Raw genomic sequence first — 121,896 nt, 5'->3', positions numbered from 1 at the left:
GCAGCTGTTCCACGCCACAGCTTGATTGGCAAGAGCCTTGTTTGGCAGACAGAGGCAGAAGTCAGGAGAGGGGAACCTGCAGTATGTCTCGAGGGCCGTTACCGGTCCCTGAGGCCGCCTTATTCGGCCCCCGAAATAATTTTTATGTTATGAAGTTTCACATGAAATTAAATATGGCATGTTTTGTAAATAAATGTCAGACATTACATTTGCAATACAATTAAGTTATATTTTCTAGTGAAGGTGGGGTCTGTTGTGAAGGCAGCTGTCTTCAATTTAGCCCTAAAATTTGAAATCCTGGTTTGTCTTCATAGTACGGCCCTTGGAGGACTATCAAATTTGAAGAGGCCCCTCCAATGGAAAAAAGTTTCCCACCCCTGTCTTAGTAATGGTGGGGTGTCGTCCGTGCCAATGTCTTATCCTGAACGTTTCGCTCGGTGCGTAATTCCAAGACCAGTATGACAAAAGGGAAGAAAGGAGTCGCACACTGGAGCTGAATGCAAAATCAAAAACTGTATTAAACAAAGCCAAAAAAGTTTTTGATTTTGCATTCAGCTCCAGTGTGCGACTCCTTTCCACCCCTGTCTTAAGCAGCCCCTTTTCATTAAAGCCTGCATTGCACATCAGACATATTTAGCATGACATGACTGACTGACAGTACACTGCCAATAATACAGCAATTCATTATATGATGTATCTCTGCATACAATTGTAATAGGATCACTATAAAGGGCATTTTCTGCTAAAGAAAGAATCACTATAGTGTGATTATAGTGGCATGGGTTTTTGTGAGCATACACTACAGTAGGCAGTCAATTTCTTCTGGAATGAAAGAGCATCCTCGTGAGAAATGGGGAGGGGGGGGGAGGAGGTAGCGATATGTCAGCGAAGTCAACCTGTCGTCTCTCAGGTGGCTCCGTGTGACTCATTGCCCTCCCGTCTGTTATGATTACATCATTAGGCTGAACCCACTGCTGCGCTGTAGTTCAATAAACGCATCTCGGAAAACAAATGGGAGCCATATTCCATTTCAGATTTAAAAAAAACAAAAAACATACCATTTATCTTTCTGCATGTTTATCCTGCTATCAATTATTTGGGTAGTGTGCATATTTAAACATTTCCCAATAATTATGTCCTATCCTGAGAAAAGTTGGCAGTGACTATAGCTTTTGTTTATGTTTTTGTTCACAGTAAACCACTTTGAGGTTTGAATCAAGGTTAGAATGTTGCCTACATACCGGCAGTGTATTGTCTGCAGTTTTTCTTTTGGCATTTCTTTTGGTATTGTTTTGAAAAGATCCTTTGTTTCCCCTGAAACTTTTCTCCTCAAACATGGTCACATGGTGTTAATAGTGTTGGAAATACAGACAAATCTATTTTATCTGAAAAGTGTATCCAATTTCACCGTTTAATATGATGCATGATTATAGATATTATTGTAAGGACCAGGCTATTGCAACCCGCTCAATCTCCATACGGCAATTAACCCGTTGATGCTGCGTATATGCTGCATTAACCCAGGCACCTGGAGCTGCCCGGACGCAGCATTCAGACTCATAAGATTTGAGTTTAAAAAAAAAATTAAATATGTGGGTATGTTAGAGCTGAATGAACACTATGTAATGCAACATAACCGGGCGAATACACCGGCCGCGAGGAGATTCAAGTGACAGAATTGCTTCTGTGCAGCTAGAGCGATAGAAGCGACTAGAGTATGTCCTTTAAAAGCAGAAAGCAAGCATGTCAACATTCCCATTGGCTGTGGTGGCTGTCGCCAAACGGAGTCATAGCTAATTTGTATAATATTTCCAGGAGTTAAACTACAAACGGTTGTTCTCGCCACGCGAATCAACCTCTAGTCGCCTGAATCGCTTTTGTCGCGCGACTCAATACAAACTCAATTACTTCCGTTGCTCACCTTGCTCAGGTCGCGGTTGGTGTACTTGTATGGTCGGTAAGGGTCTTAGCCTTTAAATGTGACTTATATTTAGGTTTTTAAAGGACCTTTTAAAGGGACAGTTTGGTCAATTTCAACATGCAGTTGTAATGCTCACGCTACCCTGGACTTGTCAGTGCCTGAGATTTTTTTTTCTTCTTCTTCAGCCGTTTCCGAGATCCTGGTCATTGTAATGGGGGCAGCTCTTTGTTTACATTTCAAAAAAACATTTTTATTTATTCCCAAAAACATCCAAAAGGTTATAAAATATCAGCAGACAACTAGCAAACAGCAGTACCTTTTGGGAAAATATTTGGAGTTGGCCTATGTTTCATTTTTTTAAAAATGTAAACAAACGCTGCCCCCATTAGAATTGCTCATATCTCGGAAAGGGCTGAGCCGAAAAATGTGGCATCACCAGGTACTGACAAGTCAAGGGTAGCGTGAGCAATACAACTGCATGTTGAAATTGACCAAACTGTCCCTTTAAGAGGACACCTTTTCCCAAAAAGGGCCCAGGCATTTAGTAGGCGTAAAAGGCGTAAGTGACTACTTGTCATGCTATTGGAGGAAAATTGGAAGAGATCCACTGTGGGACCTTTTTGATAAAACCAATACCAGCTACTGGTTTCTGACCTGTGTAACAGGCCAGGTAATACATTGTGTAATAGAATCATTTTAGTCCCTTTGTATTCTGTGAATTCATGCTTTCCTCTCTACTTTGTTGAATTTCCTGGATGGTTTTAAGTTTCGGTATCCAATTCCTCAAAACAGATTGATGATTACTGTATGTGAAAACAAACAAACAGACAAACAAACAAACAAAGAAAGACAACGCCACATGTACAAGTTGTTCCCCCATCACACATGCCTACAGTCTCCACCATCTTAACACAAATAGACAAAAACAGATTCCATAGCTTAGTGAAACTGCAAGCTTGCTCCAAATAGCACACATTACTTTGATGTCAGGGAACAGCCGACCTGCGAGGGAGATGTGGGATTTTCTAGATAGTCCAAGTGCCCAGGGTAATTTATCACAGTTATTAAAAATTAAACAGACAAAGAGGTGATACTTTCATGGGTATATTGGGATAGAGAATCCTTTCTCCACATGACTAAGGGCAATGCTGCAGCAAAGGCAGGGCTGTAGTTCTTCAACATTGTCTTGTTTCATATCAACTTTTTTTATTATTCATACTTGTTAAAAACTTGTTAAAATGTTATGTTTCATATCTCTGGTTAGCAAACAAACTAACGAATCAATGGAACACAAGCATAATAACGAGAGCAAGAGAGACTCATTATGGCAAGCTACACTTCAACATAAAAAGCAGAGTCTAGCACTGAGCCGGTAAACTGTGGTACAGTACAAGTGGTCTAACTGATTTTTTTAAGCTTTTACACCTTTATGAATACAGGACAGTGAGAGAGAGAGACAGGGAAGGATCAGGAAACGACCGTCCGGAATCGAACCTGGCATAGTGATATAATAGCACACTAGCCCACTGACCCATGTCACCCCCTGTTCAGCGGTTTAACACGTAATGACCAGCACCGTCACCATGCTAATCCCCTTAACAGCTCACTACTCAGATTAACACAGAAAAGAAAACATTTTGTTACATACATAGACAGATCGTTGTGATACAGGGATGGATTTTGCAACCTTTTGGATTATCCATGTGGTGTTTAACGAGGCAAATTTTATTTTCTGCCACTAGGCGGGTTCGATAAGTTTACGTACAGTACCAATAGCAATAAGATTTGTAATGTATAGCACAATATCATTCAAAACTGCCATTCAATTTGCTGGTGAGTAAAGAGAAGAGATATATAAAAAATAGTATAGACAGTAGAAAACGTAGGAAGTATTATAGGGAGTAGATAACTAACTTTGCCCAACAGCAAGATACAGGCTGCAGGGGAGCAACAAATTAAGGTGAGTTACGAAGGCATGTGGCGCAGGTAACTTTTATATGATGCCAGAAACCGCAAGACACTATGCTGACGCAACACGGCAGTCTGTCAGCGTCTCCAACACTACAGAGCAAATCACAACAGCCCTGACAAGACCATTAAGACCCATAAACAAACAAGCGCACACCTTTATCCAGACAAACAGAGAGAGAACGAGAAATAAAGACATAAAGACAGAGTTGACAGCTTTGACCTCATATTTTAATGGATCAAGAGAAAGAAAAAAAAATGGTGGAACAGTCACTTGATGGGTGATGGTATTTGTTTTTAAATACAACTGATTCTGATACAATCGAAAGGAATGGGTGTGTGAAGAGATGGATATCGGAGAAATAAAAAGAAGGAAAAAGAAAAACGGATCCCATGTTTGTGACAACTGTCATTCAAACACACCCACACCCACACACACACACACACACACACACACGCGCACACCCACCCACACCCACACACACACACCCACACACACACACCCACACCCACACACGCACACGCACACACCCAGGTTCAATGATAAGCCATAGGATGAGAGGCCTGTTAGCTACAGGAGATGTACTCCTCAAAGGCAGCATCTACAGCTGCTTCGCTAAAACAAAACAAAGGGTAAAATGAACGCAATAAAACCAACATTAACAACACAAACAGCAATGACAATGCATGCTTGTGTGTGTGTGTGTGTGTGTGTGTGTGTGTGTGTGTGTGTGTGTGTGTGTGTGTGTGTGTGTGTGTGTGTGTGTGTGTGTGTGTGTGTGTGTGTGTCTCTCTGGGAGTGGAGGGGTGGGTTGTGGGGTGTGTATCAGACCTTCCGTAAAAACAGCCAGGAACTGTTGAATAATCTCTTGTTAGTATATCCGTAGATGTCACAAGATCCGCTACAAAACTGCTTTAATTAAGCTGTACCTGCCAAGAATGAGCCATGACAAAAAAAGTCCCAAACCACATCTGCTGTGCTGTACTGTCCGGATAGAGAGAGAGAGAGAGAGAGAGAGAGAGAGAGAGAGAGAGAGAGAGAGAGAGAGAGAGAGAGAGAGAGAGAGAGAGAGAGAGAGAGAGAGAGGGAGAGAGAGAGAGAGCGCTTATGGCACAGCCAAGTTGGCTCTCTTAGGAGGTGGCGGGGGCATGAGTTTGGTGTCACCGTCCGAGGGGTGTTTGCGCGTCTGTATCTGCGCCACGCACCTGTCCACAAACTCCAGCAGTATCTCCTTTGTGACGGGGTGTTGTATGCTATTGCACACAGCTGGGAGGGGAGGAAAATGACAAAAAGCAAGACGTAAGCACAAGTTCAAGATCCTTTGTGACTGGGTGTTGTAAACAGGGCTCTAAATTAACAACAGCCAACCGGACAAATGCTAGGTGAAATTTGAGTTTGGCTGGTAGAGAAGACCAGCTTACTAGCCCGTTTGACCCATTAATCAGTGTCTGTTTGGCCAGTAAGACTAACATCCACTAGCCATTTCGGCTGGTGGTGAATAAAGTTAATTTAGAGCCCTGGTTGTAAAGTATGCTGGTGCACATGGCTGTGGAAAACAAACATCACCACCAAAAAGCAGGAGGTAAACACGAGCTCACGAAAGCTCTCCAACTTCTAGGTGGGTTTATGGAGGCAAGGCATGTACTACTGGGCATCACAGGCACCTGATTTTGGCAGGTGTTTCAATACATGGTGGAGCAGAAAATTGCTCAGAGCAAAACAAGCTCAAAGCAAAAACAAGCTTGGAGAAATATTTACTGCAATGGAGGCATGTTTTGCAAGATGTAATTGCAAAATGTTGTGGTAAAGGAATACATCAATATAAAAGTATATTATGTAAAATGTATTAATTCATATTCATAACACACTGTATCACTACATGTAAAGATATTGTTCAGTCCAAAAAGGACAGACCCTGAACGTGCAGGGAGTTCTAAACAGAGACTAGCTGTGTTTTTGTCAAGCGCTCACCCATTGCTGTGTCGTAGGAGTTCGGGAAGCTCTTGTCTACTCTTTGTCTCATGAAGACCCAGCTGTTGTTGACAAATGTGCATTCGATGATCTTGTTGTCGTACTTTTTCAGTTCCTTGTTGATCTGTAAACAAGCAGAACACAGACCTGGCTGATTGACAAGCTCAGAGAAAACTCAGACTTGGACCTTCAATTGCTTCACATCTTTGTGAAGACTCGACCCGGGGAGCTTGAAAATTCAAGAGTGCCTGCTGATTTTGATATGACAAAATGCTCAAGGTAGTCTGAGGCTGTCAGAGGTAGCAAAGTAGCTGAGCTGCAATTCCCTCAAACACACACACACATACACGCACATGCAGACACAGACACATACACACACACTTTCAAAACACTGAAATACTACCAAAAATGTTATAAATAAACTATGTTGCATCAGCACTGCCTCACACATAAACACAGCCACACCGTAAGCCACCTTAAAAACAAAACAAACAGCAACAACAAAAAAACACTTTGAAATGGCATGGATTTCATTTCATACCCAAGGACAAAAAGAAATACACAAAAATGGGGTTGAGTAGTTTTTAGGTAGAATGTGCAATGAGCTACACTGTATTTTGATTTCTCCGGAGCTCAGAAACGAAATTTTGTATTGCTCCTGGCCTGACTAGAAGCAACGCCGAAGGTGTTGTGTCACTAGGTGGGCGTGGCCTGGCTGCTATTGTTGTAATTGCTACCCTTCATAAGCACACTTATATGATATGATTTTTTTGGAACTACCTCAAATGTAACATGATCTACGAATTTAATCAACCAATCAGAAGAGAAGTATGTTGTTAAGAAAGATATTACATGTTACACATGGAGACTGGAAAAAAAGGAAAGATCCTGAAGGTTCTGTTGGAGATTAGCCAAGGCTAAAAGTGCAATAATGCTTTTCAGTTGGGTTTGTATAGCCTACATGATGTGTATCTGTCCCCATCAAATAAACCTCACTGAATCTTTAAACAAAGATCTAAAAAAATATCTAAATAAAGACAGTAACGAAGGAAAATGTAGCTGCCATGTTTTCAAGGACACTCAGGCGCTTGTACAGTTAATACATTTTCAGACATAGTGGCCATTCCACTTTGCAATGCCATCTGGAATGTAAGTGAACTCTTGCTACAGAAATGAATGTGTGAACCACAGAAGAACTTTCAAATAAAATGACTATAGCTGCAAGCAGTATGATGGTATTGCTATTTTTTTTAAATGCAAATGTCCTCTATACGTGTTCTGCACACAAACACACCTGGACGTGGGATGATGGATCAATACATAACAGTACATGCTGATAAATTTAAATGACAGACTAGACTAGGCTGCCTTACTCTTGAGTGTGTGCACAAAAAGGCTGGATTTCTTGAAGCCCATCTGGACTATGTTTCTCGATGTAAGCATGTGTGCAAATTTCTTGGTGTGAGGAAAAAAATAGGTTGTGGGTCTTGCTGTCTTGAGTCTTTGCAGCCTAATCCACCTAAATCCGCCTTATTCTGGCCCCTGGCTGGCTGCGGCCCCCACACAGTCTGTGCAAAGGACCCACACGCATCCAGGAAAACCTCTGACTCCCAACCACCACATAATCAAGCACAAACAACTAGGCGTAAATGCCATTTTCACTGAGCAATTTCTTACTGCTCTCTTCCATCCATCTGTAGCCAGGCGTACAATGGATTTTTTTGGCACATTTTGACATGATTGTTCAGTCACACAGCTATTTTGGGAACTGAGCCAAATTTTGGATGAATCAGGCATCAGTCGTGCATCTCACATTGTGTAGTGTACATGGCAAGCGATCAACACCTCGTGATCACCTCCCAATCGATGGGATGAAAACCTGTTTGAAATCCCCACGGCTAAAACTTGCCTTTCACCAGCACAGTATAAACAGTAGCTGAATGCCACAATTTTTAAATATCGCACAATGTCAGATGATTAATTATCCTTATCGGCCCTGATGCATTTTAGTCACTTGCTTGTCTTCGCTATACCTTATTCCTGTTATGGTGAGGGCCAGACTTTTCTTTTCCAGGCTATTCAGATCTCCATCTTCTTATAGTACATCACATTGCCATATCATGTGTATAAATCAATGAATAAAGATTGGCCCTAATGTATAGTTCTAAGGGGCGTGCCTGGCGGTTTAAATACATTCCGGGATATTGTAATCTTTCTGCTTCAGAAATTCCATCAAATATGTCCAGTCATATGCAATCATGTGTATTATATATTATGAACACAGATACCAGTATATTAGCATAGCATAGTAATATCGCAGTGTTCTAAATAGCCCATTTTTGAGACATTATTGTGAAATTTGGACAAAACGGTGTGCAAGAAACCAGGCGTGACAGCTTTCATAAAGTTTGCCTTTGAAGACGACTCCGGACTTGAAAAGGAACAGCAGAACTCTCCCAGGAAGTAGCAATAATAATAGAACAACAACAACAATGATTAGCTCCGTCTGTGTAAACATTCTCTGGTGCTGCACTCGGCACCCTCCTCTCTTACCTTCATCCGTGCAAAGGGCCTGTCATAACTTCCAACGTAGAGTAGACCCACAGTCTCTGGTAATAACCTGTCATTAAAAAAAAGAAGAAAAGAAACACAAAAATATTTCAATATAACACCAGCATTAACTCAATGTATGACAACACCAAAAACATGAGCAGGAGGGATTCACATTCTGGCACGGGAGGCTTTTATTTTGCAGCTGGCCATTAATTACAGCCTGTGCCGTTCCAAAGCGATGGAGGAGAGTTCCACCCCTCGTTGTTTTAAAGACCACTCGCAGGCCTCCAGCTAATCCTTAGAAGGGGGCGAGGAAATGACTGGTTTGAGGAAGTTAACCCAGTGACCATGCTATCTACACAGGATGACTCAAGTATGGGGGACTTCACCCCTGTGATCAAGGGGCTACATTTAGTGAAGTCATTTTTAACCACAGTTGGGGAAAAAAAGTTATTTAACAAATGTTTGGTGGAGAACTACTTCCTTCCACCTCAATCTATGTCTTTTCATAATTCACTCGCAAACTGCTGTTACTAATTCTAAACTGGAGGTTGTTGGCTTGGATGTATGGCTCGGATCAAGGTCACATGAATTTGGAGCTCTGTGGTAATTGCCTGTGCAGAAAGTCGACCACCTCTTTGCACTATGTGCCTCAGCATCTCCTGACCTCTCTCCGTCGGTTTACGTGGCCTACCACTTTGTGGCTAGGCTGCTGCTGTTCCCAAAGCCGTCCACTGTCTTATAATAAAGCTGACAGTTGAATGTGGAGTACTTTGGAGCGAGGAAATTTCAGGTCAATTTCATCCAATACTTTTGGCAATATAGTGCATGTTATTTTGCATTGAAAGAAGTGCAGCTGTACTGTCCAAGTGTGTTCATTTCTGAGATATGAATTAATTATTAGTCACAGTCATATCAACTATGTCCCAGTTCAAGGCTGAGTGTATGGCTAGGTAAGGGCCTGCATTGCTCTACAGTTAGAGGACCTGGACTGCTGTGTAATCCATAAGAACATCACTGCTGGAGAAACACTGATTTACATGCATCAGCGCTCCAGAGGAAGGATGCACAGTAATACAGTATAACACCCTGCAATAACATACGCCAGCCAAACATGTCCTTCATTATCTAGCCTAAATTTATGAGAATTATTGGTTATTAAAGACCCAACAACTTTGAATATTTTTTAGCTGGTTGTCCCTTTTGGCTGGAAAAGTCCTAGAAAAGTCATGGAATGTTAGCACAGCTTTAATAAAACTACAGCCATCTATTAAATAATGATTAAGATATTGTAATAATTACTTTAAATTATATTTTAATAAGGGATATTGTAATTATTGAAAATGAAAATGTTTGATAATGTTTAATAATTGAGATTTTATTTGCCTCTTAAATACTATAAGCAGAAATGTCATAATGGTTCACATGGTTAATTAATTGGAGAGGTTACAGTGCAAAATGCTAATTTTCTCTGACTAAATTAATTGTTCTTGACTCGTGTTCACTTGTGTGGTACTGTAGTTATCCCTGAAGGAAAAAAAAGATGGGGAAAAAAAAAAAAACGAGCTGAATCAAAAAAGCGTTTCTCAATTTTGAACACACCAGACAAATTGTCTGCTAACTGAAAAAGGTGCAACTTAAGTACTTTTTGGATGAAGTTCATCCATTTTGTACATCTGTGTACACACACTGTTCTGATGATCATCTAACAGTGTGTGTTTGTGTTGGATGGAGACACGCAGGTGTGCGATGGATGAGATACAGTTGTTCATTTGTTAGGGATGCTGTGGTGTGCGTGTGCTATTGTGAGTGAGCGAGCGAGAGAGAGACAGACAAGACAGAGGTGGGAATAGAAATGGACACAGTACTGGAGACAGTAAAGCATTGTATAGATGTGATGAAGTATGGGGTTCAAAAAAACACATTACACTGTAAGAGAGAAACATCCCATTCCCTTAGAATTAATGCATGCAGAACAGCAGTTTGTAGACGCGTAGGGAAGGTAAAAAGTGACAGGTGTTTCAGACAACAAGGGTGGCTTGCATAGTAGTCATATATCAATGATTCTGCAATTTCAACCGTATTTTTCTGAATTTGTGAGTAGTTGAAGTAGCACATCATAACACAAAACACTGTGTCAAGTGGTTTGTCCAATCCCGTGCAAGGATTTTGATAAAGCCACGCCTTTGATGAGTATATCTGTATGACCATTATACTAACCCCAACTCCGATGAAGTTGGGACGTTTGTTAAACAGTGAATAAAATCAAAATGCTATCATTTTCAAAACACTCAATCTATTCATTAGATGGAGAATAGTGAAAAGACAACATATTAAGTGTTAAAACCGAGAAAAAATATTGTTTTGGGGGACACATGTACTCATTTCTAATTTGAGAAATCCAACACGTCTCAAAAGAGTTGGGACGGGGACAATAAATGGCAGCAAATGTCGAGGAAGACTAAAAACAAAACAAAAGACAACACTTAACAGTTAAATACATTAACCGATGAGATGATTTTATATAAAAAAACAGTGTTAATTCCTATCTTGGACATGATTTCACCAGCTTAAATGGTGGGTGTATTCCTTGTCATGTTTTGCAATGTTTTCCTTTCTGTAGTGCTTACAGTGTGACAGGTCTTGACCAAAAACCCACCATTTTATCACATGCTGGTCCTTATGATGGAGCCAAACTGTTAAAACATAGTAGAGAATAGTCAGCCTGCCAAGCCCCCAAAATATATGTTTGATGGCATTTTCTGTTAAAAGTTGGCAACCATGCCAGAAGTTATCAGTATGGGCTAAGGTTTCAGAATCACCTGGTTGCCAACACGGAACTTGACCTTTAAGGTCAAATATGAAGGTCAAAAGGTCAACCACAGTCAAATAACAGTGTTATTTAGTTAACAAGTGTTAAAAAGATGTTAAAAGTGGGCAACCATGCCAGAAGTCATCAACATGGACTAAGGATTCAGAATCAAATTGTTGCCAAAACGGAACTTGACCTTTAGGGTCAAATTTAAAGGTCAAAAGGTCAAAAAAATGTATTTTCTGGTTAGTCTATTTTGGGAACTGTATAGTGATGGAATTCTTTTTCAAATGTAAGCAACCATGCTAGATGGTATCAGCATGGACTAAGGTTTCAGAATCACCTGGTTGCCAACATGGAACTTGACCTTTAAGGTCAAATTTGAATGTCAAAAACAATGCATTTTCTGGTTTGCCTTTTTTGGAGGGGGCTTCATATTCATGGAATTCTTTTTCAAAAGTTGACAATCATGCTAGAAGAATATCAGCATGGACTAAGGTTTCATGGTCCATGGTTGCAGCATGGAACCTGACCTTTAAGGTCACATATGAAGGTCAAAAGGTCAACCGGGGTAAACAAAAAAAAATGTTTTGTTTTTTTTGTGATGTGCTGTCATAAAATACAAGTTGTTTGCATGATGTATTGAATAATTAGTACCTGGAGTTGATATGTCATATTATTTAAATCATTTTAGGTGAGTGAAAGTATTGGAACAAATAATCGTAAAGAAAATAAAACACTTTTTTGATGAGGTTTCTCCCGAAGCAGACAGCACTGTCAAAAGTTGCATTTGGGGTTTTCTGACAGTGGACAGTGGAAGTGGTCGCTAGAGTCACACTTCACCTGTATCAGATGACTCTGGACAGTAATTAATTAACCTTTTAATTCTACTTAGAGCCCCTTTAAAACCAAGTCTTCAGTGAACAACAAAAACAAGGAAATTTGCCTTTCTGTTCCAATACTTTAGGGGACTGTATATTTAGAAGTGATATAGTCTTTATTATTAGGGTATGAGTGAAAGTGATTATTGCAAATTGTCCATAACAAGAATGTAATTGATCATGTTGTTTCTTTACTTCAATAATAATTAAAATTCAAATGTGATATCAGTACACACTGGATATTTATGTATTTAAAAGAGCTATTGTTGCTGTTATTACAAAAAGGTTGTGTCATCCGGATCATGTTCTATCCCTACGGCGTTTAAACATTCTACATTTTAATCACATGCAGGTATACAGGGCTGTCCATTCCTCAGGCAACTGCAGGCATGTATTGCCCACTTGGTTCTACAACCACATCTTATCAGTCCTAAGCTACTATGTGGAACTGGAGATTTCCTTTACCACACAGCCATCAAGTGTTGGTCTACAACTTTCCAACCACCTGTCTCCTCAGTGTCTTTGTTAATATATACTTTGTCAGACTGCAGCCATACATTTGCCTGCTGATTTGCTTGTGCAAGATGCAATCCATATGGCATCTCTTGGTGGTAACATATCAATTGCCTTTTTGTCTTCTGAAAATAGTCAATCAATACCCAAAGATAAGCATGGTGCTTTGTACAGGTGACACAAAAAACTCAAGCCTGGGAAATTGCAACAGAACATTCTACAGTAGTCATGAGAACATCAAGAGTGCAATACTTGCTCTACTCTTACTGTAGGTTATTTCCTAACCATGATATGACATAGCAAATCAGCAAGTATCCTTCATTGCTATAACCATTTGAAACACATCAGAAATAACTGAAGTCATTATTTTTTCTATGGAAAGAAGCAAATTCACTGGTGAGCCAAGGCATATCCCATTTCATACCAGCAGCTTAATGTGCTTCACAAAGAAGAATAAAGTAATTGAGATGACCAGAATGAAAATTTTAAAAATACACGTTTAAGTTAATTTCATGCTAATGAGCGATGAGAATGTCCAAGTATGACAGGCCAGAGCCCCACCATGATAAGCCAAATCAAACATTAAATTATAGGCCTACTAATTATTCAATATACAGTACCATGCAAACAACTATTTCCTGAAAGCACATCACCAAAAAACTGATTTTTTATTGATCTCGGTTGACCTTTTGACCTTCAAATTTGATCTTAGAGGTCAAGTTCCATATGGTAACCAGGTGATTCTGAAACCTTAGTCCATACTGATACGTTCTAGCATGGTTTGCCAACTTTTGAAAACAATAATTCCATGGATATAAAGATCACCAAAAAAGACATTGTACATTGTTTTTGACCTTCATATTTGACCTTAAAGGTCAATTCCCTCTTGGCAACCAGGTGATTCTGAAACCTTAGTTCATGCTGATAACTTCTAGCATGGTTACTAACTTTTGAAAAAGATTTCCACGAACACAGTCCCACAAAAAGTCAAACCTTAAAATACATAGTGTTTGACCTTTTTAACCTTCAAATTTGACCCTAAAGCTCAAATTCCATGTTGGCAACAAGTTGATTCTGAATCCTTAGTCCATGCTGATGACTTCTGGCATGGTTGCCCACTTTTAACATCTTTTTAAAAAAATGTTTTAACTAATTAACAAATTGGTACTGTTATTTAACCGTGTTTGACCTTTTGACCTTCAGATTTGACCCTAAAGGTCAAGTTCCATGTTGGCAACCAGGTGATTCTGAAACCTTAGCCCATGTGGATACCTTCTGGCATGGTTGCCAACTTTTGAAAAAGAATTCCATGATTATACAGTTCCCAACAAAGACTAGCAAGAAAATACCCTGTTTTTGACCATTTGGCCTTCAAATTTGACCCTAAAGGTCAAGTTCAGTGTTGGCAACAAGTTGATTCTGAATCCTTAGTCCGTGCTGATGGCTTCTGGCATGGTTACCCACTTTTAACAACTTTGTAACAATTTTTAACTAAATAACACCGTTATTTGACCGTGGTTGACCTCTTGACCTTCATATTTGACCTTAAAGGTCAAGTTCCGTGTTGGCAACCAGGTGATTCTGAAACCTTAGCCCATGCTGATAACTTCTGGCATGGTTGCCAACTTTTAACAAAAAATGCCATCAAAAGTTTATTTAAGCACCTTAGCTGCTGATGGCAGGCTGACTAGAATGCAATTTGACCTTACTATGTGGCAGTAATCGAAGATCTCCCTTCAAAACATAATGCATGAGTGGCTTTTCATGCTGTTTAAAACCCATTTATACCATTCAGCACTGTATTTAACTCTACAGATGAGTGAAAACATCTTAACCAATGCACTACTGCATCCGCATGCCATCATGGAGGCTGACTTTTGAAGCTAGCACTAACACAAGTTGGATGGTCCATTTTCACTGTAGCACAGGATGTGCAATGCTCTATTATTGTCAAAAAGAATGGACTTCTACAACTTCTGCTGACTTCTGTAAGCAAAGGACAGTTTCCCATGTCTTCTGGGTCTATTTCAAGTGAGCTCAGGTGCTTAGGAGAATGTTAAACCCCTGTGTCATTTTCATTCTAATATGGTCAATTTTCAATAGCTCTAGCACTCCAGGAATTAGAGTGAGACTACAGCCAATATATATTTCATGATGTCATGAACCTATACAATGATTTTATTAACAAAAATATGTCTTATATACACTCAATCGTGGTAAATCAAAGGGAATTGAAAAATGTATGTAATAACTATGGTAATTATTCCCTTTGCATCTTTAATTCTGAGTGACTCAGCCTCTCTGTGATGATCTTATACCTGGACACCTATATTGTCCGTCAGTACAATTCATTTTGAAATGTTCTTCTTTGTTGTTTTATCTTATTTGGATGTTTACTAAATTTCACTGATCCCCGTCCCAACTCTTTTGAGACGTGTTGGATTTATCAAATTAGAAATGAGTACATATGTCCCTCAAAACAATATTTTTTCTCGGTTTTAACACTTAATATGTTGTCTTTTCACTATTCTCCATCTAATGAATAGATTGAATGTTTTGAAAATGATAGCATTTTGATTTTATTCACTGTTTACCAAACGTCCCAACTTCATCGGAGTTGGGGTTTGTACCAGATGAAAGAGTGGGGAGCAAGGCAGAAACATATTCATTTGGCGCGAGTCAGCTAATAAATAAAGGCTTTCATGGGTAAAGGCATAGCTCCCAAGAGAGCAGTGGCTCTTTGGTCACTGTATAGTCAGTATAGTACTGTATAGCCAGTGCACCGCACTGACATTTGATCGACTTACAGTTAGCACACATATCGTAACAAAGGTACAATCCACAGATTCAATGTGGATACAGTTCAATGCAAGGTGACAGTCTTGCTTGCAGTTACTGTAGGACAAGGTGTAGTATAGGGGGGAAAAAACCTAATCCCCAAGTTCAAGTCAGACTACGTCCTCCCGTCCTTTCCTGTTGCTCGGGGGCCTTGTGACACAAGGCTCAACGTCATTGATTATGTTTTATTCAATATCTCACAAAAGCAAAAATCTTTATCATATGAATGGGGAAAAGCCCCCCAAAAGTTGCTCTGCATTGGTTCACAGCAGTTCATAACTCTGCCCCTCACAGAATTAAAATGGAAAAAAGTCACACTTTGCACCCAGGAACAGAGTGTGTGACATCAGCAGCCATCGTCAATACCAAGCAGAATGCCACAGCGAGTTCCACAGGGGTAGGGGGTAAAAGAATGCAAAAGAGAGTGAGACTGAAGGACACATTTTCTTACAGGAATACAGTCTATAGCATAGTGCTTAATGTTGGAAAATGTACCCCGACTATGCTGCTGCCACACGAAGAAGTCAATAGTTTATCCTAACTCAGAAAAAAACGATACATCTTCCACAGTATAAAAAGAAAGACTTTTCAACTCAGTTAGAAAACCATTGTGCTATGCACATTCAACGTCCACATTTCTAGACGCCGTAGGAGGATCGCATTCCAATTGGTTTTCCTTTTCTTTTCAAGCCTCCTTTTGGTCGAAGCTGGTTTGATGTAATGTGTACAGTTGAAAGCAGACACATCTTAAAAGATGCAGAGTAGGGGTCCTTGTCAGTGTGTGGGCAGTGCAGCAAGCACTTCTAGAGATTTTTTTTGTCTGCATGAGGCAATTCTCCTCTAACAACCTCCAGCGCAGTTATATTTTTTGAGGGGGAGAGAGCCTGTACAAAAAAAGGAGAGGCTGAGAACAAGAAAACGACAATGAATCCTGGTAAATGGAAATCTTTGACGCCAATCTAATATGATGAGAAGCTTTCTGAGTGAAAATCCAGGTGGTAAGACGGAGGCTTTCCGGTAAGCACTGCTGAGCTGCTGTCTAGAGGTCACAACAGGTTCGCAAGCCTTATTGTAGATTTAGCACACATCATAACAGAATTCTTATTTATCTACAAAGGTCTTTGGATTACGGTCGGAGCCAACCAATTCGGCATACACTCTGATAACAAAACCCAGGCTGGTAGCAAGGTCAAAAGCAGTGCGTTGTAATATGGCTGTGTTTTCATCGATGGCTCCCGCGTAGATCGGCTCAAAGAGATGAAAATAAACTATTAGCCAAGGGGCATCATAACGGGACTCAAACAATTAACTGAAATCCTGGTGTTTTTCGCAGGCCAGAAATATCAAAGAAAAGGGTGTTATGCACTTCAAAAAGGCTTTGGGCAAAGCAATCAGCCGCAAGCTATGACAAAGGCCGAATGGCAGAAATCGGGGGAAAAAAAGAATGCAAGTAAACTCTCCAATACTTACACACAAACCAAAATCAAATTTAAGTTCAACACCAGTATAGAAAACAAGTCCAAGCAACATAACCATTCAAAGCAGGAAAGTGGTTAATCTTTGCTCTGCACTTAAGGTTAGAGGTGGGATTCTTGATGCTGAGCCTTTTGCGAATGCTTGTGTCTTGTCTCTGAAATGATTTTAGAAACTTCATTTCTTTTTAAGTCTGAAACAAAAAATGACAGTGTTGTGTACTTGAATGCTTTATTTTCAATTATACAGCTCGAAGTCTTTCATTGCATTCAGGTTTGTTTCAATGCAAATATTATTCATAGCCCCCTGTGGTGCAGAGCTGAAATTGGGCAAGGCTATCAGACTTGGAGACTCTACGACTGCCCCTCCACTCTCATTTCAAATGCGCATGCGCCTGTGTATTTGTGTTTCATAAAGAAAAGACACAATGTAGGAGGAGAGACTTACCCCTCACCACCAACTTTGGTGATTTTCAGCCGGAAGTCAACCGAGTTATGACTTGGGGGCTTCCACTTCAGGATGTCGTCGCACCGACCAGCTTTATATTTCTGAAGACGACCCAGAAAAACAAACAGAAATCAAGAAAAAAAGTAAGTGAAAAGTTATGTCACCTAACGTTACATCAAATAGACCCTTTTATCCAAATCAACTTGCTGACGGGGACATGATAAACAATGTTCAACATGTGGGAACGACTACAGAGTACACAGACAAACAAGCCTGGCTGAGTAGAGATGAGTAGGGTTGTTGTTTTATGGAGAAAAAACGTCTCGAAAGCAGAGTCTTCACAAGTTTCTGGAACACTGATACAGATAACCCTAGTCTTGTACCATCTGGAGTCTTGTTCCAACATCGTTATTACACTTGCAGTTAGTTTTTAAAGTATATTCACAACAATTTGCCATCGTGAGAACAGAGTTAGAAAGGCAATCAAGATTCTCCTTTATTTTCTGCACTGTAACAAGGGCTGCATATTCAAACTCTCTAATGTGCTCCATTAGGAAGGACAGGCTCAGTGATGGATGAAAAATGCATTCTCGTTAGTCAAGAACAGGGGCACTGGAAACTGATAGCTGACTCTGCTGAGAGGGGGTAAAAATTCACATCACAGACAGACAAAACACACTGGCTTTTGGTAGATTCACAAATTCCTCTGTGTAAACAGAAGAGAGCTGTCACGCAATATCCCCTGTAACTAAGCAACGGCACAAGGACTGATGGCTCTTAAAGGACCAAAGCCAATTTCCCGCCCGTGTTTATCAGCACTCCACAAGTCCTTTAGATGTGTACTGGAATCAAAAGCCAGATACAGCAATACAGGAGCATATCTATACCGTGGAGGAACCTACGTGCCGTGCATTCATTAATGTTAAATCATATTTAACACTGACCCACAGACAATGAACAGGTCTTAATACTTAACCTTTTGGAACACCACTTGTTTTTAAAGAGCCCAAATAATGCAATAAGTAAACACACACACACACACACACACACACACACACACACACACACACACACACACACACACACACACACACACACACACGCACACACGCACACACGCACACACACACACGCGCGCACACACACACACACACACACACACACACTTAAGTATTGCCATTAGGGTCTGTACTGTTCCAATAAACACTCCATCACCAAAAAATAATTTGTTGGCTGTGAGCCAGTGAAAAGGGTTTGGCTTCAGGCATACTGCCGTATATTATGCCATGCTCTTGACTGGCTTCATTTTAGATGTCAGAACAGTGTGTCAAACATTCAACAGTTTTTACATGTCCTACTATGCTAGCTGGGAGCCCCTTACAAGCCACCAACCACTGTACAAAGCAGGGAAATATTGATCCATACCCGATTAAACCCATGGCAACTGATCTAACCTTCTATTAAAGCCAACACAGCAGATCCAAACATTCTGCGCCGGAACTTGCTGATAAGGAGTTAAGATGTCCCATAAAGGGACATGTGCTACTTGAACCAGGGCTGTGACGATATTGTATAAAAATCAAGATAATCGGGACGCACAACACTGGATCATGATGCAAGGACGCAGTATCGTGATATGTCCTTCCAAAGTTCTGTTACCCTTTAGTCCAGAAAACAACCACATGATATGATGTGATAGTGCTTCCAAGCTTCAAATCATCATTATTATTAAAAAAAAATTAAAAAAATTATATTAGCCTTTTGCAACCTATTCTAACTTATAAACTATCATAGTTTTCATTTACATTTTTATTGTATAATGTTTGCAAAGGTGAAAAAAAGAATGAAGTAAATATTGCAATGTATCGAAAAATGCATGTATCGCACTGCATTGTGATAGCATTGCATCGTGGCATATGTATCGTGATGCGGATCGAGTTGTGAATTGAATTGAATCCCTCCATCAAAAAAGTGGAGCATACACTTTTCTGAAGCCCAAACCTTTGCACAGACTGTCATACAACACGTGGATGAAAAAAATGGAATAACAATAAATGTTTGTACTTAAGTTTAAAATGTGTCACTTGTGACCTGAGAAAAAAAAACAAAAATGAAAAATGAAAACACCTTTATTCTCGCTATTCCTTTTCAAGACATCTACTAGCATCCAACAATCAATTCTAAAGGAAAAAAAATATATAACCACTAAATCCTAAAAATGGCAAAAATGGCTTCCTATTCACTTCATACTCATATACACTTATTGACAACAAATGTTGCGCTGAAATGTCGGAGGAGGTTATGGTTCTGTGGTCGAGGCTATGGAACATTTGGCTGAAACTTCTTTTTATGTAAAAAGTTGCCATACTCGTAGCGAAAGCAGAGGGGCAAAGAGCAGTTCTCCACCAAGCCCGAGCATGCACTGAATGTAGGCAAGGTGGCCTTCACATCCCTTTCAAACCACAGCTATTACACACACACAAACAAAAATCAGCCCAGGCGCATTTACAAACACAATAGGCAGAAAAGCACAAGGTCTACATGTTCAGCACATCTTTTCATCAGCCAGAGAGAGGAAGGTAGGTGTGGGAAAAAAAACCCTCTTTTTAACCATGAACGGCTGCCTCACATTAGGCGGCAGGCTGGTTGGTCTGAATGCAGGAAGAAAAAGGGGAGAAGAAACGATGCAATTCATGCTCACAGTGAATGATTGGGACGGACAATCTTATTCTAAGTAATTCCAAAATATTACGTTAACATCAACGTTTTCTGGTTGAGACTGGTCAGACGGAATAAAAGCACTGTTCTCTTGGGTGAAAGAAAAGGGACGTTAACCAATTAAAAATATTTCTGAACTTCTAGTTTGATAAATATTTAGACATATATAGTAAGATGCGCAGGGTTTGCATTACCAATGTGGATCAGATTTGGGTACCATAATTAGAAGGCAAGGCATAAAACAACAAAAGATTTACGGTAATATCTAAAATTTGATTGATATGAAACTGAAACAGAAGTGTTATATTTTCAAATAAAAAATATAAAGAATATAAATTTTGTTAATTTTTACTATACTTTGCAACACTATGTTTCCTTGTCACATAAAACATCAACAAATTATAACCACGTTTTCAGTTGTAGTGTTAAACAGTCCACGGGCTACATATGAGAACTTAGGCAATCCACTGTCCTTCTCCATATCTGGTCAGATATTGTACTGGTTGTACTTAAGTTATTCACTAAGAATAGGCATGGGGCGGTTTGCGCCGAACCCTGAAACCGTACGGTTGGCATGTCACGGAACAGGGTGCGTATGTAACCGCACAGTGCCCACGGTTTAAAAAAAAAAAACCGGAGACCACCGAGGATGATTATGATGTCTTCCTCATCACAACAAACACATTTAATCCCTACAATTCCATGCGCTCCACATCACATATAGTCCATGCTCTCTCACATTTAGTCCATACCATAGTTCCCATGCAGAAGGCCCATACATTCGCCCACAATTTGCAATCCTAGACGCTAGACTTTTAACACCATAAACACTACTGCACTTTTACACTTTGGCTCAGGACACACTGCATGTCATCATTTTCAGACTCCTATTGCAGTTTTAACAGTACAATTAATGAAACCATTCTTAAATGTATATTAAGCAAAATGTGGATATGTAGAGTGGTTGATATGTGTAGCTGTAGAGCTAATCCTTTCTCTCTCTTTTGCGATATACTGTGTTTGTTTTCCACACTTGTGAAGAAAACCAAGCCAGCAGCGGTTTCCAGCAGCCTTGTTCAGTAGGATATGTGCAACTGCTGACAGCGTAAGGGGAGTCTAAGAATGATATTTATTTGGAGCCAATTTCTGACAGGAATCTGGACAGGTGTATTATTATGGTGCTGAGGGATGATGGTGCTCTTAATTGGCCAAAATGTGTCAGCAGTTCCTACGCTGTCGAACAAATGATGTGTACATCCCACATCTCCTCCCTTTCTGTCTCTTTTTTCCTCTCTTACATACACACACACCTCCAAACTCCATGATGCTGTGGTTTGCATATATAGTTTTTACAAACATATAAGGTGCAATTTTCGAGTCCATATTTCAACCCTGAGAAGTTTAAAGACTGAACATATTCCATATTATTAAAAATAAATATGCGCGCGCGCACACACACACACACACACACACACACACACACACACACACACACACACACACACACACACACACACACACACACACACACACACACACACACACACACACACACACACACACACACACACACACACACACACACACACGACCCTGAACTGTAATGAAATAAACAACACAAAACTACAGTAGGTTGACTACTACTTTAACAAATATGGCTAAAGAAAGACATTCAACGCTATTCTACACACACCCTACGCACAGTTTTTGATGCAGACGTCCAATTACTGCAAGTAAGAAGGTTTTGTTTTGTGGAGAGCTGTGGGACAGTCTGTCACCTTGCTGATTTCATTCAATTTTGTACATCATTTTTGAAATGCTGCTTGTCAGTTGACCAAGGCCTTGGCTACATGAATGTGGATATTTTTTAAATACAGACCTTTTAAAAAAAACCTGTTGACATATTTTCATCTCATTTACACGCCATGTGGAGAACCATTGTGCATTTTAGAAAACTGTTTCAAAAATATCCTTCATAGGGCGCTAAACACTATTTATGTGTAATCAAAAGGCCCCAAATGAATAGCCTGACGATGCCATCCTACGTACTTCCACCCAAAGATTTTGGCTCCGTACATAGTCTGGCCCAACCCTCCTAGCTCACAGTCCATTATTGATTGGTTAAGGTAACACTATTCACACTTTTGTCTTATTTGTATGCTTTGACAACACTGTATCGTAACAGTCATGCTAATAAAGCACAATTTGAGTTTCAATTCAGTACTCCCAATTAATTTAAATTGCAGAGTAAGGTCAGACCATCTCCCACCCTCCATGGAAACGGATTCCTCTTAGCTTGTTCCAGACGGTCTCCTGCCCCCTCTCTCCCTGGGCCCGGGACAACTCTCCCCCCTCCTCTCCCGTCATCTTCCCTGCATGCAAGGGTCCAAGTCTAGTAAAAGCTGGAAATGTAATGCACCTCTATAAATGTCTCTGATTGCATCAGTAGTAATTTAGGCAGCAAATGATCAGTCATGCAACTAGGGACAGCTGTGGCCTGTAGGGTGAATGTGGGCGGGGTGATTAAGAAACTAATTGATCTCCTGCATCCTCTCCATCGCGGGCTAAACTACCCTTTAGCAAGGCACCTAACACCACACAGCATCATGACGGACTGTCCTTTTACCTAAATAGCTGTGCACGACTCTGGAGAAGTGTGTCAGCCAAGTATAATGTAATGAGTTTTTAACTGTATTACATTCCAGATCATTGCACTATTAAAGTGTTTGACTGTTGGTGTGATGATGGTGTGGTAACACAAGTATTGCTCTCAAGGTAAATGAAGTTAAGTTAAAGGTTTAAATGGCAATTGAATAATTGTAAGGTTTTTGTCTGAAGAACTTTGAGACAATATCCTTCATATGACATTATGACTAGTACCAATATCTCTCATTTTTGAGCAAGCAAATGACCTGCAAAATGGAGCCAATATGTCTGATGGATATGTCTATATAGAAAAGAGCTGTCAAATGTACATGAACATGTACTACATACACTTTAACATTAAATGAACACAATTAAATGATCACTAAATCAATTAAATCATCACTAAACTAAATGATCACTAAATCATTAAATGAATGCCTCACAAATAAAATAAACAGCATGCTGTTGAAATGGAAATGCCATTAACAAAATATGTCCTCCTATGTAGTCCACTGCTGTGACTGAACCAGTGAACATCAGACTCATCATTGATTTTGCATGTGTACATCATGTACAGGACACTAGCCACTGGGGCTATCATCTGCGTACTTGTACAATTATTATAAACAGAATGAAGGTACCTGAAGCACCATTATTATCATCATCATGATTGATTGTCTTAAATTCAAAGGCTGACAAGCTGCAGAGTAAGTGATACATTTCTCTTCTCAAAAAGAACAAGACCAGACTAGATAATTCACCCCGGTACAGAAACACAAGGCATGATTTCGGTTTTAAACAAAGGCAACAGGGAGAGGTTGGAGGCAAGCTTGAAAACAGGATATCTGTGGCTGTATCGGGAGATTAAGCCACGGGAAATGAGTATGGCGATATTAATAGTCCACATGACACATGAATTAGCACCCCCGAAAGAGACAGTAATAGGTTTAATCTGTTAGCGGAGTAGCCCGGCAACCATGCCACCCTCCATCTGGACCTTATTCTGCACCAGCTGCATGGGCATGTTGGTTTTACCATTTAGCACTAGACAAAATGAATCTCAACGACAAAAAGCAAGCCCCTGATATTCACACTTGCATCTCAATTAGCACAAAGAAACTTGTACTCAAATAAAAATTTGAATAGAACACAGTCCGCAAGATCAACATTTTGAGTGGCGCATTTGTGAGGCCATGAAATGAAAAGACCAGGGCTGCAGTACTCAGTAGTTTAAAGCTGTGGTGTTCATGGTATGTTGTATTGTATCATTTTTTGATGGGCTTGGACTTGTCTCAGACTCTGTAGTACTTGGACTCGGCCACTGGTCGTGCTAAATATGGCTATTGGTCTCGACTGACTCGACTCTCTATTATTAAAGTCAACTCCTACATGGACATATTATACAATGTATAATTACCTGGTAATTATACATTGTATAATATGTCCATGTCCATGTCCAAATGTCCTTGTTTTTAATATGTCCATGTAAGAGTTGCCCAAATAATAAAGGCATTTCAAGTGCCTTAGTCATAATTGTTTGACTCTGGATGTGCAATACCTTTAACTAAAGAGAACCCAAACCCAAGAGGCCTACAAACCATCAGATTAAGAGCCATAATCTACAAGGTTAAAGTATCATTTCCAAGTTCATTTTGTTTGGAGCACTAGTTTAGTCAAAGTTTCCTGCATGGAGCTCGATAACCAATCACACATTACTTGATCTTCCCGTGCACTGCACCCATGTACCCTTCTGATGATAAGGTTATTATTATTCGTCTACTATACTGATTCACGCACGCACGCACGCACGCACGCACGCACGCACGCACACAGTGACAAGCGACTTGATCTTGACACAAACCTGAGCCCTTTTTTGGAATCGACACTATTTTGGACTCGGGTCTTGACCAGTCTTGTTTTTGGTCTCTGCACATAGGCAGTCTTGACATCCAACTCTCAATCAATCCCCCGGGTCATTTTGTCAAAGGAGCATGGTGGAGGTAGCTGTAAGACGTTTTTGTGGAGTTCGACCTTTCCCTTTTCATCCAAATGGCTTCTTCTATTCTGACCCGATGGCAGGGGACCAGGAGCATTTCGGTACACATTTTGGTGAGGGAAGATGGATGGCTTGAGAGAAGTGAGAGAGGGCAGCTATGTGAATGTGGAATAACCTCGAGACAGAAGAGGGCTGCAACACCATCTATCTCCTACATATCAGCCTGTCTTGAGAACACATCCCAGGCACTGCACTATCAGAGTCGTTAACGCTTCCCATAGGGGTGTAACGGTAAAGGGCAATTCCAGCGTTATGGATGTGACATTTGTACTCAAACTGGCAACAAATGATCCAGCTACTTTTGATTCTTTCTAAGTATTTAACCCGTTTTAGCCTGCTGCTGCGTATACGTTGTTTGACCTTTGGCGCCTGGAGCGACATACATTGCATTCAGACTCTTGAGATCTGAGGTTTTTTTATTACAAATGTGGGTATATTAGAGCTAAATGAACACATTCTAATGCGAGATGAGTGTCCTAGCTTTTAACTGCAACTTATTTCATGTTTTTATGTACCTTGAAGGCTGAGATATTTAGGTTTTAAAAGGCAGAGTGCACCTTTCGCCAAAAAGGTTTAGGCATTCAGCAGGCGTTTTTTGCCTGTGCCTTAGACTAAAGTGGGTTAAAGAAGAGTTGTACGTTTTAAAGACATCCCATATTGGAGAAGTGATGGGGGGAAATCCTAGAATAGATTTGGAGTACATTAAAATGTCAAAAATAAGACAAGCGTTATGGATGTGATTGAAAAAATGCCCTGTTTCTCAGGTGCCTACACATATCATCAAACTCTATGAAATTGTAAACCTATCCGATATGCATTTGATTAAGGAGTCTTAGCTGAAAATAAAAATATTTTTATCTTAAATATTTAGTATTTCATGCAGACTCATGGAAGGAAAAATCAGTGTTATGGAAGTGATATTATTCCATTATGGAGTTCACACGTCTGAAATCCACGTTATCTTCCGGGAAATCCATGATACCCTTTTGCAAATATAAAAAAACCCTCTATATATCAGTTAGAGCCATCTCATTCTGAAATAACATTTAAGGCTTGTGTTTTGCTGCTTTATGGGTTTTAAGCCCGATCTGAATTGCCAGGGAAAGAATGAACGCAGAAGTTATCACTCAAAACACAAACCGATAGTGACTGTACTTGTTTGGTACAGCACTGTACCGTACTAAACGTCTGTTTCCAACGGTTTGGGAAGAAGACATGTACCGTTACAGGCCTAATTTCCCAGGTCACAAGGCCACATCATCATTATTTTCATTCACACCTTGACAAGACAGTCAATGTCACTCCTTTGCCATGTGAAGATTGGTGTGGTCATCACTCACTATGGCAAGGCTTAGTTATATGCATACTGTAGTCTGATGTACACATGATTTAGCAAACTGTTAATATTGGGATGTCAAAACATCACAGACCAAAAAGACCCCACCCCATCAATCCCACTGTCTGCTTTCTCACCTTTCTGAAATCAGGCCACAGATTTTGAAGTCCGTCCGTCTGCACCAGACAATTTGACTCTTTAATATGGACAGGAACCTTGGAGCATTTTGAAGGCCCCATTCATTATACTAATTATTATCGGTGCAATTACTGTAAATATGACTGCTCATTTCAAAGAGTCATCATGAAAATGCAATGTTTTAAATCAATAGGTTATCTCCTACCTTTTCTTTACACTACACAGACTGCAGAGTGTAAATTATCCTTAACTACTGTTGTAAATACGAATGAGACAAAAAAGAAATCTGAACTCACCCCCATAGGCTGGAAAATAAGTCCATCCATTTCATGGCTGACTTGAGACGTAAAGCTCCCTGCCAGAAGCTGAAAAGAGAGGGACGAAACACATAAGGTGGGCATTGCACACATCATCATCACACATAAGAAAAATATAGCAACGTCTTGCTGTTCTCCATCAATATCTAGTCTCATAATTCTGAGAAGACTGAAGTTGAGAGATGTCTAGCTGAGCCGCCCAAGATGCTTTAGGCTCAGAACAATCGATCACAAAAAGAGCAGCTGAAGGAAAGTGCAACATTTTGTGGCTATGATTAATGACGGAAAAAAACATGTATTGTTTCTACTTAAAAGGGCAGTCTGCAATAGCTTGGCAACTACTGTATTCCTGAAACTAATGATTTAAAGCCAACACAAAAAAGAATACATGTGCAATATTTTCTTCAGGAGAAAGATGCTGTGTTAGCATATTATGGGATTTATCAACCATTCTATTCAACTATTGGTTAAAGCAGAAAGGGTCCACTGAATGGTGCAATGAAATGCAAAAGCAGAGGCTTCAAATAAGGAGTGAACACAGCTCATTCATTGAAGTGAGACCCACAGTACCTCACTCATTGATTAAAAAACATGACTTGTCTTCATAAATACAAAATGTCCAACAGATCAATGTTTAGAGGTGGCAATGCATGAAAATTTCACTTCATGAAATGTTATTCAACCTATTCATTTACAGGAATTGTACGAAACACCACCCCACAAAATGCGCACTCCATGCATTAATTTGTTTTGAGGATTTATCTATCTCCTTTACATTTTATTATAACACTGTCTTCTCTATATATACCTCCCAATAGATTGCCTGCATATTTCTGGTTGGAAAGCACATGTGGTGGTGTGTGTGCGGGCACGCAGAAGAAAGGTCAGAGGCGCAAGTAAATAAAAATATTCTTTTTTTTTTTATATTCAGGACAGTCATTGTCCTCGACAGAAAGTTAACGTCCTTTGCATTTTTTTGTGGTGCCGAAATTACAAAATTTGATCGCAAAAGAGGTAGGCCTACACTACATATCCAATGCCAACATCCGAAAGCATGTGGGTAAAAATCACGGTTCCTCAGTGTCTGGATGCTGTCTACATTGATTTCCCACGCAGTCACTGTCGTTACATCGTGGATAATAATAATGGGAAAGGAACAGTAGTTATATGGGGCTTACGCCCGTCAGGGGTCTAATTATGGTAGGACATTGCAGTTTGTATGTTTACTTTTGTCAGAAGCAAAAAGTGCTTTAAAGGGGTATGCCACTATTTTGGGGCTTAATACAGTTAAAATCGTTGGCTGGGGGTTATAAAGGTGGTAAAGTGTCTTATTTTTCATGTTAAGCGTTGTCTTGCTTTAAGACAAGTTAAAAGAGTTAGCATGTCGCTAAGCTAGTGAAAGTCAATGGATCCGTGTAGCATGCTACAATGCTACACGGATCCATTGCCTTTCACTAGCTTAGCGACATATTCCCTCTTTAATTTGTCTTAAAGCAAGACAACGATTAACTTGAAAAATAAGACACTTTACCACCTTTATAAACCCCAGCCAACAATTTTAACTGTATTAAGCCCCAAAATAGTGGCATACCCCTTTAACAGTTTTTTTCTGCTTTTCTGTGAATTCACTGGATTTACATACAGCACTGGACTATTGCTTCCTGCCTTGTGCTCCATTGTTTTCTACTGCTGTCAGCAACAAGCAAAATATTCCTGCCCGTTGATCATCTGCCACGCTGCCACCTGTTGGAGTGAGCAGGCTACTTTAATGGCTGACGCGCAGCAGCTACCGATAAGGCTTCAAAGAACACTCGTTGGTGCAAGGCTGTATAGAGCTATAAACTTCTCTGTGCCTCGACTTGGTTGACAAGACCTTTGTCATTATATCTCTGAAGTAGGCCTATGTTTTTGCGATTGTTTATTGCTGAAACCAACCGGTTACTTAGATCTTTCACATTGGCCCCATCTGTCACCATGGGCAGAGTTTTTCAGTGAAAAGCTCAAAATTAGCTTACTTCGGAATGTCGCTGTGTTAGGACTGGAGAGGTCAGGGAGAGGTCAGTACATGTAGATAGACAGTACACCATCACCTGACACACCTCATTACCCAGGGGAAGGGGCTGGTGGGTCTGAGACTGCCCATATAAATGAGCAGGTGCGCATGACAAGGGGAAGGTGATGATCACGGGAAGGCCTGTGGGTGGGAGAGAGGCTGTCTCGTCTCTTCCCAGCGGATTTAGTCAGTGGGTATACCGGTGCGTGCCAGACGGTTCCTTGAACGGACCTGTTCCATCCCCTCTCTTAATGAACCACTGAAACGAGATGCTTGGACTCACCAGCATAGAGTGTAGTGGAAAGTGCGCACATCCAGCAAAAAAGCATCAGCAGGTGCCAAATCAAAAAAACTGTCACATGTAGGAGCGGGAAAGGATCTGCACACTGCTTGCAAAAGACTTAATTTATTAGGAGCAACGTTTCGATCAGAAGATCTACAGTATGATCGAAACGTTGCTCCTAATAAATTAAGTCTTTTGCAAGCAGCGTGCAGATCCTTTCCCGCTCCTCACCAGCATAGAGCCATCGCGTGGGTTGTTTGCCTTGTCTCAGGTAAGCTAGCAGTGGCCCCCTGGGTTACACAGCAGCCAACATCAGCATCTCGCATATATACACGCTCACGTCGATGCAACATAAAGTTAGGGCTCCTCTCTGCAGACAGGGAAATGACAGCGGTCGATCCCCTTCAGACAGCATAGCCTTGGGGTTTCATCATAGTTCTGCGGGGTAGTGCCTTAACCCGCTGTCTTTCCCAGAATGGCTCTGGCCATATACATGTCGTGGCATGACCATTTGATGATAACATTTTCATTTTACTTCGTACCATTCCTTTAAGGTGTATTTTTAAGGGTTTGTACAATGTCAAATGAAAAGGTTCCTGTGCCTGCATACGATGGCCTATCATCAAGAGGCTGGTATCATTTGAAAGCAGAGATTGCAGAATCCGCAGGAAGATGACAGACAGTGATAGGACACTGGAAGAGTGAGCCGTCCCTCTTAACCTTTTCATGCAAGCTTTCCTAAATTTAACTAAGTTACGTCATGCAACTTCAGTATTTTGCGTATGACGTTGGTTGAAGGTGAAGATTATGCACATTTCAGGAAAAGTTGCAGGACAAAGGCTGACTGATTCCGGAGTGAGGAGTCTGCACACTTAAAAATCTATTTTTCTTGGTTATTTTTATTTCATGGCAGGTTTACGTTCTGACTTAATCAGTCTTCATCATATTTTATGAAACAGCGTGTGACATTAGCTCACTACAACTTTTTCAATGCATTTCCACTTGACAAGCGAGAGATTCCACATTCTAAAAAAAAATGAATATGGTTCACTATTCCGAGACATACCCCCAAATTATTGACCTTGGTTCATCGTTGAACATGACTGGCATAAATGGAGCCTTTCATTAGCTCCAACCCAACCCCTCCTACAACCCCCACCGCATTCACCCCTTTACATTCACATTGCACCCCAGGTTCATGATCCCAAGGATTCCATGGGAAAGAAAGAGTATGTGACTAACAGAGACGCGATTGTAATAATGATGAAAACTCAGACTCAACATCAGAGGATTAAAAAACAGAAAAAAAGTCTTCAGTGGGTAGATTCAGAAAAGCCACCCAATATGAAAAGTTTTGTCTTGCAAATCACTCATTTTTTACATTACTTTAAACAACAAATCCTATATCATGTATCTGAAAACTTTGATTTCATGCTCTGGTTGTCTTGCGAGAATTGATGCTTGTGTATGTTTACATCAAGCAGAATAAAATCAGAGTCACAGCACCATGAAAGAGGCAAATGTGACTGTACAGCAGTGTAAGCATAAATCATAGTACAAGCATCACTCATGAAACAAACCTGCACCAACTGATTGCATTGCATTGAGGTCATCTCTGAAGTAGAATGGCGGCATTCCTGTTCTATATTATATTAAATTGAGTCAACGGTTAACATATTATATTTCTTAATGGATCTGCTGAAAATATTCCGATCCTATTGCATGCTGCCTTTTGTATAATTCAACGCTGTTCTTTGATGTCTTCTCACAGTCCACTACAATAAAACTAATAAGAGCTGTGGTCTTTTTATCTTTGTGGCAGGGCATTTGACCAGAGCAAATCACTTACTTCATTGAAACATCAAAAGGACTGCGTTTAATTGTACAAAAGGGGGCATGAAAAAAAGGTCTGTTTTTTTAATGGTGTCTTAGGTTAACGTAAGGTTTTGAAAATAGGTTTGTGGACCTTATTTGCCATCAACCCCTCCCCTCCCAGCCACAAGTGATTGAGGGGGTGTGTGGAGAGCGTATCAGACAGCCGCTTCCTCAGAGTTAATATCAGGGAGGACCCGACCTGGGGTGTCAACACCATTGCGCTAGTGAAGAAAGCACAGCAAATACTTTATTTCCTAGGAATACTTAGGAAAAACAACATCTGCCAGAAGCTGCTTGTGTCCTTCTACTGGTGCTCAGTGGAGAGCATATTGACATATTGTATTTGTGTATGGTTCTTCCCAGGCTGCACTGTGGCACAGAGGAAAGAGCTCCAGGGGGTCATAAAGGCAGCAGAGAACATCATTGGCTGCCCTCTTCCCTCTCTGGAAGGCCTTTACAGCACCCGCTGTCTCAAAAAGCCAAATTCTACCCTATGAGACATGTCACACCCAGGCCACAACCTGTTTGGACTGCTGCCATCTGGCAGTAGATTCAGATCTATGAAAACCAGGACAAATAGACTGAAGAACAGTCTTTATCCAACAGTTTCAAAGCACTACTTAATTCTGCAACCAATGAATACTTTTATATCTACTTTTTGAAATAAATTTCAAAATATTTTGTATTGTTTTTTTTTGCCTCGATCAACAAGGAATGCTCAATTTCGTTGTGAGCGTCACAATGACAAATAAAAGATATTCCATACTATTGTATTCTTTTCTTAACGGATTTGGGGCACCAGGAGAAGGCCGCTTTCTAGAACACTGCTGGTATTGTAGAACATGGCTGGCCTTCTAGAACACATCTGGCATTGTAGAACATGGCTGGTCTTCTAGAAGACGGTTGCCTCACAAGACATGCGACTGAATCTCTCCAGTGTTCTGCTGTGAGGCTCCAGAGACTCTTGGGGCCCTGTGATTCATGAGAAACAGGCGGAGGTAGGTGGTGTGATGATGCCGCTGACACATCTCCCTCTCCCTCTCTCTGGATCAGGCACAAGTTTCATCAAACAAAAGAGATTTAACTAGCAGTTGTTGTTTTTTTCCCAACAAACACAGCCCATCTTAAACCAATTTAATTTAATACCTAACCAAAACAAAACAAATGCTTTCTTACGATTCTTTCCACGTCTTTTCTCAATACTGTGTAATATTCTCCTCACCATAGTCTTGAGCATTCTTTGTGATTCATGTCCAGACATCTTTGGACTCCATCTCAGTGAAGGTAAAATAGCTCACAGAGGACACTGGAATAAATAAACCATCTTCAGGTAGTACCGATACTGGCCTCGCCACTGATCGAAAAACTGTATTTTTTTAAGACTCAGGCACATCAAAAAAGCTTTGTGATCTAGTAGTCATGAGGGGCTATGAGTAAGATGTGGAGGGAGAGCTAAATCTAAAACATAAGCCTTTCCATTGACCATGTTTTCACAGTTTTCTTTCTTATCTAGGCCAGTGGTTCTCACCCTTTTTGAACAACTGCAATCTGTGTCTCCCAACGCCCCCTTGACCTTATCATAAGCCTGCCAACCAGTGGCGCCAGCAGAAATAAATCCTGTGGGTGGCTAGCTGGAGCTAGGCAAAATCTTGGGGTGGCATACCCGACGAAAACCCAAATGTATTGATCTAGGCTACAGATAGCCTACTGGGGTTGTTATATAGGCTAGATAGCCATTTTGTTTATTATTAGGATTAAGCTTAGTTATGTAGGCATAGGCTACAGTCTTATTTTCTATATTGTCTCGATCTCAAGCCCATTGTGTATGATATGATAGCCTATAAAATACAGTGCTGCCAATCAATTTTTAAAAAATTATAATATAAAATGTCACAAGTTGACAGACATACACACACACATACACACGTGCAGAAAAAGTGTCTCTCATACTGACACAGGAACTACATTTTCCCAGTGGGTGCCTTGCTCAATTGGCACCTGAAAAAACAAACATATCAGCTGAGGTATATTGGTTTTCACACTAACAAATATCTTCATGAATTTTGGCTGCAAATATAGCACTTTTCAAACAAATGAAGCTAACATTTTGCTTATGCTTTCATTAATGACAGCCCTGCTGACATTCATAAGCAGAATGTGCAAGGGTAGCTTTCTATAAGTTGACCTAGCAAAGGGGAGGACCTCAGACGTTTTGTCAACAAAGCAGCAGAGATCCAATATTGATTCAGCAACCATCAATACATCTTCAATTGTTCGACTTTGTTTGTAACCTAAAGAAGGGCTTAGCAAGTTAGCATTCAAAACGGAGTATTAGGGGACAGTTTTTAAGTATGAAATGTTTAACAAGCAGTTCGTTTTTTGAAGTAGCATATCAGTTAACTGCAGGAGGCTAAAATGCCATTTCCTAGCAACAACCAGTTTGAAGTCCTCAACACATTGTTTGTAATCAAATATGGGCCATAACTTTTCAAAAACAAAGCATAGAGAACGTTGTAAATCATTTATTTACAGACTGACACCTTTGTTGTTGTCCATCTCACTGCTGTACGCAGCCTGCCCGCCCGACGCAACTGAAGAGAAATGAAGAGCTTACGTTACGTCTTTCGACTGACTCTCGATTCGAGGGAGGGGCGGGTCTAGCTATTACCTAGCGTAGCTTGTTATCGTGCATGCTGGGAGTTGTAGTTTAGCTAATTCTACAAGCCATGCAAGCCAGCCAGTTTAACAGATTTTGTTGTGGTGGCTAACGTGGTGGCTGAGAGTGATCACGTGGTGGCGGTAGCCACCACTAGCCACCACTTGGAGGCGCCCCTGCTGCCAACGGCCCCCTTAGTATTAAAAAATGAAATGGACTAATGCCCAACAGTGGTAACTAAGCAACCTCCCCCCAGCTGTATGTTTCTCATGCCCCCCTAGTTGCCCGTTGAGAAACACTAGTCTAGACCATCCAAAATCGTGACAAAACTGTGACCCACAAGCGGCAAATCACAGTCACATGCCCTGGACCTCGCCTCCTGAGCTTTTGTTCTATTAATTGGAAGTCTATCTTCTACTCATTGTGACCCACTGATTTGCCCAAATCTGGATTAGGCTTAAGAACTGCTGGGGGTTGGGGGTGGGGGTGGGGTGGGGGGTGTAGTTGTCATCTTGCGACCAATACGTTGAATTTTTATTACAGCTGAGCAACCACCGTTCCCACCGTCACTGCTCTTGCACATTTTCTAAACAGAGGCAGGGTAAAGGTTTAATTCTGTAGCACTACCTTTATCAGTCCAAACCAGATTCTTCAGAGTAGCCGACTTAACCTAAGAATGTCTAAGAGGTTTTATGTAAATTAGATGTTCCTCTTAAAAAAACTGTAATGAATAAATTAAATATTACCCAAGGCGTTTTGGGATGTTTTTCTCCTTGTTTTGCTGAAAGCTGATGCATTTGTTTATGTTTCTTATTTCCAATAAATTATGTCTTCACAGCAACATCCGATAATATAATAACAACGATATAATAACAATTACAATGTACTAAAATTGGTTCTTTTGTATTTTGATAAGGTGTTTTTGAAAAGTGTCTGGAAAAAAGGTAAACACTGTCAGTATTACCACTTACCATCTAATTGCTGGGGCACTCTCTAATTAGGAGCTGCAGTAATGCAGACCCTGACACCACTGAAAGACTACATTAGCTTGATATAACCGCGAGAGCTATGGTTCTTAACAAAATGCCCCTTTCTATGCTATGAAGGTGGTTGTGCTTTAAACCATGATTAAGTCAATATTTTGTGTTAAAAAGAACTAAGTCTATTCTAATGTAGATGATTCATCATGCTGTCTCCTCCCAATGCCCTCCAAGGGCTCTCTAATGCCCCCTGGGGGGCTGTAGAGCCCCAATTAAGACACACTACTCTAGACAGCATGGCATGCAAACACTAACATTTGTCCTCTCTAGGAATTAGCTTGCAATTCTTCGTGCAGAGTCATTCTGCATGGCCTTGGAACTAGATGTAAAGATAAAAAAAGATATAGATATAAACATTGTTGCTTTCTCATGTGTACCTCTTGTGTCCTTCCTTATAGCTGAGGTGAACTAGCCATCTTACCACCACTAACAGTGGCTGCAATTGGTCCAATACACTGTTTAGGTTGTTGAGCAGAATAAACAGTCAGTAAATCAACGTCGACTGTGCAAAATCGCAGTGCAGTGATTTGGACTATGTTTTGTTACTTTGCTACATTATGGGACCCTGACACCGCTGAAGCAAATCCTACGGTTTGGCGGGCAGACAGCAGATGGGCAGCCGAGGAGGAGGATGGCAAGAGGGTGCTGGACGGCAGGTAGGCTGTCAGATGGGGTGGTAGATATCTAGAGACGCAGCCAGACTGACAAAAGGAGGTTTGTAAACAAGCAAGATGGCTAGAGGGACTTCAATCTCTGCTTCACAACGGTTATAAAAAAAAACAAAAACAAAAAACTGCAATGCAGCTGGGTGATGAGTCAAAATATATACAATGCATTATTTAAGAAGTATGTTGTACTCTTTCCCACAAGAGTTCCAGGCAGAAGGAGTCAAGATAACCTTTTATTCCCCCCTATACCTTAACACAAAAACAGACACATACAAAACAGGAGACTCTGACGTCATCAGAACATCAACAATATCAGACAACTCATTATTGTTATCTCCAAGTCTGACAGTAAATCCAACTGATGTTATGCAAATGCTTGGAAAAGATTTCAATGCACCGTCATTGCGGTCACCTCTTACCACGTCAACACACCAGAGGCGAACAAACTACAGAGAATCGTTTGACTGTGTTCATAGCAAGAGCGGCACGAGCTATGTAAGTGAAAGCAGAATGCAAGCATGCTGACATTCCAATTGGCTGCAGCGGCTGTCGCCGAACCGCATCATAGCTAATTAGCATAAGCTTAATATTTGCTCAAGTTCAATTACAAACTGTCACTCAAGTCGCTTTTGTCACCCAAATCGCTTTTGTCTCTTCTGTCCCCAGCGATTCAATACAAAGTCAATTACTTCCATCGCTGGTATCGCTCAAGTCGCACCTCATGTATTTGTGCCATTAAGTTGTGCCAAAAATGTCCAATATGATATTGAATACAGACGATCTTTGGCTATGCTACACTGCCCTCAAAACTCCTTGGTAATTTGCTGTAAGGTTCAGTGTTGTCTACACATGACAAGGTTCATCAGTATTTTGCAAGCAACACTTTCTGAATATAATCAGTTATGTAGACATTTGTATTTGAAATAGTATTGTTAATTTAACTTTAATAGCCTTCAACTTCAAAGCTGGGTGAGCCATTACTTGAGCGTGTAAACTAGCTATAGCATATCATTGTTAATTGCCTTTGAAGGGTGAATGCAAATAAGCAATCCATGTTTGAAGAGGGATTTTTCACGTTCACTTAACTGGAACAGATTAAGCATGAAGTGTATATAGGCAAACAAAGAGCTCACAGTTTCTCTGACAGATGACGGATCATGTGAAGAGTGAATTTACTGACCGCAAAGCATACTGAGGAAACACAGCAAAAAGGAGAATTTGAAATCCCAGTGAAATTTATGGAAAAATAAGCTACGCCTCCGCCTGATGGTGATGAATTACAATGTACAGATTTACCAAGTCGAACAAAGAATCTCAATGAATTCAAACTGTATTGACAGCTACCCTTCTTCAATTAGATGGGCTACTTCTCTGCTTTGGTTGCTTTAGGTAAGCATGAAAACAAACAAAGCAAAACAAAACAAACGTCTGACAGAACTTTTTTTTTCCACAGTGACTTCAAGGTGAAGTCCAACACAACATTCTCTCCAGCTTTGGCCACTCTGCTCTATAGCTTTGACAACTTGGCACTGCAGTGGTACAGAGAAAGACTGAACTTTTATGTCACAATGCATGATGGAGTAATTCCTGTAAATTAAATTGTGACAAAAAAAAGGTCAGGAAAGAAAAATAACTCTTAACGTTCGGCTCACAAAACACAGCTGATTTGACATGATATTTGGTAAGGTCATTGACCCAGACAAAGCACTCTGTCCTGCTTCATGTGTCTAGTGTTTCTCCCGCATGCGTCTGCAGCAGTGGCAGTAGCAGCATGGGCTTTGATGGTGGGTGATTCCCATTCATGCAAGGGCGAGCTTCTCTCACAACATCAAAACACAGACGCACTAGCCGGGGCTTTGCTCTGGTTGGGAGGCTGTTTCACGTCAGCACAGTTGTCTCATGAGGCCTGGGCCTGTATATTTATTACCTTATTACTACCAGCTAAATGGAGAAGTTGCGCTTAGCATTCGGAGAGAGCTCCATGCTGAGTGCGGCTGATGCAGAGATGACGTGGAGGTTTCGTGCTGACCTATTTGAGAGGTTTTACCCCCCAAAACCATCCCCAGGTCTCACGTCAACTTGTGTGAAGCTGACGTGCATTTCTATATAAATAAATATGCACTCACACAGGCACGCTGTCGGATGTGAGCATAGTACGATGCAAAGGCCTGAGGTAAAATGCCAAAAACCAACAGCATGGACTTATGCATTCAAAATGCACATCATACACAGCACGGGTGTCTTTCCCATGACCTGGAAACACATGCAAGGACGAATATACACGCACGCACGCACGCACACACACACACACTTACTGAATTCATACCCCTAACAGTATAATATACAGGGCCGGATGTTGTTCAAATAGTGTCTCACAGAAGTTTCAGAGAGGCTTTGACAACAATGGGTCGATATGTTTTGGACGAAAGTATTCTCATATAAAAGTGATCCAATAGTTCTACGTGCAGTCAAACACACGCACGCTCACACAATACCAAGGGGAAACAATTACATGTTCACCTGAAAACACTGCAGAATTTCAAACAGAAATGCAGTGGTGCTTATCCACGTCTATGCCCAATACAGATGCTGCTGTACGTGTATAATGCTATGACCTCTGCACTGCCTAATTCTAGGGCAGCCTGCAGCCTCACCTCACTTGCCGCCTAACTGAAGCAGGTGCATGGCAATCCACGATGCCCTTAAACGCCTGGACCTTAAAGATAGAGTATGTATTACACACAATTCTTTAGTAGTTAATTTCTAGAACTTGTGCTGCATATTCACAAATATCATCTTTATTTGTTTGGTTCTTTACTTTAATAAGTAGTCATTTTGAGGAACAACTTCTGTTGCTTGCGCTTGGGTCATGCACTTGTAACATAACAAGGCCTAAAGATGAAAAAAACTGAACTACGGCATTTGAAACGACGACATGGAAAAAGAGGCACAAAGGGGGGCTTATTCAATTGTGACGAAAAATCGTTTTGGGGAATTTCCAGCCAGTGCCAGGTCCTCAGAGTTAAAGCTCCAGACACACGATGGGGTAAAGCAGGGGGGCCTTTGTCCCCCCCAGTGGTCCCCCTCGGCCCCACTCAACAGAGGAGATGCTGTACTCCAGGGGCAGATGTCTGGAGCTGAGAACAAAGGCACTCTCAATTAAAGATCGAAGCCACTGGTGACTTCACCACAAAATCATCCCCAACACACCAGCTAGTCCCAAACAAGATGGGGCTTGCATGCTTCGAACAAAAAAAGGGACAGTGGACAAAAGATTGTAACACGAGACAATCAAGATAAGGTTTTTTTTTTTTTTAAGAAATAAGTCATAAATTAAGCAGACAGTGTTGCCCATCATGTCTGAACAGGGGTAAAAACGGAACAAAGTTGGAGATCTGCTGCCTCTTGGCCTGTTCCAAATGACGGAAACATTGTCATCATCTGCAACGAATGTAAAGCGAGACAAAGCAGTGAGAAGATTGTGCCAAACTAATTGCTTGATGACCTTGATAAATCTTCGTTCGTTTCAGGACTTCACTATAGTTCTAGAGTTTTTTGTGAGGCAGGCATTTCAGAGGACTTGAATGTGTTCTGTCCTTGATTCTCACTTCACAGTGCCAATCGACATTCGAATCAAGGTCCTATTCAGGCCTCTGGCTGGGTTTTCTCTTCTGCTGCTGATGATTGGTTTTACTTTAAAGACTGCACATTGGAACAGCTTTTTTTGCACACAAGTTACCATTTGTTTTCCACAGACTAAACAACAATTTGTTTTTTCATAGAAAATGCTGGAGGTTTTACATTAAATCAGTCTCTCTCAACGGGGGCCCTATAGCCCCCTGGGGGCGTTGGGGAGCCCTAGGGGGCGTTGAGAGGGATAGCTGAGAGGGGGTGGTGCTTAGTTGTCATTGGGGGGGCATTAGTTTGTTTTATTTTTAATACTAAGGGGTGTTGGCAGGTTTATGATGAGGTCAATGGGGCGTTTTTATTCAAAAAAGGCTGAGAAGCACTGCGTCAAATGAATACATAACTATTTTAGCTGTGTATTGAATTCGGACACAATTGCCATTCCATCTTTATACTGTGTATCCACTGAAAGGGCCAATATACCATTTTACATAAACTTTGTCTATTGGGTCACATGAAATTAGCTACGCAAAAACTGAAAGACATGTCATCATGAACTCAATTCCTCAAAGAAAGCTGATCTGTATGCCAATACAAATATGGCGCAGTATATATATTCATTGTACAATAGGTGTGTGTGTGTGTGTGTGTGTGTGTGTGTGTGTGTGTGTGTGTGTGTGTGTGTGTGTGTGTGTGTGTGTGTGTGTGTGTGTGTGTGTGTGTGTGTGTGTGTGTGTGTGTGTGTGTGTGTGTGTGTGTGTGTGCGCGTGCGCACATGCGCATGTTTTGTTACCTTTCCTGTTGCGTGGAGGTCAAAAAACGGTTTGTTTCTGACGCTAAAAGGCTCTTTTGTTTTGTCAATCTGGCCCGTCTTCATCTTCTCTTGTCTGGGGAAGATAATTTCTTTTTCGATGCAGATCAGACGTGTGCCAAAATCGCACTGGCCCACAGGATTGTCCTGGAAAAGATTAATGAGAGCCCATTGGTTCACAGCAAATGGGATAATAGCGCACGCAGCAAGCACAATTATATAAAGTCATTACTGTTGAATGAGTATTCAAAATGATGAGAGTTATTAGTGTGCCTACACTCAAGAAAAGTTTCAATTGTAGGCGTGCTCAAACTCAGAAGTACTTGATGCTGTCTTTGGGTGAGTGCATCCAATACAAGTCATCAGGTAGAGCAGAAAAAGACTGCAAGTCGAAGTAGACTACACGCTGAGGATGGCTTCAGGTCAAAACTCGTCTGTGCATGTAATGATGCATCAGACTGTTTAGTAAAGAAAATAAGCAAGAGAGAGTGGACATTTTCTACACCCTCTTCCTTGGGATTCCCTTTTTTACTTTAAAATGACCATGCAAATGCCTTGCCTCCTCATTGACTAAGAGCAGATTGTGCTCTGTTATGGGGCATTAGATCTTGCAGCACCCTGACAAAGCCTTTCCTTAATGTATAGACGCTATACTGTAGTATACACATTAAAAACAATACTCAAACCAAATAAAAGCCTTTGCCTAATGAATCCCAACATATTTCACTGTTTGTTTAGTCGCAGTGGTTATGGAGTCAAACATTTTATTTCTCCATGCAAAAAGAGTGCATGTTCACCATTTGTTTTGGCAAAAGGAATTGGCTTGAGTCACAAAAATGTACTAAACTTAATGTAAAATGTAACATAAAATGCAGACAGGCTGAAACCTGTTCACGAGCAGCACTTTCCCTACAGGTTTGCCATTTACTGTATTTGTTCCTAACAGGCAAGTGAATACCATGGAAACAGCACATTTGTCACTAGAGATTTGAGACGTATTTGTTAAATGGCTGTCTGTATCAAGAGATTTGTGAATATTCTTCTATGGACTACTGAATGTATTGTGAGATCGGTGGATATCTTTGAGAGCTATGCATGCTCTGTATGTACCAAAGGACCTGAAGATATTTTATCCTATGGCGATATTTCTACAGATATCTGTAGAGGGCAACTGCTAGGTGAATATGTATTCATTGAGTGCCCTGTTGAGAGCCAAGGGGATATTAGCGGCCACCGAGCGCAGAGCTTTTGCACCATCACTGCAGAGGGTGCATCAACATGCTTGTAGCGACGTGCCAGGGGTAATGAACATTGTCTTAATTTCCCTCTCACATTCACCCCATCTCATAGGCACATTCCCAGCGAGTCGCCATAGCAACAGCTGCCTCTAACCTGCTCTGTTATCAGTTTTCTACCTGTCTGAGCATATATGTCTGCTTTCAGATGATGGGTCAATATTGCGATGTGGTGGTTACAACAGCAGCTTGGGCCACCGCTTTGTGCCATCTGAAACTGCAACAAGCGAAGGTCACTTTCCACAACAAAAAGGTACATTTCCTTGCTATGCTCAAACTAAACTGAACTCCTGTTTCTTTTTGCTACAGACAAGCTACCCGATATCTGGCACAACCAATCTGTGCACAGTAGCACAGTGCAAAAGACTAGTGCACTTCAACGGTTTTGGTGGCACGGAGCATCACAGGACAGGATTAACAAGTGGAATTTGCACACGCACCAACATAGTAAGGTAAGCATACCCATTAAGCCCATGTACCCTTTAAGCCCACTTTCAACTTAGAGGTACATTTAATAAAAGGGAAAATGTGGATTTTGTTGTTCATTATCACCTTATCCAATTAAATGGTTTTGTTACAAAATGATCTTGACTGCATACAAATTACTTTTTACATTTTTTATTGTTGCCGAGTAGGGATGCAAATGATTAATCGACTTTAGATTAGTTGTCGGTCAAGAGTTTGCTCGATCAAAATGTATTAATCGCGATTAATCGCTAGAGGGCGCTAGAGACTGTTGAGTAGTTCTAGTCCTATTCAAATCCATGGTGCGCAGATTTTATCTATTAAATCGTCATTGCAACTTCTAGAGTTCTTGTGGGTCTTTTGGAGATGTGTACTTGAATCTGTGATTATGCCAAGCCCAATTGTGTTGTTACTGTTTGAATTATGAGAAAAACGATCTTTCAAGACAGGCAAATGTCACTGCAAGCAGCATTTCACTGTAGGGTTAAGCTTGCTATGTTAGCTTAGCGTGCTAACTAGCGAAATCACAAACGTAGTCATTTCAAATTGTGAGCTGTAATTTTAATCACTAACACCCTGTCAGATATCAAGACTAGTATTAGCTGAACTGGGCATGGTAGTATATGACCATGCATGAAGAGGAGCACCATCTGTTCAATTTCAGGTGAATCCATGTTAGCTGTAAGTGTTGTTGTCATAGCTCCATTCATTCTCAATGGAGCCTGTTAGCTTATTAGCTCTCCTTACAGACACAGGGAATAGCTTTTTTGTTCAGAAACGAACTTTGTTGACATTACTATGCATTATGGACAACAACACACCACCCAAAAGATAGCATTTCTTTATTTTGAAGCGTATACAATTAAAATGCTTGTGGTTGATCATGCTGGCTGACACACCTATATGCAGACAAGTTCTGAGTCTGATCACGTTTCACTCAACGTTGTCTGTCATCATATCTCAGGCAGAGAGAGTTTAGATTGAGAGGGGACATATGGCGGCCATCTTGGTGACGCCTTCGGAGTGCTATTTCGCGATTAAGTAGACCAGATCTGAGAGTCAATGGGAAAAATGAATGGGGAAATTGAGTATAGGACGGAGGGGAACCCAACGGTTGTGAAAACCATATGGTTGAAACGACCGTGAAAAACTGATCAATCTAGACTACTTGGTTGTGTCATACGAGTCAAAATAAAGCTTTTTGAGCCACTTTTCTCACGGTTTTTTTGACAAAGCGCAGGCGCAGTAGTTTCTTAACGGCACGAGAGCAACGGCTTTTCACAACTGAGCATGTGCATAATTTCGCGTGCGCCGATGCAGCCAGATGATTGGATCACTGGCAACGCAGCTCAGCAGGCACATTGGCTCTTGTTACCAGAAAGGCGGGAGATGTGCGGGTAGACGCCATATTTGCGTTACGAATCTTCACCGTTAATTTCTATGTACCTGTCCTATCTCCCCTTACTATAATATTTCTGTCTCAGGCAACTGCAAGGCTATAGGCGACATAGAGGGGGCGTGGGGCTACTAGTTCACTCCTGGGTGAAACCAAGCAATGCCCCCCCAAAGGTGGTGTGGAGATGCCATAGAAAACATGTCTGCTTTCTTTTCCTAATGCATAATTACTTGAGGAATATATAATATAATATAACATACTACAATGAAATACAATATGGGCTTAATGATCATAATGTAGGCCTAATTCTCATAATATAATTTAATATAACAATATAGGCCTATACTTTTTGAACTCAGTGTTTTAACTATTTAGCTGCTATTTTAAAAGGCCCTATGAAATTCAGGTGAAAAAAACACTGCTTATCAATTAATCGAAAGTCGATCAATAACACTATCAACTAATGATTAATGAATTAATCGATAATTTGCATCCCTAGTGCCGAGATATCCCCGTCCAGGTGAATGCAGTCACAGGACGACTGACAAGAAACTTTGCTGTTTTGGGACATGTCAGAAATTATAGAATTTCAGCTAGTTTCAGTCAAATGTTTTGAAAATACATTAATATTATGTGAAATAAGAGGTAAATGTAATGATATAAATTACACACACATGCAGTGCTTTGCTAAATTATAGCATTTTCCTTTGAATGAAAAGACGTGTTTTATGAGGGGGCAAACACGGCTAGTTTCTTGATATAACCACACACCATGTTTAATTTACACTACTGTAAGAATTAAGGTGGTTACATGTAGGTTTGAATAGTAAGCATATTCCAGTTTGTTTGGCATTGATATTGAATGAGCTGCATCATAAAATGTTTTGTGGAGCTGATTTTTTCCATAAAATATCTGTGTATAGGCAGGCTTAAAAGGTATATCCATTAAAAAAAATGTTTCTTGTTTTTTGAGGATGAAAGACATCTGTTTGGGGAACAAGGGAATATAAGTCTGCACTCCTTCTGGACACCTGATGCCATATATCCGGAGACCCGGGGTCAAGTCCGACCCGAGGTAATGTGGTAAACTGAGGTCCAAGACTATCAGGGATTTGTTTCATTTCTCTCCACCAGCAGTTTCACACTCTGAAATGTGACCAGCACCTCAACAACTGACACCGCTCTCAAACTACCAGTCTTCATTTGCATGCACAAGACTGGCGTATATCACTCCTCGTTTACACTGGCACCCTCCATCTGGCAGAATCAGCATTTTCTTTTCATGTGTTCCATTCATATGAGTGGTCTGATTGATGGCTGCAGTGGATTTGTCAGTCAGAGTGGAAAATTCTGATGTTATGGCAGATGCAACAGAGCAGACAGTCCCCACATGGATTGTGCATCCGCCCAATGGGATCAGTGAACAGTCAGTGCCCATGTGTGCTAAATCACCCAAAGAATGGTTTTACATGTTGTCAGTGCTAATTGTTTCAATAAAGACTTAATATAACTTCCAAAGGTCCACTCCAAGTTTGCTTATGGAGAAGTTTAGTTTATAGTTTTTTTGTTGTTTGTTTTTTTAGTTGCATCAAACTAACAAAGTTGTTAGCATCGTGTAGCACCGTTCCTGTCATTCAAACCGAGTGGGGTTGGTAAGGAAGTCAGTAATGACTTTTCTGAGAAACCATGAAGGTAAATGGTAAATGGACTGCATTTTAAATACCATGTTTCCACTCGTTCGAGCACTCAAAGTGCTTTACATTGTATGCCTCACATTCACTCATTCACACCCACATTCACAAACTGGTGGCAGTGGTGGCACATACTGGTGGCTGAACATTCTTCTCTGCATGGTACAGCATATACTGCATTGTTTAGTTAATGCCGCTGAGCTTTGTCCTTGGGATGAGCGGTGTGAATGTGTTGGCTGATCGTATATGGGAAAGTTGAGTTTACTAAGGATTCCTTTTCCAGGTTTTCAGATAGGCGACTCCATTATCATCAAGGCCTTTTTCAGATCTTGGACAGGGATGTGCCACCACCTCAACGCCTCTCAGGCTGATTATTTTACAATTGTTTCTCAGCAAGCGCTCTACAGCTCCTCGGGGTGCTCAGTTGCCATTGAGGGGCATTAGTCCAATTTATTTTGTAATACCAAGAGGTGCGTTGCCAAGCTTGTGATGAGGTCAATGGAGCATTGGGAGGCTTATGACAAGGTCAAGGGCCGCTTGGTTTTAAAGCTCCAAAATAAAGCCAGTTTCCTAATACTATGTACTAACCAGGGCTCTAAATTAACTTTTTCCACCACAAGCCAATTTGGCTAGTAGACATTTTTTCTTACCAGCCAAACAGAAGTTCAACTAGCCATTTTTTAATCTTGCGTTAGGCTGGTCGTGTTTTTTTTTTTTAATTATTATTATTATTATTATTATTATCCAAATTTCCACTACATACTAGGTCTATAATAAGCATATTATATATACTTTTTTAACTTCTGCTTTATTTTTACCTCTGAAAACAGTGAATCACATCACTCAAGCCACACACACAACAGACCTTTAAACCAAACACTACAAAACCTCACACTCCAAGGAGGGANAAGAGAGGAAGAGAAGAGGAGAGGTCCACACACACACACACACACACACACACACACACACACACACACACACACACACACACACACACACACACACACACACACACACACACACACACACACACACACGCACACACACACACACACACACACACACACACACACACACACACACACACACACACACACACACACACACACACACACACACACACACACACACACACACACACGTTGTGCAATAATGGATATGATGTCGTGTGTGCCTATTGTGTGTTTATGTGGCCTACAGTATGATGCTATAGGCACCATTATTTCCTCCAGGAGCTCTTCTCTACCATGCGCAACAAAATAACAAGAAGCCTACGCTATGTTTAGATAAAATCAAATAATATCACGGAAATGTTCGCTTCCTTTGTTACTTCCATATCGTACATGGCGCACGTAGCCTACTCGCACGGGCATAAGGTCTGCCCTTCTTTCCGATGGCGTGGGCTTTCCAACTTAGTTGCGCCAGGACTTAAAACATTTCAGAAGACAACTGACAGCTACGCTCACACTACTCTGACAGCCCGTTCTCCTCCTCTGCCCTTGTCGCTATTTCGTTCCACAACACTCCTGTTATTGAAACTCTTCGGTCAGGTCCTCGCAGCTTAAAAAGTCAGCCTGTTAGAGCAAGGTGTGTCGGTGTCGGCGAATGCTAATAGTAACAGTAGGCCTAATAGTGGTGGAGCGAAAGCAACAGGAGCAGGGTAGAGTTGCCTGTCAAAATAGTGTGAGCGCACAGGAGCTCTGAAATGCTTTCTGGCCTGGCGCGCGCAACAGCAGCACGGAGTGGCTGCTGCTTCGGAACGCTCACGGTGGGGTGGGGTCATGACGGGAGTGTTTATGGGTAATGTAGGAAATCTCGCCGTATCGTTGTCATACAAGCAGCCGTTTACCGTTCACAATTTACTGTAGGCTACTCGGGCGCTACTAGCCAAATGGGCGGGTAGGTATTTTTTTCCACCGGCCAAAATTAATTTTCACCCGTGTTTGGCGGGTTGGCGTGTGTTAATTTAGAACCCTGGTACTAACAAACCCATGCCCCCATGAGAATGGCAAGGACCTCAGAAATGTCTGAACATAAAAGGCTATGTGGAAATGTCTGAACAAAAAAGGCTATGTTGTCAGTTATTGGCAAGGCAAAGCGTGATTGACGCACCTGTTGAAAGTGACAGGAATTTTACTTCAACATTAACTATGAGACTACATAATAGCCATAGCCATCAGGGTTCAAAAGAAAATGTATTTCTCTGGTTCTGAGAGCTTATATGACTTGTACGTTTGATTTTTTTAAAATTAAAGGGACACTGTGTGAGATTTTTAGTTGTTTATTTCCAGAATTCATGCTGCCCATTCACTAATGTTACCTTTTTCATGAATACTTACCACCAGCATCACATTCTAAGTACTCATTATGACTGGAAAAATTGCACTTTTCATACATGAAAAGAGGGATCTTCTCCATGGTCCGCCATTTTGAATTTCCAAAAATAGCCATTTTAGCTGCAAAAATTACTGTACTTGGACCACACTAGAAAATATTTGTTTATTACTTAGTAAACTTTCATGTAAAGATCAAATTTGGCAATAGGCAGCCCAGTTTCAATGAGCAGCATAGTTGCAGTACCTTTTTTGACCATTTCCTGCACAGTGTCCCTTTAAGACCTACAAATGCTTTTAATTAAAAAAAATAAAATTTTCAGTTCTTCATATCACTACAAACTTTGAGGATCTACAACAAAATGCATTTATCTGGTTCTGAGGCATATATTTCTTGGGACGCTGTGGGTACTCACCATGTACTTGATTATGTCATAAATCAAGAATCTTGGGATTGGTTTTCCATTCACCTTGTCTATGATCATCTCCTGGAAAGAGAACAAAAGGAATGCAAAATCAGAATTAAGGTTGAAAGGTGTCTGCCTGGTACAAGTGCTATGAAACCCTTCCAATATCGCAAAGATTTTCAAAATGGTAGACCAAGATCAGCTGTAGTCTGCATCACCAATGCAACAGAGTGGAATCAACTCCAGAGTCCAAAATGGACTCTCTTTCACTTTCCCACTGAACTCCATTCATTCCCCATGTCTCCTAAAGAGGCATGGCTGCCATAGGATTGCAGTTTAGAGCCTCAAGTCATACATCTTAAGTCAGTTCAATAGAGACGCTTTTGCACACCTCTGTAGTTGGGCAGGTGTGTAGGATGTTATCCCAGCGGGGTTGTCAGTCAAGTGCAAAGAAATCCCGCACACTGTCCATTCCACCAACAAACTTTAATACTTTACCTGAAGAAGGTCGGATGACCGAAACGTTGCATTAAAGTTTGTTGGTGGAATGGACATTTTGCGGGATTTCTTTGCACTTGACATACATCTTAAGTCAAAAAGTTACTCTCATTCTTACTTATGGAAAAAACTCCATGTGAATCGTCTTTATCCATCAACCATCTCTGGTTAAAGCTTCCTACAAGGACCAGGGAGTACTGTAGCAATGCAATATGCCTCTTCTGAATATAATGCAAATGTAATGCGTCTGCATCACTGCTGAGGAAGCCAATTCCCCTTTCTATGGTTACTGACTCACTCCCTGGTGATGCGTCAGACCTGAAGTAATACGTCAAGAAATTGCTTCATTACTTATTAATAATAATCATGCACTATTAACAATATTCCCAGCCTTTGCCGGCATTTCCAGGAATTCCCATGATTAATGAGAACACTGTAAAAAAAACCCACCAGAAATTAGCTTCAACATTGAACATTTTAAAAAGAAACACTTTAAATGGGTACCAAACATAGATTGTATATACATTCTATGGTACCAAAGTATGGTTACCAACATCATTCTCCAAGGAGATAGAGAGAAGAGGGAGAAGATGTGACTGTACACAGGATGACTGCTGAGCAAACGGCAGGAGCAGACACAAGAAAAGAAGGTATGGGGGAGGGGGGAAACGGAAAGACAGGTAGGTAAGGAGCACCAAGACGTGAGTGGGTGGGGTGGCGAAGGCAGGTTCATGGCAGAAAATAACCACCATTCATTATTTAGAGGGTTTAAAACGGGAGGGGAGTGAGGAGGTGCCAGAGAGAGACACACTCAGACACAGCTGAACCCCCCACCCCCTGCAGCCTTACATAACATGTGTGTGTGTATGTGTGTGTGTGTGTGTGTTTCAGAGAGAGAGAGAGAGAGAGAGAGAGAGAGAGAGAGAGAGAGAGAGAGAGAGAGAGAGAGAGAGAGAGAGAGAGAGAGAGAGAGAGAGAGGTGGGGTGAAGATGAGTGTGACTAATGTTCTATAAGGCCTCTCGGTGTGAGAGCCAGCTTCCTCAGATTTTTTACAGCAGCTAGGGAGCGATCCATGGACACTTTGATGAAATGCTGCCAAGGTTTAAGAATAACCGAGGCAAAAAAAAAAATATTCAAGGGCTCTCACGAACACGAATACATGTGAACATGTTAATATGATGGCAGACTAGGCTTACGGCAAAAAACACACGCAAGACAATATAACACCTAACAACTCAAAGATTAGTCTCCAAAAACTTTCAATTTGTCAACACTACGGGTTTCATCATGTCACTCTGTAGGAATGGTGTAGAAAAACATTTCGTACATGTTGAACCCAGAATATTTATCAAACACGTAATCATTTTTTCTAGCCAGAAATGAAAAGAAAAAAGCCAAAATAATTCCCAAACAACATCAAGGTAATTGCTTCTTTCAAACAGAAAGATTCAAAAGTTCAACGTTTGACTGAAAATCAAAGTCATCATCAGTAAAACCTAAAAATAAATAAATCAATATTTGCAAGATGAAGATAAAAAATAAAGGGGTTAATAAAGCTACACATTGCATATGACTTACCTGACACTTTTATCCAAAGGACAAAGCGATAATTATTACAGGCCATTTGTTTCAGTTACAGCAGGGTATTGGCAACAGACCCTGGAGCCATGTGGGGTCAGGTAGCTTGTTAAAGGACCCTAATGCTGAGGGTGGGATATGAACCTGCAACCCCATGATCGGAAGACCACCTGCATCACCTTTAGGTCATGGCTGTGCCCATTTTGGATGGCACAATATGAAAGGTGTCCAAACGCAGCGGCGCCATGGCAACCAACCATCTGCCCAACTCATGCCCCTTGCAATCAATAAGCTGGAGCTCTACCTCTAATAATGCCTGCTGTGTCAACTTGTAAACAACAGGGAGCCAGATTATTAAGACCTGACAAAAGACGGGAGCTGGTAGCAACATCATTTTTCTGTGCCTTCTGTGTAGGGAATGTGCCCTATAATAGGTCTGGTCCATTCCTAATATATTTTTGCTATGTTGCAGGTAACCCATGGCCTTGTCAATGACTAAGTGTGACTCCCCTTCACAGGGTCTTATCAAATGCGGCTCCCTGCATGCTTCAGAAGTGATGCACTGTATGTAAGAGGCATCTAAACAACTACACACCTTAACACATTGAATGCCAAGCATGTCATATTTTGTTGTTCCAGTGTGTTCAGTGCCAACCCTTAATAACACCTTTTGTTCTGTTTTTTTTCCTTCTAAATGTTGAAAATAGACTAAATGCACCTTGTGTGTGATTTTGGAAAATCTGTGATGAACAGACCGGACACAGATTATGATCAAAAACGTATACAATGTCACAAATTGGATATTTAAACTTAAACTCAAAATACAGCCTATTTGATTGTTATTACAGTATCAAACCACGCTCTTCCAGATCACATCACCTCAAGTTTCGTGGGTTCACTAAAACATGGCAGTCTCACCAATGTTTTGCTAGTCATGGGACATACGGAAGGACTTGGGAACTTAACAGACATTTAATCTCGAAGGTTAAAGTAAAATAAAAATAAAAATTGAAGAGAAAAATATCACAGCCGATGTGCTTTCGACATCAACGTTGGGTGAGTGTGTCAACTTTCTACTTGGAAAGACAAAAGGTCCACCTCAGGGTGAGATTATCAGATCACATATTCAGAAGATATGGCGGTAAAAAAAATAGCACTGATTCAGGTGTTTTATTCTCATTGAAATAGTTTCAGGGTGCCTACAGATATTCACAAATTGAATTTACTACCTTTTTACTACCTTCAATTTTTGAATGAAATACCTTTCCAAAGCCTATTAATAACATGAATTAATGTTTTTATAGTTAAGCAAGGTAATCGTTGAGTGAATATTAGTACGAGTTAATGCGGGGTATCTGTACAGGGTATCTGCTCAGTCAATTTCTGATTGTCAATTTGTCATGACCTGTTTAAGACGTTTCTGTATGAGAGTTTTCATTGCTGCACGGAATCCGCCCACACACACGGGCATCATTTTAGGTGTGGATGGTAGGGACATGTCCATACCACTTTTGAGGTAAACCTAGCTTGTCCCTAACCTGGTTCTCACGATGGTTGCGAGTTCACAAAGTTTAACGAAGATGCACGAAGTACGAAGGGTCTGCGTGAGAGCCAGGCTAGCTTGTCCCCACCACTTTCACAAATATAATGCAAAATTAGCATACCTGGGCCATTAACCGTATTAATGTCCCCACCACTTTCCAAACCAAACCTACAGCCGCACACAATTTTAGGTGTGGATGGTAGGGGCATGTCCTTACCACTTTTGAGGTAAACCTAGCTTGTCCCCACCACTTTTTTCACAAACATATAATGCAAAAATAAGTTAACATACCTGGGCCATTAACCGTATTAATGTCCCCACCACTTTCCAAACCAAACCTACACCCGCACACTTTGTAGTTCTACAGATGTATATGTTAAAAGTCATTTTGCAGACTGTACAAAATGCCTCCCACCTTCTGCCGCGCTGATGTCTGACACAGGCCTGTCAGCTTCGACCGAACTAGATTAGTTAACAACTAGCACAATGCCATCACCGGGTCCTTGTCGCTGCATTATTATTAATTCACTCAAATTAAGTAAATTATTGAGATTACGGACTACAGGTTAATTAAACAAATTAGAAAACACATAAAACCAGTTGAATGGAGTCCGGAAAAATGTGTGGCTTACTACCTGTTACTACCTTTTACTGGCCATTATTTTGCACGTTGTCATTCACTACCTTTTGCTACTTTTAAAAAATCCGCAGGCACCCTGTTACTTGGAAGCAACTAGACTTCTTAAGGTGTGAAGGTAAGGTAACTTGGGAAACAAGGCACCTACAAAGACCTTGTTTTCACCTATGGAAAGCTGACATTCTCAGAGTTTACACATTATCTTATCCTGTAATGTATCCATAGGTCTAACACAAAATGTTCTGAGGCTGTTCAAAAAATGTCACAAATTGTCTAGATTGCTGGCACTGACAAAATTCCAAACACAGCGTTGCATTCAATGTGTTAGAAGAAAGTTAGTAGAAAATGTAATTAAAACAAAAAAGAAAGTTTGGACATGGTTTAACTTACCCCATCTAGTAAGGTGTTTGTGAGGTGTATGCGTGGATCTTTTCGGAATGGAAACTCGAGATTCTCTATGTGAAAGACGCTGTTGTCTCGATCGATCATATAGACCTCGTTTCTTCCATTTATCAACATCATGTACCTGTTGGGAAAGACAATAATAATGCATTATGAAATAGCTCTCATCATTACAATTACATAAACAAAACTGCTTCTCTGAGGTCATTTGTAAGTCATCCAACACACAAAAACGGGGGAACTTTACATTTTAAACAGATCACATACAGTACCATACATCACTTCTGAAGCTAATGTTGAGTTCCCACATACAAAAAATGTAATTAAATAAAACGCCAATGATTTACAAGCATGCTGTACAGCCTTGATGGTCAGCTACAGCTGCCAACACTACCAGATAAAAATATCAGATCCCTGAACCTGAAAATAGTGTCAGATCCAGTGCTGAGAAATGTAACATGCTTTCGATGGAAAATGCCCTGCTGTAAAGGAAATATATGCTCCACTACCCACACCCCTCTTTGTCCGGGATTCTTCTTGCACTTGCACGGGTGAAGCATAAATGCAATGTCGTTGTGTGCATTGTGCAGTGAACACAGTGTGCTGTGGAGTGCTGTGTCACAATGACAATGGGAGTCGGAGTTTCCCAGTTGGGCTTTCACTTCACTTTAGAGTTTAGAAGCCACCTTGACAAACAAGCTCCTGCTACCTTCACAATAAACTCCTAGCACTTCGACAACAAACTCCTAACCACCTTAACTAGGTCCCCCAAAAAGGTAAAGCTTTTGTATTGTGAATGCAATACCTAAAAAGTGTTCAAGATATGTGTTTTTGAAGGTTTGAAGGCTAACATATCATATTTCACATGAAACGGCACCACATGGCCTTTCAAGTGAGGATGGTTGCATTTCTCTATTACGGATGAACGCCCCCTGTTCTGTGGGAAATACTGCTTGACATGTGACATCATCATCATCATGCACCACTTGAGCCATCAGACGGGTGCTCCACACAAGCACCAATCTTCTCCTCGGCCCAGCAGACCAGGTCGACAATCCAGCAAGATACAAGGGGAGAATGACTGAGCTGCAGGTTTGCATATTAAGTTGGGAATGAATTCAGATAACTTCAAAAGATTTTAGGGTCAGTGTATGTATTTGCTACATTTTTTCTGGGTTAAAGTTACCGGTCTGTTCCAAATGTTTTGAATGCACTTCTGTGCAGATGTCGTGTGCATGTTACTTGTGGTAATTAGACTTTGAATGGGCTACAAAGTAAGGATGGTAGAATACATTTAAAGCATGTTCCAATAAAAGGCCATATACTAATATTTGAGCGGCATACCACAATAACACAATTGGGTCAATCAACAAACAATCTAAAAATAAAAATGCAATCCCCAACATTCAGGAGATTTAATTTAATTGAAGGCCCTAGGAAGAAATTGTCTATTTTCACCATCATTTTTTTTTCCTCCTAAAAATGTGTCATGATGGAATTGAGCGTGGCTATGTTCATCTAATGCGGCAGGTTGAGAGGGAAAAGGAAGGGAAAAACAGACAGCAAAATATTCTGCATCTTGCTCACAGAGCAACACAAAAGGCAAATGGGCTTATTTTAGCCTCACTGCAGTTGCATTAGTCGTGGCTGTGGTTTTCAATTGAATTCGATTTATTGCCAAAGTGCTAGGAACAAACAGATTCCTCTGAGTGCTTTTGAGACGCTCAACAAAAACTGATGTCCTGCATGGCACCAAGATTGCGGCAATATAGGGCAAGTCATGACATCTGAAATAGGATCAAGGTAAAAATGTATTTCATCAGCTCAAATCCAACACCACCTGGGCAGTACACAGCTCAGGAGCAATATAGCACTGCGCAAGGCAAGACTGTCAAGGCCCATGAGTTTCCATTAAAGCCTCTTCAAACAGAAGGTGGAACATTTTTTAATGAAACATATACCCCCGAATGTCCTCTGAAACCCAGCCTGTCATTATGCTCACTCTGTGCTCGCATGGTGTCTTACAAACTCAGCCGACTGCCTGTTGCTAGGTAGCCATGGAGACACGGCAACCAATGAGATCTGTGCAAGGTCAGAATGTTCAATGTGTCCTTGGGAGAACAGCAACACAGTGAAAAGCAAAGACAGCTGTCTGACAAACCTTCCAAGTCGATGTTAATAGAAGGACCAAGACATTCCCTCAGAAATACCAGCGTTATTAACCAAACACGATACCCTTAGAGCACAGGTACAAAACTACTGCAAATGAATCATCATCAGTATCACAAGGCATGCATGAGGTAGCATTCACAGATACATGATGGTTGACAGGGAGCGAGGGAGCAGAAAGTGAGAGCTAAACTCCAAATCCAAATGTATATTTAGGCTGGTGCTTTTTCAGCTAGGCTGGTGCTACCTGGTGGCTCCGTTCGAATTCATTCCACTCCAGGTACCAGGTCACGTTTCAGAGAGAACGCAGACTGCTCCAATAACCCGGAACGGAACCACAATCAGCCAATCAGCAAGAGGAGGGGAAACCATTAAGTCCAGCTGCGTGCTCGGTTCAGCCTACCCTCTGCTGCCTACTGAACGAAGCAACTATATATATACACACTCACTGGCCACTTTATTAGGCACACCTTCCTAGTGCTGAGTTGGACCCCCTTTTGCATTCAGAAATGCCATATCTCCCTGCAAAAAATATTCAGATAGGCTGTGGCATTCCAACAGGATCGAGATAGAGATATCTATTTCTAAATATCATTGCTGATATTTTAGTGTCCATGAGTTCTCTGGAGAAAAAATGCAAGACAAAAAAAAGACGATGCAGACATCTGAGGGACACTGATAGGGTCAAACCACTGCTAAAACGAGCCGTGTCAGCTCCCGGCCCATATCCTGCTTGTAGAACAAAAGAAGAGCAAGATTATTGCTCCTAATGGAGGGCTTTTAGACGAGGCCGAGCGGCCGAGCGCTGCAATATGTAATCTCATTCTGGACATTGACTCCACTGGATTGTTCAGGTTGGCAAGTGGCACTAATACCCCCTTCTGAAAGTCAGAAACAGGAATACAGATAGAGGAAATCAATACTGGCCACTGAGTGAGAGACCATTCAACAGATTTTCATCTACAGACAGTGAGAGAGCTGAACAAAAAAAATTGAGTGGGGAAAATAAATGGATAAATGGATGATTGTATCTGATATGTGCCAGGTCAGCAACAGACACTCATTACAAAAATATAAGCTTAGTGTTAGATGCAACACAAACCATGAATACATTTTTTCTTACAGGCTTACATGAAACGGCATCTCAAAACAAACCACTAGATGGCCCAAAATAATTAAGGATTAAGGTTGCAAGACAGAGGTTCTCCAACTAGGTCCTTGACCTGCCAACACCCCCTTAACCTAATCATAGGCCTGCCAATGCTTCCGCCTCTTAGTATTAAAAAATAAAATAGACTATTGCCTTCCATTTTCAACTGAGCACCCCTAGTTAGTCTCGAAAAGACACACACCTTAAAAAACCCACAAAAAAACCTCAAGGCATTTCTTTAAAAGTTTGTCTTTTGCAGAGCTGTTTCCGTTAAGAGTGTGACAGGGATGAATGCGGCCCCTGTAGCCCTGCTGGAGTCTACGGCTGAATGGGCAGCTAATGAGGAAGAGGAGCGCAGCAAAAGGGTCCAAGAGGAGGTCTAACACATAGAAGAGAAAAGAAGACATCTATTTAACATATTCACTAAATCTATTAACAGAAGCACCCAAGGAAAGGGCATTTTTTTTACATACATTAACCTACAGGAAAAAGAGAGCACAGACAAGCCTTTAGGAAAAGACCACATCAGAGCAACTGAACAAAGAAATGGGAGTGGTAAGCAACACCCCAGGCTTGCCAGGGGGCACGCTCCTCTGCTATTAGGTCATAAAATATATTCATGACACTAACACCTTGAACAATTCTGATTGCTGCATTAAACTTTGCACATTGCACCCCCAACCATTATTACAACTCAATAAAAAATGTCCAGTTTGAATCATTGGTCCTCTTTTCTCGCAAAGCCAAACGGCTTCAGAGAGCACCATAAACGACTCGCCTAGTTCTTCCATCTGCCCGTTGTACAAACAAACAGAAGTGAAGAAGGGCAGACTGGCATACGTGTTCAGTCATTACAATAAAAAGCAGCTCCCAGCGAAACCATACAGAGGCAGCACCAGTCAGTCATTAGGCTGCTTCTCTCAGTATGCGAATGAATATGTGGACACAATAATGTTTGCATTGGACAAGGACATTGTATCACTTGTCCCATTACTGTCTTGATTAAAACCATTTGCATTTTACGGCGTTTATGCGCCACATCCAGATAAACTTTTTAAAGAGCCACCTAATTGGTCAGCCAGCGTCATCAGCTCTCTCCAGCCTCCTGTTTGCTCTGCCCAGCTCCCCAACATTTGCATTTTCATGCACTGGTAATTCCTGGAAATTACCTTGTCTAGCTTTTATTGGTTTGTCTGAATTTCAGTCTCATTTGGCCACCAATTCAGTTCCCCTACGTTCTGTGTCTCTGAGTCTCCATGCTCGACGCAGGCACTGCCTGGCATTGTGCCGCTTTATTTTCTGCGTGCATGCTACAAGGCAATACATTTCAAAGAAACATCGTTTCTTTGGGAGGGTATGACGTTCCAAATGTTTTTTTTTCTAGGGCTGGGAAAATAACACAATTTATTCCTGAGGCACTCTGAGGGAAAATGAAAGCCATTTCAGCCATTTTAAAAACACATGAGTGAGAAACAAAATAGTCTGCTTTGATAAAGGATGACTTGCATTCGAAATCTGAAGGGGTATCCAATGTAATATTAAAAAAAAAAAAAAAAAAAAACTAATCAGTGTGCCTCAGACTTTTCCATTATCATTCACAATAAGTAGTCTACTGACTGGGTCTTTTCTATACATTTTTGGTTTATAGACAAAAGTTGTATACAAAAGCCACAAGTAACAGGTGTCAGTAGTTCGCAATGCAACCGTTCTAATACATCTCCAATTTGTCCACTCCCATTTGTTTCAGCCGATAGTGGTGTGTTTTGAGTTCAGCTTAAGAGCCAGGAAGCTTACCGTGTTCCATCCGCCTTCCAGCTGACTTTGTAGGCGTTTTGCTTGAGGAAATGTAGATTCCGCTCATCCATGGAGACAGGCTGCGCACCTGGAAAACCAGACCTATTGGACACACACGCACAAAATGCCTTTTAACAGGAGGTAATAGCTTCTTTTGACAAGTACCCAACATATACAGTAGACAACAGCACAAACAGTATATGGCAAACAAAAACTTTGCGAAACATGAACAAAAAAAGTGGGTCTCCTAGATACTGTATGTCAGTTTCTTTTGTTGAAACTGACACCTCCATGCTCAACTTAAGTCACTCAATCACAGGTAATATCTCTGTCAAGTAATCATGTTCTGCAGTTTTTCTGCTCCGTCAAATCCAGCGTCTTGAAAATATGGACCTTAAATCTCCCTCAAATAGAGTGGCCTATTATCAGCTCTGAGTCACTTGAGCATGAAATGAAGTTCAAAGGAAAAAAAGTGACTGTCCTGCAGCTTTAATCCTGGAGAAAATGTACCAATGAGAAATATTAATCTTTACTGGCTGCTGCGTATGAAGGTGCTTTAACCGAAAAGGGTGACGAATTCCCTCATTCCACCCTAAAACATAAAAATACACGAGAGAATGGAAAAATGACACCAATTGTTTTGGTTTAAAAGCACAATTTGATTTATTTTGAACCAAGGACAGTGTTTTTTTCCCTTAAAATTTAGTTTGCTGAGCAGTAGTTGAAGAGCTAGAAAGTTAGAGTACCGTGTGCATACATGCATGTGTGTGAAGTACCCGTATTAGCCCGAATATAAGACGATCCTGATTATAAGACGACCCCCCATTTTCAGGCTTATGTTTTGGGGAAAAAAGTTTTTTGAAGACTTAATTTTGTTTCACATTGGAAACTTTTCTCAAAATGCAGTTTTTAATTTGTTGGAAAATCTGAGGCTTTTTACAAAGAACAAATTTCACAATAAAATTTTCATGGAATTTCCATGATATAAGACCACAGATGGCTACTCATATCCTTTTCCTTTTTTTACTCACTTCACCTGTCAAGCACCAATAGGCACCTACAGGCTACAGCCGTCTGGGCCCGCCTGTTTGAAGTGCGACACTACACTCAGAGCATTTGTCTGCGCCAGCCAGGCAACCAGTCCAGTAGAGATAGGCAATCTATTGTGCAATGCACAGATTTTGCGAAATGCTTAGTTGACAGCAATATCTAACCAGCAGCCGTCTCGCCAAATCGCCGTTCATTTTATGCATCCAAAGTTTTCCGTTGGACTGTAGAAACCGAACGTGACCAAAGGCAGATTGACGCATTGCACTTGAAACCCATGCGCTGCCTATCAGGACCACGTTGACATTAAAAGTCAGATTGATATTCATTTCGTACCAAGGGTAAAACTCCTAGTGATTTTATATGAACAAGACAATCTCTTGCCCTAACCATTATTCTGTGTTGTTGCATCGTTGCGAGGCATATCGTCAAAAGGCACCGCTTGTCAAAGGCGCCGCTTTCTCGCGCACACACAGATGACCATTGATTGGCTGATGACAGCATCCAAAACTTAGCCTACAGGTTGTTCGTCAAATCACCCTTCATTTCTTTAGTTTCTAGTGGTGTTATCGGCTGACCAGAGAGAACGACCAAAGCTTTCCTGATGAGACTGTAAAACCAAACACAAATAAAAGCAGAGCAACGAGAATTGACTTGTGTTTTTCCCCTTGCACTGTCGTCCGCATCGCGTTGACATTGACAGTTGATAGGAGACGTGCGGTGCAACTGTCATAACGAAACAAGCATCTGCAAATTTGATATGGACAAAACAATCTCTTAACCCATCCATTATTGAGTTTTGTGGCATTGTTGTGAAGCATAGGCTAATGGCCGCATTCAGGTTAAGTTAAAAAAAAAAAAAACATTTTTTTTTTTTAATTACTTTTTTTCTCTAGAGCGCGGAAATAAGACGACCCCCTTTTTAGAGTACTATTTTTAGAACAAAAATCACGTCTTATATTCGGGCCAATACGGTACATGGTATGCGCGATTTATGTTCATACGTATGAGCAAAAATGTGTGAATAATTGCACAAAAACCTGATGGACATTGATAACCTTTTTGCACAAAACTACTGTCCCGAAGCATGGTCTATTCTGTTCATTAATTCTCTCTCTCTCTCTCTCTCTCTCTCTCTCTCTCTCTCTATTTTGTACAATTTGGTCCCTGAAACTCTCCTAATATAAAAGTAACAATGCTCTTCTTGACCACAATATAGAAACTTCCTTGAAATTAATGTGTAAAACCCACTAACAATGTGTTAGTTTGTTAGAAACCTTATCGCCCCCAATTAGGATTTTTTTGTCAGCAGGTGAGGCAACACAAGGAATGTTGTATTGCCTGTGGCATGATGGAAGAAAGATTTAACACATTTACATTACACATTTACCCAGATATAATAACACTGTGACTTGACAATGAACATGACAGGACAGGACAGGACAAACCATTCAACGGTCACAGAGTGCATTTCAACTGGGACCAGAAATCACCTGCTAAATCTCCTAGCAATGGGTTCTATGTTCTGTAATATCTGCTCTCTTACTACTGGTGGATACTACTATAAAGCTGTAACTCCATTGGCCATTTCAATGCCGCATTTCATAGTTCGTCTATGCAGTAAATTGTATATTTAAAAAAGATCTTACTGTAGATTTTGACAGGAGATAGGCAGCATAAACAGTTTTCAAGGTGAGTGGGATGTCATTGAGATACCTTGCCATTGTATCCATGGCATTATACACCTCGATGACTAAGATGTTACATAATGTTGACCCAAACATTTTTTTTCTTTACAGAGATTAAGATCACCTCCTAGCAGGACAGCAGATCTCGACTAGATTGAATCAGACAGATAAGTTGGTTTGAGGGTGTACCATTTTGTTCTCTGCACTCAATAAATACACGAGCCTAGCCTGATTTATTCCCCCTGCATTAGCATTCAGCAGAGGACACCTGCGCTGCATTTATTCTTTCCCCCAGTGTAGCACCTGGTGGTTTGTATACTGAGGTGAGCAGTGCCAGTTTCTTTATCCAACCGGAATTCACACAGCATGAAGCCAGAAAACGTACCTGTCCCACGCTGAATACTCTTGACATTTTCTCTGAACCTCTCCCAGCTTTGGATGGTCCGTGACTTGCACGACCCCTTTCACAGTCATGCCTTCCAAGAAGACGGCGCCCTGAAAAAGAAAAAACGCACCATGAAGATGAGATGGAACAGAGTTCATTTGTTCCAATCGGAAGTGTAATTGGGGAATGTAACAAATAACTTCATTATGGCATCCTACATGTGCCTGCATTCGAGACAAGCGCTGGATTTTGGCCTGGTTCTCACCAGACCTCTGTGTGTGTGTGCGCGCGCGCGCGCGCGCGAGTTTGTAGCTCCAGAGCCTGCTGGTGGTGCTAAGCAGAACTGCACCACACAGGTCTGGAATCGTGAGGATGTCTCGAGCCAGAAAATTGTCTGAGCATTTATTGCTCGTCAAGCGGCCTGTATTACGAACAGAATTCAACCTACCCAGAACAAAACCAGGGTTGACAAAACCTGACTACCTTGACTGGGGTGAACCCGTACTACGACACTGATTTAGATGTTGGTTTGTCTACCCCGAGTTGCCTAAACCAGAGTATCTATGTGTTCTCGTAGATCCCACTCTGTGTCTGCCTCAGTCACTCACATAGACTTTAGCTAGTCTTCTCTGACAAGGCACGCGACTGACGATCGAGCCCGCATTCTTTTTTTCTTTCTTTCTTTTTTTATTTTATTTTATTTTATTTTATTGTATTTTTTTGGGGGGCTTTTCAGCCTTTTTTAATTGGTTTTTATGAGACAGGATAGTGAAGGAGAGACAGGAAGCGAGCTGGGAGAGAGAGATGGGGAAGGACCGGCAAAGTACCCAGACCGGGAATCGATTCCAGGTCGCCCAAGTGGTAAACGTGTGCCCTACCATATCAGCCACGGTAGGGCCTCGAGCCCGCATTCTTAAAAAAAAAATCTTCGGTAGCTTCTTTTGGGCTTGTTTTCAGGACGCCAGTTACTTATTTCTCATGGAAAATCTGGCAACACCGGTCTGTACTTGAACATATTATTTTAGCATCAGTTCTGAGCTTACCAATTTTAACCTCTCCTTCTTCTTCTTCCCTGAGGGTGCCGATGAGGAGCCGGAGGGGCCGGAAGGGCCGGAGGGGCCGGACTCCTGGCCAATCGTGTTGCCGTCGTCGTCCATGTCGCCGCCGTCCTCGTCGAAGCACCAATCAGGAAGCTGGGGGGCGGCGGGCGCGTCCTCTACCTCGCCATAGCGACGGAAGAGCTCCTTCAGATAGTCCGCTTTGTAAATGCCCGGCGGCCTGGACTGGGCGAACGCGGCCACTGCTGCCTCTATGCTGCAATTGGTCAAGAGGATGAAACAACAGTTAGCAACTATGCTAAACACGACAAAATTATATTGACGTCTTTTTTATACTGCTTACTGTAGTGTTTAATGTCCATTTTCCAAATTAAAGAAATAAATGAAAGTGTAGCACCGTGCCAGTCGCATCATATACAGTAGCATTTTTGTGAGTGTTATAAATACTACACTGCCATTAACCACAATCAACAACAGACAGTGCTAATTATCCTCTGTAAAAGGTCAGCACCCCACTAGTGCAAGACGTTCTTCATTTGCCCAACACACCTGTTGACATTTCTATTTTCTGCCTTACAGACACCTCAGTCTGAACAACATAAATATCACAGAGACGTGGAAGCGCATAACAAGCAAGCCCAAGAGGGTTGCAGTGGCGCTTAGGCACCATGGGGACTCGAGGACTGAATCCGGCCTGGGCCATTTACCAAACCTTCCCCGCATCTTTCCCTCTCCCACAGTCTCTCTAACCTTTCCTATCGTAACAAAGGCAAAAAGCCCAATAAAAATATGTACAGCCATGGTCTAGATGAGCAAAGCAAGGAGATGTGCTTTAGATCAGAGAGCTGTAGGTTCCAATCCCACCCTTCCACTTCCTATCTCACTCCAAAGCTGAAATGCCCTTGAGCAAGGCATCTACAGTAACCCCACAATGCTTCAGGTAATGTAGCCCAATATTGGATATAATATTTGGATATCTTCCACTAAGTGTAGTGTCACTACACTGAAGAAGGCTCTGTGCAGCCGAAACGTCTGTCATGTCAGTCCCTGCCATGTTAAAATAAAAATAAAACAACAAGAAAGAAGAAAAATTGAGTGCAATCCATTTCCTACTACTATATAATATTTGGATAAAAGCATCAACTGAGTCTAAAGTAATGTAATAATGAAAAAATAAAAGATTATAAAAAAGTGTTAAGGCATCCTGAAGATAGAGCATGAAACCCTGTTCTATTCCCAGGGGGACAAAAGAGCTGTACGGTACTTCTGGCTGCACGCAGCCATTGTCTGGGCCGCCAGGATGGCGCAACATGTCTTACACTGGACAGGCTCTACATCGTGACATTCAGCCGCGGCACGTTATATGGACAGAGGGGATGGCAACAATGGCAGGCTCCTCATGGAAATTCAATAACGGTGGAAAACTGAGAGGCTCTCTGTAGGCATAAAGCACTGGTGCTAGAGCATTAGGAATGCGTCCAACAACATACAGTCGATATGATAGAGAGCTGCAGCTGCCAGTGCGTGTGTAAGCAGATAACGCTACTTACTGCAATTGTATATACAATACCCAGGCATTCACAGAAGGTGCAGACTGCCGTTACAAAATACATTTACCATTTCTTCTTCAACATTCTATGCATTGTAAGTTCAAATCAAATCCACACCCTTCCTGTGCATCTTCCACAATATCGACCAGTGAAGGATTTATTTTCATTTACAAGAAATTCATTTTGAAATGCCGAAAGGATGCAGTGATGGCAGCCCTACACGAATGGTAGAAAATGGTGAAACATTACCTACATGTTGAAAAAAAAATCAATAGGCACATATGAAGACAATAATAAAATCAAGATTTCAGAGATGGCAACCAGCCCCCCTGGCCAACACTAGATGTTAAACAAGGTGTTTGCTCTAATTATGATGTGTGCTTCATACCACCACAGACTGTACAGGCAGACAGACAGACAGACAGACAGACAGACAGACGGGCAAGATACAGACAGAGACAGATAGACAGCAGCAATACCTGGCCCAACCCCCTCCAGGGGTTCAGGTAATAATAGTACAATTATAATACGAAATCTAATCAGCTAGTGGTATGACAATATCAAGGAACCTTTAAATTGTGTGTGCGTGCATGTATTGGGATTGGACGTCAAAAATACAGTACGGTACATCAAAAAAAGAAATAACTTTAGTTAGGTATTCTGAATAGCTTGTTGAAATAAACTTTATTGAATGGGTGCTTAGGCTGAACCAGCGGTTCCGGCATACGTGTATGCTATCTCTGAAATCACCTACAGACTTTGGTCGCGGTGACTACTCACCTCCAATCCATCTTTTCCACCAGGTAAGCACATACGAGGAAGCCTGTGCGGTTGAAGCCATGTGTACAGTGGACACCTGCACAAAATAGAGAGAGACATTGAAGGCGTTCAGTCTACCCCCATGTCTCAGCAGACATATATAATCGTGGCATACATAATAAGTGGGGGCCCCGTGCTGCCTGCTCAGCTTGCAATAGCAATCCCCTGAGTCTTTGCCTTTTAAGTAGACACAAGCAGTGATTTTAAAATGATCAATAACCATCACTCCTGGCCCTGCCTGTCTCACAGAACAAGACAGAGGCTTTCTCTGACAGACCTTGATAGCGTGTGATGGTGTGTGTGTACGGCACTTCAGTTCTCTACGCCACATGCTGGATAGATAGCTTAACTGCCTGTGTCTGTAAGACGATAAGACAGTAAAGGCTGAGAGATATGGCTGCTTCATACCTTGCGGTAGAGAAGGTTACGGATGTACATGTCAAATGGTTCCGACACTCATGCTAACCGATGGCAAAATACATGTTGATGGTTAGCAGAACAAAACCGAATTCCAAACGTAGCTTACCAAACAAAACAAAAATCCTCCAAGGTGGAAGCGAATAGAGCAATTAAGTAGAATAATGTCTCAGTTGCTTCACTTAGTGGACAGCAAGTTTCTTTTTTAAGATTAGAAAATCTAACTAGCCCATTATCTTAGCATAGCTGAGAAGTTCCTGTCATTAATTTGAAAAAAGATAATAAAACGCAAATTGGATTAAACAGCAATAAAACACCTCTATTTTGCTTTAGTTGACAACAGGTTTGCTTTTTAGCCATCAGACCCAATAATGACTTGGGTTGGGTGTTGGGGATGTTCCTTTCACAGATACCGACTTTAACAGAAGAAGCTCATATCAACCGATTGGATTTTAAAATTAGGAGGAGGGTGGGGTGGGGGCAATTTGACCTGGCTTGGCAACTTCCGCACCTGTGCCCTCATATGGAAATTGCCTATCTGATAGCAGGGACGATGCATACGGATACACTGTTGCAATGAAAACACAAATCATGTAAATATGCCAGAATGCCCTCAAGCATAAAAGAATGACAGAAACAATAGACCTCCACCTCTCAATTTACATCTATATTACAGAAATGTGTGTAATATGAAACAAGCTCGCGACAAGGCCAGTTCAAGTTCAGACTCAAGCTTACATTTCAGGGAGGCACAGACACCAGATCAGACAAGATCTACAACACCCATATCACATTCATCCATAGATGAGATAAACAGACAAGTTTAGGGATCAAAGCAGTGGCATCAAGTCATGAAATCCATGCTTTTCACCCAGATAAGATCCATCATTTCATTTATCGTGTGGTCCATTTTGCAGGAAAACTCTTTGCATGCTCAGACACCACACCAGTCAAGGGCTACTACACCCATTTCACCAGCGGAACCCATAGATAAGATGAGGGAAGTAGACAAGTTAGGCATCAAAGCCGTACCATAGTCATGACATTCATGTGTTTCGCCCCCCCCCTAGGATTGACAATTTAATTTTGTTGTGTGGTGCTGCTGTGCGAAGACTGGGAGACGTCATTTTGCAGCTCTCTCTCTCTCTCTCTCTCTCTCTCTCTCTCTCTCTCTCTCTCTCTCTCTCTCTCTCTCTCTCTCTCTCTCTCTCTCTCTCTCTCTCTCTCTCTCTCTCTCTCTCTCTCTCTCTCTCTCTCGCCTGGGGCGTCGAGCCCTAATGCTGCTCTGCCACCTGCTGTTCACAGTACTGAGGCGCACTTTACAGGCGACAGCAGCAGTCAGTCGCCCACACAAATGGCAATCTAATCGGCTTTGCCAAAGGGGGCAGCACTGAAAGATGGATGACGCATTTTAGCAACCACCGGCCCTGGCCAAATGTAATGCTAAATGTATCTAGGCAACGTCACCCCCTAATCAAAAGTAACGGGGTGTGGCAAAAAAGTATATTACAACTAAGAAATCAGACAAGCAAACTATTAGCACGTGAAGCTTGTTTTTTTTTAAAACATTAACAGGGATATCACTACAAAGACTAAGTGTGGCAGTTCACATACCAGCTGGAGTTATTCTTCAATAGAACAAACTAAATAACTTGCATGGAATAAAGAAACTGTAGAACAACGATAATATTCTCCATATTGCTCTTGTGTGTCAAAAAAAATAGAAAATGGTGCTCTGGCTCCCCCTTGTGTTCAAAAGACCACAATGCGTTAATTCAACCCCATTTCCACAAAAGGAATACACATATATGAAAATAATGTACTGATATCCATGGGATAGAAGTTTCAAAGAAGCTTAAAGTATGACTTCTTTGGAATTCGACTGAAAATTAAGAAAGAGGCACATTAAACCTACGGAAAAACACTACTGGCTATTTGTGTTCTTCAGGTTTGTCACTGTATTCCTATGCAATATTGTATTTCCTTTGACATAATTCATGCTACACATGATTTACAAGTGAACGCAAGGCCCACATGCTATCTTGATCTGAGAGATGGCTGAAACAATAACAGGCTATTTTATGCATTTCTCAAAGAATGAGGTAGCTAAATCTTTGGGTTAGCAGCATTCCAAATCCCCACAATTAAAAAGAGATGATCAATGAATACATGAAACAGCATGAAGCCAGTCTTACCAATCAGTTCTGTGGGATTTCTCTCCATGAAGTGCTCACACAACCGTATAAACATGCCAGTAACTTCAGCTGTCGGACACTCCCCGTGACTGTAGTGGGAAAAAAGATGACAACGTGAATTTGAATGAATGAATGAATGAATGAATGAATGAATGAATGAATGAATGAATGAATGAATTAATTAATAAAATTGCACTTGATTGCCTGTCTGAGCAACCAATCCAAGAACGTAGCCTGCCTCTATTATTTTACAGACAACTGTACAAACTGTGATACGTCAAATGTTGATGACATACAATCCATCTCATGCAAAGAAGACATGTAAAAATAAATACATTTAAAAAAAAGATAATAATAAAGCAAAGAAGTTTCTCAAAAGAGCTTAGTTTTAAGCCTCAAAGAGAAGTCCTGCCTCTGCACTCTTTAGACCAAGATGACCTGGATGAATGAGAATCTTCAGAGACATAGAGGTCATGCGCCGGTAATGAAAGTCAAGACTCTGAAAGCCCTGGCGCTGATGGGCTGTGGATTGTGAAGCGTCTTGATAAAAAGAAAGCGGTTTGGTCTCTACTTGAGATTGATAGGACCAGATTGATCGGACCACCCCGGCCCCACATCGTATCTAGTCGACGAAGGCAGTAGCCTTATTCGACTTGCTGCGTCGTCGATAGACGTTGACTTAGTTAGTACATCAGCAACAACTTGTCGTCACGGCGTGTGTGGTGTTAAGCACAGCGCATGTAAAGTCGACCAATAATTTGCACGGCACGAGGAGATCGCACCAGTTTGATCTACATAGTACTACAGTATGTGTGAGGTGTGGGGGACAGGTGGGGAGGAGGAGTTGAAGGGGGTTGCAGTGCAAACCTTTTAGGGGTGTGGGACAACTCCTCTACACACGCGAGTGAACTTTTGGCCAACCAGTTCAGGGGTGTGTCCCCATGGAGTCGGTATGCAGACAACGGAGCATCAACAGGGATAAGCAACTGCTAGAGTGGCACGGTCCGACTGCAGTCGCATTGATCCCGTAATAGTTTGACACCATGTGACATGTCAAGTCGTCCACAACATGACTGAAATTTGGTATGTCGGACAAGATTTCTAAGCATCATGCAACATTTTCATCCAGAATGCATTGCTGTCTGCATGCGCATGCAGACTTTGCACGAAATCGATCGCATCTAGTGACATTAGTCTAGGCCAGTCATACAAAAGGCCACCTGCAGTTAAAATTGTCATCCCGACTGTTAACAGCCGGCACTTCAAGAGAAGTTTATCCAACCGCCACTTGCAAAATGCACAAACAAAACGCTTAAACAAATTATGACATTCATGATGTTCATACTTGAATGACAATTATAATGATGTCATTTAAGTGATCAAGATACAAAGTAAAAAAGGTACAAGACAGTAATAAAAGAATCTGTTGCTTTGGACTTACCCTCTACACTGCAGTTTGATATATTTGATGCCCTCTTTTTCAATGTCATTCCGGTCATAGAAACGAGTGGTGTTGGTCAGGTCCACTAGTAATCCCATCTTCACCTAGAATGCAAGACGTACAATCCAGCGATATCAACTTCAATTACCTTCTTTGGAAATAACTATAACTTCAAACGATGCATTTGAGACAATCCAACAACAACACTGAGTAATAGAAACTATTAAATTATAATTGTTATTAGCAGCCCATGGCCCAAAAGGCTAAGGCACTATACTGCTATGTCAGGGACCCGGGTTCAATTCCAGCCTAAAGCCATCTCCTGATGCTTCCCAGTCAGTCGCCCCATCCCATTACTTTCCTTTCTCCTCTCTAACCGTACTATCCAATAACAAGTTGAGGATCAAAGCGACATATTGCTTTGTACTTGCTGAAATAGCCGGCAAAATCCTGATTCTTGTTTGGAAGTGTTTCACATCAGTTACACATCATCACCATCAGTTTTTTCAGTTAATTTAAGATGACAGTTCTCGGGGTGGCTGCCAAGATGCCTCCCTGAAAACCTACACGGTCGCTTTTTTGTATTTCAGTAAAACATATGTAGCTCACTCACTTGACCGCAAGGTACGCTGAGACAAGTGCACCGCGCAGTATTTACCAGACAACCGCTCAGGGTAGTGTTTCTCAATGGGGGCTGTACAGCCGTTGGGGAGCCCTAGGTGGGCGTTCAGAAGGATACAGCCGAGAAGGGGTCAGTAGTCGATTTAATTTTGTAATACTAAGGGGGTGTTGGCAGGCTTATGATGAGGTCAAGGGGGCATTGGGGGGCTTAGGGTGAGGAGGACCACTGGCGAAGGGCATTATTCCCAGCTGTAGGGTCATCTACTGTTGTATGTTAACTGATGCAGCAAGCACAATACTGCTTTAGCAGTATGATGAACCACTGAAATGAGTTTGGAAACATTAGTTTCTGATTGAAAATATACTAATTAACATCTCTTTAACATAAAGCTAGTATTTGTTGCATCAATCAATGGGGTGAAAGGGGTGAAAAAAAGCCTTACCTTTAAACTTTTTAGATAATTTGACAACATGCTTGGGTGAAAACGGTTTTCCTCTGCAACCTGGTCATCATATCGAGGACCCAGCATTGTTTTCAAGGGAAGAAATTTGGCTGGAAACAACAAAAACAAGATATTGCACTTTACAAAACATTTCACACATGTGCTGGGGCAATCAGGCAAACGATTTAGTTTAGGGCTGAACGATTTTATGAAAAAAATGCAATTGCGATTTCTCTGACAGATATTGCGATTTCGATTTCCACCACAATTTTTCCCTTTCGTTAAATCAAGTTTCAGTGCATGGGGCTCTGTTCTCATGCTCCACATCAGGTGGTCCAGTTCAAGTGGCTGTCTTTTCTAGTGAGTGACCTGTTCACGCGCAGCATGGAGCTTTCTGATTGGTAGCTGATACAGATCCGTTTCTACACCACAAAGCAGGGGCAATCCGTTTAGGAGCGTGATTTTTCTGGCTTTGACGATCCCAAAATCGGGTTGTCTAAGATCGCGATTTTCTTTTTTTTTTTTCGGTTCGATCTTTCAGCCCTACGTGGCAGCTGCTCATCCAAGATGGAACATCGATGTGAGCTGTGGCGAGAACGTTTGCCATCTCTCCCAGCACAGGGTGAGGTGAGTATTGGACATACCAGGGAACACTCCAGTGCAACAGGAGACGTCCAAGCAGAGTATCTATAATATTAAAGGAAAAGTCCACCTAATTTCAGGAGATTGCTGATCTGTAATTAAGCCCTTATAAAATCTATCTACGGAAGAGAATGATATGCACATCAATTTGTAATAATCAGAAATACTGCAAAGATGTGAAAAATCAAAAAGGGTGGACTGTTCCTTAAATACAATATCTAGTATAATCTTGACGTTCTCTTGTTTTCTCGTCCACCGAAAGAGACACACACATCCTTGCAGAAACATGTCCACCGTTGACCTGCTAGAGCTCATCTTGCAGGGCTCTGGTAGAGTGCTCCACCGGGAGCCTCCTGGCACAAAGAAAGAGGTAGTGAACCCGCTGGCTATTGCAATCCTCCTCTGACCCCTCCGAGAGGCACAGCAAACCTTCTCGCCACAGCTCGCATTGATGTGCCATCTCAGATGAGCAGGACTACCTCAACTGCTTAAATGGGGGATAGAAATCGAACTCTAGGTGTGGGACACTGACAAAATGTGAATGTAACCAAAACATCAGCCAACACGGATGTCAACAAGTGGTCTGTGGATATTGACCTGCAAAATAGCTACTTTAAGAAGGTGCCTTGGTAGCCACTTGTACCTACTTCTACCTAAATTTGCGCAACAGGATTCGCAACCACTTACTTCCTTACTGGCCAGGCTGATTTCTCTGAAGAGGGATTGTGCTTTTGCAAAAATTGCATTGCATCCATAGGCTATAATTCTTTTAATGAGATTGCATCGCATTGCACTGTTTAGGTGTTCCTTTATTTATTCATTCTATTGAGCAGTGTATATTTCCAAAGGTGTTAAAGTGCTCTGAAAATGATTTCCCATTACTGGGAGACACTGTAACTTACTATAATTTAGGCCTAATGGAATTTGGTAACAGGTGCGTTGGTTGGAAAGCTGGCATTCAGATGTTTAGGTGTCAGACTTTTTTTCAAAAAAGAATTTTGAAGCAAAAACCCAGTAACTGGAATGAATTATTTGAACGTAAACGTTGTGAATGTTCTCTCTGTCAAAATATTGAAGAATTCGGCTTGTCACTGAGAAGTCCACTGCGCGACCAACATCAACCAATAGGATTTGGTGACAGAACACACTAGCTTGCCAGATTTGCAAGGCTGGATGCATGCAGCAGAGCACGTCACTTATCTAAATTGATGTCTAAAGTAATTGTCAACGCTTCTTCAAGAGAAGCGTGATGTTTGCCTTGAATGGCACCTACAGGTCTGTGGGCACGACAGCAACAGTAGGCTATGCAGCAAAATATAGCTTTGCTAACTAGCTGACATGCTAACTAGTGACCATTGGCTAACGTTAGCTACCCAAACTCTGTATGTCATGTTGACTGTTTTGTACCTGCTACAGGCTGCCCTCTTCGTGGACAATTCATCCATCGTGGAGGTGGCCCTGTATGCGACATTCTTCCGAGGTCCAGCTGACAGAAGCTCTCGATAGCAGCCCTCCAAAATGTTAGCCCAGCATCAGTGTGATGCTTCACTGAAGCCTGTAAATACGACGCGGGCTGTGCTCTCAAAGAACCCCCGTGGTATGTTGTCCCGGTCTTTCAATTGCTTACTAACCCTAATCTGCGAACGATACGTTTCCTCTTGTTGCAAGTAGGCAAAGTGATTATTACAGCTACCATTTAGATTTAGCTCAGTGAACTAAATGGCAGTCACAAGTCTAGTATGTCTGCTCATCTGAACATAAACACAAGCTTGCCACCAGTAGTAGTCTTCAACGCAATTTACTATTTCAATCCCACAATGCAATGTTTTGAGTCTGCAGCATGTTCTACCTCTATGGTCTGCAACCAAGTTAGGATGTCTATGGTCTGCAGAGTAGGCTATTTTGCAGATAGGCCTATACAAAAAAGCCCATTGGGTCCCTGTTTTATCTGAACAGGGCAGGATCACATCTTTCAACAAATATTTCTGTCCATTATTATCTTCAAGACTAATCCTGTTGCGATGAGATTTACTTACAGCCTTGTAGCGCTTTATTCTCAAACACAAACCACAAACAGTATAGCCTGTAGGCCTATAATAGGCCTGCTGAAATATGTGATAAAATCTGTGATGACAGACCAGTATGGAGAATTCAAACTTGAAAAAACATATTTCAAATGTGTGAGATGCATTTTGTTGTGGAAATAAAAGGAGAAGGTTTATTTTTTACACCAAACATAAAACAAATTGCAATCGCAATAGTTCATACATTATATTGATCCTCTGTAGGCCTATCACTAAAAATCTAAAAATGCATCAGAAATCTGCTACTTCTGACCTTTAAAAAAGTATGTTCCACTGAAGTAATGAAGGTCTATTTTTCACATGTGATGTTGGGGGATTAAGTGTCAAGAAAACGTTTTATGTTTAGCCCGTTGTTGCATGTTGTTTGTTGTGTCTGTGTGTGTGGATTGTCCAATGCTTTGCTTGTTGTAGCCTACTAGACTGTGACGTTCACCCCTATCACACTCTGTACAATGCCTGCTTTATGATAATTTAACCCATTGTCTTCGTGCTCCTTACCAGATTCTATGTTCTACCTTAATTACCGTGTAATATGTCTTTTTTCTCTTACTTCTACATCACAATACTAGATCATAGATGTATCCGTCAACACTCATTTCTGGTAATGTATATCTTGTCTACACCAACTCGCAAAATATGTTTTTGCACAATTGCCTTTTTATTTCTTCTTTAGTTTTTATTTTCCCCCTTTCTGACTATTACCTGTGTTATATGTGTCTTGAAATGTTGAAATGTCCATGTGGGCATTATGTGTAGGCTATTTATGTAAGCTATTTACACCTGCATTTCCCCTTGGGGATCAAAAAAGTTACTTTACTCTACTCTACTCTAATTTGCACATTTAATCATCTTATTTCAGAAAAAAATGGAAATAAAAAAATCTCTGTCTTAGTCTGAATAAACTAGGCCTACTTTGAAAGTTTCAAATCGATACATCATAGTTACCCATTCACCTAGGCTATAGGCCGGCCTATGTCTCTCTATGGAAAATGAATGAGGAATCTCCAACTTTGACCTTGAAATAAATATGTTCCACTAAATTTAAATTGGTAGATTTTCAATATATATTTTAATATGTCGTTTAGATATACTTACGGATTACAAAAAACTTGGAATGATTATTGCAATTTGTCCCATGTCAAACACTAAATTGACTGGCCTAAGACATGAATAGGCAAAATATTCCAAGAACTTGATTCAATACAGTTAGATTAACCTTAATGCAGTTGTAAATCATCTAATAGAAGAGCTGGAGTTCTCATTTCATTGTCTGAAGGATGCCGGCAGGCTCTTAGCACATTTACCTCTTTCTGATTGATTTAGCTAGGTTTGTTACTTAGCCATGTTCTTGGTATTACCAAAGAGGCAAGAGGGCTTACTCGCGTCATAACAGCGTAGTACGAAATGATGGCGAGGGGAGTACGGAAATGTTATTCTTCTTCTACGGTCAGTATTGGAAGCACCTGGGAAGCATGCAATAACACTTCCGCGAGAGTCGGAGTGTGGAACAGGTCATAGGACAGCGTGAATGTTTGTCAGCTGTCCTTAATTACCCCCAGCAATTACTGCTGACCAACAGCTGCCATTAATTTGGCCACAAATTATCCATCATGGTGTCACCCCCACTGACCATGTGCAAGGGAGTACGGAATCGCACCCACTGACCAATAACCATGCGCAAGGGAGTTAATTTTCCATCCATCCGTGTCCTCAGGCAACGCCCCCGTACTACACCGTGGCCAATGCATTTCCCCCCAAGAGATTGTTCTTCTGTTGAGTTTATTTGGTATTACCCTGGTTAAAAGATTGTGAGTAGGCCTATGCCACATTGAAATTAGAACCTATTGGTTCTGTGGGAAAGTATTTGCTAACCTGCCTTGACTAACGAATTTAACAGCAGAGAGAACCATTGGTTGCCAACCACCCACACAAACCTGCACAAACAGAGCATTAAACATCCATTAAAATCACACACACCCTGGTGACAGGCTCTTCACCATACTACCATCTGGCAGGCGCTTTAGGACTCTGCGTGCCCGCACTACGAGAATGAAGGACAGTTTCTATCCTACTGCCATCAGACTTTTGAACTCAATACGTCCCCCCCCAATACTTCAAGATTCTCTATACTGTGAGATGCATATGAACGTTGCCATATAGAATCTGGTGCAATTGGTGTGTGTGTGTGTGTGCGTGCGTGCGTGCGTGCGTGCGTGCGTGCGTTTGTGGACATGTGAATACTTGAATCCTGCATTTGCTCTGAATCATCAGTTGATTTTTATAACTTAATATTTTCTTATCACGTTAGTTATACTGTTAATATATCTTTAATTTTGTGGCCATTTGTGGGTTGCTTCCAAACATCATCTCACTGTATCTACGTATATAGTGACAATACAGCACTCTACTCTAGCCAGGCCGCCCCTTCCTAGTGACGCAACATCTTTGGCGCTGCAACTAGTCAGGTCAAGAGCAATGCAAGTACTTTCTGAGTTCCCGAAAATACGGGAACTCCTTTCACTCTCTGGGGAAGCAAACAACCATAAGCAAACCAAGGGAGGGAGGTCAACCATGCCGTTTGGGAAATGTTAATTGTTATGCTCTTGGTCAGACCAAGTCTCGAAGAGATTTGAACATCGATGATAATCAAGCTCTACTCTACTCTACTCTAAATGCCATCCATACCTAAACCATAGGGGTCAATATGATATCGGCCCACCATTTGCAGCTATTACATTCGTCAACTCATCTGGGAAGGCTGTCCACAAGGTTGAGGAGAGGAATTTTTGACCCAAAATTTTTCTTCCAAAAGCACATTCTTGAGTTCACACACTGATGTTGGTCGATAAGGCCTGGCTCTCAGTTTCCAATCTATAAGTCATGCCAAAGGTGCTATTGGGTTCAGATTAGAACTCTGCCAGTAAGTCCATCTATACCATTAAGTGAAGCGGGGGAAATCCAAACTGTTCCTTCTACATTGGGAGCAGGATGCCAAAACATTTTGCTATCCATGCTCCCAACGTTGTTTGAACAGTTTGGAGCACGCCCCGTCCTCTTCCAACATGACTGTGCACCAGTGCACAAAGCAAGGTCCATAAAGACATGGATGACAGAGTGTGGTATGGATGAACTTGACTGGCCACAGAGTAATATAATATAATATAATATAATATAATATAATATAATATAATATAATATAATATAATATAATATACATAATCATGGTAACATAGCTGGTATTAAACAAGGGGAAGTTTGTAGTTTGTATACAGATCCACCATGTGGACATCAGATGGGAAAGCAGCTTTCAGTCAAGCTTTAGTTGTGGATAGTTTTTAGATGCGTCCCACGCATCTCTATAAGAGGCTTTGGTGTCCGTCCGTCCGTCCGTCCGCCCTCCCGTGATGCGTTTCTGAATTGTGATTCCCTCTTGTGATTCCATCTTGTGTCCACAAGGTGGCAGTCGCTCAGTGGAGTGGCGGAGCTCAGTTTTGGCCTGGAGCTCATGCGTGCAAACCAAAACGTCTACCATAATGGTTAGCAAACCGGCTACGCAGCTGATTGATTGCATTATCTGACACAACTGCAGAAGCACAGAAGTCTGTATGCATATTCCATCCATGTGTGCCATGTGTGCTAGCCGAGTTCCTAAACATTCACACAAAGACGTCTTCAGATAAGGAGGATAACTGTCAAGCGCCACACTCAACAAACTCTTCATGGTCAATAACACCAAGCGGAGCACAAAAAATAGGAAGGCTATTTTTTGTGCTCCGCTTGGTGTTATTGACCATTCAAATCCATTCATTTCAAATCCAGGCTTATACAGTACATCGTAGGCTTATTGATAAATTGCCTTGACAGGTTATGAGGAGGCCAAGGGGGCGTTTGGGCAAAAAAGGTTCAGAACGGGCATAGACGGACGCATCTGTTGTCCGCCTGTCGGACTTGTTTTTTTTTACATTGGGCCCTTAATCTCACATCATAATATCATGTTCACTCACCCCTGTAAGTTGTGTGTCATTTGGAGCTCTGCCAAAGATATTCCATTTGGTTATATCCATGAAACGACTTCCTATGGGGGGAAAAATCCAGGCACAAAATATGTTGTCTGTAATGTATTAATTACAGTATGCTACAACTTGTAACGCATAGCTGGGTTGCTTGTTTGAAAACATCCAGGTTGTAGGTAATACATAATACACAATACATAGGGGCCTAATAATAATAGTTTTAGATTGACTTCCCCATGAGAGATGATGAATAGATAGTTCCCAGACTACTGTATATAAAAGTTGGTGTTTATGGTCTTGATTGATAAACATTTAACAACTGCCCAATTACACATGCATGTTTGCCTTTACTATTTTATTACTTTGATAAGTGGACATATTCCAAATGTCAATGACAGTTCTAAAGACAGTTCAAGTGATTACCTAATCAAATGACAAGCTTAATATTCAGCGCCATAGTAGCGTACAGTGTTGAGCAAGTTACTCAAAAACAGTAATGCATTATTGACTACATGTAACTGTCTTTTCAAAATAATCCCTTACACTAGAACAGGGTTATTCAAATGGCGGCCCTGGGGCCAGATGCGGCCCTTGGACAGCAAGGTTCTGGCCCCCCACAAGCCCCTTGAAATACAAAGCACAGAATCGTTTTTTGATAAAAGTATGTGTTCCTTTATCATGCTGAAATGGGACACGGGACGTTAAAATGCAGAAAATTACATCTAAGAAATGCAAAACTTTCTGGGGGAGGACCCTCAGACCCTCCACTACAATGAAGTCTCCCATATTTTTTTCATTGACAGTCAGCAACCATTATACATGCATATAGTTCGACCCCTTAACTGGGAGGAATTTGAAAAACTGGCCCTTGTTGACATTTAATTGAATACCCCTGCACTAGAATATTACAGTAATTCATTTTGTAACTAGTTACTCCCAACACTGGTAGTACCATACCTGCATCACGTGACCGTACTTGGATGTTGGACGTTGGCTTTCCTACAGGCCGCAGAGAGTCCATACTTGAAAAAAAAGTTTGAAAGGGTGGTGGTGGAAGGCTAGACTAGAGCAGTGGTTCCCAACCTATGGGTCGCGACCCAACCTATGGGTCACCAAAGATCCACGGGGGGTCGCGAAGCCCTCTTGATTTTAAGGGGTTTCATTTTAATACCATATGTTGCCCATGTTGAATAAATGACAAATGCATAGAAGCAACGACATTTAAGTGCTACATTAAACATTTATTCTGTTTTTGAACAAAGACCAATTGAGGAATAAAATGAGAACTAAAATGAGTTTTCGCAGGAAACAGAGCGTATAGAGCGACTCCCTCTCATGCGGCGCTGGGTCACCAAAGCTTACAATGGTAAAAATATGGGTCCCTGAAGAAAAAGGTTGGGAACCACTGGACTAGAGTATTGTAGACAAGGCCCCCCTGACATGAGCTGTGCCACATGCATGGATTGAGTTGGTTCATCCCTAAACCCATACAAATATTACAGGAAACACAGTTATAGCCTATTAAAGAAAAGAAGAAGAAAATTATTACAGTCACCGTAGATCCACCATCAGCCGATCATATCACCCGTATCATACCAAAAGAGCAGGCAACACATGGACATACTGTAACCTGTGCGGCAGTGCCCCTGAGATAGGCCTATATAAAATAAGAGCAATAAGTAGTAATGTTCAGAGATGCAATAGATTATTACAATGCAGTTATTGATTAAGTGAACTGAGTGAATACAATTTAGTTTATGTTTGGTTGTGGTTTTTATTTTGGTTTACTGTTTAGCTCAAATCATTTAATAGGCCTTTTTTTCCCAGGGGTCCCCGGCCCCCACTTTGAAAACTCAAGGTCTAGACAGAATCAGCTGTGGTAGGCTACTCCTCGTCTTGATCATAGGTATGATTGGTTGAAGAGGTGTCATTCAAATGAGGATATCATCGACTGTGGCGCTCTCAACTCTGACGCAATGACTCACCAGCCTATGCCATGAGCAGGAAACTTGTTGTGAGCAGAGCTCGTAGGCTACAGTTCTAGTGAAGGAACCGTGATTTTTTTTCTCATTGATCGTCTGTTTAAACGCATGTAGTTAATTACAAATTCTGTTCGACCACAAATATTCGGAAAAGACACGAAGGCCTACTGTATCTAAACGCAAAGAAGTACGACCATGAAAAAAGCAACACAGGTGTTTGTAAGTTAGGCTACAAATTGTAACCCACTATTTGCCCAAGACACGATTCTTCATCGCCGAAGACTTTTTCCTAACACAACTAAAGGATGTAGGCTGATGTAAAGACAAGTGGGTGTTGTATGCTGGCAACAAAATAGTTTTTTTATGAAATATATTTCATAGGGATGCAAACCACTGGATCATCGACTCCATTGTTGATTTGGGCACCTTTGTTAGACCAACGCCGACATTTTTTTTAATGATGGGCAATAAATAAGGTAAGGGCCTTGCCAATCTTCCAGGAGGCTAATCGTTTGGTTTACACTGCAGGGATTTGGGTGTAAAATTGGGTCTTTGCCTGCTTTATGAGAAATGTGTGCTCTCCGAGTCTCATAGGCCTACCATAAATGGCTACTGCAGTAGCCTACTAAAAGAGTGTGACGCCGCGCAAGCAGAACTCCTCAATGAAACAGTTGCAATTTTTAGCTAGACAGACAGCCATGCGTAGATACATTATTACGGTTGATGATAAAGGCAACATTGTGGACTGTCTGGAAGTGGACAAAAGTCGACGTCCGTGTTCACTAACTTAAGTCAGAAGAGATGGCCATATGTCTGGGCTGGCTGCATGGCTGCTGTTGAGGAGACAGAATTTTGTGTACGATGCCAAGCGGTCAGGAACATACCCACTGCGTTGCTGCCAGTCCTGCTCCTGGACTTGTGAGGGATTTATTCGACACTAGAAATAAAGGGTATTCCACAGCTTTTATACAAGAAAGATAGATATTTGTTTATTGCTCCCATTAACCTCACAACCATGTGTGTGTTTGTTGCAGTCAGAGATGCACTCTGGGATGAGAATGTGTCTGGAGATAAAAATTAAAAGTAACACCAAAACAACGCAGTGTAACTTCGTACCTACTTGTGATCAGCTTATCCAGTTGGGAAGCTACACCGATTGTGAATCTCATTTTGCCTAGTGTTGTGCACATTTAACAAGCAAAAGACATCTGAGATAATAACCAAGTCATGCAGTTATTTTGCAGGGGTGGTCCACAGACAGCTATTTTTTATCCTTTCTGGCAAATGTTTTTGTATTTACACTTTGTATTTTGTCAGTGTCCCTGGAGGTATCATAACTAAGTAGGCTACCACGAGGCAGTGTTTATCACCCACCCACTGAAGTGCCTCAGATAGTGTCGCTCATCCAAGATGGCGCACTAATGTGAGGTGCACAGACTTCTATAGAAGTCAGTGGTGAGGTGTGTTGGAAAAAAAGGTATGTCGTACCTTCCTGCACAGTGTTCAGAGATACCAGTAGACATGGCAGTACACTAGGAGACATGGAGGGGGCCATAGGGTATATAGGGGTATCTCTAGGGGGGGCCATAGGGTGTATCTCCATTGTGTCAAGTGTCAAAATACTGCCAGAGCCCAGCAAAATTGGTAATGTGTATGTTTCTGGTAACAATAACTAATGTTTGTCGAAAATAATAATTTATGTTTGTTCGTTTGTTTGTTCGCTCTTTCGTTTCTAGCTTTCTGCCACGGAAGACACTCCCAGTTCTGGGATGAGGCGACTGAGAAGCCGACGGCCGGTGGAAGACGTCTAGTTACCATGCCAACTCGAAACGGCTCAGCTGTTTGCGAGGAAGAATGGTGTTCGCCACTGCCATCACCCACGATGCACATGCTTTGGAGTCGAACGCCACCTTTCCCAGACTGGTCGGTTTAGGGGTGCTGAACTCCTCCCAGCCCTCTGTGGAAGGCCACTGGAAGATGGAGATGGAGGAACTCTCTGCGGAGAACAGCTCGGTGGGCTACCGGCTCTTCTCCGATCCGACGACAAATCCCACATCCCCCACGCCGCCGGACGGCGAGCCGCTGCAACCCCTCGCCATGCCCCTGCAGGTCTTCTTCTGCATCGCCATCATCACCATCCTGCTGGTGGCCTTCCTGGGCAACGCGGTGGTGTGTGTGATGGTCTACCAGCGAGCCGCCATGCGCTCGGCCATCAACATCCTGCTGGCCAGCCTGGCGTTCGCCGACATGATGCTGGCCGTGCTCAACATGCCCTTCGCCCTGGTCACCGCCGTCACCACCGGCTGGATCTTCGGCGACGCCTTCTGCCGGGTGTCGGCCATGTTCTTCTGGCTCTTTGTCATGGAGGGCGTGGCCATCCTGCTCATCATCAGCGTCGACCGCTTCCTCATCATCGTGCAGAAGCAGGACAGGCTGACGCCGCGCCGGGCCAAGATCCTGGTGGGCGTCTCGTGGAGCCTGTCGCTCTGCTTCGCCTTCCCGCTGGCCGTCGGGCAGCCGTCCCTGCAGGTGCCCCCCCGGGCCCCCCAGTGCGTGTTTGGCTACACGGGCGAGCCGGGCTACCACGCCTACGTGGTGCTCATCACGCTGGTCTTCTTCTTCGTGCCCTTCCTGGTCATGCTCTACACCTTCATGGGCATCCTGGGCACCATCCGCCACAACGCCCTGCGCATCCACAGCCCCGACAGCATCAGCCTCAGCCAGGCCAGCAAGCTGGGCCTCATGAGCCTGCAGCGGCCCTTCCAGATGAACGTGGACATGAGCTTCAAGACGCGTGCCTTCACCACCATCCTGGTGCTCTTCTCCGTCTTCACCCTCTGCTGGGCGCCCTTCGCCGCCTACAGCCTGGCAGCCACCTTCAGCAGCCGCTTCTACCGCAGGTATGTACGTATTTAGGCTACTATATGTACAGTACAGTGGCTATGAAAAGTCTACACACCCCTTTCCAAATTCCAGGTTTTTGTGATGTTCAAAAATGACAGAAAGAATAAACAATTTCACAACTTCTTTAACTTCTTTAACTTTAACAACTTCACAACTGTACAGGATAATGGTTTAGATTTAGTTGAAAACAAAATTGAAATTATGTCTTTTTTCCATCACAAAAGCATACACACGCAAACTGTATGTATGCGTATGTTTGTATGCATGTCTGTACGAAGGCCTGTGTCTTTGCCTATATCTGTGACTTATATCTGTATCTGATCCCAGGCTCCATGTTTTGTTTTTGTCTAATGGTGCTCCATGCTCCACTTGCATCATGGCAAAATGTCCATTTCCAAATAGTCTTGTGACGCTATATGAATCAGTATATGGATCAGTATGTCCTGAGTCTTGCTCAGGATTGCAACATGTATTTCAGTGGAAACTGACAATAAAGTTGCTAACGTATCAAAACGTGTCGCATTGCAGGAGCAGCTTCTTCGAGGTCAGCACGTGGCTGCTGTGGCTGTGCTACCTCAAGTCGGCCCTTAACCCCCTCATCTACTACTGGCGGATCAAGAAGTTCCGCGACGCCTGCCTGGACCTGATGCCCAAGTACTTCAAGTTCCTGCCACAGCTGCCCGGCAACACCAAGAGGCGCATACGCCCCAGCGCCGTCTACGTTTGCGGGGAGCACCGTTCTGAGCACCGTTCTGTGGTGTGACTGAAGTTAATTGACTTGAACCTGCAAGCTGAAGCGACTAGCCCTTTTTCTTCTTTTAAAATGTATTTTTGGGTCTTTTTGACTTTATTTATGACAGGACAGTGAAGGTGGTGACAGGAAGTGAGTGGGGAGAGAGAGACAGGGAAGGGCCGGGGATGACTCGGGCCGGGAATCGAACCCGGGTCGGCCACGTGGTAGTCGATTATACCGTTTGGCCACGGCAGGGCCCGACTAGCCCTTTTTCTGACTTTTTTTTTTTTAAGAGTGCGTACATCATGGGTAAGAGTGAAACCGGTTCCTACCGTCCTTTGCTGTTGCTTTTGGGCTCTTGCCTTGGCGTTATATCCCCTCCATGGAGAAAAAAAGTTCCCCCGCTGTCATCCTAGGCAGTGTCATTTTTAGTGGAGGTGATTCCCCATTCAGCATCCCAATTGCAAATGAGATAAGGAGCCGTGCTTCAGCAAGATGTTGAATAATACTTGGATCGTCCATGACGCTGATCCTTGCATCACATGGCCGCAAGCAACAGGAAAGGACGGGAGGATCGAATTTCATTTGGACCCAATGCCTTTGCTATGTGGAATTCAGCTTGTAGATGATCATCAAGTGCTTAATATTATTGGTTGAACAACCAGACCATTTTGTTGCCATTGATTAATTGCTATTATGTTTTGTTCAGTGAAACACTAGGCAGGATGCTGCTACATCTGGTGACGTGCAATTTCAGTGTACTGTACAGTTATATTGAATGTAATGAAAATGTGAATATTTGTTACATTGTTCATATTGTTTTTGTTTTTATTTTGGGGGGGGATTCTACAATGCAGCTTTAGTCACATACCTTTTTTTAAATGATGTGGGTCAGTAAACAATATATTTGGAATACTTTGTCGTTAAATGAAGTCAGTCTGCTTTTTCAGACTGTTGATTCTGATTGTTGATACTGTGAAGAAGAATGACAAGTGAAGTGTGTGCGTGTGTGTTTGTGTACATGTACTGTACATAACATGGAAAAAAGGACCATTTTCATAACTTGTGTGCAAGTTTCAGACATGTACTGTTTTGTCAAACTATTTTACATACTGTAGGTGAATTCCAGCATCTGTTACAGACGGGTGTCATCTTACTGTACTTGCAGGTATATGTCTGCTAATGTAGGCTGTTTTATATATATATATATATAAATCTAATGGGAGGGAAATAGTGATTGAGGGACTTTTTTCCACAGTGCTTTGACAATTAGTGATTTGCCTCTGAGGACTCAGCCTCCTCCTCTGAGTATTTGCACAGGAATAATGTACGTGTTGTGTGTGTGCTGTTGTTGACCCTCTAATGCCACATTGAAAAGGGTAAATCCATTACTTCTGGAGTAATGACATCCGATTGTACTCTCTGCAGGTTTGATATATTTTTTAATTGTTCTGTAATTCTGTATGAATATTTTTTTGTTTTCATAATAATGTCCTTAATTCCAACGCTAGCCAAATTCTATTGTGCAACTGCCTCTTTAAAATCTGTTTGATTAAAATTTCAAAGGTTTATATAACGTTGTATTTGAATGCCTGAATGTCAAGTGTCTACATTAAATCTTTTGGAATTTTATGTGTGTAGTTGGATATCAGTCATTCAAAATGTAAATGCTTTGCACCAATGAAATGTGATCGGTATGGCTATTCCCCGTAAACTAAGGAGTATTCCTCCCCATTGACCATTGTCTAGACAGTTTTCAGCTGGATGAGGATTGTTAAAAAGCGACCGGCATTGCATCAGTGTTACTCCTCTCTTCAGCTCTGTGAAAACAAAAGGATGCTTTTTTTCTCCTTAATCACTGTCTTTTGATGGGAGTCAGACTATTATTCTTCCGGCACTGCCTAATGAGCACGTTGGGCGCCTTTGGGGCTCACCTCAGCCACCATTACCAAGCAACAAAACCCTTGAGGAGGGAGGAAGGGGGTCTCAAGACATGATGCTGGAGACACGTAGGAAGGAGCTGTGCTCTGGGAAAGACAGACACCTTCTTCCTTCTTCAGGAGAAATGACATAACAGGCCAAGTATACTCTCCTAGGAAGATGGAAACTGGGGCTTCAGAAGGTGGGTCATGGAGACGGCTGAAGAAATGTTTTTTTAATTGTTTTTATTTACTTAGTAGTACGTAGTTTATTTGACAGGTACAATGCAGTGCACAACATTATTACAAACATGGCACGGCAAGGCCATGACACAACTTGTAGATGTGAATACAAAAAGCTTTATAGCAAGATGACTAATTTGCAACATCTGTCCCTGATCAGGCTCCCTATTCAAGTAAAACATGTAAATCACATAAAATATGGAAATATACAATTGCATGTTACATCTTGAAATCTTGTGAAAAAAACAATATAGGGCCTAATGTGTGTGTGTGTGACCTATGTGCTGTGTCATCTATTGTGTGTTTTCATGACTACATTCATGATAAGATATAATTTAATAAGTAACTCCAAAGGTGTTAGTCAGATCACCTCTTACCTCCGTTATGAGCTTTTTCAATTGTGCAGATTTTCATATTTGTGTGCTTATTGACGGGCGAGGATGGAGGCTTTGAAGAGCACCAAATGTAATTCATAAAATCGTAGTCATTTGGCCAAGTAATTTAGTACATGACTGTATCACAGTCACAATTGTGCAAGTGTGAAGGGATTTCACTGCAAAGTATTCTACATTAATTCCTCACGGAAAGCTTATATTTATTCATGCCTATTTCAAACGTGTTGTGTCCAGGGCTGGACTAGAACCAAAAAACACCCTCAGGCATTTATGACACATACCAGCCCCTCGCACAGAACAACCCTCCACCCACCCCCGCTATACATTAGCCTCATACGACTTTGTTGCTGTCGACCAACATAGACGAAGTACGTGAGCGAGAACTTGTTGTCACGATGTGGGTGGTATTAAATACAACGCATTTAAAGTCGGCCACAAATATGAACGAGACGATGAGCTTGCAACAGTTTGCTCTACTAACACACCACGTGTGAGGAGTGGGGGTACAGACAGTGAGGAGGAGCTGAAGTGGGGAGCAGTGCAAACCTGTGTAGGTGTGTGAGACAAGACCCATATACACACACGTGAGTGAGTTGTTGATCAACCAGTTCATGCGAGCGTGACCTCAGAGGCGGTCTGCAGACGAGCATCGACGGGGATAAGCAACTGCAGAGGTTGCAAGATCTGACTGCAGTCGCATTCGTCCCGCGATAGTTTGACACCGTGTGACATGTCACCTCATCGACGCAACATGACCGAAATTTTGAAGTTTGACAGGAAATCTAACAGTCATGCAGCATTTTCATCCAGAGTGCATTCCTGTCTAAATGCGCATGCATGCGTTGATGACTAATTGAATACCCTTATTATGATGGGCTAAATCCACTGCATATATTAAGGATGCACCAACCCCCCTCTTTTGGGCCAGTCTCTAAGGGAAAAAGGCAAACAACAAAAAACAAAAGCACCGGCCCCTGAGGAATGTTGGCCCACTGGGAATACGCCCTGTATGCCAGATGACCAGTCCAGCCCTATAGTTGTGTCTGGGCTCTGGCACAACCTGGGCAATTACAGATAAATGTTATTTTAGACATCACTCAAAACAAATAATAGGCTCAAGAATCTCACCTTGAGGAACGTGGCACGTGATGGAGAGAGCTCCCCCGTGTTGCCATGGCAATAAGTAGAGGCACATGTCTGTAGACTTCAGTGAATGTGATTGCACGTGTCTTGCATGTGACAATGGCGGGCGGCTGGAAGAAGGCCTTAGCAAGTGGCAGAGGCAGGAAACCATGGTGAAGATTCCAACCGAATGGTTTTGGACACAGAACACATACAGTATGATATACACAGACAAAATAACGGAAACACCTGTCATTTTAGTGTGGGAAGCGTCATAGCTCAAGTGGACCAGCCTGTTGGCCAATCTTCATTAATTGCACATTGCACCAGTAAAGTGAAGTGTGAAGGTTCAATTAGCAGAGCACAGTTTTGCTCACAAAATTGCAATGCACATGCACACAAGATTATGGGTGACATATCAGAGTTCTAAAAGGAGACATTCTTGGTCTGCATGTAACTGTTGCATCTTTGACTGAGACAGCAAGTCTTTGGGATGTATCAAGAGTCACTGTATCCAAGGTAATGTCTGCATACCACCAAGAAAGATGAACCACATCTAACAGGATTAACTGTGGATGCAAGAGGAAGCTGTCTGAATACTCTGAAAAGGGATGTTTGGGCACTAACCCGGACTGTATAAAAAAAACCCATAAAACCCCAGCTGTCCAAATCATGGTAGAATTAAATGTGCACCTCAACTCTCCTGCTTCCACCAGAACGGCCCATCGAGAGCTCCACAGGGTCAATACACACGGCTGGTCACCCAAACATCCCTTTCAGACAGCTTCCTCTTGCGTCCATAGTCAATCATGTTGGATCTGGTTCATCAACCATAAGGTGGATCCAACCTATGCTTATGCTCACTTGTGTTACATCTGGAGAACTTTTCAATGCGTAGCCTACTCTGGACATTTGCATTTAATTCCTTTTGGGAATTAAGATGGGACACTTTATTAAGACTTATAAATTCAGCCAACATGCTGCACTAATCTCTTACATTAGCACAACTCAAATATACGCATGTCCGTCCATAATGAATTAACTTAAACTAATGATTAAAAATAACTGTGCTGCATACTTATGGAGCTATTTTAAGTTCATAAGTCTTACAGCTCCACAAAACGCATTTCAAATGTGTAAGCTGCACCTTGTACTTGCAGGGTTATTTTCACATCTGTACATTTCTTTTGTAACTGTGTGGTTTTTTTTTGCACATGTGTGTGGGGGAAAACGTATGTGTAAAATATTAAAATGTATGTGTAGAAATGTTTTGAAGTTGTGGCAAGAGAAGTGCGTACGGCTTGTGCCATGCTTTACCAACTTCTTCCTGTTCGGAGCTGCGAGCACACGGCTGTGAAACTTTTTTCACAGATGTACGAATTTTGAGCCGGTTTTCACGTGGGGGTGGGGTCATATGGCGAGAGCCAATCAAAACATCTCTTACTGCCAACCAATCAGTGTTTCGCGAGGACTTCGATACTCCACCCTTTATGCTTATCTGTCGCTTCTGCCTTATCATGCAGAAGATATGGTACGTAACTGGGATATAAAAATATATATGTAAGAAAACTATTTAACCTCATAGACTAACCTTGTATACGGTACATTCTAACAATATATTTCTAAAGTTTTGAGTCATTCCCGTTCATTTGAAGCGTAATTCTTGGGTTGCAGTTACGTCAGAATGCCCCTTCACTGGAGCGCGCGAATTTGAAATGGTGGACAACCCTAGCTTGGAGCCATTGAAACCCATTCAAAAGTACATTTTGTTCGATGTTCGACAGAATATTTTTAATTAGACCTTAAGACACACCATGGGTCTTGTTTAAAAGCTGAGAACCTCAGCTTTCCATACCTGAAAACGGTATTTTCCTAGCATCTACCAATCCGAAGGTAGCCTACTTTAAGTGCGGAATTACTTTTCTAAAGATAGCATTTTGTTTCCTTGGAAACGGACGCGGTTTATGTGTTACGCATACGCTGTTTGACTCGGTTTTGCATTATTATGGATGAATTTCTAATCTTGACATTCTAATGGACAATCTGTGCGAGTTTCAAAATGCGTTTTTATGTAACATGGGAGTAAAATGTGTTAACAGTACGCCCGTCTGGGATTTGTTAGCTAGTTCGCTAGTTAGCTAGCAAGTAAGTAATAGATATTAGAATCGATCTGTCTCAATGGCCCAAGCATAAACAAAGAAACACCAGGATTTGGATGTAATGCTATAATATCAGCAATTTGTCAGAGCAAAACATTCTGAGAACATTCACAGAACCAGTTCATTATCCACAGCCTTGAGTGTCGGCAAATCTTTCCACTTTTGACATGATGTAGTGTAGAGACCTAGCACTTGCTAGCTAACTAGCGGGCCAGCTAGTTTAACCCTTTCATGCAGACACCATGAAAAAAATGTGCAAGATTTTTTATATATTGATTTTCTCACTCATAATGGAGCTAATATGAAGAATCTTTTGGAATTTTTCAAAAATCATTTTTGATGTGGAAGTTATTTTACTGTCCACATATGTGGACACTGCGCATCAAAGGAGTGAAAAGTTATATAGGCCTATACTGTATTTCAAGTTCAAATTAAGCTGTTTTATTCATTTTTATGGTGTTTTATGCTATATAACAACACAATATAACACTTTAACACCATATATCACTGTAATTAACCAACAACAAAAACATATATATAAAAATAGCATTGTTTATATAGGCGGTCATAGAAAAATATGTGGGAAATTCTTATTGCATGCAAGAAGACAGCCAATGCTGGTGAACAAAAAGCTCAGTTTGATTCAGCATGTATTCTAGCTCAATCTTACATCATTTATGTTGTCCCTGTATAAAAGGTAATGTGAAATTTGCCTCCAGACACATGCGTTCTGTAGTCATTCATCAGCATTTTCAAGTATTTTCTGTAAAAAAAATAGTGTTAAATAGACCCCCTATTATAAATGTAAGTTAATTTACTTACTTTCCATGTTACCTTGTGTCATATTACAACATTATATGACACTTATGCATTATACATTACACTATTTAAGGAACAAAGATGAAACAAAGAGGAAAAAAAAAACCTGTCAATTTAGCAATATTTACATACACAGCTATGGCAAGATTTGTGGGGAAACCTTGTTGCATGTGGAAAAAACCTTAAATTCTGATGAAGACACATCTGTATTTGATTCAGCATGGATTCTAGCTCAATCCTACATCATTTATGTTGTCCCTATATGAAAGGTAATATGAAATTTGCCTCCAGACACATGCGTTCTGTAGTCATTCATCAGCATTTTCAAGTATTTTCTGTAAAAAATAGTGTTAAATAGACCCCCTATTATAAATGTAAGTTAATTTACTTACTTTCCATGTTACCTTGTGTCATATTACAACATTATATGACACTTATGCATTATACATTACACTATTTAAGGAACAAAGATGAAACAAAGAGAAAAAAAACTGTCAATTTAGCAATATTTACATACACAGCTATGGCAAGATTTGTGGGGAAACCTTGTTGTATGTGGAAAAAACCTTAAATTCTGATGAAGACACATCTGTATTTGATTCAGCATGGATTCTAGCTCAATCCTACATCATTTATGTTGTCCCTATATGAAAGGTAATATGAAATTTGCCTCCAGACACATGCGTTTTGTAGTCATTCATCAGCATGTTCAAGTATTTTCTGTGAAAAAATAGTGTTAATAGACCTCCTAATGCAAGTTATTTTACTTACTTTCCATGTTACTATATGTAATATTACAACATTATATGACACTTACACATTATATATTACAGTATTTAACGAACAAAGATGAAAAAAGAGAAAAAAAACTTTCAATTTAGCAATATTTACATACACAGCTATGGCAAGATTTGTGGGGAAACCTTGTTGCATGTGGAAAAAAACTTCAATTCTGATGAAGACAGAACTGTATTTGATTCAGCATGTATTCTAGCTCATTCCTACATCATTTGTGTCATTTTGTGGTGAAAGAAACCCGAAATATGCCTATAGACACGTGCGTGAAACACTAATTTTAGGTAGTTTTTTCTTGAATTTATTAAAGTAAAAGTGTTAAAATGTGTTAAATATGTTAAAAATAATTTATTTTTTCACACTATAATCATTATAAATAAATGCTCATAACATTAAGTATTTGCCCAAAATGAGCAGAATATTCTCACGGTAATCATAAATAATATGTTTATCATCAGACTCCCTTGATGCGCAACGTCCACATACGTGGACAGTAGCTTTATATTGTATAAAACCCTACCTTTATTGTAAATTTGGATTTTAACAACATAGACTTCTCAAGTGAACTGTACTAAACATCATAATATTTTTTAAAACCTGAAATTGCCCTTTGGTGTGGTTGATTTTCAGATATAAACATGCTTGTTATGGTCATAATTCACATCGGTGGATTTCTTAGATTGATGATGTCATCAAACACTTAATATTTAGTGCAAAAAGTTATAATTGCTGTTAAAGTATTGTAATGAACCTCATGGTACTTCCCATATACAATTTGGAAAAAAATAACCACTATTTACCTATCTAAAGTGGGGTTAGAATTACTGTCCACGTATGTGGACACCGTGCATGAAAGGGTTAACAAATCCCAGACGGGATAAACACATTTACTCCCATATCACATAAAAACACATTATGAAATTCGCATAGATTGTCCATTAACATGTCAAGATTAGAAATCCATCATTAATAGTGCAAAACCGAGTCAAATAGCGTATGCGTAACACATAAACCGCGTCCGTTTCCAAGGAAACAAAACGCTATCTTTAGAAAAGTAATTCCGCACTTAAAGTGGGCTACCTTCGGATTGGTAGATGCTAGGAAAATACCGCTTTCAGTTATGGAAAGCTGAGGTTCTCAGCTTTTAAACAAGTCCCATGGTGTGTCTTTAGGTATAATTAAAAATATTCTGTGTCAGATCGAAAAAATGAAGTTTTGAATGGGTTTCAATGGCTCCAAGCCCAGGTTGTCCACCAGCAGCGGTAGATCACCCTTACTGTGGCTAGTTTAGATGAGATGACATGACCCTAGCTAGCATAACATAAATGGCAGCTAGCTCTACACTATTTCGGGCATTCGTTAACAATCAGTGTTCAGATAACTAGCGCAAACGTGCCGAGATATCTTGTTTATTATAAAAATAAACGCTTGTGTTGTGCCATGGCTTATATGGTGATGACGTTTGAGATTGTAAATTTACGGGCCACAGATGTGTCTATGGTAAGGCCGACCTGACGAGATAGCTGCCTACTGAGGTTTGGATATGGACATTGTTTATTTCAGAAGGAAAATGTTTGGAGTGGAATTGTTTGGAAGACAATCTTGGGACAATTTTGCTCTTTGGGTCTTTGTGCCAACCATGCCAGCTATCGTAGGGTGCTCTGGGAACTTCTTAGATCTGTTTACTGTATGTACACTTACTGAAATAAGCATTTTGTTTACATAAAATCCCTTGTCATTTCACCACTAGGTTTGAAACCCAGACAGCACGAAGCATCTTGCCGACGTCAAAATCAGATCAACAGACAGGGACATCAGCCTTCTCTTGGGAATAGGCCAGATATGCCATAACAAGAAATGGTAAGTCTATCACTACATAAGATCCATAACAAAATACTCCTAATTAAATCTTAAATGTGACCTGGTGGCATTATTGCGTGAATGCTTATGTTGCACACTTAATGAAGTGTGTAGAGTTTCGATGAGTTTGTTGTTTATTTACATTTTCCTCAGCATAACTGTACAGCTGACACCGCTGCCTTTAGGCTAGTGACAATGGGCCCAAAAAGGCCTTCGTTTTCGAGATACCCCAACCGGAGGTAGAACAAAACCCAATAATGTTTTTCCTCATCTCTAGGGTGTCCCATACATGAAAATGATTCTTGACCAAAGTGATTTTAATGCTAAGCCTAAACATTTTACACATTTTCATATGCACCTCCAAACAAAAAAAGCACCCAAAATGTGACTTCTCTTGGGTTTTGTTCTACCTCCGGTTGGGGTGTCTCCAAATTTTGAGGCCATTGTCACTGGCCTACTTCTGTATCATAACAAAGCCCGTCACTTCCACGTTTCGTTCTTTTTGTGACCGAAGTCACTGGCTACTGCACCAGAGAGGGTCTCTGCACTCATTGCTGGTCCTATAATGCCATCTATTGGCGAAAACGTGCAACAGCATAACTAAACTAAAAGACAACTTCTGACAGGACAACAAAAAGACAGGGAGTGAGAATAAGGGAATAACAAAAAGCCGAAAATGGGGGGTCCACTACACTTGCATACCTGATTGTGATGCTGTCACTCATTTTCTAGTCTATATCTTGGACTGAAAAAGGATTACATTATTATGTTTTCAGGTGTGTTGCCCCTGCGGTTGTGAAGAGGATGCTGTGGAGGTGGCAGCATGAACGTGTCACACAGACATTGGCTAAACTACTCGGTAGGTACAACGAAATAAAAGAAACCACCCCCTCAACCCTGTTTATGCTGCACTGTACCTATTATAACCAGTTTTCTATATAGACCATTATTTGAAATACTATGAGAGCCTTTCTGTTAGGATACTGTACAGCAGGGATGGGCAACTGGAGGCTCGGGCGCCACATGCAGCCCAACTTCTCACTTTTAAAAAAAGAAAAAAGGACAGTTTTTAACCCCCTATAAATCAATAGTGTAAGCATTCATGTAAAAATAAAGAAAAAGTGAAGTATCCTTTTGTAAATTCTCTCAAGTGCGTGGTGATGTGGCCCACTTGATTGTGGTAATTAAAAATGTTGAGCCCACCTTATAATGAAAGTTGCCCACCCCTGCTGTACAGCCTACATCACTTGTACATGTCCTTACCAAATAGGACATTGTTAATGCCTAAAAGTTGTATGCCTAAATGTAAACCATAATATTAAATTGTGATGGACAGAATTCAACTAAACCAACATATTACATTGTGAATGTAGTTGCACAGTGATACTGAGACCGACTTATTCCTGTCTTTTTTGCCAGGCTTCTACACTTGCCCCTCAGAGTTCACATATGGTGAAGTGCACAGGTGTCCAGTCAGTTCAGACTGATGGCTGGTAACAAGAGGAAAACATGCTAATTGGTAAGTGAGATCCCTGCTCAACAAAAATCCACACAGCACAACAAGTAAGCCTAGTTTGTGTATCAAATGTAAAATGGAAGTTTCATCAAAAAGTTGTAGAACACATCTGAATAAATTGCAGGCCATCAAAGTTGTGAATGGGCAGGGAAAACACAACCAGTAGGCTTATGAATTACTTTGACTCAGCACAGCACAGCAGATGCGATGCTACCATTCCTTGGGAATATGACACAGAGGTCTACTATTCCATTGTAAATATTGACTGGAAATGTTCATGTTTCAACTGTTTAAAAACATTGGACTCAGGGGAAAAAAATCTCTAGGTGTATATAAGTGAAAGCCCACCTTTGCCATTGTGACACAGCACACAAGTAGTGAAAAAAGTGAAAGCCGATTGGGAAACTCCAACTCCCATTGTCATTGTGACACAGCACTCCACCGCACACAAGTGAACACTGCACACTGCGAAATTGCATTTATGCCTCACCCGTGCAAGGGGGCAGCCCTCAGTGGCGCCCCATGGGGAGCAGTGCGGTGGGACGGTACCATGCTCAGGGTACCTCAGTCATGGAGGAGGATGGGGAAGAGCACTGGTTGAGTACTCCCCCCACCAACCTGGCGGTCGGGAGTCGAACCGGCAACCTCTGGGATGCAAGTCTGACGCCCTAACCGCTCACCCATGACTGCCCATAGAAGTATACACTGCACACAACAAAATTGCATTTTATGCCTCACCTGTGCAAGGGTGCAGCCTACATTGGCATCCCAAGGGAGCAGTATGTTGCAGTGTGGCGGGAAGGTACCATGCGTGGGGTACCTCAGTCATGGAGGATGGAGGAGAGAGCACTGGTTAATTACTCCCCCCACCAACCTGGCGGGCTGGGAGATGAACCAGCAACCTTTGGGGGCGGTAAAAACCTAACTTGCTCAGCCTCTGAGGCACATAAAAATGTGAAATTAGTTGCATTTAAAAGCCAAGACCATCATCTTGCATGAGAATGGACAGTCTGCATATTGGGATGCACCCATGTCACTTCAGGCGCCTTGGACAATGCATCGTGTATGCAGCATCAGGCTAAAATGGGTTAATAACACACACACACACACACACACACACACACACACACACACACACACACACACTCCTCTAATCTTCTCTCTTTGCCAAACTTTAGATGACCTTTCCAGCATGTCCAACTCATCAGCATCAGGGGAGGAGAGTCGGTGAAGGTGGTGCACCATCCAGGACCAGTCATGGGCCACCAACACCTCTGCGAAATCTGCACTTCTTGTGAACCCTCTAGAAGACACTACAACCACAAAACTGCTAATAAACCATCACATACTACATCACATCATGGTTCTCCATGTGTTACTGCCACCCCTCGGGCACAAGTTCTTTGCTAGATTGCCATCTGGCAGATGCATCAGGACAGAAATGTAGCTACTATTTGTGATTATATCTCCCCACACTCTTTCTTGCTTTGTATGGCAGTGTGTCTCTGTGTGTGTCAGAATGGAAGGTGTCGCACCATTGAAGTCAATGGGCAGTGGCATTGCATGAGGGATATAGAAGTCCAGATATGCTTTGGTGCCAGCTGTTTTTTTTTTTTTTTTTTTTTTTTTTATCTGGTCACCCACACTTCCCTCTTCATTATGTCCTATAGATTTCCATACCACGTTTTGGTGCTTTGGTGGTACGGACATTCTAACTCACCAGAAAAAAGAAGAAAATGAATGGAGGGTTATGTCTGGTGATTTCTGGCAAATTAGAATGCCCATAACATCAAAGTGGCACTGGATTACTCAACCATTTGCCTCTTAAAAGATAGCTTCTGCCAATTTCAATATGCTGTTGTATACCTCATGCTACCCTTGACTTGTCAGTACCCGGTGATGCTGGCATTTTTTTGACTCAGCTCTTTCTGAGATTTGAGCTATTCTAATAGGGGCAGACTTTGATTGCATTAAAAACCTTCTTAACATAGGTCTAATCCAAATACTATCCCAAAAGGTATCACTGTCTGTTTGCTAGTTGTCTGCTGATGTTGCATAACCTTTTGAATGTTATTGGGAATAAATGAAGATGTTTTTTTGAAATGTAAACAAACGTTTGTCCCCATTACAATGACATGGGTATGTGGAAGAGCTGTCCCTTACTCATGCACCTGTTTAACAAAATGTTATTTTTATTCAAGTATGCATCGTGTCTAGGGGTATGCAGTGTTTTTGTTATATAAATGGCACATTACTTTATACTGTAGGCCTAAGTTATTTCAGATTATTTAAAATGGCATCTGGGAATTCCAAAATAAAGGTGAAATAAAACACTGGTGTCCCTTTTATTTGGCTCTTATACATGGGGGTGGGGGGGGGGGGGGGGGGGGGTGTTGGGGGTGGGTGGGGGGGGGGGGGGTCTTTATAATCTTTGTAGCATAATCAACCTCTCAGTTGCATGGCTGAGACTGTTTAAATAGGCTACTGCCTGCCAATACTGCATGCTTCTACTTAGTTGCATTTTAACGTTGTTATGTTACAGAGAATAATTATTATATAATTGTTACCAGGTAAAAACGAAAAGCTAGTTAATGTAATGCAATTTGTTGGTCACTTGCGTCTGTCATAGATAGTGTCACAATATTCCGTCAATGAGTGCATGGTATTTTGCGTGGTATCTGTGGGGATCAAGGTAAGCAGATCGTGGAAATAGTAGGCTATAGATATATTATAGATGTAAAATAGTCTACTGTATTAACTTACAGATGTAAAATATTTCGCTGCCTATATAAACTTAACGTGCCGGTAGTCTGTATTCATTTGGCGCGTTGCAAGTGATGTTTGAGGTGAATGTTCATTATCGCCACCTACTGCACTGGGATGTAAACGCACCCCATTGAAATCGATGGCTTGGCAATAAGCGATGTTTTGATTGGCTCTCACCCTGTGACCCCACCCCCACGTGAAAACCGGCTCAAAATTCGTACATCTGTGAAAAAAGTTTCACAGCCGTGTGCTCGCAGCTCCGAACAGGAAGAAGTTGGTAAAGCATGGCACAAGCCGTACGCACTTCTCTTGCCACAACTTCAAAACATTTCTACACATACATTTTAATATTTTACACATACGTTTTCCCCCACACACATGTGCAAAAAAAACCCACACAGTTACAAAACAAATGTACAGATGTGAAAATAACCCTGCAAGTACAAGGTGCAGCTTACACATTTGAAATGCGTTTTGTGGAGCTGTAAGACTTATGAACTTAAAATAGCTCCATACATACTGCCCATGTTTTGTTACGTTGTATCGGTCCTGAATGTGTTTTTTTAGTGACTTTCCCCACTTGCACAAAGTGCTCAAAACTCAATAGTAGTATAGTAGTTTAGAATTTTCAAAAAGCACAAAGCAAATTTGGTATATTCCAGAAATCATGTTTAATCAAAATACTGGACATCTTTAACAGAGCAGAGTAAGACCTTTCACATTCAGAGCCCGAAGGCTTTGTTTCGTTAAGAAAATAAAACCACATGATTTTTCCCGTTTTGATGTTTACAAGTCACTTGGTGTTGACTTATAAGGAAGCATGGCAATAAACTTTACTACATACAGTATAATAGCCCCTGGTTTGATCAGCAAAGGCCATTTTACATTTACAAGGCTGGAAGAAAATGCGTCTTTCCCAATACAACTCCCAGTAATCGACGAGATTGAATGAGAAGACATATCCCTTCAGATGCAGTCTTTACCTGCCCACAAAGCAGTGACATCATCAAATACTTTGTTTAATTAAATTATTTGTTTTAATAATATGCTTTAGGATGAAATTAATATTCCGCTGAGTTGTCCGTTGCCTTGATCCCCTTTACTCCTCAGTCACAGAGTTCTTCTTCTGGGCGAGGGCGAGGTCTTTGACTTGCGGCGTGAGAGTGAGCAGCTCTTTGTGAATGGCCTCGGCGTCTTCCGTGTCCCCGTCCCCTCCGTCCTGCTCCGCTCTCTTGCCCTGGCCCTGGCCCACCAGCTGTTTCACCACCAGCGACTGGTAGTGGGACAGCAGCTTGTGTTGCTCCTGCACAAGCACAGAGCACAATGAGTTATTACAGCTGGGAAGTTTATTGTCCCATAAAACAGAAGTCAGAGAGCTCTGACATTAGGAGGCTGGTAGCGGCACAACAGTGTTACTCCTGCACAATCACAGAGCACAATTAGTGATTAGAAGTGCAGGAGCAGCAGCAGCCCGGTACGTGGAGCATGTGGCCCCTAACTGCTCTAAGGACTGTACCCTAACCCTAACTATACCTAAATGCTAACCGTAGGTTTAGCAACTTAACAGTGCCAGCTAAGTGCAAGGTAATATAATGCTTAAGTGAACAACTACCGGTAGCTGTATCACGCCCGCGATCTTGATGTTAGGCACGCAGCGGCCCGGCTCGTGAAGCATGCAACCCTAACCTCAAACCTTTTTAGAAGAGCCGCCCCTTTGACCTCATCATAAGCCTCCCAACACAACCCATTGTACTAAAAAACAAAATGGACTAATGCCCCCCATTGGCAACTGAGCACCAACAGGACTGTAAACCAATACCCTATGCCTAAATACCTGTAGGTTGCGATGGATAAAAGCATTAACTATGTGCAATGTAATGCAATGCAAATGTGTATTCTGTGCGGCCTCACCTCAGGTATCTGGCCCACCAGCGTGCCTATGATGTTCGGCATGCAGCGTCCGGGCACGTGGAGCAACCCCAACCCCAAACTCCACATTGCTCTCTAGGGAATGTGAACCAATACCCTGTGCCCAAATAACCGTAGGTTGTAAATGTGTACTGGACGCGGCCTCACCTCAGGTATCTTGCCCACCAGCGTGCCTATGATGTTGGGCACGCAGCGTCCGGGCGCGTGGAGCATGCAGTGGGTGGCAGCCTGGAAGAGCAGCACGCTGGTCAGGTGCAGCACCAGCGCGTGGTCCTCCGTCTGCCTCAGCTGCTCCAGCAGGGCCTGCCTGTGCTGGAAGAGGGCCTGCCTGGAAGAGGAGCCAGCACACACACGGCCCAGTGAGAGACATGTGAGGTGGAGGGAGAGAGAGAGGTAAAGAGAGAATAGACAGCCCAATCAGAGACATGAGAAAGAACAAGAAAACAAGTCCGACAGGCGGACAAAGATGCGTCCGTCTATGCACTGCCACCTTGTGGACACAGGAGGGAATGACAATTTAGAGAATGTGTTTCAGACGGACGGACGGACGGACGGACATACCCTCTTATAGAGATGCTAGGATGCATCTAAAAAGGAAGAGCCATCCAGCCCTTTTCTGCAATGAGGGCAAATGCTTACTCGTGTCCATTCATCCTAGAAGCCGACAAAATTCGTAAGTCTTCCTGCTCATCTTCAAACATCGCTTGAATCCACTGACCTCCATCTATGGGATCGGCCGATATCTCTATCTCAACTTCATCCTCATTTCCAATCAAATCTGTCCACAATATCGCGACTGTCAGCCATGGTCACTAACGTCAGGTCTTTTTTTCTCTCTCCGACAGAGAAGCACTGCGCAGTCAAATGAACACAGGTGTTCTTTGTGAAGAATATGTATTTGAACCAACTATGAAATGTTTTGTTAGCCACACCCTTTTACATTCCCAATGTGCTTTTCAGGCATCAGACAACATAACATTGATCTATACTGTATTTATAAAATGCATGCATCGTTGAAAACTGCATGAACGTCACTCCCGGTGTTATACGCATAGATGTGAAAGGTATGAAAGTTAAAACCTCACAAATGCATCTCCCTGTCAAAATGAACGAACTAACGAATTCATCACATTTGCATTAACTAATGACCAGAACCATTTTTCTCCCCCTTAGTCTTTTTAAAAAAACTTCTTTTTTTTGCCTTTTACTATTTTATGTCAGACAGGACAGTTGAGAGATAGACAGGAAATGAGAGGGGGGAGAGTCAGAGAAGGACGGCAAATGACCCGGGCCGGAATCAAACCCAGGTCAACGGAATAGTCTCCCAGTGCCCTAACGTTAGGCCACGGTAGGGCCAACCCTTAGCACAGTCTTGTTCAGATGTTGCTCACAAGCTTTTATTTTGTAAAAAAAATAATTGTGAGCAAGCTACAAGGAACAAAATGTATTTCAAAAGCCACAAAGAAGTCTAGCAAAATGTTTGTCAAACAACATACTGTACCTTTCTCTCTTCTTGTCAGCTTTCTTCAACATGAAGCCACATTCCTCAGCAGCAACTTCTAAACTGCCAACAAACTCCTCAATGCTCTGTGAAAGAAAAAGAAAAACGCACACACAAAAAATTATTATCCAAAATGAAGATCAAAAATCTACCATTTTCATAAAAAACATGCACGCATTCTGTGTCCCATCTCTTTGCGATGAAGATATAGGGCCTATGCAAACCAATTGCACACAAATCCAATGTGCTTCAATGTCCAGAGTCCAAAGCACCTTCAAGTTAGAGATTCTTTAAGTATCTCTTTACTCTCTCTGTTCAAGTCTAGAGAGATGCCGAGAAACTATGTTTCTTTATGCACATTCTGAGGTCAGAGAGTTGAAATTTATGATTTTAATCCAGAGAGGGTCAGAAAAACACCTGGAGAGGGCGTTTTGGAGCGATCTCTGTGACATAAATTAATTTGGTAGACACAGGCCTCCGTACTGCGGAATCCTGTCCGGACGTAGTGGGGCTGGTTGCATTGTGGTTAATGACTTTTTTGGGCTCAGGCGTCAGGTGGTACAACGACAGCTAATGGCCATAAATTAATTGGTAATTGGTAATGCACTGCAATGAATATGCTTTTTAGACAATCCACTACAAACAAAAACAAAAATATTTGAATCCCTACAGCAGTGAGTGACATTATCTGTGGTTGCATGGCGCACCCTGACGTGTGCTACTACTAAAACGTCATACCCATAAAACAACTTCTTCAACAGCCACGAAAAAATGTGAAGCTCCAAAACACAACCTCCATAATGTTGCTTACAATTCACAACACCCTGACTAAAATGAAACTGTGCAGACATGAAGGGGACCTACCTTTCCATTAAGACTGTTGTGCAGCTTTGTCAGAGGAGCTTTGGTCTCATTGGGCAGCTTTGCCAAGATCTTCGAACGAACCTGGGGCGGGGGCAACACATAAGGACATCCCGTTTCACTCAAGGTAATAGTTAATTTAAGTCACCTCAATTTTTAAGAAATTACCTTAGTAAATGTACATGGAAACAATAAATTCAAGCGAGTTAATATGTAGGTTTATCACATGTTACAAAAAAGGTAATCCTCATTCATATATTGCAATAAATTATCTACCCTGAAAATAATAAACTAAAAAAATGAACCATGTATGGATTGAGCAGGTGTAAATGAAAAACGTTGGAGACTCATAGTAGTGCTTTACCTCATTAGTGATGGCACCAGAACTGTCTGAAGTGATCAGGCCATCTGTCGCTACAAAGTTGATGAGAATGTTGGTGACATCCGAGCACACGGTTTTCAGCACGTGCTTGGCGATGTTTGCCTGAGTGTCATCTAATGAAAGAAAAATATGGGATGTATTAGCGCATTGTTTACATTTAAGTGATCAAGTAGAGAGAATAGAGTAGAGAGAACATTCTAGAACAAGGACAGGCTTGAACAAAGATTCTGCATTAAGAACGTCTCTGGCTTGAATTCCAAAATCGCACAAATTACTTGACATTGTAGTTCTCTGGTGTTGGATGGCAGCAAGGCGGTTAAACATTACAAGAATGGCGCTGCACCGAAAGGGTATAGCCTACCGGAGAAGACTCTGGTGCAATTGTCAAAGAGCTTGTATTCACCAAAGTGAGTACGAATTTCAAAAAGTTAGTTACACTTGGAAGTTACAGTTTTGTTGTGAACAGGCATTTATGGCGTCTTTATAATATTATTTTTTTTATGACAAAGGGTACAGTGGCACCATGGTTAAATGGGCAAAGGTGTCATAATGGGTTCTACATTCTGACCGCGCGAAACTCAACCACTGATTGTTGGAAACTGTTGTCTGTCAAAAAATTAGCTCACGTGGTTGGCTGCCAGTGTCTTGCCCCTCCTCAGAACATGGTGTTTACAAACGCTATGAACCCATGTACACCATAAAGGGTGGTGCTGAAAGGGCTGCTTACCGGAGAAGATTTTGGTGCCCTTGTCGAAGAGCTTGATGCTGGTGTAGAGGTTGGAGACCTCCTCCTGAAGCTCCTTCACGTTCTGCTTCCGGCTGCTGCCACCCGAACTCGATGAGCTCGACGACATGAACGTTGTTCGGACCACTTCCTGGTACGCTTTCGTCAGAGGCCTGTTAAAAAAAAGGAAATGGAAGTAAATGGTACCATTCAGGGTGCTAAATTAATACCAGTCAACCAGCCAAATGCTGCTGAAATTTCTGTTTGGCTGGTAAAAAGAGCAGCTTACTAGCCACTTTGATCCATTAGTGAGTGTGTCTTTGGTTAGTGAGATCTACTAGCCATTTTGGCTGGTGATGAAGAGAGTTAATTTAGGACCCTGGTAACATTAACATCAAGCCACCAGTGATCACTGGGCGTTTTGGACTCTAGTGAATTTCATTTTAAAGTGCTTTACAAGTACATTTCATGATGTTTTATTTGGTACCACAGACCTCCATTGCCACGTTAAATATGTCTATACAATGTAAAAATAGGGATTGCAAACAAAAATATCTATGTATTCTTATATTTTATGAGGGCTTAACTACAGATAGAATTTCCTGAAATCAGGTGGCTGTTCCTTTAAATGTAATACTGTCATCACAAATGCTGCAGATCACAAATACTTCAGATGAGACAAAAAAAACCAATAACTTGGACATGCAATCTGACATTAGGTAGTCCATAAGACCACAAGGTGAGCATATATGTTTTCTTCCTATCCACAAAGGTGATCAAGCAGCAAATACTGTATAGGGTCCTGTGGAGCAGTTCAGTTATTTTAGCGCGCTGACTCATAATAACTTCATCATGAGATCTATGACTCATATTACTTCTCTGACTAATGTTATCTAACATAGAGAAAGACGGGGGTTCCCAAACCTTTTTCTGAAAAAAAAAAAGTAGAGTACATGACACAAACCTCATTAAATGTTCCGCAAGATCCAGGAGCATCTCCTCTGAACAGTCCAACACCTTCTCCTCCAACACCCCAACAATCTCATCAACAGACAAGAAAGGGACCTCTGATGGTCTATTGGGATCTTACAAAAACACATAAAACATATCCTATTAGCGAAACAAAGCCTACATGCTGTCCTCCACCAGAGTAGGGCTGTAACGACATCGCATGGAAACGAGAAAACGTAATATACGCAGAGTCACGATACTGTATCGTGATGCAAGAAGGTTCAAAGTTCTGTTACCCTTCAGTCCAGAAAACAACCACATGATATGATGTAATGGTGCTTCCAAGCTTCAAATCAATATCATTATTATTATTTCAAAGTTTTTTACATTATTAGTAACCTCTTGTTGTACCTATAAACAATCATCAAAAAGATGCAATTAAAAAATCATAGGGTGTATCGAACCGCAGGTCAAAAATCGTGATACGAATCGTGAGTTGAGCGTAGCATTACAGCCCTGCACACAAGACATAAGTCTTTATATAATGTGCGGTAAAGTGCAAATAGATGATGATGATGATGTTGTTGCTTGTTGATGAATCTCTGTTACAAAAAAGATTTACTAGAAGTAGTATTCTTTGCTACCCTAAAAGCAAGGAAGCAAAGCATTTTGATGTGTTGTAACACCAACATGCTAAAAATGTCAAGGCAATCAGACAAAACCAATGTGGCCATTACTAAGGTCATAATTATTAAGTGTGTGTTAGTACTTTGTGCAGGGGGTCCACTTTCATCGTCGCTGTCGTCGTCTTTCCTCGTGCCCTTTTTCTTGGTTTTGCGAATCCTGATTTCACGGGCATTGCCCCCACCGCCGCCTTTCACGCTGCCACTGCCCTCTGGGGAACAAGACGGGAGAGAATGTTACTTTAGGATGTGATTGTGCACGGCAGAGATATAGATTAGATAGATATACACCACTCTGGCACATGACAACCACAAAAAGAATGAAATAACTCACTGTCTTCTCAATAAAAACATCAATAACAGCCCATAACACGTTTCATCATTTTTTGAATATATTTTGGGCCTTTTATGCCTGAATTTGAAATAGGACAGTTGGAGAGAAACAGGAAACGAGTGGCGAGAGAGAGAGAGATGGGGAAGGATCTTATTTCAATTTCATAAAATGTCAAAAGGTTTACCAGAAAAGACTTTGTGCCCCGTCACTTTAGGGTGGACACGGCAGAGGTGTACATTTATACACCACTCTGAGACATGGGAACCTCAAAATAAATATCTCGCTGTCCTTTCAATTTAAGTCAAACACAGCCCAGAAATTATCTTCCATGGGAACCACAACAGAAATAAATACTTATAACATGATGAAGGGCTAAATTCTGCCTATGTCCATTTAAAGGCACCCCAAGTGTGTGAAGAACTTTGTACGCTTTTATAAATACAAAAGGTCATCAATTTCCCTTCACTCACACTTTACAGTATTTGGCACTTGGGTCATTGGCAATTTTTTTTGTAGCACATGTCGGGCAGCAAAAAAATGACTCAATTCATACACTAGCTGACATCAATGTCAATGATGTCAATGACCCAAGTGCTAATGCTAAGCCTTGTTCATGAGCAGTTAGGTTGGTGGGGGGAGTAATCAACCAGTGCTCTCCCCCATCCTCCTCCATGACTGAGGTACCCTGAGCATGGTACCGTCCCATCACACTGCTCCCTAGGGGCGCCACTGGGGGCTGCCCCATTACCCGGGTGAGGCATAAATGCAATTTCGTTGTGTGCATTGTGCAGTGTTCACTTGTGTGCTGTGAGTGCTGTGTCACAATGGCAATGGGAGTTGGAGTTTCCCAATGGGCTTTCACTTCGCTTCACTTCACATGAAGGGTTTTGGAGCGCAAGAGTTTTGCTGCATCATACCTGTGGCTTTCTTCCTGCGCTGCTCATCCCTCTTCTCCTTTCTGGAGGTGCCCGTGTTTTCAGCCAACACAGACGGCTGCTTGAGATCCTCTTCTGTGATCAAAAATACTGGATTGCTTTTGACTTCCTAAGCAGGAAAGAATAATAATGTCATTGACAAGATTCTACTGTGAAAGACAAATCACTTGATCACATTCATTTGTGAAGTAATGGCACACCCAGATCCACGCACGCACGCACGCACGCACGCAGGCACGCACGCACGCACGCACGCACGCACGATGGGTCTGATGACATTTACTATTAAATACTCGTTGGTTCCATTTGGTTCAATGATACATGCTAGCTAGCTTGGAGGTATAGGTTGCGTCACCAAAGTAGGAGAACGACTTAACTGAACAGGAGAACAGTAAAACGGAATTATTTCAGTGGAGGGGACGTGCGAAATAAGCACATTTCCATAAATGGCGGAACTGAATAGGCATCTGAGGAACTGTTTTCTACAGTTGAAGATTTGGGACCACACCTTTAGTGGGGGAGAACTAGGTACAAATAGGCCCAGACTCTCCTTGAGATAGCATCAACAGTATAATCTGAGTCGTCCAACAATCTCATATCTTACAACGAACAGTATAGTGTATGAGCATACCTTCTGTGCCTTCTGCTGCATGGTCTCGTCAAACAGCGCCTGGCAGTTGCTGATGAACTTCTCGCTAACCACCACGGTGTCGCTCAGCACCCTGGCAGACGACTGCACCTTAGTGGTCCTCATGACCTGGCCGATTAGCATGCCCACATCCTCATCCGTCAGACTGCTGGGTATCATTGGCTGCGGATGTGAGAGAGAGCGAGGAAAGGAAAGTTTGTGAGTCAGGCATAATGCATCCCCATTAGGAGAACTCCATGTGAACACATTTTGAGTGCCATGCTGTTTTTGGAAATTTGCAGCTGTCAGCAGTCTTAACCTTTTTTTTTCAAAATGTTCAAAAATCTGCTTGCATCGTTTCAGTAAAATTGGCAACCTGAGGTTTTGGTAGACTGTGCCACATACAGTATATTCTTAATGTTTTTTTACCCATTCCCCAGAGCCATCATTTGCACAACCAACTGTGCCTTGAAGCTGGGTGCAACTGAATTGGAAGTTCGCAAGTTTTTTTACTGTCGCCAAGGTACCTATTATTTGTTTGAAGCAAACACTTGTCTCACAACATGTTTGCATTTCTGTACTGATTCAGGGTTAGAAACTTAAAGATCATTCATTTAATATGTTGAAAAATCATGCGCATATGTCGCATCACACGTCTATTTCCCCCTGCTGATCATCACAGGCTACTTGTCAACTTCGTGCGTGAAAGAGAGATTCCCAACGCTAGGGTCATTTTTAATAACTCTCCCCTTTCCCCTTTCACACGTGTTCCTTCCCCACAAGAGGAGAGTAGCCTATTTTTTTTTTTAAAGGATGTTTTCAGATCAATAACAAAGGGAAGACAGCGGGAAATAGACTACATTTTAAAAACCATGGGAGTGGAGCAGATGACGAGGTGACTCGTTTCGATACAATTGATGGCGAGGCATGTGCTTATAATTTCGGTACAGGGTATTTTTGTCATCTATTGCTGGGTCTGTAAATTTGTAACGTATGAATTATGCCAACTGCAGAATTATTTAGTGCGCACGTAATCAGGCGCGCCTCTATCAGATGCATGTATCAAGCTTTATTGTTTATTATCAGACAGGACAGTGGAGGAGAGACAGGAAGTGAGTTGGGAGAGAGAGAGAGAGAGAGAGAGAGAGATGGAGAAGGGCCGGCAAAGGACCCGGGCCGGGAATCAAACCCGGATCGGCCGCATAGTAAGGCAAGGCAAGGCAAGGCAAGTTTATTTATATAGCGCATTTCATACACAGGTGCAACTCAATGTGCTTCACAAAGTTAACAAATGTAAATGAAAGGAAACAGGGAAGAAAGAAGGAAATGAATTAGAGTCAAAAAGCATTTAAAAACATTAAGATAAAACATAAGGTAAAAATAATAATAAAATAAAATAAAATAAAACAAATTAAATAAAAAATAAAAATAATAAGAATAAGTAATTTAAGCTAGGGGAAAGCATCTGAGAACAGCTTTGTCTTGAGTCTAGATTTAAAGCTATCAATAGTGGGTGCATTTTTTTATGTCATCTGGAAGCTGGTTCCAAAGCTTTGAAGCATAGAAGCTAAAGGCTGCCTCTCCACACTTTGTTTTGACTTTTGGAATCACCAGCAAATTCTTCTCCGTTGACCTTAGTGACCTAGTTGGTGCATACAGCTGAAACATATCCAGTAGATATGTGGGTCCCATTCCATTTAGTGATTTAAACACAAGTAGCATAGCCTTAAAATCAATTCTGTAGCTTACTGGGAGCCAATGCAGCGATCTTAAAATTGGAGTAATGTGGTCGAACTTCCTTGTCTTTGTAAGAACCCTTGCAGCTGCGTTTTGTACAAGTTGAAGCTGTTTAATGGTTTTATTGGGGAGGCCAGTAAAAAGACTGTTACAGTAATCAACTAGTAGACAAGTGCCCTACCGTTAGCGACACGGTTAGGGCCCCAACCAGTGTTTTAACCAACCTGTAGGTCAGTCCAGGTAGTAGAGTTGACGGCTTCCTCCACCGAGGCCTCCAGTTGGTCCACTAGAGTCTGGCCCACGCAGGCGGACTTCAGGAAGAGCAGCTTGCTGGACTTAAACCGCTTCTTAATGTAATTGACAGGATCCGGGATACCCAGTCGCGCCAAGGCTTCAAATTCTGAAAATGTACAACGTAAAGGCATTTAAATACTACAGAGCTGTGGAGGAAGACATTGCTGGGACTGTGCGGTTGTAAAAGGCAAAAGAGAGCAGTAAGTAGGGGTATAATACAGACATATCACATAACAACCAGTCACCACAGGCAACAAATGTCACTCACCAAAATAAAAGACAGAACTTTTTAAAGAATATATTGGGGTTGTTTCCCAGAGCCCCAGAAGAAGAAAAAAAACAGCGCAAACAATGCGATTATATATGCGAGCATGCAGGCAAGATAAGATGATCATGCGTGGAATTCTTTTATGATTTCACAGGCATGTGAGAGAGGGAGAGTACGCATGTCTGTTCAAAGCCAACACAATTAGGATAAACATCTCCCTGAAAGTAGTTTTTGGAACATGGGATGTCTGCTATTAATTTGCTTCCTGGTACGTGAGCTTTGCAATGTGACTAGACAGAGGCAATGCAGTTACTTCTACTAGAAGTCCAGCCTGTCAACATTCAGGCTACAATTCAAGAGGACTTGCCTTGCCCTTTGAGTTCACATGATAAGGTACTGTAATTGATTTAATGAGGGCTCTCCACTCGTGTTATTAACCCTGCGTGATTGCGAAAGACACAGAGATTCCTGTGTTTCCGCGGCCACTCCCAGTGGCTGCTCACTCCGCCAACGGCCAAGGTGAAGAACATTGATGATGTAAAACCATACCAAACAAGTTCTGTCGACCTTCATGAATACAAATGAAGCCTAGAACCAAGCACGGTTCCAATGTTAAAATGGCTTATATGAAATGGGGCAGGCATCGTCATGTACTTAAATTGGATTGCAACTCGAAGCTCATGGAAGTTGGTGTAGAAAACACATAATTGCATAATCTGTGACTGTTGTTGCTAGTTCAGGAGTATGAAGTACTCCTATTCAGGATGGCAATCTACAGCTACACCTAAATTTGGTCATTCACCGGCACTATTTTAGAGTTCACTCCTCACAATCAGGGTGTTTAAAGAGTAAACTATCATTACTATTAATCATTAGACCCACCAAGGTATCCGTTCTGCTTGAGGAAAGAGTCGACCCAGTTGCTCTGCGTCTTGGAGTAGATGTCGGGTATATAGACGGCCTTGTCCTGCCGGCCGCCCACCACCGAGCCCTTCAGACGGCCAGTGTCGATCAGCTCCTCTAGCACCGCTGGGAAAAGCAAAAAACACCAGGTTAACCAAAGGGGCTAGTTGTGAGCAATTCAATTAAATACATCAAATTAAAATCTAACTATTTGAATCTTTTCACCACCTGACTTCCTGTACCGGAGTGGATACAACTCTGGGGTGCATTTCCGGAAAGCGTAACTGTTAGCCTGTTAGCAACTTGGGTAGTTGTCAATGGAAAATTGCATTGCAACCAACAAAGTAGCTAACATAGTTAGCAACTACGGTTTCCAGAAATGCACCTCTGAATCCCATGGCTCTAGTACCCAGCATAGAAAATAGGCCCACATTTGAGTGTAGGCACAGTGTTAACATTGAAACATTAAGGACATTCCTGGCAATGGATTACCAGTACTTACAATACAGAAGATGTTCCTGAAACCCATGAATGCTGATCAGATTATTAACGGGAGTTGGCCTGTGAAAACAATGGCATAAGTCATCAAAAATATTGAACTCGGAGGTGCTTTTGCATTTAAGCTCTTAAAGCTCAGACAATATTTGTGTTCTTCTGAGGAGACAGAGATGATATAAATAGAGAGAGGCAGTTTGACAAATCGAAGGCCCAGGGTATGCTTGCTATATGCCTTAAAGGGACAGTTTGGTCAATTTCAACATGCAGTTGTAATGCTCACACTACCCTGGACTTGTCAGTGCCTGAGATTTTTTTTTCTTCTTCTTCAGCCGTTTCCGAGATCCTGGTCATTGTAATGGGGGCAGCTCTTTGTTTACATTTCAAAAAAACATTTTTATTTATTCCCAAAAACATCCAAAGGGTTATAAAACATCAGCAGACAACTAGCAAACAGCAGTACCTTTTGGGAAAATATTAAGAGTTGGCCTATGTTTCATTTTTTAAAAATGTAAACAAACGCTGCCCCCATTAGAATTGCTCATATCTCGGAAAGGGCTGAGCCGAAAAATGTGGCATCACCAGGTACTGACAAGTCAAGGGTAGCGTGAGCAATACAACTGCATGTTGAAATTGACCAAACTGTCCCTTTAACTTACTGTATGTGTGCAAGAGTGTACACAACGATCTACCTGTAATCTACGGACGTTCTTCCTTAAGAACAAGGACTACGTATGAAACTGGAGGAATCATCTAAAATATTTTTTTCCCCACAGTGGGCCCAAAGTGAATAGTGGGGCGCCAGAAGCACACATGTAACATGGACTGCACCTTAAATCTGATGAAAATGTGCCATGTTCAGATGAGCTGTATTTACTCATAAAAGTCACAGAAGTATTAAGCAATAGTAGAAAAACGCAACTAGCAGATAAAAACAAGATGGATGAAACAAAGGTGGACGGATTTTAAAAAAAGGGTCTTTGAGGGTCAACTTTTACCCACAGGCCCCAAATCGGGCACCTGTGATCTAGGGGACTGAAAATATCCAACAGGGTTCTCATTAATATTTTCCACCGTTGTTCCACACTCTACCACGACCTCAGCATGGAAGTTCAGAAGATCGCTCTTTGTGGTTGCATCAATATTGCACTGTGCACACAGGTCTGTGTAACGTACGCCAGGTGTAGCACTGCATGCAAAATTCACATAAAATATGCATGGCAATGCTTTCGTGCTCCAAAACCGCACACGCACACACGTATCCCGCCGCAAGCACACCCTGGACCTTACATCTTAGTATTTGAGTATTTTAGTTCTTCTAACAGATTAATTAAGATATATAGAGAGGGAGTGGATAAGTCTCAAGGTGAAACATACAGTGCACATACAGTATAGTGACTAAGGCGTACCGCGTGACTGCACTGAAGAGTCCTCGGATTCGTGCTTTGTGACGCATCACAAAGGCCTCTGTGAAGATGACGCCCCGATTGTATTGGTCCATCTGGCCTTCAATGATCTTACCAATACGTGCGGACAGCTCCTGAAAAATAAATAGTGCAACTGTCGTCAGTTGAGTTAAATTCTTTATATAAAGTGCACCAGGCAGAGCCCGTTCAACCTACATACATCACAGTCTATATGAAATACATATCACAGTATATCCGGTATACTGAAAGCATACCGGTAAGCAGAGGTGTCAAAAGTAAGTAAAAGTACATTTGTGGTGTAACTACAGCACTGACACTTGATATTACATAGCAGATAATCCATTGTACCTAATGAGGTGGATAGACTGTTGTTACTGAAAAACACTAAAAAACAACCCTCCATAAATTTGATCTAACCAGCGCAGAGGTAGCTGATCACAAGAGAAGTACTAGGGCTAACTGGTTACTCAAATAAGTTAGCCGTGTTGGAAGGAAATTGTGCTTCACTTTTACTTTTACTTTTGACACCAAGAGATCTTCAAAACTTGTCCAGGTCTGTGTGTGTGTGTGTGTGTGTGTGTGTGTGTGTGTGTGTGTGTGTGTGTGTGTGTGTGTGTGTGTGTGTGTGTGTGTGTTGTATAGTATGTTAAATGAATTTAGCATTTGGGAGTCTTCAGAAACATTGTGTGTCCTAGTGATAATCTACATTTGAAAAAGTTAAAAAGTTTCTGGTGACTGATTTTTCATTCACTTAAATGGTGCCGTCACGGAAAAAAAGGTCAAAGGAACACTGGGGTAACTGACTCTGTACAATATTGCAGACAGTCATTTCCTTCAACTCACGTCTGTGAGGAAGTCCCCTGGTAGATCATAGCTTTTGCAGAGTTCAGGAATGGTGACTTGTCCAGCCTCTTGCAATTTGTCATTGACCTCTTCTGCAATGCGGTTCAGGTAACTCCTGCAAAACATCATGGAATAAATTACAATAAGATTACATGAACTGCTGCAGAAACTGGTTGTATGTACAGTGTATGCAGATGGGTGGTGCTATATAATGTATCTGTTGAATGTCTGTATGGTGTGTTCAATCTGTCATGCCATGTATATTATTTGTATGATGCTGGACTCCTTAATCTCATTTGGGATCAGTAAAGCCACTCTACTGGATAGGGGTGCATGCAATGTTTCGCCCGGGGAATCAGTCAAGGTAGGTGGGGGCTTAGCCGATATTTATCATAGATTCATACGAAACATGACATGAAATCACCAGGAATCTTTTGCTGTTTCAGGGACTCACTTAGGCAATGTGGTTGGTGTTTGAGACCACCTTAATCACAAAGTCCTTAGGGAAACCTCGAGTATCTATCTGTTGTACATTAAAGTTCTTTAAATCAATGCACTACTCTATGCATGTGTTGTCAAAATGTGACAAGAACAATAAATCTTACTCGTCGATTAGCTGCCCGAGGACCAGTTGAATGTTTCTATCAGACCTTGCGATTTCATTGGCTCTCTTTTCAACATGTACCAAGTCCACATTGATGATCTGGGGGAAAAAAACATCTAAATGTCAACAACAAACACACGATACACTGTATAATACTTGACCTAGCTTAAAGAGGTCAAAGTGTGAAGCAGTTTTCTTAAAACTATGACAGTAGTCAACCAATGACACTTACTTTTTGCAAGTCCACAATGTTGATTCGACCTAGAAGGACAAGACATAACAACATATGGTCATTATTAAACTACGTGTTTCACTTCAGTAGGCTAGTAGGAAGCAGCAGAGGTGTCAAAAGTAAAAGTAAATTCAAGGTGTAAGTACAACACTAGCACATGATATTACATAGCTGTTACACCATTTACTCCATTACCTAATGAGTTAGATAGAGTGTTGTTACTGAACAACACTAAAAACCTAACAAGAGCCCACCACAAATTTGATCTAACCAAGGCACAGTCAACTGATTGCAAGACAAGTACACAGGCCTACTGGTTACTACGATAAGTGACCTGTGTTGGGCGGAAACAGTGTTTCTTTATTTCTTTTACTTTTGACACCTCTGAGAAGCAAATTACACGCCTGTGGATATTTTTGAAAATGTTTTAGATTTGGCCTCTTTTTATACGTTCAGAAAACTTGCATCTAAAATGCACCTGTCACAATGGAGTTTTTTTGCCCCACATGTTAAGATACAAAAATGGGTAAAAAAAAAAACATCTGTACAGCACCGTCATTTCAATTCAATCACTCATTCATCCAATGGGTAATTAAAGAGAAACTGACCTCCATGGATGTAGAGTTCATCTCGGATTTCTCTGGTAATCTGACTTGGTGTAATGTATTCCTTCCCGTCCAGAGTGTGCACAACATCCAGTTTCTTTTCTTCCACCAGTTTGGTGACTATTTCTATGCAATTCCTTTCTGACAACCTGCATGAAAAAGGAGGGATCAGAGGCAAGAAATTAAGGACGTGAGCCACTGTTTTTTTTTTTTTTTTGTCATAACAGTAAGAACACACAAGCATTCAAAAGTTGGGTGCTATTTTGGACATTGAAATCCAGAGAATGTCACTCTCTACACACCATGTCCCAAAAGTGCATGCACCACACACACACAAAGTCATCTTAGATTGTACATTTTCAACAGAATGTATTCATTCAAATGCCAGTGTTCCTCCAGCATCTTACTTACAGGTCACAGGCTGTCTGTGTGGCATAGAATGCACTAAATTGTTTAGAAGGGAAGGCTAAATGTTGCCCTTATCCCGCATAGCCATTGCATTCATTTGCTTTATGGTGGTAAAGGGATGGGCTGAGGAATACATGATGACTGTTCACAATACCCCATCAGTTCTCAATCATGTTTAGGTCCAGGGAGTTGGGTGGCCATTCTTCTTTGTGTAGACACTGTTAGTGTAAATGTTGTCTTTTTGGAGTTGAAAATAATAGGAATTCATCAAGGGATGAAGGGAAAACATTTTCCCCAGTCTCTTGGGGACATTTTTTTAAGCATACTCCTTAGCTAAAGCAAGCCACGTCTCCTTTTGTAATTTGGTGAGGGGATGAATCAGCTGTCTTCTGTATGCCCAACCATACAGCTTCTAAATCAGGAAATGATTGATGGTAATCTGAGACTACTTCTCCAAGATTCTTCAGTCTTCGACCGAGTCATGGGGTAGGGGATAATATTTGTCTTTTTCCCTGGGACTTGCGGGTGAGGTCCTTGGCTGGCCCTCGAAATCAGAACTGAGAGGCAACCTGCATGTCTTCAAGTTAGTCACAGCTCTGGTATCTCTGTCAACACTTCTTCAACTATGCTTCCTCTACCAAGGTCCTGAGCTAGAGCCTACCTCCCTGAACGTTTTCCCTGTTCCCCGCAATGACTCGAGGCTCACATTTGGGACACAGTGTTCTGACGTGGGGAGGTTCAGGGGTTGACACAGCCATATGTGGGCATATGGCTACATTTTCACGCGTAACTTGCATCCGTGAGTTTTATGGAGATTGACTTAATTATTAATCAATGTATAGCTCTAATAGAATGAATGACCCATGTCACTCACTTCGCAGTGCAGACAGTCAGGAGGACCAAAACATCTGTTTGGGCTGTCAAAAGTGGCACAGCACCGAATGCAATCTGGGATGTCGAACGCAGTAACTTTAGCAACCCATTATTGTCCCATGTCTTTTATGTCTATTATGTTGTTTGTACGTTCAGTGGTTAAGTCTGAAACACTTAGATAGTTTAGCTGGTCCCAAACTGAAGCTAACGGTGCTATTGCATGATGCTATTGAAGAAGCCTACCTTTGGACAGTGTCTGCAAACTGTGCTCTTTGAAAGTCTGCAGCTAGTCGCCTGATTTCCTCCCAGTCGGCTGCCATGGTGGAAACAATGAAACGTATTAAGTAATCAGTCGATACAGCCCTGTGATGAGCCCATACACGGGTCTGATTTAAAAGTTAATGAAACAACTAGCCCTGATTTCAACTGTTGACAATCTGCATGCTAAGCAGTCCCACGTCAGCCTTCTCATACGTAATACGGATGCCTACGAAGTCCAAGGCGTCTTCAGTAGACATCAGTGCGTAAAAGCGGTTGTGAATAGCAGGTGTTCTACAGTAGCCTAGGCTATTTTAGTGCCAGTTTAGTGCCACTTTTAGATATGAGAAGTAGGGCCTTAATTACACACCAAAATAAATTGATTAGACAGTAGTAAATAGCCTATATGTTCACCCGGCATGGTAACATCCTGAAAGATTGATACTCTATAAAAAATATTATTAGGCCTAATATTGACAGGCATCAACATGCAGTGATGGTACATTCATGAAGATTCATGAAGTCTTCATTCATTCATTCATTCATTCATTCATTCATTCATTCATTCATTCATTCATGTACCCCCCGCCCAACTTCATAATACACTAATAGGCTACTACAACCCACAACTCACTGCTCCTCGTGAAAATGAATAGCCTCCTAGCCTATATTCTCCTATAGCCTATAGGCCCTACTTTTTTAAAATGATGGGAGTGGTAGAAGGTTTGATAAATCCTACTAAAATGTAAATTTAAGTTTTCTTAATCTACAGTATTTTGGGAAAACAGATTGCCTTGTTTGGTAGCAAAACCCTTGTCCTGTTGATATGGCCTACATGTCGAGCTGAGCTACAGGCTACATATGGGTGTGAAGCCCAAACTTTTTTCCTTCGCGCACCCCCTATGTCAATGTTTTGGTGTGCTGATGGCCACTAAAGTATGGCTTCACTTAACTGCACAAATCATCGCAAATTATGCAGTCATTTGGGGAATCCTCATTTCCAATAGACCTGATATTTCTTCCAGCATACAATTCACCATCCAAAAAAAAAATAAATAAATACTTAATGTCCATTAGGCCTATTGTATAAAAACATACATATCCGCCATTGGCCAATTCAGATCGCGCACCCCCTTGTAGCAGGCTACGCACCCCCAGGGGTGCATGCACCCCAGTTTGGGAAACCCCGGGTGAAGGTAGTCTATAGTTTGAGTTAGGGCAGGCACAGAGTTGAATGTCTATCGTCTTTGTGATTATTTTTTGCTTTTCCCTCTTTTTAGTTGTCAGCTTAGATCAGCGAGTGTTGTTTTTAAAGCTTTGTTTATATTAATGTCTTTGCTTGAGGGACTCAAATATAATGTTTCTATTTTGATAATTCTGGCAAATTATGCTGTCTGCAACAGTGTTCATCAATGCGTGACAAAAGACATTTCCATCCAGCCCTGAGTGATTTGATCTTAAAGGAAAAATTGTTATCAACTCCTTCAAAACACACAAGCGGATAATTCATGACGCATAATCACGCTTTGTTATTTCCCCTTGGCCCTTGCACACTTCTGACTATATAGATAGGCCTAGGTAATTTTTGCAATGAATGCTGCATAGTGGCACCCATAATGAGCCAATCAGTGTGTGTTCTGTTTCAAGAGCGCACACTTAGGCCTATACGTTTTCTGAGTCATTCTGAATCATTTATCGTTATTGGAGATGATGTCTGTGCCTTTCATAGCCTACAGTTCAGCAATGCCTTATATCAGTGGTTCTCAAACTTTTTATGTGAAGTACCACCTGAGAAAATCTTGAGCTCTCCGACTACCACCTTGACAGCCAACATTAGAATATTGCAGTAAATGCCTTCCATATTCACTTTTGCCAGTCAATACACAGTCACATTCAGTGCAAGTTTGTTTTTATTTTTTTTGCTTGCCTAGTATTATTCTGCATTATGTTTTCAGATTCATACAATTCAATATTACAATATAAATAGTACCACCAGAGATGTCTCAAGTACCACCAGTGGTACACGTACCACAGTTTGAGAAACACTGCTTTATATGATTTTTTTTTGCAGATACGAATTTTGTGTGAATTTATTGAGAGGCGTGTTATGTACATGATGATGGCTGTTCTCCTCTCATGCCTACAGTACAACGTGCAAAACCATATTCTGCAAAGAAGAATCTCAATTTTGATTTTATCGGTATATGCTAGGAAGATATATAGACGGGGAGGAACGGTAGCCTACCATGCACCCCCCCCACAACAAGACGCCACATGACTTTTTTTAATCTTCAAGATGTCCTGAATAAGAATTTGAGTGGTAACAGTCATATAACTCACTCCCACTATGATTTTTCACATCATATTGTATATGACCCCATGCATTCTAGTCCTATGTAGTGGTACACTGCCAAGGCCTCTAGAGCCATGATGCAGTTGGTTATAATAGCTTATGATATACCATATGAAAGCTTGGAGTCTGTAGTATACATATATTATACTGTATTTGGTGTACCTTTTGCATAGCAACCGTTGCTAGGCAAAGCATCTTCCTTAGCAACCAGCATCAGTGATATAGTTCCTCTGCGATTACATTGTGTTGTGATGTCTGGATCTAGATGGCTTTTCCCAAGTGCCACATGACTTCTTTGAACCTCCAAGATGTCCCTAATAAGAATTTCAGAGGTAACAGTAATATCACTCATACCTACTGTACATTATTGTACATGACCCCAGTATGCTCTAGGCTATACGTTTTAGTCCTATGTAGTTGTAAACTGTCAAGGCCTTAACAGCCATTTTGCAGTTGGTTATCATAGCTTGCCATATCTGTAAGCTTGAAGTGTGTAGTTTATTTATATTATAACATATTTTTGGTGTACCATTTGGAAAAATATACTTGTTTCAGTTATATGATGTGTGAGTTTTTTTCATTTTTCTGATCCTTTAAATGACTCATCCATACAACCATACACATATATAAAGACCTTACAGGAAAATACATTAACAATTTGTAAAAGTATAATAATAGTTTAATTACTAACTACTGGAAATATTGACAATATAGCGAGCAGTACTGTATGTGTCACTGCCACATCTGTGCAAGTTGGAGCACAACACCACAATAGAAGGAAACAAGTTGAATCATCAACAAAGTTTATTGAACATTTGGGGAAAGGACTAACCAAGGCAGACAGTTCATTCACTGCTGCTGTCACTGTCTGTGCTTGACCAATCACTTTCAACTTCTCAACAACTCTCACTGTTATCATCACAGTGGACTTCACCACAGGTGTCCTCCAACCTCTGTGGCTGACTCTCACCTTCATACCACAGGGGCTGTAGACCACGTTATGCCATTAACCACCCATGCCCTTGACCCACGGATGGAATTACAGGATTTTTGATGTTGGCTCTTTTCCACAGGGCAACCTGAAAATGAACCCTATGGGCATGCTGCGTGAGACTTTTTCTGCATGGTGGTAGCAAAGCCATGTACACATTTCCAGGAATAGACTTTCCGTGTTTGGTGCAAAGTTTGTTAATGATGTTCAATCGCATGTCATCAACCTTTTCAGCTTTCTTTCCGCCATACAAGGCCCTTGTGAATTTTTCACAATCATCAATAAGGGCTTCTGTCACTGTCTAGGTTTCACCAAGTTTGGCAAGGTTGGTAACAAACCGGGGGGCTTTGAACATCTTCGTTGGAGGAAGAAGTTTACCTTTGCCCCGGAATGCACTTGTCGCATCATTCCCATTGAAGCCATGGAGACCAAGTACAGCTGTGCACTTTTCTTGGCCAAGTTCTGCTGCTGTTTGTGTGCCAGAGTGGACTCTCTCTGTATCTTAGTGTCAAGTAGGATGTGTATGCCTATGGTTCCAGCAAAGTGCAGCAAAATGAAGAATAGGTCAGAGTCAGGACTCTTGATCTGTACGTTGGTACAATGCTCATTTGCAGCATATTGGCTGTCAAGGACAACCCTGGTGTCGGTCTCTTCCTGTGATGACCTGAGTAATGGAATTTCAGTCTTTCTTGTTGTCAAACCGTCCCCTGATGTAAGAAGGTATGCACATTCTTCACAGATAAAAATGACTTTGCGGCCTTGCAGTTTTGAAGCATACTTATCACCACTCCATTGCTTTAATAGAAGCCTGATAAACTGCACCTTGTTTTCCTCATTCGTTAAAAACTGTTTCCACTCCGTGGGACGTTTTGTTGCTCCACCCCCTGTAATTAACTTCTCTCCACAGCCACAGCGTTTCCTTTCCATAGACTTGATGGATTCGGGTCTGTACTGTATTGGTCTGTGCTGAAAATGATGTCTCCACATCTAGAGGTAGTTATTCTGTCAAATAGCAATGAGGAGATCTCTGTAAATGTGTCTGGAATGTTCTAAATTTAAAAAAAGATGCACAATAAAATTATACATTGCACACAATTATACACATTCCATTACTGTATTACTGTATTAGCTGATAACTCTGAGGTATTTTCCAGGGACATTTACCATCATATTGTAGAAGCAAGCATTTCCATCATATACTGTAAGGGTCTCTGATGGTGGAGGAATGGCAGAATTCGGTTGATCTTTATCCAGGTAGTGGAACACCAGAACATGGCTGGTGATTGGTTGATTGATTGGGTGGTGGTTGGTTTATTGGTTAATTGGTTGAGTGATGGAGTGCTTATAAGGTCTTTATATACTGGTATATGTAAGTCATTTAAAGAATTGAGAACAAAACAGAGCTCTCACACATCATATAACTGAGCCAAGTATATTTTTTCCAAATGTCATAGGTACACTAAAAATATGGTATAATATTCATAAACTACACACTCCAAGCTTACATATGGTATATGGCAAGCTATGATAACCAACTGCAAAATGGCTGTTAAGACCTTGACAGTTTATAACGACATAGGACTAAAACGTATAGCCTAGAGCAGGGGTGTCAAACATACGGCCCGCGGGCTGCATCCGGCCCGCCAGAGGGTTCCATCCAGCCCGGATGTAAAAAAAAAAAATATATATATATTTATTTATTATTATTATTTTTTTAAATGAAATAACCGAAATGCGCAATTACGGCCCTCGGGGCAAAATCGAGACCTGCATGACATTAACCCAATGGTCCCTCTGTTACACTGTATGTAGTAAAGTGCACATCACACTTCTATTATAAATAGTGAATTTGTACTGTAACAGGCATTTGATAAAGCTCATATATTATAGACCTCATAAAATGTTAATACTTCTTATTCGTATTGTATTGGTATTGGTTGTAATTAAATAATAATACAATTGGATTTGTATTGGTTCCTATTAAGCTCAAACTGGAAACGGGATGTTAGAATGCGTAAAAATGCAGGAAATTACATATAAGAAATACAAAATTTTCTGGGGGAAAGCCCCCAGACCCCCTGCCAACATGAACTGTCCCATATTTAATTAATTGACGATTGCCAATGAATCAATGAAGTCAAGGAAAATTTGCATAGGATTATCAGTATTGCATTGCTTTCTACATATTCAACACACTTAAAACGTAATAGTACTGAACACTAATCCTCTGCTTTACGTTTTTTTTTTTTTTTTGCGATGATGTTACTAATGCGGCCCGCTTGAGGTCCACATGGTCTCATTAGCCGCGCTTCAGCGGCCCGGGGCCGTTTTTTGCCTGATCGGACTCATAGCCGACCCCAGGCACATTCAGGTACACGCCTTGTTTGTGAAACGTCAGTCGGGCACAGCCCACTTTCGCCCCAAATCACAGAAGGACAACAACAGAACAACGACAAAGAAGGAGAAGAAAACGGAGCAAACTCTGCTGGAGCAGGTCGCCGTTTGGCTCGTAGCCTACGGACAAAGACGACAAGAACTGCAAAGAAAATGGCTTGCCTTTCAAGAACAGTTTTATTACATGGCAAAGTTGTCGATTCAGAAGCTGTATGGGACGCAGCGCATGTTAAGAAGACAAAGACGCATGAAAATACGAGCAGCTCGACAACTGAGAGAGTGAACAGAAGGAGACGTGCGAACATGCCCAGTTAATCCCCCCAATAGCGCACAGAAGCATGAGCCCCGGACATAGCGAGACATGAATGTGCAGGTAATTGAATAAGTTACCATGTGAAAGGAGACCAAATCCCGGAGACATAGCACCTTCATCAGTTGCTATAGAAAATTATGAGCCCCGGACATAGCGACACACCCCCTCGTTGCGGCGTGCCACCTGTCTATTCATGGTGAATGTGCAGGTAATTGAATAAGTTACCATGTGAAAAGAGACCAAATCCCGGAGACATAGCATCTTCATCAGCTGCTATAGAAAATGATGAGCCAGGGGAATAGCGACTATTTATTAAAGTAGCCACGGAAGTAGCGTAGCCTACAAGTCGTTCAATCTGCATAACATCGGTGTGTGTCCTGCAGGGAATTCTAAGTGTGCGCACTATGGCACATGTCTGCAAAACGTATGCCTATGGTTTAGTATGTCTGCAAAACATGAGACACTAGGGCAGCAGAGTGATGATGATTTTAAATAGGCCTAAGTCAATAACAGCTGTGCTTTACTGTGTAATAATGTGGCTGCATGGGGGACTTATCGCTAAATTCTGGGCAAATTATTAGTTTGGGGTGTTTGGCTTTCTTATGGCATAATTTCATAAGATGCAACTTTGGCACTTCTGTTTGTGTTTTTAAAGTTATTTAGCCAACATAACTTTTTTGTTGTTATCAGGGCATCATGGGCACCACTACACTTAAACTTGGGATGTCATAGCTAAGTCATGTCGGCTTTTTTCTGCTTTTAGCCGCCAACTCTTGTGCCATTATCGTGATTTGGCATGCTTTCCACTGGACACCAATAAAAAGTGTCTCACAAATACTCACACATGACATTTATGTCGGCTTATTTAGCTTTTGCGCTATTATCGCCGAAGGTCTGGTAGGCTATATCGCACGTGGGCTATATCGCCCGAGGTTGACCCCGCCTCCGAGCCTCGGCGGTGCTTGCTGGCCCATCGAATTCGACGGGCCAGGGAAAGCGGCCCTTAGCCCCACAACCTGGCCCGGCGGCCATCTTTAGCACCTAGCCCCCTTTTGATGAGATCACCGTCAGCCCCCTTTTGTCCGGGCCAGCCCGGGGCTGGCCCTGCAGTGAGACTAAGGCTATGGGTTGTATGCGGCCCCCGGACCAAAATAATGAGTTTGACACCCCTGGCCTAGAGCATACTGGGGTCATGTACAATATGATGTACAGTAGGAATGTATGACTGTTACCACTTAAATTCTTATTAGGGACATCTTGGAGGTTCAAAGAAGTCATGTGGCACTTGGGAAAAGCCATCTAGATCCAGACATCACAACACAATAGCCTTGGTCTCATTAGCCGCGCTTCAGCGGCCCGGGGCCGCCCGGGGCTCAGGAGAGTGGCCGGCTCGGAGCTGCCGGCCCCGGGCCATTTTTTGCCTGATCGGACTCATAGCCGACCCCAGGCACATTCAGGTACACGCCTTGTTTGTGAAACGTCAGTCGGGCACAGCCCACTTTCGCCCCAAATCACAGAAGGACAACAACAGAACAACGACAAAGAAGGAGAAGAAAATTGAGCAAACTCTGCTGGAGCAGGTCGCCGTTTGGCTCGTAGCCTACGGACATAGACGAGAAGAACTGCAAAGAAAATGGCTTGCCTTTCAAGAACAGTTTTATTACATGGCAAAGTTGTCGATTCAGAAGCTGTATGGGACGCAGCGCATGTTAAGAAGACAAAGACGCATGAAAATACGAGCAGCTCGACTACTGAGAGTGAACAGAAGGAGACGTGCGAACATGCCCAGTTAATCCCCCCAATAGCGCACAGAAGCATGAGCCCCGGACATAGCGAGACATGAATGTGCAGGTAATTGAATAAGTTACCATGTGAAAGGAGACCAAATCCCGGAGACATAGCACCTTCATCAGTTGCTATAGAAAATTATGAGCCCCGGACATAGCGACACACCCCCTCGTTGCGGCGTGCCACCTGTCTATTCATGGTGAATGTGCAGGTAATTGAATAAGTTACCATGTGAAAAGAGACCAAATCCCGGAGACATAGCATCTTCATCAGCTGCTATAGAAAATGATGAGCCAGGGGAATAGCGACTATTTATTAAAGTAGCCACGGAAGTAGCGTAGCCTACAAGTCGTTCAATCTGCATAACATCGGTGTGTGTCCTGCAGGGAATTCTAAGTGTGCGCACTATGGCACATGTCTGCAAAACGTATGCCTATGGTTTAGTATGTCTGCAAAACATGAGACACTAGGGCAGCAGAGTGATGATGATTTTAAATAGGCCTAAGTCAATAACAGCTGTGCTTTACTGTGTAATAATGTGGCTGCATGGGGGACTTATCGCTAAATTCTGGGCAAATTATTAGTTTGGGGTGTTTGGCTTTCTTATGGCATAATTTCATAAGATGCAACTTTGGCACTTCTGTTTGTGTTTTTAAAGTTATTTAGCCAACATAACTTTTTTGTTGTTATCAGGGCATCATGGGCACCACTACACTTAAACTTGGGATGTCATAGCTAAGTCATGTCGGCTTTTTTCTGCTTTTAGCCGCCAACTCTTGTGCCATTATCGTGATTTGGCATGCTTTCCACTGGACACCAATAAAAAGTGTCTCACAAATACTCACACATGACATTTATGTCGGCTTATTTAGCTTTTGCGCTATTATCGCCGAAGGTCTGGTAGGCTATATCGCACGTGGGCTATATCGCCAGAGGTTGACCCCGCCTCCGAGCCTCGGCGGTGCTTGCTGGCCCATCGAATTCGACGGGCCAGGGAAAGCGGCCCTTAGCCCCACAACCTGGCCCGGCGGCCATCTTTAGCACCTAGCCCCCTTTTGATGAGATCACCGTCAGCCCCCTTTTGTCCGGGCCAGCCCGGGGCTGGCCCTGCAGTGAGACTAAGGCTATGGGTTGTATGCGGCCCCCGGACCAAAATAATGAGTTTGACACCCCTGGCCTAGAGCATACTGGGGTCATGTACAATATGATGTACAGTAGGAATGTATGACTGTTACCACTTAAATTCTTATTAGGGACATCTTGGAGGTTCAAAGAAGTCATGTGGCACTTGGGAAAAGCCATCTAGATCCAGACATACATACACAATAGCCTTGGTCTCATTAGCCGCGCTTCAGCGGCCCGGGGCCGCCCGGGGCTCAGGAGAGTGGCCGGCTCGGAGCTGCCGGCCCCGGGCCATTTTTTGCCTGATCGGACTCATAGCCGACCCCAGGCACATTCAGGTACACGCCTTGTTTGTGAAACGTCAGTCGGGCACAGCCCACTTTCGCCCCAAATCACAGAAGGACAACAACAGAACAACGACAAAGAAGGAGAAGAAAATTGAGCAAACTCTGCTGGAGCAGGTCGCCGTTTGGCTCGTAGCCT

General features: G+C 41.6%; 3 protein-coding genes and 1 long non-coding RNA gene across 5 annotated transcripts; 2 read left to right on the top strand and 2 right to left on the bottom strand.

Annotated features, from left to right (window-relative positions):
- Nucleotides 1–4,098: 4,098 nt before the first annotated feature.
- Nucleotides 4,099–71,054, bottom strand: rngtt (RNA guanylyltransferase and 5'-phosphatase). The gene is made up of 16 exons (XM_063222887.1): nucleotides 70,675–71,054; nucleotides 68,626–68,735; nucleotides 67,562–67,665; nucleotides 66,121–66,209; nucleotides 63,470–63,545; nucleotides 61,125–61,395; nucleotides 60,082–60,191; nucleotides 56,962–57,063; nucleotides 51,837–51,972; nucleotides 47,199–47,270; nucleotides 39,585–39,749; nucleotides 26,569–26,637; nucleotides 17,379–17,479; nucleotides 8,415–8,481; nucleotides 5,862–5,985; nucleotides 4,099–5,156 (listed from the first exon to the last, which is right to left on the bottom strand). The coding sequence occupies exons 1-16, from the start codon at nucleotides 70,736–70,738 to the stop codon at nucleotides 4,996–4,998; spliced, it is 1,821 nt and encodes a 606-aa protein (XP_063078957.1). The 5' UTR covers nucleotides 70,739–71,054; the 3' UTR covers nucleotides 4,099–4,995.
- Nucleotides 70,806–82,451, top strand: gpr63 (G protein-coupled receptor 63). 2 transcript variants are annotated; one of them, XM_063222889.1, is made up of 4 exons: nucleotides 70,806–70,864; nucleotides 71,921–71,952; nucleotides 79,083–80,246; nucleotides 80,779–82,451. In XM_063222889.1, the coding sequence occupies exons 3-4, from the start codon at nucleotides 79,201–79,203 to the stop codon at nucleotides 81,011–81,013; spliced, it is 1,281 nt and encodes a 426-aa protein (XP_063078959.1). In that variant the 5' UTR covers nucleotides 70,806–70,864; nucleotides 71,921–71,952; nucleotides 79,083–79,200; the 3' UTR covers nucleotides 81,014–82,451. The 2 variants fall into 2 exon arrangements, with proteins under 2 accessions (XP_063078959.1, XP_063078958.1); XM_063222888.1 differs by lacking the exons at nucleotides 70,806–70,864; nucleotides 71,921–71,952 and adding an exon at nucleotides 77,358–77,822.
- Nucleotides 82,452–89,622: 7,171 nt separating this feature from the next.
- LOC134468381 (uncharacterized) lies at nucleotides 89,623–91,731 on the top strand. Its single transcript, XR_010038784.1, has 3 exons — nucleotides 89,623–90,295; nucleotides 91,072–91,154; nucleotides 91,715–91,731. It is a non-coding gene; the product is annotated as an uncharacterized LOC134468381 (long non-coding RNA).
- Nucleotides 91,732–95,231: 3,500 nt separating this feature from the next.
- ufl1 (UFM1-specific ligase 1) lies at nucleotides 95,232–112,649 on the bottom strand. Its single transcript, XM_063222886.1, has 19 exons — nucleotides 112,438–112,649; nucleotides 110,917–111,062; nucleotides 110,309–110,337; nucleotides 110,078–110,175; nucleotides 109,473–109,587; nucleotides 108,612–108,742; nucleotides 107,210–107,268; nucleotides 106,687–106,833; nucleotides 105,467–105,642; nucleotides 103,509–103,688; nucleotides 102,860–102,986; nucleotides 101,695–101,820; nucleotides 100,939–101,059; nucleotides 99,978–100,147; nucleotides 99,233–99,363; nucleotides 98,872–98,952; nucleotides 98,008–98,093; nucleotides 96,654–96,834; nucleotides 95,232–95,880 (listed from the first exon to the last, which is right to left on the bottom strand). The coding sequence occupies exons 1-19, from the start codon at nucleotides 112,512–112,514 to the stop codon at nucleotides 95,677–95,679; spliced, it is 2,385 nt and encodes a 794-aa protein (XP_063078956.1). The 5' UTR covers nucleotides 112,515–112,649; the 3' UTR covers nucleotides 95,232–95,676.
- Nucleotides 112,650–121,896: the final 9,247 nt, after the last annotated feature.

The sequence above is a fragment of the Engraulis encrasicolus genome, chromosome 18, assembly GCF_034702125.1.
Source record: "Engraulis encrasicolus isolate BLACKSEA-1 chromosome 18, IST_EnEncr_1.0, whole genome shotgun sequence".
Classification (NCBI taxonomy): domain Eukaryota; kingdom Metazoa; phylum Chordata; class Actinopteri; order Clupeiformes; family Engraulidae; genus Engraulis; species Engraulis encrasicolus.
This window is presented reverse-complemented; position numbering and strand designations above follow the sequence as displayed.

Coding starts and splice junctions, on each gene's coding strand:
- rngtt (XM_063222887.1), bottom strand. CDS start 70,738: ATGTCGCATACAGGGCCACCTCCACGATGGATGAATTGTCCACGAAGA. Junction 66,210..67,561: donor ATCAAACTGCAGTGTAGAGG/GTAAGTCCAAAG, acceptor TTCCCACTACAG/TCACGGGGAGTGTCCGACAG. Junction 39,750..47,198: donor ATGACATAATCAAGTACATG/GTGAGTACCCAC, acceptor AATCTTTTCCAG/GACAATCCTGTGGGCCAGTG.
- gpr63 (XM_063222889.1), top strand. CDS start 79,201: ATGGTGTTCGCCACTGCCATCACCCACGATGCACATGCTTTGGAGTCG. Junction 80,247..80,778: donor AGCAGCCGCTTCTACCGCAG/GTATGTACGTAT, acceptor GTCGCATTGCAG/GAGCAGCTTCTTCGAGGTCA.
- ufl1 (XM_063222886.1), bottom strand. CDS start 112,514: ATGGCAGCCGACTGGGAGGAAATCAGGCGACTAGCTGCAGACTTTCAA. Junction 110,338..110,916: donor TGAACTCTACATCCATGGAG/GTCAGTTTCTCT, acceptor TTGTCCTTCTAG/GTCGAATCAACATTGTGGAC. Junction 110,176..110,308: donor ACATTGTGGACTTGCAAAAA/GTAAGTGTCATT, acceptor TTTTTCCCCCAG/ATCATCAATGTGGACTTGGT.